Source organism: Haemaphysalis longicornis, unplaced genomic scaffold, assembly GCF_048455015.1.
Source record: "Haemaphysalis longicornis isolate Haplotype H1 unplaced genomic scaffold, Haemaphysalis longicornis Haplotype H1 scaffold_7, whole genome shotgun sequence".
NCBI lineage: Eukaryota > Metazoa > Arthropoda > Arachnida > Ixodida > Ixodidae > Haemaphysalis > Haemaphysalis longicornis.
Genome location: NW_027526422.1, coordinates 138,464,515 through 138,608,693, shown reverse-complemented (window position 1 = coordinate 138,608,693; position 144,179 = coordinate 138,464,515). Strand labels below are relative to the sequence as shown.

The window sequence follows — 144,179 nt, the reverse complement described above, 5'->3', positions numbered from 1 at the left end:
GCCTAAATGCGCCACTCGTTGGAGTCACGACTCATCACATTAGCTGCAACTGGCATAACATTCAATCACCATGAACAAACATGTTCACCCGCTAGAGCTTGTTCTGCGGACGCGGTGGTTCTTCTGTACCACGGGATGTTGCCTATTAATGATAAAAAAAAAAACTTTGTAGGCTCGGTCCAGTGCCAATGTATTGGCAAAGGGCTTGTTTTTTAAATCTGGACGGATACATCTGCTAGCAACCCAGTAGAAAAACAGGACAAAAACTACGACAAGACGATCCTGTAACAGAATGGGACATTCTGTCGTTCGTACGACAGAAATGTCTCTGGTGCGACAGATTTTATGTAGTTCTATTACAGAGCGCCCTGTCGTACAACAGACTACCCGATAGTACCAACAGAGATCCCCGTTCTACGACAAATATTCCTGTTGTACAACAGGGCTCTCTGTTGTGCGACAGAAATTGTTGTTGTGTTTCTTACTGGGAATCTCGTGCTTTCTACCGTTAATTCTAGCGAAGCAGTCCTCCCAATCATTCGTTGTATCTGCACTCCCAACTATAATTAATGACACCAGATAGGAGTTTGATGATTATTCAAAGCCGGAATAAAAACATTAATTGCTCTAATAAGGTATCAGGACTGGTATTCATGGTATGCCTGTACTGGTATATCTGTTATAATGCGCGGTGTCGCGAAATTCATGTCCCTTCTTGACGGGTTTTATTTCCGCTCGCCATTTTTGGGCCGAGAGGAGGCATGCCGCGTAGCGAAGGAATGTTTTCGCCGCCATTGTCGCACCCGGGTCGGCTGGCCATGTGTTTGGGGAAGAGGGGTGGGCGAGAGGGCCGCGGCCTACGGAAGGCTGCGCCCCGTGAATTCTCGGAAGACGCGCGGCCCGGTGGACTGCGTGCGTGGACGAGAGGTTCGCCGCTGCGACATTCCACAACAAAACAGAATAAAAACAACGTAGTCTACTCTCGCTACCAGACCACTGCTCGGTCGTGATCTCTCCGCCCTCAAGCGTACTTTTTTTTTTCTTTTTTTTCTCGCGTGATGGCGGCTTTGTTGTAGCGTACGTCCGGTCGTCGTTTTTCAGCAGCGGCCGGTTAACCAACGGATCGCCAGCGATGCGACATGGTACGTGAGTGTGGTGAATACATGCGACAAGTTTGTTACGATTCAATGCTTTTAATACCTCTACGCTTCCATCTTTGCTGTCCCGCCCCGAGACTTGTCGCGAGGTTTCACACTCAATCCGCGAGGACAAATTAAACGAACAATCTTTGGACGAATACGAGGAAGCGTCTACAGACTATGCACAATCGAAGAGCCCCAATAATATTCCATGTCCTGCTTCTTCCGCACAATGCATCACATTAGTTGTGGTGTTGCAATGCATTCAGAGGCTGTTAAATATTACTCTTCATGCCTCTGCCAAATATAAATACGTGACGAATTTGTTGTCAAGGTCCGTGCGTATGACCAGCGTACCAAGCAGGTCCAATAATCACAGTAGCAAACGAAGAAAACCAATGATTTATTTATGCATCAAAACATAGAAGCTGCGAATTGTTCAGGAATTTTTCAGTATTCAATAGCGGCAACCCTGTTGCATGTTCTCCATATGAACATCTCATCATGATTAATAACTATGATTAATTGGGTAATAAAACTTATTTGCCAATTCTTGCAGGCTTTGGTGGGTACGAATAGTAAAATTTCATACTTGTTTAAATTTAACTTTCGTGGTTGTTGTAGTCCTTTATTAGTCGAGGGAGGGCCGTGCGGCCAAAATAGGGGTAGGAGAATGAGGGGAAGGAGGAGTAGCCCATTTAAAAAGATGCGTCTATGAAGAAGGCACAGGGGTTTCCTTCAGACCACTGAGGTCAGGCTAAGAGGAAGATCTACCATTAGGGGATTTTCATGGCCGGAGTAGGCCCCAGTCTACGTCCAGTGATTTCCCTACACCCCCCCCTAGGGGGTGTGTAGACCCCCCCTAGTTTTTCTGGACACCCCCCCTGAATCCCCAAATTTCACTCTTGTCAGTCCTTGTATGGACCTTTTTCCAGTATCAATCTGCGCATGCGCGGCTGCCCGTCTGCTATTGTTGGCAGTAGCCTCGGGCAAAATAAACAAAAGTGCGCCCCCCGAGCTTGCTGTTAGCGTTGCACGTATTTATTTGCTTTTTTTAGACAGCTCGTGGCAAGTTCGTATTTCCACACAAAAAAGGCTTTCAAAGGAACGGGGCAAAGTGGTTTGAGGCTGACCACGCTGCGAGGACATTGCTACCAGCCAGGGAGTAGTGAAAATGAAAAAAATTCGAAGATTTTTTTTCAGCGTCTTTATTTGGCCTAGTACCATGTGCCCGGTCTTCAATTGCTTTTGTTTTTATGGACCCTGGATGATTAGCGCTGCTTTCACGCTGCGTCAAGTAAGACGTGTGCAAGTTTAATTATAAGAACTGCAAATAAATAACATATCGATTCGTCAGAGGCCACTGGTACAGAGCAAGAACAAGCCCGTGAGGAGGTACGAGCAAAGCATATATCGACAAGCACTCACCCAAAATTACTTCGACTGAGGCCGCCTTTGACCTGAACTAAGTGCAGTAAACACACATATAATTTACTTTCTTCATTGATTCGATGCCGTTCTTTGTTTACAACCGTAATCTTTGCAGAAGCTCTTTCAGCATGTACATTTAAAATGGGCAATTTGGCGAGGCGGAGCGGTACGGAAGCTAATCCTGGCGTTTTAATTAATCGGGAGCGTACAATCGGTGTCTGATTTATAAGTGCTGCATAATTCGTGTACTACCTAGGCATTGTTTCAAGAACTCAAATTTCGTCACTGGCCCTGGTAACAAGTTCGAAAATGTCCTTATACGTTGAAAAATGGCGAGAAATTAAAAAAAAACTGAATACGGACCTTTCATGGTAAAAAATGAATTTCTCTAAATTCGTTTTTTTCTTAGATTGAATAGAAGCACCGCCTCTCAGGTGTATATATATATATTTATAGAAAATGAAAAAACGTACGTCACGGGGATGAGCGTTTGGTCAACAGACGTCTATTATTTAACTAGTGGGATAAAAAAAAAGCTTTTCTAGTTCATGACCCCCCCCCCCCCCCCCCCCAGAGCCATTGAGACACCCCCCCCCTTGATTCGATGCCTGGGGAAACCCCTGGAAAGACCACTCTCTACACCAAACAGCCCAAGGGCTCTCACAAAATTTGTATCTTCAAATGGAGGATCATCTTCTGAGGAATCAGGAGGCATAGCATTGGTGAGGATAGGCCGGTACCGTGAAAACGCGGAGCAGCGCGAGATTAGGTGGTCAAGGGTGGCGAATATGGTCATCCAGCAATGGGGACAGTAAGAAAGTGGAGACCCGGTTGGATAAATCCATTTTCTTGTGATGTGGGGTGTGAGAGCTGCGTTGGCCCTAGCTTTGTTGACGAATACTTCCGCAGAGCGAGGCATCGGGGGAGCCAGAGCCAGGTAGCCAAGAGGGGTAACGGAAGAAAGACGGCACTTTTGGTGCCTGACGTGCGTGATCAAAAAAAAAAACAATTCACAATTACTGCTTTTTTTTAAACTTACCCACATATTCAGGGCTGTTCTGCACAGCTCTGGTGTAATGTGGAAAAGCCATCCATGCCAGTGGTGTAACTCATCCTATTGCTGGATTCCTCACCATCTTCGAGACCCAGCCGAAGCAGCAGCCATTGCATTGGCTCTTCCTCCTTTATTAGCGTACTCACAAACTTGCAGGCAGCATGCGGGTGCTTTTCCTTGGGACTTTCACAGCGACCATTTCCTTTCAGTGACCATAGACTGTCATTGTCCCTGCCCATGCATCTCTTCATTGGAATAATGTGGCACCTTGCACTCTGTGACCTTGCGCTCAAGGCATTTACAACCTGCTCCAAGACTGTCCCATCCTGTACCTTCTCTCAAAGCTAAGAATGTTTACCTCTGCCGGCCCTCCCACCTCTCTCCCCCCCACCCCCACTCTTTTTTCATGGCAGATGGGTGCATCTAAAACGATCGTTAAACCCACGCTCACTATCACCACCTTTGCGCAAACTTCACAGGATTTCACCTAACACAACAATTGCTGTTACTGCCTCAATACCGCCCCCCCCACACTACACCCCACCTGGCAAAGCTCTCCCACAAACTCCCTACCTCTCCTCCCGCTCCTCAAAGCAGTGGAAGGGCTTGCTGCAAAGCAACTTGCTCAGACAGTGAGTTGATCTCCCAGGGCAGTACAGCTGTCAATGCACGCAGCCTACCCATGGGACTGGAATAACCACCCACTGCTTCTTTTTCTGTTCCCCCTTCCCCTTATTTTAATAAATGTTTTCAACAATGCTGCAAATGTGCTTGGAACTTAGCAATAGAGTAAACAATAATTATGCAGTGTTAAAGTTTTTTCTTAAAGGCCAACTGCACTCAAAATTTCAACCTCTTGAAAACAATATTTCTGTATGGTTTACTGAAAAAGAAAGCGAGATGAAAATACAACAGCTAAAATACTTGCGTGGAAGCCGCAAGCGGTCAGCCAAAATCAGTGATTTTGAAACCAAAATCGAGGAGAGCGCAGCCATTGGAGTGATGTTGCGGCTGTCCAGCGAGCGGCCGGACGGTCAGCAGCTTGGGAGCGAGCCTGCGCGCAAGTTCTCCGTGTGCATGGGGCAGAAAATAGGTGAAGTGTTCACAGCAGAGCTTGACTGGTTCTCCAGTTGCGTGGCTGGCTGCAGAAAGAAGCCCCCGTCGGCTGGAGCACAACAGGCGCGTCATGGCTGTTTGTGATGCGCTGGCAGGTGTAGCGTGGTCTGACGCGGAGCTTTCTTCCGACTGATTAACGAAGCGTTTCGGGGGGCCACCACTAGTGTCCCAGCTGATTTGGTGGTACCAACGCCACCTGTATAATTATTGCCTAACGCGTGAGCGAAAAAATGGCCAAACAGCCACTCTCCTCTTGCTCTCTCCTACCCTTCCCCGCTCCGTAGCCTTCCTTCGTGCTTTCATGTCTGCCGGCCAGCGCCGCTTCTCGGAAACTATGCAAAATAGTTTAAGGTTTGTTTAAGGTTCCCCAGGTGGCGCTCCTACGCCTTATTTTTCACCATGCCTGTCTGTCCTAATCTGTCCCTGATAAAACCGCCTTTGCCTCGGAACAAAATCACTTGTGCTGCCGCAGGCTGGTGCCAGCTTTGCGCTCTTATCTACTTGAATCACGAGCACCAAAATTTTCTGAGTGGGGCATAGCCCCCTCTGTCTCCTCTGCATTTCGGTCTGGTTTTTTCACCAGCTGTTCGCACTCCGCATCGGTATGCACTTTTAAAATTGAGGACTGTACTGTAGAGGCGTCCGGACGGCGTGGCGAAATCTTCAGGTGCTCATCCTTTTTTTTTCTATAACCTTCTAAACTTTACAAGCACGTGATATTTTTCGAAAGTAATGGTGGAAGCGAGCGCCTGAATGAAAAGTGTGCAGGCAATTTTTTCCTTCCTAAATCCTCCGGAGAGAAAAAAACATCAGTAAAATAATGGCTGCGCCTTCCGAAAATATCGTTTTTCTGTTCACTATTTATCTACCTGACAATTAATATGTTCTTACACATATATTTCAGTTCCTCCTCCGTCAGTTATCTTTGGAAAAATGCGGCAAGTATAAAGCAATCGACACGTTGAACGAGATCCCCAGCGCGCCCCAGAACTATCGCCCCGTCGCGCCTAAGATGTGAGCGAAACGGCTCTTGAAACCAAACAGGCAAGCTGACAGACACGCGTCGTAGAAGTGGGTGCAGTGTTCGCGACTCCAGAGCAGTGACGTAAGGCGAAATGTCCGCCGGCACGCACCACATAGCGGCTGAGTGGCTGAACTAAGCGTCCCTACCCTTCCTATTGAAAAGCACGCGACGTGTCAGGCAATGTTTATACAGGCGGCGTTGGGTGGTACTCACTACAAATTGATAAATCTGGCCGAGCTGAAATGTGAGCACCGTTGGCCTTTAATGAGTAACCCTAATCATTCCTTGATTTTTCCAGGTGCCATTCTGTCACGGGGCATGGTGGACAATAACCATGGCTGACCATTGATGACAATGACGAGGGAGAAGCTGTGTGGGGGTGAAGCCAGCACTGACTCTCTCATGGCCATTTTGTAAATGATGTAAATAGATCGCTCAGAACCTTCACCCATGGTTCGTCTTATCTGCTGTGCCACAACATTACAGTTCTTCGCTAAGTTCCGGAGTTTTTAGAACTCCTGTTGTAGAGAAAACCTTTTATTCACGTTAAAGGGGCCATCAGGACAAAATACCAGTTTCACTCACAACATTGGGTGTCTTATAGTGCCTCTACTGCTTGCCAAGCAGCGAATGATGCTTTATTCATTGGGAGATTATACAATTTAAGCCAAAGTTTCAATCCTCTCACTAAATAGTGTCTCTTGTGGTGTCAGCGATGATGTATCCAGGGAAGGTATTTGAAATGAATGTTGAGCACGTTAACTAGGGCTGCAGTGGATGGGGAATCCTTGCCTTGCATCCGACAAGGATGCAACATCTTGCGGTGACAGGCCTCCGCGTAGGCGACGCAACTGCATGCACTACATGGATACATGGGCCTTATCATCAGTGAACATTTTTATGTTCAATTAACTTTTGTCATCATCAACTCTTACTCCCTCATCTATGCCCTGTGGCAAAATAAATGCATTATAATTTCATTTCTTCGTTTACCGCCCGTCCTCTAGATGGCGCATGAATACCACTCAGGCCCACGGTCCATACTCACTTTGTTTTTGAGCGTATGTGCACATGGCTTGTATTTCCCGCATGTCTTTGTTACATCATGTAGTAATCATTTCGTGAAATATAGGGTATGCTCAAGAAATAGGGTCATGTAAGACGATGTCGCTTACGCCAATTGGCCAGTGTTGTGAGAAAACACCAAAGCGCCATACTGCTGAGCCGCTCGAACAAGCATAGTGTGCACAGTACAACAGTGCGCACTGGTGATTTTGTTTAGTTTACATACTTGTTTCAAGTTCCATTGTTCACCCGATTCTTACTATTATAAAATGAAAAAAAAAACTTGTTTTTCAAGCTCATAAGCCCTGCCTAACAACTTGCGTTTGCTTTTGCTGGCCTCAGCCAGTTGCACTGCATCCCACAATGCGTGCCAGTGTCACACTAATGAGGCAGTCATTCCAATGAACCAAACGTTCATTTTTTCTTCATGGGCCCTTTCAGTAACAGGGATTTACATTTTCGTGGCATTTACAATGATACCTCACAAGAACTGAAAACGTAGCTTTGTTATAGGTAGTCTACTAATAGTAACGTGATGAAAACAAATAACTTGCAACTCCTGTTGTATCCCTTACTCCATTATGGCTCATTTTGTCGCCTCGCATGACCTTGTCACACTTGCTGAGGAAGTGACACGGCAACACCAAAATGGTCAGAAATGGAAAGACGTTTATTCTGCACTTCAGCCAGACAAATGATGACTATCCGGGGATCACGGCATGTGTAACTTTGCCTATGTAATTTGCTTGTGTACAACTATTCATCCGTTATACTGCTCCTTGCGCGTTGTTTCAAATTGTGATAACCGGACAACGGTGGCGGTGGTCAATCCCACGGGATATGTCCCAGGGGAAGACGAAGATGTGGCACGACATGGCCTGGATTAGAACATGGCGAACAGTGTTGGACTAGGTGTGCACAGCGTGAGTTGCTGATGATCGGACCTTGTGGAACGGGACTTCCAGTAAAGGTGTGGTTTCCAGGGACTCCGTGTCTTTCTTGGGAACCACGGTCGGGTGAAATGACCCTGTGACTAGAAAATAATGCGCTGTCATTACATCAATGTGATGAATTTTGATAGGCCCATAAATCTCAAAGAAAAGTTTTCTCGTAACACAGCTAGGTAACCATTCAACAGAAGTATTTCGTTATTAAAAGTGTACAAATTTATTGCTCCATTTTTATGCACATCCAAAGATGGCCCAGTGTGTCGCAGTCACCGTGGCCATGGTCAGCTGCAAAAGAAGCAAAGTTTCACTTCAGACGATGGTCAGCTGAACTCTGAATTACATGCAATAGCTACAAACTGATGAATATGCCGAAGCAGCTCTTTATTATTTTGCATACCCCTTCAGGCGTAAAAAACAAATCCTGTCCTCCTCGGGGTGACTTTCGATGAATTAAAGAAAATTATTCTTACTCTCTTAGAGAGTCCTGGACTAAGGAGCCCGCCCACTAACCAGAGGGGGGGTTTGGGGGCTTGAAGTTCCCCTCCCGAAATCTTTTCCAGGCAGCATTTAAGCAATACTTACTGTTACTTTCGGGAAAACTACCCCCTTCCCAAAATCCATACCCCCCCCAAAAAAAATCTGGCTATGGTCCTGCGTAGCTATAATGGGAAGCGCAAATTGGCTGTCACATGAAGACAGCACCAAAGAATGGTTGATAAACCGGAAGGATAAGCAGTCTAATTTCGGGTTTAACACACCAAATAACACTTTAACCTGACTGCCTACCCTTGAGTTACACTACAACTGATTTGCATGACTCAACACTCGCACACACACACACGCACTACTTCTCAAGCAGCACTTCTGAAGACAACAGGGATCTTAGCAGTTGGCAAACATTTGACTTAGAGAGAGCCGCCACCTTCAGGGTAAGATACTTTGGGGACTCCCAGAATGAGTTTTTTACAATTTTAAATAGAAAAAGCAGTGATACCCTGCACCCTGTAGTAACAGACATGCCTTGCACAAAAGCAGGCTATACCGCATCTGCAAAAATTGCTTGGCTGCTCTGCTCCATAATGTAAAAATACTGTGCCAGGTCTGCATACTAGTGACTGGGGTTTGAGACCTACAAATATTCAGTTTACTTGCTTTTAAGACCTTAGATCCCTGTTTCAAGGATCGCGTTAGGTACAGAAAATTGTGGCAATCACAGGATTGCAAAAGAAAATTGGAGCGCACCAGGAAAGGGAAACGGCACCATTGAAGGAAAGCGGGTTGCTGCTGCACATGCACTACCACCACACTTTGAAGCCACCACGGGTGCGGTCACAAAGTTTAGCAGCAGATAAACAGAACACCCAACTACTTTTGATCTGCTGTTGCAATGTTGTTTGTGTTTTACAAAATTTAAACATTTATTCAAAGTGGAAAAGGTGATCATTTCACAATAACAAATACAGCTCACAGGAGACATCTTTGGGAAAGAGACTATACTCGGGTACAAGTTAAGAACAGAAACGGAAGCTGCCACTGTGCCTCATCACTACAGCCAGATGCTGCTCAGCGCGGCACAAACCGTTCTTGATTTTTTGGACTTAATATGCTCATAAACTACTGCAGTAACAACAAACTACATCACAAAAGGTAGACAATATCATGCGTTCATAGCAATCTCCTTTCAGAATGCCCGTGCCAGTTGACATCTGGACCCGCAGCCCTGCTGGAGTGTTATCGTACGTGAGCTAGTGCCGTTTTTTTCTTCTTCCTGAGTACAGCAATGATATTGATGCGGGCTTGCTCCAGGCTACATGCATATGCAGTAAAAGCAACGTAAATTTCATATCAAGCGACAGCAAAAAAATGTCAATAAATTAGAAATTCTGCACATCTGACTAAGAACAAGTGTGATATAAAATGAAAGGCTCTCCCACTGACCTCCACCTGCTCCTATCTTGTACTGCCAGAGTCCACTCTTTGCCCCCATTTTCATTCCTGCATAGAGTTATTGGCCTTCCCTTTTTCTAAACCCATCTCTCAGTAGCCGCTGTGTTGCTCTGGTGGTTCACCTGCTGTCAGATCATGTTACATGATCAGTGGAAGTTCCTTTTTTTTAATTTCAACTACGATATCACCTACTCAATTTTGTTCCATGAACCATTGGGCTGACTTAACTTTCCTTTCCAGTTCTCTAGCAAAGCACCAAATGTCCTCTCGATATGCCACCACCTGCTGCATGGATTGGTTGTATGGTATTCTCTTTAGTGAGACAGGTTGCATATGTTTCATCATTTGGGGTGCTCGCAGATTGCACCCCATCCCGTACCCGTTCCCCACTTTTCTCGTGGTTGAGAGCAGCACTCAGAACTGGTGCTAGTTTCTTCTTGTTCTAGCAGTTCATCACCTATGCTCAAAAGGGCACATTGAGCATGCTTAAGATTTCTTCAAATTTACTGATATGTACAACAAAATCGACATTCCTCAAGCATTTTTTGCAGGTGTTCTGCAGACTCGCTTAACAAGACTATGTCGTCTGCAAAGCTCAATTGGCTCAAGTATTGCATGTTTACCATTAATCCTATGTTTTCCCAGGCAAGCTTCGTGAATACCCCCTCCAGACACGCACGCGGTGAGCAGTTTTGGCGAGATGGTATCACCCTGTCGCACTCCCTTACAGATTGTTAATTTGTCGCTTTGATTGTGAAGGATTATCGTGCTGGTACATCCCTTAAATATCTCATCTAGGAGCCCTATTTAGGTCTCCTCTAGTCTCTGGTTTTTCAGTGCTGTCCCACCACAACTTCTGCAATTCACCTAGATCATACCTTCTCTTCCACATCAATAACCAAACTGGCTTCAACTCTCAGCATTCAAAACTTTGTTCAGGGAAGCAAAATCGATAAAATTTCTTCGCCACATAAAGGCCTGAGTCATTTTGCCAAAGTCCTGTAAGTTTAAGACAAGCTGGTTGTCATGCTTGACAGGTATACATTACTGATGCAGTGACCAGGAATTCACGGCTGTATTTCTTTGTCCCCTAATTATTCCGCAGGACTGCAACAGCTAAAGGAAAGTGAAAGATGCCGTAGCTTCGTTGGTTGCCCTGAACTCCGTCAAGGAGAAGGGAACAAAACATCAGTGACGCAGGCCATTTCTCAGTACCTCCAAAACCCAGAGCTTGAATACAAAGTTGCACCATGGCTGGAGCCAGCTTCGGGACAAATTCTTGAAAAGCTCAGCGTAGCTGCAAGTGCATAACAGCATCCGGTGGCGAATACTCCAAGCAACAAAAAAAGCTGAGATTTGTGTCTACTAAACGGAAGCCTAATCATGCTGCACTCGGAAAAATGGCCAAGCCAACAATAACTGAGCAGAAGGCTGTACAAGATGTTCTCCAAGCTGCGGGTGGGTCTGGGGGCCAGCACACAGCATTTGATCACACGTACCAGATCACACAGCTATGGAGCACTAGTACCAGAGGCCTTCATACAAAAAACTGAACCCTGAAATTTCTGTTATGACCAGCAGCATGTTTAATTTATTTGCATGAAAGGAAAACAATGCAAACTTATTTACCTTTTTACGTTATTTTTTTCTTCACCTGGTACAATGCTTGAATAATTGTTTGTGGGGTTTGCGCCAAAGCTACACCTTCGCTAAAGGCACACTGTAGTGGAGGGCTCGGGATTAATTTTGACCACCTGGGGATCTTTTGCGTGCACCGAATCTAGACCACACTTGCTTTTGCTTTCCGCCTCCATCATAAAAGCAGCCGCCATGGCCGGGAATCGAACCCGCGTCCTTGGGCTCAGCAGCACAACACCATAGCCACTGCAGTGCGTCCCAGGTACATTGCAATGATGCCTGAATGGTTTACCCAATCTCAGCTCCACCCGCTGCAGTCGATCGAGCGATCGGCACAGTAGGGAGGTAGTTTTTATGCCGATTAGCAAACTTCAACAATTAAAAAATAAAAAGTAGAAGCAGCAAATACTCAAGACTGCATAAGACGGGTGTATCCGCGTGTATCACTTGCACCATCAGGCAGAGAAATTGAATTGAAATTCAATTTTGTAGATGGCGCATGGGTTGACGGGTGTCTGAGTGTGCAGAATTAATCACACGTGATTACCCCTATATTTGTTCTTTTTCTTTCTGCACAGTTTTATTTGTCCTTAGCTTGTTTTCAAAAAGAGTGTTTGTATAATAAACTGCGGTTGTAGTAGCGCACTTGTGTTGTGTCTTTTCACAGTCCTTGTCCATTTTATTGCCCTCCACTGTTCGAGCAATGGAATATCAACTAGGCCAACCTGTCACATTACTAAATCATGTAGGGTTCTCAGTTTTGGTGAGACTGCCCTTGTACTTTCAAAAATGTTGCGGGTACCTTAAAGTCACTTGTCAAAAATGATAGCCAACTTGAACAGTTTTCCTTTCCCTGTTTGTCACTCCTTTATCCATAGCTCCTTAACCACCGGTGATCTAGTATGTACAGAGAGCAACACACTTATCTATTAGACAACTGTCGTACTTCTAGCCTCATCCTTCCTCGCCCGAAAAGGATATAAAGAAAACTACTATGGCATGGCGTTCTTAAATCTTACCGACCACTGTTGGCCTCACAATGTTTGTAACAGATTGTTTCCGCCGTTTTCAGAGGTAGGTAATTGAAGATGAACTCGCTGTTGTAGACAAGTGTGTGGCACGTGCACTGTACTCTGTTTCGTTGTGTGCTGGGTATAGCAACACCCCAACAATATTTCCGAGTAATAGCCAAAGGGGTTGCGAAGACTTTCATCGCGTGAAAATCCCTAGACTTTACTTTACCCGTACGAATGCATACTAAACTAATGCCGCGACAATATGCCCTGCGAGAGACTGAAAAAAGCTGCGAGAGAAAGTGAGACGAAACAGCGTCGCGAACAATGTACAAAGCAACGTTTGTATCTTTCACTTAAGGAACACAAATTGCGAGAATGTGGTTTTAACGTGATGAATGGCGATCGCTATAGCTCGTCAATTTTCTTTGTGCAAACATTTTGCTGTAATTAAATGCCAAGGCAGCCAGTGGTCTCATCCGCGTCGCTGGCTCCCTACCTACCTAATGTGTGCTGCGTTTGCATTCGTTTGCATTCAGGTTGAGCAACCACCTTGACTGCGAAACGCCAAAGACTGGCACTATTAACAGCTAATGTCAACGGATTCCAACCGTCATTAGATGCTGCGGTAAATTTACAATGATCGTCTGTTTAATTTGTCCTCGCGGATCGAGTGTGAAACCTCACTACAACAGTCTCGGGGCGGGACAGCAAAGAAGGAAGCGGAGAGGTATTAAAACCACTGAATCGTAACAAACTCGGCGTATGTACTCACCACACTCACCATGTCGCATCGCTGGCGATCCGTTGGTTAACCCGCCGCTGCTGAAAAGCGACGACCGCACATACGCTACAACAAGCCGCCATCAAGACAAAAAAAGAAAGAAAAAAATACGCTTGAGGGCGCAGAGATCACCACCGAGCAGTGGTATGGTAGCGAGGTTAGAGTACGTTGTTTTTACTGTGTTTTATTGTGGAATGTCGAAGCGGCGAAGCTCTCATCGTGCGTGGTGCAGCACTGGGTTTGCGAGAAGAATGGGCTCAGAACTGGCGGTGGCCGGGCGGATGGCCGGGACGCGGCGTCGGCCTTGAGGGCTGTGCTGGGGAGGCCGAGTGACGACGGCGGTGAACTCCGGGCCCCCGAAGAGTGCCTCAAGGAGGTGGAAGTGCGCGGCCGAGGTTCGCCCAAATTGCGTCGTTGATGAGCGGCGCCCCACCACAGACGACCGACAGCCTCCATCACCCCGCCGAGACCATCGGCCAGACCGCAGCTAAGACTTTCTCTCCTTCTCCACTTTCCTTCGGACTCTTTCTAATCGTCTCCTCTGTTGTATTTCTCGAAGTGGACCGCAAGGGCTTCTTATCCGCCTCCTTTAGTGCACCACGCTGTATGTGTTCTTCGCGGGCCTTTGTTAGCAGTTCGGGGAAGCCTCCAACCCCGCCTATTGTACACTCTACTATCCCCTTCATTTACTGTCGCTTCCTTTTTGGGCTCGTAACGTCGAGTACCGTTTCATTCATTCTCATCTATGTGCTCAATGTCAGTCTTTTGGCAGCTCTGACCCCGACGGGGTGTCAACTGGCGTGTGTTATTAAGTCGTCAAACCTTCCGTCTGTCTGTTTCGAATTTCCTGTGAATGTGAAGAATGTAAACGTCCTTTGTTTTGAAACTGTGATCCCGTGCCCGGTCTCGTGCCTCACGCCAGCGGCCAATCAGGAGAGACCTATCGCCGGTTAGCAGGTCCGAACTACAACCTCTATTCGTATCCAGGGGGGAGTTGTTTGTCCCCCTTCCCGTCCGAGACATCGGCCACTAAATTACCTCGCGCAATTCTGTGACACGCGTCCAGTCGCGATATTCTGGGAAGAGCATACATAGTCAAAGAGAATATAAATATCTGACTAGATTGTCGGGGAGTATGCAGCACATACGGGCGTAGTCAAATCGAAGGCCGCAACTGGGTATATGTTTAATGGAAAGCGGCACATGCGGCATTCACTTATGAATAACTAACACGCACACTTGAGCAATAGATGGGCTTCGGTCGAAAGAATTACGACCGCAACATTTTAAAAATTATTATGTCGTAGAGGAAGAGAAGGAGATGGAGGAGGAATAAACGTGAATTTAAAGCTGTCAGCCCTGGTTGGGGAAGAGTCCTCAATCCAGTGCCCCCAGAGAACCTGCTGGAAATTTAGTTTAAAATGAAAATATAACCAGATTCCTCGATTGGTTTAATTGACGCTGCAGTGAAATTGCCGGTGCCATTAAACAGACGCAGGCAAAGTTACGCAGCACGGCCGTTGTATTTTCTATTCATTGCATTTTAAGCCGGGAAGATAGTGGAAGCTGTTACACGAACGCTTGTCCTTGTCACCTCCGTTCGTCTGCCATTCCCTTTTCCGCGTTGTAGGTACTTCGCTGAAGAAAAAAAGGGGGGTGCACGCTTTCGTCGGAAAGCCTATAAAAGTCCCTTTTAATTTATTCTAATTTCAGACCTACTGGCGGTTTGTCTAGTTTGTAGGCAGTTTGCTTGCTCAATTTCACGTTGTTTTGCGGAGTTCTCTTCGGAATCTGGCCTTTTTTTGTATGAAATGGTACAAAACTGCTCAAGCAAAAAAAAAAAAAAAATGCTGCCCCGTGTGCGATTCTAACTTGCGGCCGCCAACCCAACGTTACGCCCAGCCTAGTCGGACACTTTATCCACTACACTATGGACCTGAGAAGCGCGCGGCGAAAATTTCCTGTATAAAAGGCGCTTCGCATTTGTAACCCAGCACTCTGTTGCGTTTTCACAAATTCTAATCAATTAAGAGCTTTAACCGCCAACTTACGGTTGGTACGCTTCTGCAGTAAGTCAATGGGGAGCGTACACAATCAACGAAACAGCGTTAACAGCATTGTTTATTAGAGGAAACAGGAAAGCAACCGAACTGCGTGAAGGTGGGACTCGGCCATTTGGCGCTGTATCACTGCTTCTCGCTAGTTACTTTTGCGCTTGATGAGTAAATGACGGATGGGTTTTAAGTTCCGACTACTCGAAGTTCCTTCGATAAACGTGTGTATGTAATAAATTCTCATTTTCAGCGTTCGGTCATTTATCTCGTCGGGTCAGAAGTTGCACGTTCGCGCAAGGCGCGTTACAGGCTACGTGAGACAGACGTCGCCAAACTTGTGGGGGAATTTCGGGTAACAGAAGGACAGTTTAGACTCGTGCGAAACAGCGTAAACAGTTTACGAATTTCCAGTTTACATTAAACGTGGTTACTTATGCCTGCGCCACCCGCCCGCACTGTTGACTGAAAATTCGACCATGTTGATCTGTCGATCAGAGATCAGACACCTCCCGCTCACTTTCAGGGCGTGTTTCATCATGGCGCCGATGTTGTAGCTTTATATATCCGATCCTCTGCAAGCCGCTTTATGCTGCCATGTTGTGTAGACGAGTTAGAACTGTGATTGGCTTCTTACTGACTTACTGAAACGTCACTTCACGAGTTGAGGAGGAAAGCCTCGGTGAAACCGTAACTGCATTTATTTTCCTATTTGCTGATGTCCGGTAACGAAACGGGTAGGCATTGATTGTTGATCAAGGTTGCACGGTTATAAGTGACCACAGCACACAATATTTTGGAAATCTCTTCACGACCCCTTTAAAAGTAACAGAGTGGATCCCAAAAGAAGGCAAGCGTGGCAGGTGGCGGCAGAAACTTAGACGGGCAGATGAGATCAAGAATTTTGCGGGGAAAACTTGGTCGCACTTAGCACAGGAGCGGGTTAATTGGAGATCTATGGGAGAGGCGTTTGCCCTGAAGTGGGCGTAGATAGGCTGATGGTGATGATGGTGATGGTGATGGTGATGGTGATGGTGATGGTGGTGGTGGTGGTGATGCTGTTGATCACCGAAATGAGCCCCACTACTTCGCTTGTAGTCACTGTTGGCTAACTCATCGCCGGAGCCACTCGCTCTGATTATTCCTAGCGGCCGGACTGCTGTTAGCTTCGGAAATATGTCGTCACCGCACTCCTGGTATGGGGCCATGTAGATTTAACTGTGTGGTGACGTGTTGATTTGATATGATTTGGATGGACTTCTGACGCCTTAATGCACTGATACTCTTCCCGTTCATGACTCATGGAGGGTCTTCTACGCACATTCACGTGCGAGGGGTGACGACGATTGTGGAGCGCGAACGTGAGTGAGTGCGAGTGGGAATGGCGACGGGTGAGCGTGAGTAAGTACGAGTTTTGAGATAGATTATGAATGTGAGCGTGAGTGAGGGCAAGTGGTGATGGCGAGTATTGAGCGCGAGCGCGAGTGAGCGTGTGTGGGGCGGTGAGCGATGACGAAGGCACAAGTGTGTGCGAATGGTCACGGCGAGGGTTGAGCGTGAGCGCGAGTCGGTGCGAGTGGTGAGGATGACTGGTGAGAGTGAGCGTTAGTGAGTGCGTCGGGAAAAATATTTTTTTATGGAGTGTGAGCGAGTTGCCTCCATTTTTGCCGAGGTATGGTTGTTAGCCGCGTCGTGTGGGCTTACCGCAGGTGTTTGTTGGTCCAATTGCCTCATGTTGTACGGGTTTTATGGAAGCCTGATTGACACAGCTATACCGGCTGTGTCGTATATGGAAAGTTTTGGATGTACATAGGAGGATTGTTAGTCCCAGTTGCCTACTCTATAACGCGTGACGATTATTCTGTTGTGTGGATTCGTTAATTTATTTTTAAATGGCTATGCAGACAAATACCACTGTGCTTAATTCGAAACAACTAGCCCAGTTAACTCACTGAGCTCTATTGCAGCCACGGAGTGAGTTTGTAAATAAAGATTTCAAGAAATATGAAAAAGGCACATTTGCTGATACAACGACTGAAAACGTGTAAGATGGACGTAATATTGGCCATTAGTGAAGTAACTGTTAGGTTAACTGCTCGTTAGCATTCAACAATACAATAATACCGGACTATAGTACCGACCATATCGCGCATGTGTGTTTCCTGCCGGTGGATATTTAGATAGGTAGAAGAAAGAATAAGAAGACACACCCCTCGAAGTGCATGGCGTGATTCGCCGAGGCCGCTGTTGGCACCTGCGGGCGCTGACAGCCGTCGCCACCGCCGCTGCGGCCGAGGCAGCCAGCCAACCCCGCAGCCTTTCCTCAGAGTCCTTCAGGACTCTGCTTCCATGCATGCGGAGCTGGGTAGTTTCGGGCAACGTGACTCGTGTCGCCCCCGGCGAAGGGGAACGGTGCGTTCGCCATGAATGAACGTTGCCCTCACCCCGGCGAATGCCGCGTTCTCCCGGCCTCTTGTTAGCGTTGCACGGAACCGAACGGCGTTGAGACGTCGTCGGCAACGCAGCTAAATTAAAGGATAACCAAGCGAAAACAAGGCTCAACCAGACAAAGCAAATCTTTTGCTTTGCATATACAAATTTAGCTAAGCTAGGCCGCAGCCGTTTCTCCCTAATAAGGCAAAAAGGTAGGCAGAAGCGCAACTTCCCTAGATGTAAACAAGGGAGAGTAAGAACTGCAGCACAAACACAGAGGAGAAATCCCATTTGATACGCCGCGAAAAGTTCATATATTCGGCGTAGCGCAGGTGAAGTTATTCATAGAGAAGGAATGCGCTATTTCCGCTGCGAAAACCACACTTTATGTGGTCAGGAAGCGCAGACAGCTAAAAAAACTATGCCACCGCCACATATATTCACTAGATGTTCTACATAAAGAAATGACGGTTCCGGGGATAGATGCTGCGCTACTTTGCCTATAAAAACCATGGCAACAAGGTAAATGGTTCTTGAAGCGAAAGACCGTGAACGAGGGTACGAAACAAAAATATATTTACACGCAAATCGCTTCGACAAACTGGGAGCTGTTCATTACGAATGGGAAGTTTATCAAACACACTATAAAATTATTAACATAGAACAAACGATAGATAAATACCGCGACCACACGTGACCACGCCGTGCCCGCCCAGCATTGCCTACTCACAATACCTACATAATTTCCAGCTTTATTCTTCGTGTCAAACATGAGTTTCGGTTTTTAGTATTTGCAAAAACTTCCAAATTCCATGCTCCCTGTGTCGGGGTGGAGGTGAAGGCGGTACACTGAGGGATGGAAAGCTGAATCCGTTGGAAAACTAGACCAATCCACGAGGTGACATCGCGCGTCTGCTTCCAAAGGACAGTCTATAGGAAGTGACCTCGGATGTTTATTGGTCAACGAAACCCGTGCATTCAGGTAAAAACAAGCCAAAATGACATGAAGTAAACATTCGTACGCTATTCAACCTCCTTCTTCAAAATCCAAAATTCCCAGAGTGAAATGTACACGTGACGCTGGAGACTGCGCTAATATACACATTCGGTGCGGTGGACTATGTGTCCGATACTGTCTGTGTTATTCTGTGTTTTTACAGCGTTCCCAAGGTACTACCTAACGAAGGAGCATAGTTAAGCAGCCTACTGTGTGAGTGTTCATCTCGTTTCACATTGAGTTTAAGTTTATTTCAGAGTAAGAAACTTTGTTATCAAGTAAGTATTACTGACTGTTCAGTAAAACACGCGGAAGTAATACCCAAAAAAGGCAACACCGCTGCTGTTCACTAACGGCTTTTTTATATAATCTCGTGACATTTTCAGGTAGCCCAAACTTTTTATCCGCAGCCAAGAAACAGACAAACGCGTTAGCACAAAGATGGCAACAATATGGGCGTCTGCTATAAAAATGCGTACGCTCAATTCAACAAACATTGATGCACATTTTATAAGTCATGAATGTTGGCTGTACCAGCTCCTGAACAGTATTAGTAATGAAAAACAAAAAGTCGCTAACAGCCTTTATGGGTGAATAACATTGAATCCAAAATAAATCCACACAACGGACGGAGATAAAGTATAAATGAAAATTCGCATCTAGATAACCGCGAAAACGGGAAAGATTTCTGCCTACGTAAGTTATTCACAGTGTGTGTAAGCATTTTCACCGCACAAACGCAACTGACGACCCGGAAGCATAGTCGAGGCGTCACGGCGTAGCACGGCCAGGTCACACCTCGTGGTTCAAGGTTGCAGACTGCCCTCAATTCTCCCTTCGGCTGCGCACGATAGACAGCTTATTGGGACGTCACTGCTGTCTTCAGGGGTCAGGTGAGATGACCCGCGTTCGGAGATGAGGGCCTAGGCGTTCTTGAACTGCATGATCACTGGGAAGTTGCGAGTGTCTGTGCGTCCGACCTCCATGCATCCTTGCCACACTACACACTTCCATCTTCTTCGGTATTCTTAATCTACGGGGCGCTTTCAGCCGCCTCGTTGATGTCAAGCTTTCATTGGCCGGCTCCTTGCACGTTCCCGTGTTCTCACTGCGTCGAAATGCGCGGGCCTGGGGTTCACGCGTCGGCGCCCCATATCACGTGTGCCATCTGCTTTTTTTTTGTAGGCATGGCTTTCTTGAAGCATACCTTTCCCCGCGTTTTCTTTTAATGACAGCGGTTTAAAATATATTTTTACAATCCTAATAAGGGCGAACGAAGTACACGATTAGATCACCTATGACTAGTTCTGCACGTATAATAGCTCTGTTTAAATGATAAATGATAACAAATATGCACAGGATTGCATGTATATAGAGCACAAGACGACGTAAAAAAACCTAAATGAAACACAACTGCCATTTCGGACTTCATTGCTACTGCAGGGATTGTACCTTCCATACACAAAAATTGACCATTTGCAAGCATACAAACGGTGAAACACAACTGGGACAAGTCATATGCGGCTTGCATTAAGGCTCGCTAATGGCAGGCTCCTGAGTTTTTTTAGCCATTAAATAGGATTTTTTTTATCGAATTCACTAACTACCAACAATCAGTTTCTGCTCAGGTTTTCACGGCATGCACGAACTACAAAAACTACAAAAAATAGCCGGGCCGTGAGTCGGGAGGAAGAAAACGGAAAGGAGCGTCGCCCGAAGGGTGAGACAGCGGATCCTAGCCATCCTGATGTGCTAGCTTGGGGCTACACCCCCGCGCGACGCAGGCGCAGACACCTATACTATTTGGCATGTGAGCATAGTGATTCCCATTTATGCCGATTTTAACTAGTCAGTTTAGTAAGTTTGAGACTTGCGAGAAAACCAAGTAACTTTTATAATCGCTATATACGAGAACCAATTGCTCCTTTCGCCTTTTGTAATACCTGTTCAAGCACATCCGAATTGGTATTCACCAATTAAGAAAACGGAGTCCAATTTGTGGCAAGCACTGTGCAAAAGGTAGCGTTTCTCAAGCGGACAGATGTCTGTATGTGGTCTTTTCTTTTTTGTTTTCCGCACTGGAAGCCAATCCTTAACGTATGTTTGCCGTACGACCATACCATTGCGTCGGGTGCGGGTTACTCAGGAGGTTCTGTCGAACAAGTTAATCAAGCCGTGCGAAGGAAGTGCGTAATAGACGCGAATCTACGCAAAAAAACCTAAAACTACCGTCGCCTAAACAGACGAGAAAGCCGACGGGATGGTTTCGCCGAAGTGACCGCGGAGGTGAGGAGCTCCAGCGCTCGGGGAAGGCTGGGTAAATTCATGGAGGAAGAAAATTTTAGGAGGGAGCATGACGTCAGGCGGCACAGCTTTGGCAAGCCAACCTCCTCTGACGCCGCATTCTCCTCTCCTCGGGCTCCTCCCGCGCAATGCATTATGGAAAAAGCAGCACTCTCAGGCCCGCGGTAGCATTTAGTGGCTCCGGCTGGCTGCCGGTGGAGATGGAGGCGAGCGCCGTCGCCGAAGGCGCCGTACAAGATTGTTCGCCAGCGTTGCGCTCCAAGCTTCGTATCGTGGAAGTACTGCCGCTGTCGCTGTTCAAAGCAAGGCGAGACTTCGATCGCCTTCTTACGAAGCACCCTCACGAGCTGCAAGCCTAATTTCACTTCTGACGTTGGATCGCTCGAACGCGCCGCCGTAAACATTCACAAGCATGGAGCGGCCTACAGCTGCGCGGTGTTTGCCAGGTGTGTTGTGACGATTGCGTTTGGCATTCTGCTGAGTTATCGCGCGTAACGAGTGTCGTGTTGGCGGGGAGGTGGTGAGACTAGCTTTGGTTTCGCGCGCGCTTTTGCATACGTTCGCCTTTCCGGTGCTCCGGCGTGATGGTACGTTTTTATCTACTTCAGTGCACTGGAAAACAAAGGGTTCAGAACTCTTATGTTGGGTGTGACTTATGTTGGGTGTATGTTGGGTGTGCTCGCGTCGCAAGCAGTACTCCGGCTGTTTGTCCGCTGAGGACCGCACGATCGGTGCGATACGTATATAAAAAAAAACAAAAAAAAAACGAATGCTAGATTACGCCTGGGAGGGACCTTGCTGAATTGTGGACTGACTGCGCCTTGCCAATAAATGGTTAAATAAACGGTTGAAATGGTTGATCTTTTCAACTTTGCCTGAGCGGCAAAGTTGAAAAGATCATTTCCACTTCTGCACGCGGCGGCGGCACACGGCGGCACACTGCGGCGTGAACTTCGACGGGTCCGAAAGCTCAGTAAACAAAGATGTTTTCTGCCTCTCCCGTCCGACCACTTTGCCCGCACGATCAGGCCGCTGCGCGTTTCGGGTTGCAGGCAGAGCTGCGCGCAACGACTCGTCGCCGAAACTCGAATACGCGGACGGCCCGGCAACCAAACGGATAGACTCACGCACGCAGCGTCGGCGAAGGGCCACATGAGGCGCAAAGAACTACCGCTTGCCTGTCACGTGAATAGAACACCTCCCATCAGTCTTTCCTTTTTACTTTTTATGACTAGGCTTCACGATTGTCACGTGACACTCCCTCCTAAACTTTTCTTTCCTCCATGGGTAAATTCGCCGCGCCATGTACAGTGTGTTCGAGTGAGTGAAACACTCCGCCCACGCACCCCTCCCCTCCTCTGCCCCCGCCGCCGCCGCGTTGGGAGTTTGTTGTCCCGCACGCCACGGAAGAACCGTTGTCTTGTGGAGCTAGAAAGCTTTGCTTTAATATCGGTGCCTTTTGGAGCATGGGATGTGTAAGTCATCGAAAAACGTTCTTCTGGGGTAGCACCAGCCACAAAATAAGCGTGGCCGTCTAGCTGCACCTTACGTGAAGAATGTCCAGGTCGCGAGCGTAAAGCATAATTTCTACCACTCCAACCCCTGAAGCATATTCTATATTCCTAGTGGCGAATATTTAGGCAGCGGCTGCGTTGAGCCTTAAAAGTTGGCGCTGCTTAGTAATTCTACTGAAGAAGAAACGGTGCGCGCTGAAACGGATCACCACACAAGCAGCGCAATTGCGTGTTTGATGATTCTGTGTTAAATGAAGAGTTAGCGAAAGAAGTAGTTCCGGTAAAAACCACCGAGCGGGTCTGCTGTGATGAATCCCTGAGAGACTTGTAAAGCGCTACTTTGCGGCTAGTACCAAAAACGTTTGCGGCCTGCGCTTCACGTGCCTGTTAGAAACCAGTGGTGGATAAAGCACGCATGCATGCACCAAAGCTCGCTTTTTGGCGAATTTCATTTCCACGCAGGCCAAACAGTGCACTTCTGCGTCTACGCAAACAGCCGTAAGGTCTAGTGATGACAAGAGTGTTCCTGAAGTGTTCGTCACTCAAAAAACACGCCAGATAATTATATTCGGTTACTTTTATTTAAAAAACAACGGTTGGGCCCTGGGAATTCATTTTGCCCTCTTGCTTGCGTGGAAGCATTCCATTTACACAATTCCAGCATTCGCATACTGCTGCACGAAGAAGGAATGTTGGAATCACTCAGTACCTCAAAACCGTCACTGAACGAAGCGGCCAGGGTTGAAATATAGTTCCTTCGTAAGCCCTTCCATGTAGATACTGGGCGTCTGCTTGCTTCCATCGTGAGCAGAACATTCCATGACCTTTTTGTGCACTTCACGCATGAGGCCATTCAGGGACATTGTGCAGGCATGTTCACTAAACACTGTGCCGACAGCCGACAGAAACCACGATCCGGTTCTTGCGTTTCTGATGGAGACGTAGCCAGAAATCGTAGCGTAGGCGATGTAAATATCTGACACGGTAGTTATGCGCCCTCGTGGTTGGATGGAAGTCGGGGCGGAGCGCTGGCATTCTTCTTGGGGAGTGTCAGGCCTTTCTCGCACATCGTCAGTTCCACTGTCCCATTCCCCTGCACGAAAACAATTGGTTAGAAAAGTGTAGGCGAAGGATATGCACACCGCAATGCAGGGTCATGATGTACATGGCAATGACTGTACATCCGATATATTTCCCGCTAAGAACGCGGCGGACCGCGAGCGCAGCGCTTCAAACTCACATTCTCGGGGGCAGAAGATGTACTGTGAACATGCTAGCATTCAAAACATTGTGAGAGCGTTGCAGCCGAGGGGACGATTTTTTGTGATATGTACAAGGTTGCTGCTAGGGCTCTTCGCGTTATTTTGAGATATACTGATTTTCTCCTACACAGCAACGGAGCCGGAGAAGGTAACACATTCGTGCCATTACACCGATGGTACAAGGAGCAGAGTGACTAAGTATTCATTTAGTCTGCTTGCCTCAGTTATTGATATTGGGATTCTTATTCTAGGATCGACTCAGCTAATTATGTCAGAAAGTGCCCCTCCAAAGAAAACGATAATTCTTCATGCAGCCTCGCGCAGGTGGCGTACGCCAGCGCAGGAGGTGCGTAAAAAAAATACGTGACAAGCTCTTGCAAGCACGAAAAATGTGGTAACCGACGGACTACTATGCCGCTGATCATCTCTAATGATGAGTTATTACAGGATAAGGGGTAATATTAAAAGCGCATTTTACTGTACGCTCATTTTAGCGCAGGGGGTTTTGGAACTTATCGTTTAGGGTAATGGGTGCTGTCAAACATGTTTTCACATACATCCCAGTATCCCTTGAGGCCATAAACTAGTGCATACTTTACTGTATCTGATCTGTTCTGGTACGAAATGAGCAAAAACGAATTTTATTTATTTTACGAAATGTCAGTCCTAAGAACAATGATTTAGTATGTTCGGTTAACTTCATGGTCTCTCAACTCCCAAAATCTCACATATTCTTGTGGAGGTTCCTGCGTATTTGTTGCATGTAAACTTTAAAGAATACAGCAAGGATTTTCTGGCCTGGTTCTTGTATGTTTCAGAATGAAAGCTTAAATTTATGGGGGAACCCAGCCAGAAAATGTCCCATTTCAATCTCAGGCGAGGTCAAGCCAGAACCTCGTGCGGTTGCAGAGACGAAGCGTCCAACCACTCTTTCGTTCGAAGAGGTGGGCGGAGATGGGACCAAAGGAAAAAGCTAGGACCCGTGCGGTCCGAAACTTTCTTTGCCGTGAAATCTCGTATTTTTGCATGTAATATATCTGAGCATGTATATATGTAGCTCCATCCAATAATGTATTTTGACACGTTACCGAGTGGCTTTCCCACCTAACCTGAGAAAAAAACTACAGGGTTAGTTTTGGTGAATGCAATATATACAGCGTTACTTACCTTCACGCAAAGAAAAGGGCCTCTCATGTTTTGATAAACCAGTAAAATTCTTGTTACTTGAGAAAGCTATTGCCTTCTCCTGATGAGAAAGGTGAGGAGCCGGAGCTGTTCGTTGAATGCGAAAGGCATGGATCGAGCCAAGAGCAAGCACGCACTAAGGCTGGCTATAAGCACAAATATAATCACCGAATTCAACCAGCTGCTTAAGTCCAAGCATTTGGACCATTTGGCATTTCGGGTTCTTTAAAAAAGTCTCCTTGTGAGCACTTCCTCATTTTCCCCATTTACTCCAAGCTCGAAGCCCAAATGACCAACGAACAAGCACCAGAAGACTACTCTTCGGGCATGGAGTCCGACGAGACAGGCACCAGCCCACTGGTTTTACTCGAGCATTGTATGGACATGTTGGAAACATCTCCTACGCTCTAGACTGCTCCTTCATTACATGACACCAGCGCAGGCCGAAAAGCTGCACTTACTATTGGATAAACCATGCCAACTATTTAAAGTTTGGAACACGTCTCCCGAAACTACAACTGTGCCGCTTTGAAGGAGCAATAACGCGGTGAATATTTTTAGGACATGTTTCGACATTCCGTTCACGTTAACTCCCGCCTGCGGTATATTGACCATTTCCACTAAAGGAGCTGCTGCCGAAGCTGTTGCTGGCCTACAAGTAACGAAGATCCCCTATCAAGATGCTCTAGATATCCTGAAGCATCATTTGGCGAATGCCAAAGTGACTCGGCAGGAGCACTTAGAAAATCTGCGGATGATCAGGCGTGTCGATTTTTCCAGCAACTTCGGCGCTTTGAGGAAGCTTTACGACGCTGTGCAAATGAACCGAAGAGGAGTGGACAGCTTCGGTGTGGAATGTCTTCTCATGTGTCTACGCTGAATGAAGTGCTTCATTACATCATCGTCGTCGAGTATTTTAAGCATCATCGTCGAGTATTTTAAGCAACAGAGTCTTGCTGCGAAAACCACTGGCATGAGATCCCGGATTTATTCAGAACAAGAGATGAGCCATTTTCTCTCATTGCTACGAGTGGAAGGCGAGTGCAGCGAAATAAGCTTTAAGATCAGCAAGACGCAACGAATTGAAGTGGATGACCGAGGGCCCGAGAAGCCGCCGTCTATTCCGACCACTGCCGTTTTTCGCAACAAGCGTCAAACTTGGTCTTGCGTACTCTGGTTCGCTAAGCACCACAGGACCGAAGAATGCGCTGGCAACATGACTGGCTGAGAAGCGAAGCCACCTGGCAAGTGACGTCCGATGCTTTAGATGTACCGCCAAGAGACATCTCGTGCGGAGTGTTCGAAGGAAGGTCCATTGTGAGTCATAAAAGTGACTACATGCTACCACGATTTGCAACATTGACACCGCCCAAAGGCCTTCAAAATCTGCTGCGGACACACAACATGGAGCGACGCCCGTTGACACGCTAATCAGTCCTAAACCGACTCGCCGGCGACGTGCCACGACAGTTGTAAGGTCGTGGATAACGAATTTGTGGCATTGCTACTACGTCCGCGAAGTTTTGGATAATGGCAGCCAGCGGATTTTCATCTCTGAAGAGTCGTCTCTAAGGTGAAGTTAGCTCCGATTGGCTTAATAAATTTGCTATCTGGAATGAAATCGACGCAGTAACAGATCGCAGTTAACCTGAAAGCACGTCTTTAAATATTGAAGTGAGCGTCGCGCCTTTCATCTCTGATGAAATCGCTGAAGCAACGAAGGGTAACATGCTTCTTCAAAACCAGGTCACTGAGGGGAAGCCGCTAATCGACGTTATCGCCTTTTCAGTCATAGCGTTTAGGCAATGAGTAGGCGTTCTCACTGGGTCCGACTAGATTATGAAGTTAGTGCGAGAAACAAGCCAAATACAATGGGAAAGCAAGAAATACTGCTTTAGACGCCATCAATACAAGCAACGAATGGGCCTCAAAAGGGCTGTTATGTCTGAAAGGCAGAAATAGAAGCAAAAGCAGTAGTCTCGTGTCTGTTATACGGGCGAACACGCATGAGAATGATGACTTCTGTTACACGTTTTTGAGGTTCCTGGAGGTAGGCTTCATTTGCATCATAAAGACTTTGAGCTACCATCATAGTGAACGTGCGTTACGCAAGCTCATCGACTGAATTGTGTTTGAAAATGGGCGCTACGAGGTTCAACTCCCACGGAATTCCAGAGAAGCCTTCATGACGGAGGATCAGAGGATTTCTCTTTGAGACCGCGTTGAGTAGTACCTTGACAACTTTCTTCAAGGGAAGGAGGGGCATGACTGAATGACAAGTCTGAGAGAAAATATCACAAAACAAGTGTGGGCGCACAAAAACAGGGGAAGCGTACGTCTTTCCAGATCATGCCTAGAACATTCTACGCACTGAGGTCCTCTGAGAGGCGTCAATAACCATTAGAATTTATATCGCTTGTGCCGTATCCTGACATGCTGATTGGGCCTTTTCGTTGAATGGCCACTTTAAAAAGAGGCCAAATCCCAAATCTACCTCACAAGAAGAACGATGCCCGCTACAGCAACCAGGAGATAATAGTTCTCACCACCCTACTGACAGCGCTGATAAGCAAATTCTTTTCCGTGCCGTCAGAACACTATCTGTGAAATACGCAAAAGGCACATGGTGGCTGGACACCGACTAATCGTGAACAAGTCATGGAGCATTGCAAAAGTGATGCGCTTTTCCAGCTGTAACCTGAGAACAATATTGTGCACATCGTTACTGAGGGACAGATTGAGCAAAATTACTCTGGCGTTTTGAAAACATGACATATCGGTGAAGTGGACATATGATGGGGCGGTCAAGTTAGAGGCTGCAAAGGTCAACTAGTTGGTGGTCGGGCAGTGACTAGACCTGTGGAACTGTTTTGGCCTTTCTAAATGTGCCAGTGACCATTTGGTGGGCGCTGACGACTTTGCTGATTTCTAAGTAATCCAGAACATGTTGATGGTGATAGGGGCTCTGAGAGTGAATTGGCACGTTCGCATGCACAGGAATTGCAGGAGGCACTCGCACGAGTTGAACGCTACCGCTTGGCTACCTTGCTCGGCTTCGTTTCGCTCTTGAGGGGCGCCGATAAGCTATGAATATGAGCTTTTTCTTTCCTACGAGACGGTACATAATGTTAAACCCTAGACCCTCAGCTTAGGTTAGATAAGCGTAAGCAGTACCATTCTGAACCCATTTGACACCTTTCAGATGCTGGTGTTCTTTACCACCACCGGTGTATTCTCGCCATTTCCAGAAAAGCTCTGATTGCTCCATCTCCCGGTGCCTGAAAGCCTGGCCTGGGAAATCGGTCCGTTTCATGGTGCTCAAGACTCCCCCGCTCGGATTAAACCATCCCAGTTGCCTCCCTGCAGCTGATAACCTACCCCCTATGACGTCACCAGTCACATGGCCGACGTGGGCGACACACATTCGCTGCACCGACGAGCCAGGCAATGCATGCTCACACCATTTCTTACCTTTCAGGTAAGTTTTCAACTGCAAAGATGTAGTACCTGTAATCATTTTCACCCTGGTATGCGGGGCCCTAACGTCTTGGAATTACGCACTTGTACAGACACGCACTTGTTCTTTGTTTGTCTTCAATAATACTACTGCTCTCTAGACATGTCAAAGTGACTCTTGCCCACCATAAAATTGCTGTCATTTTGAAAGCATAAGAGTACGCCTTGGCGCCTTGCAGATAATAGCAGGGTATAAGACTAGTAAAATAGCAGCCTGAGGTAATAAGCTAATAGGATGAAGCATGGAGTGCAAATAAGAGGCGAAAATATTTTGCAGTGACACTCTAACAAACAAGCAAAAAAAAATACTCACTTCCACGGCACGCCTGTACGAAGAAAAGCTTGGGCTTTCCTTGAAGTGCACGGCATTTCTCGTTATTGAAGCGCTCGTAGACGTCACGCTCGAGGTGCACCTTCTCATCATCACTGCCGTAAATGACACCTTCCAACCCGTGGGACATCAGTATGACCACTAAACATTCGGCATCCTTTTGGGATTCCTGTTGGGAGACGTCTCTCAGCAGTTTCTTCATTTCCTGCATGATGGGCCACGAAGATGGTCAGAACTGTTGCTCCTACTTTTATAACAAAACGACGCAAAGAAATGTACACGTATGTCATGAGTGGCGCCGAGCCTTGTAATATCGGTTACAATCAATCAATCAATCAATCAATCAATCAATCAATCAATCAATCAATCAATCAATCAATCAATCAATCAATCAATCAATCAATCAATTGATCAATGAATCAATCCATTAATGAATCAAACATTCAATCAGTCAATCACTCAGTGAACTAAAGAATTCATTTTCAATGCCCAGGAACGAAGGGCATGCCTTAGTGCTGCTACACTAACGAACATAAAAAAACATGCAATGACATGATACTACAACACGGACGACTAAAAGTAGGCTCATATAATAGAAGCACGAAGAACAGTAAAAACAATGACACTCTGTGGACAGAAGAATTAGACAAAGATTATGTACTTGGCGAACAAAAACAGTTAAGGGATAGTGAATAGGGATAAAAGCTTATACAATCAAGAAATTAAGAAAAATGCCGTAGTATGTAAGCGATACCACGCAAAACATACACTGATGCTCTGAATGCACGTCTGATGTTCACCCAGCCCTTGAGTCTTCACGGACTCACAGAAAGGGCTGAAGACCGCTAGCTCGACGTCGTAGTTTTGCCACTAACACGCGAACTATCCCTTTTTCCCGTATTGATGCCATGAAATACCATTGCTGGGAAAGCTGTTCTTGCAGCGCAATGCCCCTAGATCACGCGTATTTCGCGACGGCAGGTGTATGCCCTGGAGAGAAGACGCTGTGTAGAACAATGGGGCGAAGTGCAGGTGTACAAACTCAATTTTGTTCTCTACTAGAACGGAAAGAAATGAGGTGCCATGCTGTGGTTATAAACCCTAGCTCATGCGCAAGTCGCGAACATGGCCGCCACACGTTCCATGGGCGGAGCGCATAGCGGTGCGAGAGGTAGTGTGAAGCTTTTCCGTGGCATTCAGGGAGAACGCTAGGGCTAAACCCGCAGATGTGCTCGGTGAGTAAACCATCTGTCTCCGCCGTTTCTGCGTGCTCTCGCACCTCAATCGGTAAGACAACGGGTTCTCGCTCCGTTTCTTTATTCGTTCCAGGTTTGGTTCCTGGTGGTGCCTGTAACTTATTTTATTTTCGCGGGAGTTGCCCGTTGACACCAATCGTCGCGACAGAACCACTGGAGGTAAGAGGCAAAAATCCTTGCTTTAAATCACCATGAAAATTGTCGCGTGCCCTTTTATATAGGTACAAGCTCCGTCAAGAGAAGAATATTTTAAGGAAGGTAGTCTTTCTTAGGTTTGGTGAAGGAGAAAATACGGATATTTCGGTCTGCATGCCTGACTGTCTGTTCCTCGATTCAGCCACCAACGTCAAAACGTAAAATAAATTTAGAAACAAATTCATGTCGCAAATCGTTTTCAAATCACGAAATCTGGCACCAAAACTCGCGCTTGACAACGCTGTTCAGCAAAAAGAAAACGGAAGGCACGCTTGAGGCAACACATTATTACATAACTGGCACTAAGCAGTATTCTAATAGATGTGCGCTTCATATTTGCCATATAACGTAAAAATTGCGCGTTCAAAACAATATTTTGACCCAAAATACAAAAAGTGCTTGCACCCAGTGCAAGGAGTCGTGCCGCCACTCCAAGGAAATGAACGGGTGCAAAGATGGCACGCGAGCCGTGGAACGCAGGAGAAAATACTGACTTAAGGAGTCGTCCACCATGTTTACAGCGAGAGGCGTGAGACGGGAGGGAAAGATCATGAAAGGTGGCCCGGGAAGACAAGAGAGGCATTTTAATGGTAGGTGCCGCAGAGGACTACATTCGACAATATTAGCAGCGCCAAATGTTTTCTGCAGCGTCCAAACACGGTCGGTTCTTACGTTAATATTCAATTTTGTATATTCCTGTGGATAAAATATTTGTGTTACATTGTAAGAGCAGGTGTAGCAGCTGTTAGAGCGAAAGCACTGCTCTAGCTTTACCTAATTAAAACGGCAAGGTAGAGCCGCCACACGCCCAATTGTTTCTTCATTGCACTACTACACGTTCAGCGGTCTATGAAGACAAACTATAGGTTTCTTGTAATGAAAATAATTGGTGATTTATGGTTTCCCCTGTCCTTGTGTGGCACTAAGTGATGCTTTATTCACTGATAAATTTAAAAACTTTAGCCAAAATCTTATTCCTAGGCTAAATTATGCTTCACGACGTCAATGATGATGTGTTTAGAGAAAGTAACTATCTTTAATGCTAGTATGTTTACTATGATTGCACGAACAGCGAAACCGTCTTCTTGTGTTGTTTGCCCTTTGCCTCCGTGAGTGCAGCGATGGTGCAGCTGGAGAATCCGCGAATCCACTGGCGCTGCTTTTGTCCTGGTTTGTATCTAGTTTACTTTTGTTACAGCTGATAGTAGTCGTTGGTGAAAAATTGGGCATACTTCACAAACAGGGTCAAATAAGTGGCGATGTCGCCTGTGTCAGTTTGACCGTGTCATGGAAAGCAAGCCCAACGCGCACGACATCTGTGCAGCATCGGCTGGGATACTGAGCGCCGTGCGTACTCGTGTTTCTATATTTACGTGCCAGTTCGTCACCTTCATTGTTTACCCCACCGTTGTAACTAATATAAAAAGGATGCGACTAAATTTGTCTCAGAATATATTGTTGTGCAACCTTACCAGGCCTGTTTAGGTTGTGTCGAATTTTGTATACCTCAGCCATGAATCCAAAAGGGCTGTCCATGACACATAATCAATTCAGGGTGTAAAAGTAGCTATGGCGTCCTATTACTACTGTGTGTTTTTGTTTCGGGTAGTTTATTTGAGAAAATCGTTTTTTTTTAATTGGTGTCAGTAATATTGAAGGAGAAAACCTTTCGAATGACCAAACGTTGCATTTTGTCTTGATGACCACTTTAACTACAACCTGTCTTTGCACCCACCAGTGACCCGTGGGTGACAATAACTCACTGGTAGGTGACACGTTGGTGAACATCACGTCAAACGTGACAACTCGCAGGTAACAGGTGTACTCCACAAGCGTCACCTATAATAAGAGCTCCGGGTTTTCCGAGTAATAGAAAAAAATCGGAAAAACACTCGCCGTGAATTTTTTTACAATTCAGATTTATGCGATTAACACCGATTTTAGAGCACACGGCTGCAGAAATATGGCGAGCGAAGTCTCGATTTAAGGACAGGCAATTACCAATATTCTGCGATAAATAGTAATCGCCACCGGTGCAAAAGGAGGCGCCTTTCTGTTCTTTCAAAACCAGCACACTTGTCTAAACATGGGTTATTTACCCCTGTTTGGTTGGACAGAAAAAGCTGCTGCGGCATCACGTGACATGCCTGGTTTTTCTCATGTCGGTGTGATGTTATGAGGTTTCGGAGACTCGAGACGAGGTATTCAGAGGTACAGATCAGAGACTGCAGCATGGGGTTTCGTAACTATGCGAGGAAGAACATTTATGACTGACAATAAAGATGCCGGGAGGCGCAACACAAACGGATACATAGTACGGTTGAAATGTTCAGGTGGCGGAAATGATGCGGACAACGGAAAAGTCAAATTCGTAACCGATAAACAAAGTGGAATGGGTGCAGTCTTACGATTCAACAAGACTCGCTGTGGTTGCAGAGGCGTAGTGGAGACATCTGTGTTGAGAGGTGAAGCAGCGGATGCAGAGAGCTGCGGCACGATGCTTCCTCGGGCTCTTTTGGAGGGTGCGGACGTGGTGCCTGACTGTCCGGTCGACAGACGCAGGACACCGTAGTTCTGGCCGTCCGGTCGACAGGCCGCAATACCTTACGACTTCATCACTAACAGCGAGTGCGCTGCGCTGCCCTACGATTCTCAACGTCTTCTTTCTCCTCCTCTGCTTTCCTCTTCGTCATCTCGATACCATTCAACCATCATTGTCTTTGTTGCGCCGCACACCTTTAGTGGATTGTCCATGGTCTTTTGATTTTTACACCTTACCACATCACAATACTCCCCCCTCAAAGAAAGTTGTTGGAACAGAGCCACACACACTTTCAAAAATAAAAATCAAAAGAACAAGATCATACTCTAAGCAGTGTCTCGGAGTCTCGTCACAGTCATTTCTAACCAGTGAACCTCCCACTAAAGTTCACAGGTTCATCCTGAAGGGAAGCATCATAGAAGAGCATACAAGTCCGAAGTCAGGAAAGGGGTCGTGCCGTTGGAAACCGATTGGTTCAGCACATCTTCCTTTCCCCTGTACTTCCAAAGCAGCTGACCAGGAAGTTTCAGATGACGTGCCCTCATCCGTGACTTGTCTGTCTTTGGGTTACCGGGTGCTCCTGGGACAGATTTGTGGCCATAATAAATTCTCTGTTCACCCGGACTGTTTGTTTGCCCTTCCGCATCCGGTTTCTTCTGAGATGAAAGCGGTTGGCGGCCGAAACTCCTGAAAGTTCTCACTTGGCATCGTTTAGATCTCGCCTGTCTTGGAACCGTTCGTTGTGTTACACCGACCGTGCGCGTCTCACGTCGATTCAGCATGCCAGCTTTGCGCTTGAGTACCCTCCGCTTCAAGCTGATAGGTATGCTCAAATTCCTGCTGATGCGTTTTAGGCTCTGCTTTACTTCACGGCTTTTGGGGTTGTTCGATCCCGAGGTGTAGGAAGGCCTCTTCTCTTTTTTGGGCTTGTGTTTGCCTTCCCTCATTTTCCTCCATTCTGGAGAAAGTTTGGGTTCGCTTTGGATCTGGCTGTATTGAATTTCAAAACACTCAGTTCTGGAAGCTTCAGAACCTTTGTCAACTGAGAAAAACGGCGTATCTGTTTCGGTGATCGCTGCGCCTATAGCTGCAGCTTCTTTCGCCACAATGTCTGATGATTCGGAGTCATCAACATTCAGAGATCTGCCTTCTGGACACCTAGCATGGGCCTCTTGAGGCACTAGCTTGCTTTCGAACTTGAAAGTTGGTATCCATGAGCTAAAAGTACTCTCATTAGCCGGTATTTCGCCATCCTGTTGGAGTCCTCCTCCAAACGTTCCTTGAGCTGAACTTTCGACACTTTCTGGCCTGGAAATATGCACCTTGCTGTCTGGTTCACGACCGTCTACCAACTTGTAATGGCCTGCCATCGTGTTGGTAACCAAAGAGAATTCAGCCACCTTTCTCTTATACAGGTTTTCGAGAACTGCTAACTCGCAGTTCAGGTCTGCAAGCTCCTTTTCGTGGGCATCTCTTAGCGCCTCTTCTACAGCCTCGCGCTGTGCTTTCAACTTTTCTCTGTCTTCTTCGCGTTGTTCTTTCAATCTGGCACGCTCACGCTCGACCCACGTCCGCAATTCCGGCCCTTTCAATCCCAATCGGATACCATCAGCAATACGCTTTTCCAGTTCCTCGAGCCCCATGTTAACAATCTCAAACCTGTAGATCCTTTCCAATAGTCTTAGCCAGACTCTCCAAGGTGTTATGGGAGAGTCCTGTCGCGGACGCCACTTTGTGATGTTATAAGGTTTCGAGGACTCGAGACGAGGTACTCGGAGGTACAGATCAGAGTCTGCAGCACGATTCGTAACTATGCGAGGAAGAACATTTATGACTGACAATAAAGATGCCGGGAGGCGCAACACAAACGGATACAGAGTACAGTTGAAATGTTCAGGTGGCAGAAATGATGCGGACAACGGAACAGTAATTCGTAACCGATAAACAAAGTGGAATGGGTGCAGTCTTATGATTCAACAAGTCTCGCTGTGGTTGCAGAGGCGTAGAGGAGACATCTGTGTTGACAGGTGAAGCAGCGGATGCAGAGAGCTGCGGCACGATGCTTCCTCGGGCTCTTGTGGAGGGTGCGGACGTGGTGCCTGACTGTCCGGTCGACAGACGCAGGACACCGTAGTTCTGGCCGTCCGGTCGACGGCCGCAGAACCTTACGACTTCATCACTAGCAGCGAGTGCGCTGCGCTGCCCTACGATTCTCAACGTCTTCTTTCTCCTCCTCTGCTTTCCTTTTCGTCATCTCGATACCATTCAACCATCATTGTCTTTGTTGCGCCGCACACCTTTAGTGGATTGTCCATGGTCTTTTGATTTTTACACCCTACCACATCACAGTCGGGTGCACCGTTACAATCTTTTGTATGAAGTGAAAAAAGTGACAATGTTTCGCTTTTTACCAGAACGGCATGTTGTCGAAAGCGTTCATTTCTAAAGGAGAAAAGCACATGTTTTGTCTAACCATTCATGCTTGCGTACAATAATGTGTGTCTGCCATTTAAACGTTTTAGACAATAAACATTTTCTCTGAGCGTTGTGAGATGTTCGTTTTCAGATATAATTTCAGCAGTGATTTGTACTATTTAAGGTAGAGCAGAATCAAATGCACATCTTAGAGAACGAGATATTTTAAAGCTGTAAACTCCAAAAAAATGATGATTGCAGGGCTTAACGCGCCGACGCAACGTGTGCGATCTAGGGCGCCGTAGCGGAGGGTTCGGGATTACTTTTGACCACCTTGGGATCTACAACGCGCGACAAATCTCAAACACACGTGCATTTTTGCTTGTCGCCTCCATTAGAAAAGCAGTGGCCGCGGCCGGGAATTGAACACGCGTCCTCGTGCTCAGCAGTAAAACGCCTGAGCCACTGAGCAACGGCGGCGGGTTTAAACACTAAAAACAACAAAATTTCGCCAAAAAGTACACTCCGAAAAACAGCCTCCGAATCGTACAAAAAAAATTAAACCCCGAAAATCTGGAGCCCTACTTAAAATCTTCCGGTTTGTATGGTTTAAACGCTACGGGTACCACGGAGTCGGTTTCTCTCCAGTGGGACAACACCTATCTTAAGATATTGTTAATGTGTAAGCATTCTTAACCGACCGCTCCCAAAATGTGTTTATCTGTTCATCCAACTGTGTGCGCGCAACCTGTGAAACGGCGTGCTCCATTGGTGTAATAATAAATTTCGTGCCTGATTGTTGAGAAAACCTACCCATAGGACGCAGTTTTTGTGTTCCTCTTGCCAATAGCGCAGACCAATTACTTACATCTGCTGTAAGGTTGGATCCGACGGTGACGGTGAAGAGAAACTGAGTGAATAGGTCTTTCATACGATCAACGTCGAGCTCAGATCCATCCCTTTGATCTTCAGTACTGATGAATTCCACATTGTTGATAATGAGACATGTGCCTCGGGGGTAACGTGTCATCCGGTATATCTGGAGAGAAATGGGAAAAGGCAAACATTAGCGCAATACTTGTCGACGATCCTGCACATGTGTTGTGATAAAAGGGACACAAGTGTTGCAAAGAAAGCACATATATGGTAAAGAATTAGAGCAGCACATAGCTCAGGCGAGAAAGCTATAAACTGGGTGCGGAATGTAACTGCGGGTGACATGGCAGGGGTTACGGAAGCGGTGTTGAATCTGCCATTAAGGCAAACACATAACAAGGATTCGCTCATGGAGTAGAAAAATCTAAAGGACCAGCTTACCGTTCTTGTTCTCATTCAGGCAAATGTTTGTCTTGACTAAAACGAGCTGAAATGGCCCAGCCGTCCAATAACGTTATTCTTCATGCCAAAAAGCTTTTATGCAGCAAACAACCATAGCTTGCGCCATGTAGCATGTTGTAGTGTCACTCACTCAAAGCGTAAATTGAAAAAAAGGTGCTCCTGCGTTTAAAAAACCACATTTCTAAGCTAGAATTATCATATGGCTATGACAACCATTGATGTGTCATTAAACAAAAGCCCTCTCCGCTTAAACACGTATACTTTTGGCCGTTGCCTTGATTAGGCTCTTATAAGACTTTTCGAGTGTTATGAAGCTTATACAGCGCTATTAGGAAAGGCTGATGCGAAGCTGGTATGAACCATAACAGAGAGCTTCCACTAATGTGTTCACAGGCTACCTGTATCGCACCGGTGGTAGTCTTAACAGAGACATTGTCAACCCCGTTCTTGGTAATTCGGCGAGGTTGAATGGTTGTTAAAAGTTTCTCCTTATTGGATTTACAGCCCTGGTCTGACGACATTTGCAACTTTGCTGGAAGCGCCAAATGTCACCACCCTACGTGTAGAAAATTAATTTGGGAAGTTCCATCCGTAGGGTACAGGGAGCTCTCTTTGTAACCTTAGGCTATTTCTATAGGCAACGCAGTCCACTCTGTTCGTGATTTCCCGACAATCAGATATACACTTTTTTTCGTAGTGGCGTCCAGTTCGTAGTGTGTAGCTTGTAAATAAACAAGAATGTATATCAGCCGAGCCCCTTTGTCTCACACACAATTCGCAAAAGGTGAGCGAGTTCTCTTCAACCTTTCCTGACACAGCACCGAGAGCCACGCTTGGTGCCACCATTGCGAGACAGAGCGCACCTCCAGGAGAATATATTGGATTTGTGGCAGTGTCAGAGGGCATTTTGCTGCAAGAAAAAGCAGGCAGCTGATTCAATAGACTGAAAATCGTTTGAACCTCGCTTGTTATTCGCCAGCACGTGCTTGTGGTGCTTGAACAGTACGACAGTCTTCGAAATGAACTGCTGTGCAAGTTCAACAAGCATAAGAATTTTGGTTTGTCTTTATAAAGCTGGCTAAAAACGTAGTCGATCGCCTTCGCATTCGTATCGAACAGGCGATGTCTTCTGGAAAGAAGACTTGTGGCAGCAACTCTATAGGCTGCAGGCTTAAAAGTGATATTGTGTAGTTGTTCGAAAATATTATCCGTCCAAACATACGAGAAAGGCTCTGAAGTGCTCATTGTTTTTCTGTGGTATTAGATTATCAAAGCAGGCAAAGACAAAGGCTCAACCTGTGGCAATCTTGTTGATGGCACACTGAAAACCTGGGTGGAATAGATGCGGTAAAAAGGCATCCGGACATAAGAAAAGAGGCGATTTTGGTTACGATTGTCGCGTTTGGTTTCTATCAACTCCACTATGTTCGCTGTGAGAGTATTCTTCGTGTCAGTTGTCTGTGCGAAAAAATTCTGCAAGAAGGACTTGGGTACTGGTATGGTACGGGTTCACATCTGAGGGCACAAACGTGACCACATGGCATCCGGTCCATTGGATTGTTTTTAGGTACATTAGCACAGCTGGTACCTACGGGCGGGAAGATGAACCGGAGATACCCAGTTACAGTTTCTGTTTGTAGTCTTGACCCCCAATAGCATTGTGCAATATTGTGAAACGATGCGGTCAAACGTAGACAGGGAGGCCGTTTTTCAGTGATATGGTGGATACGGCATGCTTCAATTTAATACACTTTTATCGAGACATAAAATCGGTGCTGACCGTCTGGTAAACATGACGTTCACTTCGCCAGTGTAGCGGAATGAACGTCATGCGCCTGGAGGCTCGCCGAGATACCCCATGACTACATCGTGGACAGCAAAAAGTTCACTCTGAAAACGACTGCCTGATGATCAATGCGCTACCTAGGCTGAATTGAGTGTGCGTTTGTGTGCATGTGAGAGAGAGGGAGAGAACGGTTTTGTGAGATTTGATATGTAATTTGCAGTGGATAAATGGGCTAATTTCTTGGTGGAAACTTCCGGCGTGTCGTAGTGGTTATCCAATCCATCATGTTTTCAGATAGACGGACCAGATTCACTTTTGGGCGCAATAACCTTTTGTTTCACGTTTGGAAGGATGCCTGGTCCAGCAAAAAACATCTCCGTGTACTATTGAGGCTATTGTAGACAGCTGGAAGTATATTCGGAAATCTCACTCAGAAATTTAATTGCACTCAATCAAGACAGCCACGTCTCAGGAGCCAGGTTTTGTTTCCATCGCCAGCCTTCATATACAGCAACGCCTGAACTCAAAGTCATTAGTATCCAGCAGCATAGCAGCGCCTGACCAAATCGGCCGTCACGTCCGAACCTGAGCGGAAATACTAAGACCTCGCGTCTGTATCTGTATGTTGTCACAAATGGCTTCGACCGCTAGTCAAAGCTAAGTCCAATTATTTATGTTTTACTCGTAAAAGTGCGGGAGTTTACTACCATACTTTCACTTAGGACACTGCCATAGCCTCGGAATCTTCTGAAGATATCTTTTGGTTCACTTGACGACAGCGCCACCCTGGAAAACTCGTATCGATATCATTTTTTGTGCAGCACGCAGAATACTCAGCGCCCTTAACTGCGTATCTCCTGCAATAAAAAAAAAACCTTTTACCACGTTAGGTCTGGAAAAAGTTAAATACGCAGTATTAAATGGCATCCATCGCAAGCCTGGCTTACAACAAAATTTGAGCTCACCCAAACAATCCACCGCTCGATTTGTATCTTAATACTGCCACAGAACCAAGGTCACTGCCTATAAAACGTTCTCTCTGCCTTGCAACGCTCACATTCCTATAAACTGTCACCAATTTTTGCCTTCTTCACAGCTAGTACTATCACATCAGCTCATAATATTTATTTCTTTACCAACGCACCGAAATTCACATCACATAAATAGCAGCAGGCTCATTGCTCATATCATTTTTCCGACGTCAGCACATAACCCCTCACTTTTTTTCACGCAATAGTATGTACGGTGGCTTAGCCAATCAGTGCGTGCCGTGCACCAACAGCAAAATGTACTGCTCTAAGTTTACGGATAATTTGTCTGAGCAACTTCTAGGAACTTAGTAATTAGACCATCTCATATGTACCTTGCAAAGTTTGAACTTTTAGGTGCCTTCACTTTGTTATATTTCAAATTTTTCTATTTACCAACATGCCTGTTTTTTTATTATTCTCCGTATCTACTTACTTTCATTAAATTCTGGATCCTGGATGTATACCTTAGTATTTTTAGTCTTGAATTGTACATTGCACTGTATCTCGCCACTGGTCCTCCCTTATCTAACGCCCTGGGCTTTTAAGGATACATAAAAGAAAATAAAATAACAGCCAGACAGACCACCCCAAAGTGATCTCCTTCTAGAAGTTAATGCGGGATGCGACTAAGTTTTATACAGAATTTGTGGGTCTTTTGAGTGTCATCATGCGGTAGGGATGCAGGAAATCAATAAACGAGCACACTACTTTAGAACACACCGCTCAGTCCTTATTTTTTATGCCCGGGAAGCGCGAATTCAGCAACGTCCCTAGCAAGTCGTAATTTTCTCAGGTTTCAATTACAGCATTTATTACCGGAGGAGGCACCATAATTACGAAACTGTCAGGGGGACGTCGTATTTATAAAAAGAAAAAAATTATAAATTCAATTTTATAGCCATTAGCCACAATGCGTAAACCAATTATGGGGAATTCAGGTATCTTAGCATGCTTATATAACATGATCGAGAACATATGGTAATAAAAATGGAAATTAACACAATAAACACGCTATGAATAAAAATAGATACACAAAGTTAAGGTTTGGTGATTAGCCTTTTGCATCAGTGGGGTGATTAGTGCTAGCCTACATTTATAACTCTGAAAAGCTGGCAAACTCACGAATAATTTAGGCAGCCCAAGGAAATGAAAGAATAGTAAAATTGTAAGATGGTGGCCGTTGGTTTTTCTCGGTTTTAACTCTTAAATTTCAGTACCCCAAAACTGCTGATTTTTTTTCAAACTGCACTTTTCGGCAGTTAGCCCTCATTGCTTTTACTGTACGTCTGCAACAAACCTCCGCAGAAGGGTTGCGGAGTTTTATGGTGACTTCCTAAGGTCAAGGACATGCCATGTATAAGTTTGTACAACGGAAAACACCCCAAATGAATTTTAATTGGATGAACTCTGTGACAGACAGAAGATCCGCAACAATTGCATGATAGTTGTAAATGAAAGCATATCTACAAAAAAGTGGCCTCACCCCGGGTCCCATTGTGATCTCGCTAGCTGGAACAACTTGCAGTTTGAAGGCACTTGTTTCGGTGAGGGTCTCCCAACCTGCAGCTGAGGCCAACCCCGAACACTTGTTAGTCAGTGTGCATAGTTGATAGGCGAACAGAGATCCTCGAGCAAATTTTAGAGACATTGCGTGGCTTAGCTCGCAATGAAGTTACCAGAAATCGCACTCAGGAAAAATGGTAGAGGCCTTTTGAATGCTCAGCACGCAATATGTTTATTGTCCTGCAGAATTTACAGCAGGCTAAGACTTGGAATCGCATCAGTGCGCTTCCATAACCAGAAGGCGTAACCTCGGCAAGTTAAGGCAGTCGTCAGGTGAATTATTTGTTGGGATTTCTTGGATAGTACGTGTTTCCAGACATCCTCCTATGTTTTTTTAATGCTTACCGGTCTCCCAAATATGGCAACAGCCCAATTTATGGCATAGCTAGCGGAGAGTAAGCGTAGCCGCCCATACAAGCCCAACAATCCCGCCATTTACAGCTCTCGCAACGGTTATTCGAAGATATATGGTGTGTAACAGATCTTATACGATTTATATAAAGATATTGTCACGTGGCGAAGGACAACGCGGGTTTCCTTCAAGGAACAAACGTTTACTGGAGCGGACTTCTGTTCCGCGAAATCTGAAATATACAACTGGCCTAGAAGCAGTCGTCAACGAAGTGACGTGCGCAGAGGGGATTCGGCGAATCAAATGTCGCGTTGTTGGCCCTGACAGTTTACCTTTCCGCGGCGGGGGTATTCCGAAACGTCGAATTACATCGAGAATACTATAGATCAAAGAAGATTAGTCTAGGCCAAAGAACTTACAGCGAAAAATTCTGTCTATCAAATGAGATAACCCATGCGGCGTAAGAAAGAAAGAATGCAACAGGCGTTTCACTTGGGACGCAGATAACACAACCCGGCGCAGCCGCGCTGCAAAAACAAAACATAAACCCAATGCATAGTTCGCTGCATAACCGGCTCCCGCTCCCCTCGCTAAGACTGATAGACGCCATGCTAAAATAAAACGACAGCCCGAACAAACAAACAAAAGAGTCCGCAATCGTGCGTAGTAAAGTTTTAGGCGAACCACGTGGGTGACGTTGGGCGCGTGCGTCGCCCTAATGCTGCGGAATTACCATTGGGGATCATCTCGTAGGTAAGTTGGCCAACACGTTGTGGAGCATGGTAGGATCCAAAATACCGTAGCACAAGCTTCTCACTGAGTCCGCGTCATCGGATAGGAGTCCAAACCCACACACGATCCCTTGGGTGGTACTTGGCGTCATGGTGCCGGAGGTTGTAGCGTCCGGCATCCACCAGCTGCTTGTTCGTTGTAGGTACTCGAACCAGCTGGCGGGCTTCTTCCGAACGATGTAGATATGCTTGGACGTTGGCATTTAGGTCGTGGTCATCGACGTGCGGCAGCATGGCGCCGAACATCGCTGACGGCCGTGTTCGATAGAGAAGCACGAACCGAGTCATCTGTGTAGCTTCCTGCATGCTTTGTTATACGCAAACGTGACGTAAGGGAGGACTCGGTCCCTTGTCTTGTGTTAAACGTCGACGTACATGTAAGGCATATCCGCTATCGTCTTGTTCAGGCGCTCCCTTAGATGGTTAGTTTGGGGCTGTTACGCCATCGTTATTCGTTGTCACGTGTTGCACTTGCGTAACACATCTTCCATGAGCTCCACATTGAAAGCAGTCCGGCGTTCTGTGATTAGTGTTTCAGAGGCTCCTTTTCGCAGCACAAATTGATCGATAAAATACTTCGCAACTTTATGTGCAGTCCCCTTAGGAAGAGCGGCGGTCTCTCCGTAGCGCGTAATGTAGTCTGTTGCTACGACAATCCACTTGTTATTGCATCGTGACGTGGGAACCGGGCACGGAAGGTTCATTCCAATATGTTGGAAGTGCCTCAATTGGACAGTGATCAGCTGCAGAACTCCGGCGGATGTGGTCGCCGGCGTATTTTGTCGCTAGCAGCCGCAGCAGCTCCAGACGTAGTGGGAGGCATCAGATGCAAGTGGGGTTAGTAGTACTTCGCCTTGATTTTTCAAATATTGCATGCTGTTCGGCGAGATATTACGAAGACGGATCGCCATGACACGCTCCCGACATTTCGCCATAAAGGACTGCGGGCATGACAAGATAACTTGTTTTCGGGGGGGGGGTTGAAATTTTTTTAAGAAAACGAGGGTTTTTGAGGCCGAACCCGGGTAAGTTGCGTTAGAAGGCCTTTGGCACGGCAGCGTTGCGTCCTTCGAGGTAGTCCATCATGACGCGTAACTCGGAGTCAGCCCGCAGCTGGGCGGCTAGGTGGCTCTCCCTCACGACACTGAGGAACGCACTGTCTTCATCGGAGTGTTGTGGCGGTTGTTCGATTCGGGCACGAGACACGCAGTCGGCGTAGGAGTAATACCTCCGGAATCTGTAGACGATTATAACGTCGAATTCTTGCAGGCGCAAGCTCTACCACCCGAGGCAGCGAGTGGGGCCATTCAAATGGGCGCGCCAACAAAGGGTATGGTGGTCTGTCACAATCTTGAGAGGTCTAGCATACACGTATGTGCAAACATTTAAAATGGCCCATATAATACCGAGACTCTCTTTCTCAAAGGCTGAGTAGGTTTTCTCTTTTCCTTTGACGTCCAACTGCTGGCATAGACGGTTATTTTCTCGCAACCACGCTTTTGAACGAAGACGGCACCAAAGCCACTATTACTGTATTACTGACGTCCGTGGGCATTTGCCTTTTTGCGTTTTCGTCGAAATGAGCGAGCACAGGGGGGCTTTGCAAGCGTTGCGGATGTGCAGAACGCTTCCTTTTTGAGCGTTTCTCCAGCTAAAAGCGGCGCTATCGTTCGGCGAGCGCATGAGTTGGTGTACAAAGCATGCGAAGTTTGCGATGAAGTGCCGATCATTCGCGCACAGTAGCAGAAATCTTCGCACGCCCTTCTGGTCTTTCCGTTTTGGAAAGTTGGGTATAGCTGAAGTTTTCGCCGGGTCAGAAAGACTCCCACGGCGTTGATGACATGGCCCAGAAACCTGAGTTCCTCGTACGCGAATCGGCACTTTTGAGGCTTCGGCGTTAACCCCGACGTGCGAATAGCCTCGAGTACAGACTACAACCTTGCAAGGTCTTCGTAGAAAGTTCGGGTGAAAACCACAACGACGTCGATGTTTACGAGACACGTGTGTCACTTCAGGCCAACTAGCACAGTGTCCATGAGTCTGAAACGTTGCTGGTGCCGTGCACAGGACGAACGGCATCACCTTGAACTTGTAGAGGCCGTCCGGGGTTATGAATGCCGTCTTATCTCGGTCTCTTTCCTCCACTTCTATTTGCCAGTAGCGCGTCTTCAGATCCATCGAAGAGATGTACTTTGCACGGTGGAGGTGGTCGAGGGCGTCGTCGATTTGTGGTGGAGGTTACACGTCTTATTTGGGAATTTGTTCAGTCGACGGTAGACCACACAGAACCTAATGTGGCCTGTTTTTTGTACGAGTACAACCGGCGTAACACAGGAGCTTTTAGATGGCTGTATAATGTCGTCGCTGAGCAAATGTGTGCAAATGGCTTCGAGTTGTGTGCAAATGGCTTCTCGCGTGCGACGATATGTGGTACGTTGACCGTCTTGTAGGTAAGGCTCCATCTTGCGTAATATTTCAGTGCTTCCCTAGAGGTGCCTGACGAAATTTTAAGTTTGACAAGAAACACTTGCCGTAGCGATGCAGCCAAGTCAATACTTTTTTCTTTTTTCTTGCGGTAGTTCCGGGTTCACGTTGTAGGGATGTGGAACCATACAGGCAGCTGAGGGTGCGCGTTCAAAGTTGGCGACCGCGATGACGTAACTTGCTTCTTGCGTTTGTTTAACGAACGCAATTGTAGCGCCTTCTCTACATGCTGGACTGGACTGGGCTGGAAGTGGCTTTATTTCTATAAAAATGCAGTGGACTGGAGTCTATTACGACCCCTGCCCCGATGTGGTCCGCCGTCGCAGATTCTCTGCGGCCCTACTAAGCACTAGCTCCTTTGAGGAGCCAGTGTGCTTCGAGCGCAATAAAGACATGCGGGATGACCCATGCTTGATCACTCTCGTTAGTTGACTCCATGGCTCTCTGTAGTTCAGTCGTGTATTCGTCGAAACTTGTGTCGTGTTGGTCGGAGGCGCAGTCCCATATGATGTGCCACCGGTTGGCCGGCACTTTCTTACATACGCTGCATTGGGCATTTGGGTATTCTTTGGGGTACATGTGGTGTAACGCTGCCGGTGGTGTGACTGAGGCCTGATGTAGTCTTCTGAGATACGTTCCCTCTTCGCGACCCAGCGCCCGGTGGGGCGGCGGATGCGATTTTCTCGCAACCTACACGTTCTTGACATGCTGGTAATCCTCGAAAAAATGAGTGATTAAAACATGGGACTTGTTTTGCTTAAAGTGCGCAATACTTCTTTCGATAGAGTACCTTCGGTAGAAATGCAACCTTGGGTTACTCTACGATAGCATCGACGTAAAGGACAGCATCTTCACTTCAGAGGAGGATGATCAAGCTTGAGTGGGGTGGCAGGGTGAGGTGATCATTGGCGATCCTCACAGTGGAACTCCTGGGCAGGGTTGAATTCTAGCGTCAAGGAGTGATGGGAGAAAAAAAGTTATCAACTTTGTTTTCAGGTTAATTATTCCGCCGTTCTCCGTCCAAAAGTCCATTCGGAGAATACGTCCCGGTAGCACTTAGGCAAACTGGCGAACGCAGCAGGGTACCTGATGCCGCCAATGCTGACGCGCGATGGCCATGTCACACTTGGCGTTATGAGATCATGTCCTGCTGTGCGTATGTGTGGACCGTGTCGGCTGGTCATATATTTCTTCAGCTTAGACGCGAATGATACTATCATTACTGAGTAGTCGGCTCCCGTGGCTAATGAGGGCGACTACATCAAAGCCATCGCTGGGCAACTGGACTTCGGACGCTTCCTTCCTCGAGTTGCTAATGCTTCGGGATGACGTATATCGGCTTGTGCGTATTGTTACGGGGAAGGTATTGTATTCACCAGCGGTATTTACAGGGGGAAAAGCCAGAGTAGAGAGTCCGGATTCACGCACCAACCTAGTCGAGACCGATCGTCGTCGACTTCCTCTTCTAGCTGCTCAGCTCTCATCAGCCTCTCTCTCCAGCACAGACACCGACGCATACCCGTCGGCTTAGTACATAGCCCAACGTCCTCGTCACATAGCCCCCAGGCCGGGAAAGCACCGACTCGGTGCTGACAAAGGTGTTGCGTCCAAGCTGGGAGAATTGTAGGGCTTCAGCCGCAGCACATGCACGATGTCGGTCTTCGGTGTGGAAGACGATGTGGACGTTGCGCACAGGATTGATCTCATACGTCACATCGGTGACCTGCCGCAGTACCTTGTAAGGGCCACGATAGAGCGAAAGAAGCTTTTCAGAGAGGCCTACACGGCGAGGAGGAAAGCATAACAATATGAGCGTTCCAGGAAGGTAATAGACGTTGCGATGCTTAAGGTCATAACGTGTTTTCTGCGAAATCTGCGAGGCCGAAAGGCGGGCGCGGGCGTCTTCACGGGCTAGAGTTGCTCTAGAAATAGCTTCGAAGGCATATTCAGTCGGTGGAGTGATCGATGAGGGTATCAAGGTGTCAAGCGGCAAAGTAGGCTCACGTCCATAGGGGAGATAAAAAGGTGAAAAACCAGCCGTATCGTGGCGCGAGGAGTTGTACGCAAACGCCACGTACGGCAACGTCAAGTCCCAATCTTTGTGACCCGCGGAGACATACATAGACAGCATATCCGTAAGGGTGCGGTTAAAACGTTCCGTAAGTCCATTGGTTTGGGGATGGTAAGAAGTGGATAGCTTGTGTGTCGTGGAACTCAAACGAAGGAGATCAGCGACCACTTTGGACAAACAGTATCGTCCCCGGTCGGTGAGAAGTTGTCGTTGAGGGCCGTGGTGCAAAATGGCGTCGTGAATGAGGAAGTCAGTGACATAAGTCGCACAACTTGTAGGTAGCGCCCTGGTAATAGCAAAACGCGTAGCATAGTCCGTTGCTACGGCAATCCACTTGTTCTAGGAGGTTGAGAAAGGAAGGGACCAAGAAGGTCCATCCATACACAGTAGAACGGTTCACTCGGCACATCGAGGAACTGTAAGGGACCAGCCAGTGCCGGTGTTAACCTTCTCTGTCTTTGGCAGGCGCCAGGAGCACTGACGTAGCGTCGAACCGACCTATATAGGCCAGGCCACAAGAAGCGCCGCCTGACGCGGTCATAGGTACGTGTCAGACCTAGATGGCCTGCAGTAGGTGCGTCGTGCAGTTGATGGAGCACGGACCGTCGAAGGAGTTGCGGAACAACCAGGAGCAAAGCAGGGCCGTCAGGGCGAATGTTGCGGCGGTAAAGCACCCCATGTACTAGGTACGCCTGCAGCGAAGGATCATGTGCCGATGAGGGCAGATTGTCTATGATCGCTCGTAAGGTGTTTGTCACGACGCTGTTGATCCTCAATATGAATCAAATCAGAAATAGCCAGGACACAGGCGTCGGAGTCGCGGGCTGAGGAGCCACGTGGATCGACGGGATGGCGGGACAAGCAGTGCGCATCTTGTTGTGTATGACCAGATTTGTAGGAGACCGTGAAGCAGTATTCTTGTAAGGTCAAAGCCCAACGCCCTAAGCGGCCCGTCGGGTCCTTTAAGGATGAGAGCCAGCAAAGGGCGTGGTGATCGGTGACAACTGTGAACGGCCTCCCGTAGAGGTAGGGACGGAATTTTCCTACGGCCCATACAAGAGCAAGACATTCGCGCTCCGTGATAGCGTAGTTCCGCTCTGATGACGAGAGAAGACGGCTGGCGTAAGCGATGACTCGGTCGCCGTTTGCCTGTCGTTGCGCCAAAACAGCTCCAATGCCGTGTCCACTCGCATCTGTACGTACTTAAGTGGGTGCCGCCGTGTCGAAATGTCCCAGAATGGGAGAAGCAACGAGAAGGTATGTCAGCGTTTTGAAAGCTGCTGTTTGTTCTGATCCCCAAGAGAAGGTAGCATTCTTGCGAAGGAGATCACTGAGTGGCTTGGCGATAGTCGCGAAATGTCTAATGAAGCGGCGAAAGTACGAACACAGGCCGATGAAGCTTCGGACGTCTTTGGGAGAGCGAGGCTGAGGGAACTCTTTGACAGCCCGAACCTTGCCAGGCTCGGGGCCGACTCCCGTGGCGTCAACTAAATGGCCGACTACTGTGATCTCGCGACGCGCGAAGCGGCACTTCTTGGAATTAAGCTGTAGTCCTGCTCGTCGGAAAACGTCAAGGATCGCCGCAAGGCGTTGAGATGGCTTTCAAACGTGGGCAAGAAAACAATGACGTCATCAAGGTAAGAGAGACAAGTAGACCATTGAAAGCCATGTAGCAGGGAGTCTATCATCCACTCGAATGTGGCTGGCGTCTAACATAAGCCGAAGGGCATTACTTTGAATTGATAAAGACCATCCGGCGTTACGAAAGCTGTTTTTTCGCGATCGAGCTCATCAACGGCACTCTGCCAATATCCAGTTCGGAGGTCAATGGAAGAAATGTACTTGGCCCCGTGGAGGCAATCCAACGCGTCGTCAATGCGAGGAAGGGGGTACACGTCGTTAGTAGTAACTTTGTTCAGATGACGGTAGTCTACGCAAAAGCGCCATGTACCATCCTTCTTCTTGACCAGGATAACGGGGATGCCCATGGACTAATGGAAGGCTCAATAATGTCGTTGCGAAGCATCTTGTCCACTTCCGCTTGAATGGCTTGGCGTTCCGTCATTGACACCCGGTAAGGCCGTCTGCGTACGGGATTGGCATCCCCTGTGTGAATGCGATGCTGAACAGTAGTGGCCTGTCCCAGAGGGCGATCGTCAAGGTCAAAAATGTTTCTAAACGATGACAATAAATCACGAAGTCACCTTGCGTGTACAGTTGGGAGATCAGAGGCTATCATGGGTTCGAGATCGAGCAGCAGAGGTGCAGTGGGCTTGGGCTCGCGCTGATGGTGTAGGCCGGTGACGTCAGCTAATGCATTCACCTCGCACTGTGAAATGGGACATAGTGTAGCTAGCGACATTCCCTTTGGGATAACCTGCGGTGTATAGCCAAAATTGGTGAACGGCACTCGGATGCGACCACCCAAAACTGTTACTACAGCGTGCGGCGTCATCACATTACGCTCGAAGAGTACGTCAGCAAGAGGTGAAGCGAGGTAATCACCATTAGGGACAAGGGGAGACAGTTGCAAGGACACGAGTGTAGTGGCTAGGGGCGGTAAACGAACGTCGGCTGAGGAACAGAAGTGCTGCCTCCGGACATCGTCGTGGCCGTGATAAGAAGGCAGCTCCAAGTGGAGGACTCCACCGAACAATCTATGGGTGCTGAATGGTCCGCGAGAAAATCGAGGCCAACAATAACATCGTCAGAGCATTCGTCTAGCACAGTAAACAACACGACGGTTTGTCGGCCAGCAATAGTAAGACGCGCTGCACACATCCCGGCGACAGTGGGCGTACTTCCATCAGCGACTCGTACAACACTTGAAGTGGGGGGCGCGTGCACCTTGAGAAGGCGGCGGCGAAGCTCCGAGTTCATAATAGACATATGTGTACCCGTGTCAATCAAGGCGGTAACGCCAACATCGTCAACTTGAATCTCTAGTAAATTTTTTCTTGTAAAAAGCGTCAACAAAGGATTTTCGGGGGTCGTCGGACATGCAGCATCACCTCTGAGAGTTGCATCATTTAGTTTTTTGGACGGGAGTTGTTATACGGCGTCGGCGAGAAGGGATGCCGGGGCTGTAGCGAACGGGAGTGACGGCGCTGGGGTGGCGGCGATCGGCTGTATCGGCGGAACGGAGCGTTGACGACTGCTGGTTGCGGCGGAGACGGTGGAGTGAAGCGACGAGGCATCTGATCAGGGTACGTGTAGCTGGAAAGGACTTGCCGGACTGGGAATGGTGAACGCCTCTGGCAGTACCGTGCAACATGCCCGACTCGGGGGCAGTGGAAGCAAATCGGCTTGTCATCGGCTGTCCTCCATTCCGAAAGGTAGCGGCTACGATAGGTGGACGGTTGGCATTCATTGCGGCCGCCGTAGCTCGAGGACAGGTGAGGCGCGCGAACGCCTTGGCCTCTCACAGCGCCAACAGGCTGAAAGGCGAGCTTGGCTACTTCTTCCCGAACGACCGCTTGGATCACAGGGATGGACGGCAGGCACGTTTCCGACTGGGGAAGCGTCGTGGGGGCCATAGCCTCGAGCTCTCGTCTTATAAGCCTGGTCAGACTTCCCGACGTAGCTGGGCTCGTGTCAGTCTCCGGGGGTCGATGTTCGGAAAGACAACGATCCTCGCACGACGACGTTGGAGCGGTGTTCAGAAGTCGGGTAAAATTTGTAGTCAGGCGACGTCATGTCGCCTGCTCAAACCGGCGGCATTTCTTAATGACCGATTTACACGGTTGTGCAGTCCTTGCACATGAGTAAATTGAAAGCGTCGTCCGCTATTCCCTTGAGGATATGCCCGACCTGGTCCGCTTCCGCCATTTGGTCGTCAGCTTTCTGGCACAAGGTTTAGCACGTCCAGAATGTACGCCACATAAGGCTCGGTAGGGGTCTGTACACGGGAAGCCAGTGCCTTCTTCGCGGCAGTTTGGCGGTCTACAGGATTCCCGAAGAGCTCTCGCAGCTTGGATTTACAGTCTTCCCAAATTGTTACCGTCTCTTCGTTAGTTAGAAACCAAGTCCTGGCCAACCCCCTCAAAGAGTTGTCCACGTTCGCAAGCATGATGGTGGGATCCCACCTGTTATGAGCGCTAACGCGCTCATACGTCTTCAGCCAGTCTTCAAGGTCAATATCATCTGAAGCAACACCGAAAGTTGGGCGAGTTGGTAAATCATCTTGAACGAAACACACACAGTGCGCAAAACAACAGGACGAAAGACGGAGGGATGTACAACACAAGCGCTGTACAACACAAGGATGTACAACACAATACAACAATATCATCTGTGCCGCAGAACGTGCCCGGGTCACGCTGCTGGGAGATAACGATGAATGGGGATGCAGTCGCGGTAGCTCCCTCGGGCGCCATCAATGGTCGGGAAACTTTCCGTCCGCTGCGGAGCTCCGTGCTGCGTGTGTCCTACCCCGCACCTCACACCAAAATGTTACGGGGAACGTATTGTATTCACCAGTTATTTACAGGGGAAAAGCCAGAGTAGAGTGTCCGGATTCACGCACCAACCTAGTCGAGACCGATCGTCGTCGACTTCCTCTTCTAGCTGCTCAGCTCTCATAAGTCCCTCTCTCCAGCACAGACACCGACGCATACCCGTCGGCGCAGTACATAGCCCAACATCCTCGTCACACTTCCTGCTGTGCGCATGTGTGGACCGTGTCGGCTGGTCATATATTTCTTCAACTTAGACACGAATGATACGATCATTACTGAGTAGTAGGCTCCCTTGTGTAATGAGGGCGACTACATCAAAGATATCGCTGGCAACTGGACGTCGGACGCTTCCTTCCTCGAGTTGCTAATGCTTCGGGGTGCCGTATATCGGCTTGTGCGTATTGACGGTCGGAACCTTGCGTCGTCGTTGTCGTCGTGTCCTCAATTGCAGGCTGAGCCATGTCACGTACACATCGCGCTGTGTGGTTGTCGTCTTGCACGGGAGTGACGTCTAAATTGGGTCGGGGAGTATGGCCATGCTCGCGTCGTAAACCATGGTATTCAGTGCGCCAAGGCGTGGTTGGCAAGTTTTTAAGTTTTCGCCGCAGTAGAACTTCACCTCCAGAAGCTGTCGAATTCAGTTTCTCCTTCGTAGGCTGGGGGACGTTCCACGCGTGGAAATTTGGGCTTGTTGGTTCATAACTTATAAATATGTAGCGCAGAAGACGAAAGACACAGACAAGTAGACACACACGACGACAAGTAGACACACACGGTAGCGCCGTGTGTGTCTACTTGTCTGTGTCTCTCGTCTTCTGTGCTACATATTTGTATGTTTTGGACGTTCCACGGGCGACGTTAGTGTTGCTGCGGCCCCTTGCAAATACTTATGGCTAGGGGGATGGTGAACGGGTGAAACGGTGTGGGCGACGGCTGGTCTGAGATAGATACTCGTCGATCTCCCGTGTTCGTTGTGCGGGAAAAGGGCCAGGTACGTTGACGGAGAAACCACGCAGTATGAGCCTCGTGTATCGGCAGCGACGATAGATGTGGTCGGCCTCTCCACCGTGGTAGCACAGAGGGCGATTATCGGGGGTTCACCTTTCGGGGGGGGGGGCGGCAGAGGAGAAAGCTTCTTTGTTGTCGGGTTTTGGAACACAGACGGTCGGCTGGGTGACAATGGACGGCGGTGTGGCTGGGTCTCCTGAGGACAAGGAGGCGCTGGGCGGGGCCGACGAACAGCTTTGGCGTAGGCCATGGCTTGTGGCTCATGGGGTGCTTCCGATGCCGTAGAAGGCTCCAGTGCGTGTTGAACTTCTCGGATCACATCGGTCAGGGCAGCAAATTGGGGGTTTGGCCTTGTTAGGAAACGTTTCCACAGCTCCTCCTCACAACCGTGCCGATGTTCTCACGCACTGTATCGTAGGTGAGAGCGCCGGAACCAATTGTCTCCGAAACCACTGCATTGATTGGGCGGTCATACTGCTCCCTTCGTAGTTCTAGCGTCTTCTCCATCGCGCTCGCCTCGCATGCGAATTCGGGCGCGGTATTAAGGTGTGGCGGAAAAGGCAGAACAAGAATTCTTGCTTTTCTCCTGGCATCAAAAGCCTTAGTTTCTGTTCGCCCGTCATTGCCGGGTCCGTGCGCATTTCCTCAACAAACACCACCACACTTTCATTGTGATGATGCGTGTGTGTTTGCAGGAACTGTTCTGCCCGTTCCTTGTGTATCATAGTCGTGAAAGTATCTAAATTCTCGTGTTGAATAACGTCGAGGTCTTTAGGGTGCACTCGTGGTTCTGGAGACGAATTCGGGCAGAGCATTCAAGATATAACATTTGCCTGAGTGTTTCGTTGTCGTCCCATTGGTTGAATGCCCGTACGCGCTGGAGATGTCCCAGCCATTCGTCGGGATCTTCTGAAGATGACCAGTTAATTACTAGTGGCTCTCAGGATTGCTGCAGGCCGACTGGTGAAGTAGCTTTTTCAAGCATGGCGGTGGTTGCAGCGGTCACTCTCGAGGACCTTTTGGCACAAAGACCAAACCCAGGTGATAAACCTTGCAATCGGTGGCTGGCTCTAGCTGGACTTGCTTGTAGGCTTGCAGGGGGTGTACAAAGCATAAAGTGTGCGTGCCGAGCAGCTCCACAAAATTTCACGTACCAAGGACGACGCAGGTCTCTTTAATGAACAAAACGGTATTCGAGCGAACTTGTGCTCCTCTAAGAACTAAAAGGTTACAAAGCAGCGACGAAGCAGTCAAGAATGCAACGTACACAGTCGAATGTCGGCGAATCTAATGCCATGGCGTCTTCTCTGCCGGCACTTATCTTTCGGCGTGATTGTTTGTCGAACCTTCAAATTGCATCAAGAAGGCTGGAGAAGAAAGATTAGTCTAGTCTATTGAAGACAAGGCGAAACTCTCTCCCTGTCAAACAAGATAACCTCTGTGTGATAAATAAAAAGATTACGAATAACGCGCTGCTCCTAAAGTATGGATAACAGCCAGGCGCAAGCGAATGGACACGCAAAACACAAGTAAACAAACACAATCCATGGTTTGGGGCAATATTTATGATATTTGTTTGAGCACGGGTCTAGATCCTGCACATGACTACTACCCTTTTCGTCGGGACACTCAAAGACTCAAGAGGGGTGAATCCCTCCAAGTGTATTGCAATAAACAAGCAGGCTTGCGATTGTATCATTTATGACTGTTGTACATGAAGCGCTGAAAGGAGCCGGGGAGAGTTCTAGTGAACGGCGGCGGAATAGGCCAAGCAATACAAAAGGTACACAATAATTCCAGCAAGCATTATATGTGCCACAATTCGAAAACTGGTAGACGAACAGATATAAATGTAATTTTTGTTGAACCTCCTGAATCTGGTAATTGGCGTTAAATGAAAAACAAGCATTGGAAAGCATGCATGCGATATTCACAACAATGTTAAGTTGCTAGATGGTAGGGTGTATGTTATATGTAATGCTGTGGGCCGGTCAGACAAAATACTTTGATCAGAAGTGCAGAAGTTCTATTGAATGACTATGGGAGCATACCAATAATGTGAAAAATGCCACAACTGGCCCCTTATCCATTCACTCCAAGACTCATTGTGCACTTGCTTTGATAGGCGTGGCATCATCATCAAACACCGAAACAAGCTAAATTGTCTAATCCTAGGGAATTATTACAATTTATATTACAGCCATTGTTGTGTTAGTATGTTCTCCCTGCCACGCACTGGGAAGAATTGTCCTTTCGATGAAATTGCTTTGACTGTACACTTTTCTGACATGTGCACGAGATGTTGCACAGGGTGAAAAGACAAGGAAGGCTGGGTCGCCTTGGCAATTATGCAAATGTAATATTTTCCCAATAAATATAGTTGCAGGTTGTGGAATAGTTTGCTCTTGCTCTTTATTTGTAAAATTCGTCATTTTTGCGCAGTTACCTAATTATAAATGACGAAAAAATTAGGAATGCATACATTTTCAATTACAATGCATGAATTAGGAAACATCAATTATGCGTCGCGGAGGTCAAGAAATCCACACTAATTATATTGTTCTAACTTCAGCCATCCAACATTTCGGGATTCTGTCATATACCGCATTCATATACAGCCCAGATTTCCGTCACCTACACATCCCGCGCTCTACAAAATAAGAGGGTGGTATTTAATCCTCTATTTCCAATCAATGATAAAGACGACGACTAAGCCGACAGTCTGCTGGCCTGCTTAGGTGTCCCTGGTTTGATCCAATTGTGATTGTAACTTTACGACACGCACACTATCACCATGCAATAGCCTGGATTTGCACATCCAGTGGCTGTTGAACATTACAGCTGCATCTCAAATAATCTCAAAAAAAGAAGCGTGTGGCAATGGGCAAGAGTAAAGCGGCCGAGAGCGCCTTCAATACTTAGCTACGGGAGTTTCATCAACAGATGTTGGATGATGCATTCACCAAATGTTTATGATGCGTATACTGTGAGGAAGAGAAGTAAGCTTTCAAAAAGAACGCCTATAAACTAGAAAAGCTGGGTCAATTGGAAGCCATCGCGTGAACGGCCTCTTGAATGGATTTAGGAACAACATACTTCTGCTGTAACGTAGGGGATGGCATTCTGCCTTCAGCAAAACCGGTGCGCCCTGCTGCCGGACATCCCTTCCTCACATGAAAGAATTCTGGTGCCCGTCCGGTAGGAGGGAGGAAGATCACATATTCAGCATGCGTGAATACAGTGGACCTGGTAGAAAAGGCCAGAACCCACGAGCGCTAATTCTATCAAGATTCGCCTACGTCGTACGGGATATCAGGCTTTTTGTTTTGGCAAGAAGAGGAGCTTTCGGTGCTTACAATGCCAGCGACCACAAAATGAAACAACGCCCAGCAAATCGACAACAAAAAAGTGAGTGTTCCAACTGTTGTGCATCACCGACGGGATCTAATTCAGAAAAGAGCATTCGGTTCAATACAACAGTGATCTAATGACATCCAACAAATTCACGTACCTGTCGCTTTCGGGTGAGAAAGAAAACCTTTAATGTATCACGATAATCACACACACAAGGCCTGAAATACTTTTGCTGAATTTGATTGAGCTACGCCCTGGATGAGCCCGCTGCGTCTTGTACCCAGCATAGTTGACGGCTGGCTAGTCCTCTCCTAGCGATTGGATACATCTACCAACGCCTTCACTTGATGATCCGGAGGAGCCTTAGTGGCTGTAAAGGCAATTGGCTCTCTTCTCCATTACGGTGCCAGTTAATCGTATGTTTGGATTCGCTCGACATTGTGCGGAGAGGATAAGCTGCTCGGCTATGACGCTGCAGAAGAAAGACACATTGCGCGCCTCACGATGAAGGACTTTCCCTAACGCAGCTTTTTACCGGCGAAATGTTCTCCTAATGAACAGGTGCTACGCCTCCCGGCCGGGAAAGGTACCGACCATTTGTTTTTCCAGTGGCAGCGTCTGAACGTACGTGTTACCCAGGAACAAGGGACTTTATCATAGCAGTCAAGGCACGTACCTCGGCTCTTTTATTGGCGGTACCGAACGTGACACTCACATTAGGGTATGAAACGGTCGTTTTCGATAAATACGCAGTCTGTGCGCGTTTGCCATTTAAAATTTTTATCGATGACACTTACGCCATTCGCTGGCGATTGTACCCCTTTAGCAACCAGACACCGAGAGAGCAATAGACACTACCAAATGCCAACGGGGCATCGACATTTCCGGCTCACTGTCTATAATAATCGTATCAACATCGAACAAGTGGTCCTGTTGAGAGCGTTGCGTACGTGTGAACCTTAGATAAACTATGCTCTTAGCAGGGCCTTGCAGCGCGAGGCCAATTCAGTGCCCCAACTTTAAATTGGAAAAAGAGGACATGTTCCTGTGTGCAGACCGGTGGATGCTGCAGTGGTCCCACACCACACAAATAGAATATTTTTGGGACAGCCATGAATACCGGTAACTCTATCAGGCTCCCGGCACCGTCAAGAGAATGTGACTTGTAAACCGGTGAGTAGAGCTGTTCACAACGAGCCCGTTCCTTCGATACACTATACTTTTGGCTAGTGCCAACTCATCCGGGGAATGTTACACATATGTTAGGAATATGTTAGGTATACATTAGGAATATGTTAGGAATATGAATATTCCTCTACGGTAGGAATATAGTGCTTCCATTATTGTAGGAAGCCAGCGACAACCTTACACGCATCATCACGGAGTGTGCAGTAGAAGTCGGGGGCACTATGGCTAGACAGGATACTGGTAAACTTTCACAGGAGACGAAAGATCTAATCACGAAACGGCAAACCATGAGAATCTCCACCGCAGCTGACAGAATAGAACTAGCGGAGCTCTCCAAGCTAATCAATAAGCGTAAGACAGCTGACATACGGAAGTACAATATGGAGAGGATCGAATACGCCGTAAAGAACGGAGGTAGCCTGAAAGCAGTGAAGAGACGTCTAGGCGTGGGGAAAAATCAGATGTATGCACTTAAGGATACGCAAGGCAATGTCATCACAAATAAGGATAAAATAGTCACAGTGTCCGAGGTGTTCTATAGGGATCTGTACAGTAGCCCGGACATACAGGCTTATGCCGAACGAGACAGTAGTTCAGAGCAGATAGACATCCCACCAGTAATGACCGAAGAAGTAAGGAAGGCTTTGAAAGAAATGAAAGGGGGCAAAGCACCTGGTGAGGATCAGATAACAGCAGACCTCTTGAAGGATGGCGGAGAAGTTGTACTTGAAAAACTGGCAAACCTGTATACGCAATGCCTAATGACCGCAATGGTACCGGAATCTTGGAAGAACGCGAACATCATCCTAATCCATAAGAAAGGCGACATAAAGGACTTGAAAAATTACAGGCCGATAAGCTTACTGTCAGTCGTCTACAAGGTACTTTACCAAGGTAATCGCTAACCGAATCTCTGCAACCTTAGATTTCAGTCAACCTAAAGATTAAGCAGTTTTCCGTAAAGGTTATTCAACAATGGACCATATTCACACGATCAATCAGGTGATAGAGAAGTGCGCTGAGTATACTGAACCCTTATATATTGCCTTCATAGATTATGAGAAAGCATTTGACTCGGTCGAAACCCTAGCAGTCATTCAGGCATTACGGAACCAGGGGGTAGATGAGCATTATGTAAGAATACTAGAGGATATCTACAATGGGTCTACAGCTACCATCATCCTCCATAGGGAGAGCAGTAAAATACCTATAAGGAAGGGTGTCAGACCAGGAGACACAATCTCTCCAATGTTATTCACAGCATGCTTACAAGAAGTATTCAGAACGTTGGATTGGGAACAAGTGGGAGTAAGGGTTAATGGAGAATACCTCAGTAACCTCAGATTTGCTGATGACGTTGCCTTGCTAAGTAACTCGGGCGACGAATTGCAAAGCGTGCTTTCCGCACTGGGCGAACAGAGTAGAACCGTGGGCCTGAAAATTAATATGCAGAAAACTAAAGTAATGATTATTAACCTCGGGACAGCACAGCAGTTTGAGATAGGTGGCGAGGCAGTGGAAGTGGTAAGCGAATATATCTACTTAGGCCAAGTTGTGACCCCAGATCCCAACCATGAGGCAGAGATAATTAGAAGGATCAGAATGGGGTGGGGTGCATATGGAAGACATTCTCATATAATGAATAGCAGCCTACCATTGTCGCTGAAGAAGAAAGTGTATGACAGCTGCATCTTACCGGTACTCACCTACGGGGCAGAAACTTGGAGGCTCACCAAGAGGGTTCAACTTAAATTGAGAACCACTCAGCGGGCAATGGAGCGGAAAATGATAGGTGTAACATTAAGGGACAAGAAGAGAGCGGAGTGGGTCAGGGAGCAAACTGGTGTTAAAGACATATTAGTAGAAATTAAGAAGAAGAAATGGACGTGGGCAGGGCATTTAATGCGAAGGCAAGATAACCGCTGGTCATTAAGGGTAACAGAGTGGATCCCTAGAGAAGGCTAGCGTTGCAGGGGGCGGCAGAAAGTTAGATGGGCAGATGAGATCAAGAAGTTTGCGGGGATAAATTGGTCACAGTTGGCACAAGACCGAGGTAATTGGAGAATAATGGGAGAGGCCTTTGTCCTGCAGTGGGCGTAGATAGGCTGGTGATGATGATGATGATGATGATTATACGTGTGCAATGTCGCGTGGCCAGAGAGCGCCACAGATAGGACCCGCTGTAACAATCTTGATACCACGAATGGCGTCACCAAAATTTGGGTTCAGCATCTTCTACTGTGCAGCTACTGTGTGCTTTTGCCGACTGCCGTGTGAACCACTAAGTGCGGGCTCGCCATTAGGACGCACACCGAGCCATCCTGGTAAATGAATTGCAATACGACCGTGGCGTCTACCCAGTGGCGAGAGGCACTGGGTGTTCGCATACATAAAAAGGTGAGACATATTGCGTCTTTATGTATAATAACATCATTGTCAAGTATGAAAGGCTCCATAAAATTATTACTTTCTACTCTCAGTAAACAATTGCGTTTTGGATGCAAGGAATGTTATGTTACTCCTCGGTCACATGCATCAAAACAAACCGCGAATACTACACTGTTCAATTGAATTTGAATAACCGGTGTCTGGTCGGTATGATTATGTTCTCCCTTCACAAGAACTGATGCAACTCGACCCGCACTGCGTTTACAAAAGTATAATTAAGGCGCCATCTGTCGTGACGATTTGTTTATGAAGTGCGTTGCGAGATGACGCTTAGGAAGGCTAGTGTTTTAACACCAAACAAGCTGCGCAAAGGAGCAGGCGATCACATAGTTTGAAAGCACCCTTGTTTCTCTGTATGATTGGGAGTAATCACGCCGCGTAGCGGCCATGAGGGCCCCGAGAAGGGCCTGCTCGTACAACATAGTAACGGACCGGATTAACTCATGCATTTATATTTCGCACGTCTAATTTTCTAAGCAACCTTTAAGACTGTAAGTTGAGTCAGAACTTACGTATAACAATAGGATCTTGTTCTGCTTGCGATCTCTCTCGCAAGTCACTCCTTGTGAAATGTTCTCTCGGCAATTGTTTAAGTTTAAGCCTTTACAAAAAGGCATTGTTGCTTCTATTTCCTGTGGTTTTGAGTGCTTGTTTCAAGCTTAAGTAATTGGTAATGCGTTGCGTGCAGCGTGCTATTTTAAATCAAGAAGTCTCAAGAGTGTTTCTCTACGATGGCGAAAGTTCCTTCACAACATCGGGAAGCGTAGTCCGATCGCCGTAGTATGTAGCACTCTGCTTACGTAACAAAACAGCGGGTTTTTTGCATCGTGCTATCGATTAACGTTTCAGTCAGATTATTACTATGAAAGTGAGAATCTGCGTGAATTATTTACATTGTATAATCTGGTGTCTGCCTAATGGCGCGGATATTATAGACTGGACAACGCTTTTCTAAAACGTGACTTACCAGCAGGGACCCTTGTGGCGATCAACTTCCCGCAGAACCGACAGCGTATCATGCTACGGCCACATTCGTCACAGTACAAGGTATGACCACAAGGTGTGAAAGACGTGCTGGCACGCGCTTCAAGGCAGTTTTTACATTTTCCGCCGCTCACATGCCTGTGGGAATGGTACAAAGATAGTTGAAATATGCCAGCCAAAATGTCTCGAAGGTTTAGAATTCAGAGGCCTGGGTGCGTGGCCGTCCACAAAGCTTTAGCTGGATGCGATAGTCTGAAATTTCTGTCAGCCCCTGATTTAATATGAACGGTACCATTGGCATTGACTCATTGGACCAAAACAAATTTACAGGTTTTAGCGTGACTGGAATCGCTAAATGGGGGAGCGACCACAATGATTCTGTATGAAATATAGGGAAATAATTCCAATAGCAGGTAGCACTGCACCTGTATCCTACGCGTGTAGCTGCTGGGTATTTTGATAGTACATTATATAGTGCATCGTATTTTTCAGGCAACGTCACAGTATTATGTTGAAGAAAAAAACCACCCATCATTTTAGTTACAAAACCCCTAAAGCGGTATTTCGCATCACATTTACGATTAAGCGGCAGTACGTGTATAACTTGCAAAAGGCCCTAACAATATTCTGAAACAGCGACTGCCAGCGTTGACGTTAAATATATTACAAGTAAAAGAACAATGGGCTCAACCGTTATTTTTTCGGCAGAAGTGACCAGAGCGAACCCAACATCTTTCAGTCATTTGAAAGCAAAGTCAGAGATTAAAATTCTTGTAAAAATCACTCCTTATACATACCGCTAAACTTTCAAGTTAGCCCTTGAAGTTATTACATAATACTCATTGCTACCTGAATATTATCGACAAATTGTGAACCTCCAGTGGTACCTGGTGACTACTAAAAACAATACCAGACCTATTGATTTGTGAGAGCAAGGTACTCAGAAAGTGCGATCAAGAGGGTTTTATAGAAGCCTTTACTGGAAAGCTGCTTTTTATTTAAGCGCACTATGCATCAACACTAAAATTGCTTTCTTTCAAACCATAAAAAAGACAGCCAAGAGAAAGCTTGTTCAACGGCATTTGGCATGCAACTAACGATAGACTACTGTATATATTGAGCCAAGCAGCGTAAGAAAAAGGCCTGCTCACCTTTTTTCTACAGACAAGAAAGCAAGAAGATCCACAGCAGGCTCCTGCAGATTGCAAGCGAGGTTCACCGGAGTGATTCCTGCCTCGTCATGGCAATGAATGTCCGCACCGCTCCATACTAGGAAGCAGGCCACCAAAATTCTCTCATCAACATCAGCGTGACCACGGTGCTGAATTTTCTTCTGTACCTGTGCAACGTGCCGAATAATTTGTTATGACTAATCCAAACAACAAGAGAGGATGTTTTGCTTCTCAGGGGGATATGCAGGGTTCTATAAGTTGATGGATTGAGTGAAAGTTCATCTACTTCTTTGCACACATAGTCAAGAACAGCGTTAAACCTAATAGCCGAAGGATAGTTTAGGGTCCACAAACAAAACACAATGGCACTGCGGTGACGGTAATTCGAAGCTTATATACTTAAACTTGCCACAGACATCCCTCATGAACAAACGTGCAGAAGGCTTATACACCAAGTGTACAAAAAAACGTTGGCATTTATTCAATGTACACGGGCACATAACCAAAACACAGCATATTTACAGAATGCAGAATACAGAATATTTACAGAATACAAAATAAAAAAAAACACAGAACATACAGAATACTTTGGTACATATGCAAAATGCATTGGGACTCCGTTTGCAGCAGTGCGTTTACGGTACACTGGTATATCGTATGGGCTTCAAAGTAAAATCAAAACTGGACTCTTCATTTCATCACCCGGTCAAGCACTGTCAAACCGTCTTAAACGCCAACATAATCCTCATCTGCTGAGCTTCATGTCATTAAACAAGCACTTCGCTACAGTCTCCGCTACTGTCTTCGAATCTTTACCGATTCGAAGATAGTGCTACAAACTCTTCAACGTGCTAGCTGCTTCAGAATTCACGAACATATATAACTTTGTGTCTCCTACCTAAATCATCTAGTCTGCGTCGCCGGGTATCGCATGATACTGCAGTGGATCGCTGCATACTGAGGCATCACAGGCAACTAAAAAGCACATGAGGGTGCCAAGAGAGGATTGGCGACTGTGGATAGTGAGGAACATTTTGTTCACAAAGCATGATGCCGTGAGACTAGCAAAGGAGCTTGTTTTCAGAGAAAGAAGCACCTTCTGCTCTTTCCCGAAAAACCAGCACCTATTGCTGCATCATGCGATCCTACTTGGGTAATGGGGCTACAGGAGCGAATTCCACGTCGGCTACAGACTTTGTTCCATGAATGCGTATCAACGTTGCTCTCACAAATACCTAGCGGTATCGCATTGGCTTAACCTCAAACCCGCATTGCGACAACTGCGGTCCACCGGAAAAAGTCAAACATACCTTACTGGAGTGCCCTACATACAGCCATGCAATAAATGACCTCGCAGAGAAGATCGAGTGTCTTTACCGTAGTTTCCTAACTTTAAAAGCACTTTTAGGACCATGGCCATCTCCCTCACCTCAGTGTAAAGTGCTAGCCACGTTAATTTGAATACCTCAATGACATCGGTATCGCTGGGATGATATATAGCCAGAATAAACCTGCACTGTGTAACCGTCTATAGTCTTCCCACATGTCGCACTGACGGTCCCCAACACACACGCTACCTCCTGCTTTTTACATGTTTTATTTCCGTCCTTCTTCTCTCCCTTCCGCCTTACTCCCTAATGTAACTTTATTCCGTCCTCCCTCCACCCCCACCCCGCAGAGTAGCATGTAGGCGTTAACAAGCCAGCAGACCTCTCTGCTTTCCCCCAATAAAGACCTTTCTCTCTTTTTCTCAATACTTGTCAAAGAGGTTTGTGCAAAAGAGAGGCGTGTAAGAAGAAAACGCAATGGCATGTTTAGTATCAATGACTCACAATCGTGGGCTAGTGTTCATTTTTAAGGATTTATTTAGGCAGGTGTAGTTTCATGTTGTAACTAAACTTTTTTATTCATTGATTTTGTATGGTATATCGGTGTGGGGGAGGGAGGACGGAAAACTTTTTATTCATTGATTTTATATGGTATATCGTATATCTTCGCCCTAAAAACTCTAGCACTCGCTTCCCGTACACATTACTAATGGGTGCCAGGCTAAGGTGGCCAACCGCATAATTCATTTGGCCCCATAACGAATAAACTAATGATCTGCCGAAATGATGATTATAAAGAAAGTTCTCTATTTTGAAACGTAAATGATCAAATTTCCAAACATTAGGTTTCTGAAAAGGGTGTTTGCTAGGTGCCGCTTGTTTCGAGTGGGTGATTGTTCTCAAAGCCCGTTTTTCAAGCGGCGAATATGATTAAGATATGCATTGTACCTCCATCCCCGAGAAACCATGTAATCGGATTGGCCACTACTCCATAAAGCATAGCAAGGTGTTTTAGTACTGTTTATAAAACAAGTAACTGGCTTGTAGTAAAGCGTAACAAACAGATGCTAGCTTTGCACGCACAGCATGGACAAGATTCCCGCAATGCGTATGAGTATTCTTGAGGCCACAGCTGAAAAGACAGCGCAGGGCAACATAGTATTCGCTGAGAAGCCGCGTAAACTATGGCTAGAAGAAGTTCAGCATATGCCATGATGTTTCTGTCCTTTTGGTAAATACGTGTCGTAAATACACCTTCGCCTTCATGTCTTCCTCGCCATGATATCATTCTCAAGGTTGACAGATATCGCTCACGCCCTGTCGCTTTGACTTGTCAATCAGCAGGCTTCGTGAAACTTTTGCACGCACTCCTGTATGCGTCTTCATATTCATCTCGCCAGCATCCCTCCGCCCAGAAAGGCGGCGACTCCGCTGCTGGTCTGGTACCAAGCCCGTGGCCCTGGCGTGTTGTCTGGCGCTGACAATATTGACGTGGAAGAGTTTCTATATTTAAGGGTGGATTAGCGCCCACAACTGTTAGTAAGCCGTGCTCAAGCTTGTCAACATCATTTCAGTGTACAATAATAAAATGGCCGCTGTCTGACACCCAGCAAGTTGCGCATGCACGTCTTATTAACTGCGAAAGTTTGTGCTTCATAAATATTCATGCTCCGCCTGCGGAAAACAAGGGAGGTTGAGGTACTTCCGCTACGTGCAATCCCTGGCTTTGACAAGCATGCGTTTATGATAACCGAATAGGGGTATCAGATTGACCCGGTAGTTTTAAAATTATCAGGTTATATTGCAAATTTTGTAAATAGGACCCCACTCATACCTCTTTCGTCGCTTTTTTATCCCCCTTCTGTCTTCCTTTATCTTTTTCTATTCCACTTTCTCCATGCCCCTTCCACTTCTATTACACTCCTATTCACTGTTAATTGGTTGTAGGGTGTAACGCACCGACGCAACGCAGGCGATGATGCGCGCCGTAGTGGAGGGCTCCGGATTACTTTTGACCACCGGGGGATCTTTAACGTGCGCCGAAATCTCGTACACACGGGCGTTTTAGCATTTCGCCTCCACAGAAAAGCGGCCGCTACGGCTGGGAATCGAACCCGCGGCTTTGTGCTCAGCAGCACAACGCAGCCACTGCGTTGTGCTGCTATGGTATCTCTAAGCAGAGACTGAGCTACCGCGGTGGGTTATTCACTGTTTCTCTCCCTCGTGTATGCCAACACCAATTTATTTCTTCTCTGCTGCCTCCGATTCCATTACCATCGCCAAATTCCTTCCCTTTCTCACCGAATCTACACGCTGAAGAAAACCACTAGTAAAAGGTTTGTAAGCGGCTGTACTATCTAACTCTTTTCGAATTTTCCGAGAAGGGTACGTAGGTGCTGGCACTATTCATTGGCGCTACATTTATGCTAGAGTTACTAGTCTAGACCATGCACATAGTAACTCATGCTTGTTTGCCACAAATATTCGTTGGCACTAACAAACTTTTATAACTAATTGACCAGAATAAGTATAGCACTTTTCCCACTCTACCTCAAGATATAAAAGGTCCTTAAAAATGCAGATGCTGACTGGTATATGCTCACATAAAGATGCATAAGTAACAATTCTCGCTAGAACATTTCTGCTTCGCGACAAGCCCACCAACTTCATCGGAGGACGTTCCGCTGCTGGCTACAAAAGCAACAAGGGCACACGTATTTCTGAGGTAAGTAAGCTGTTCTTATTCTCCCAGTGCACCCCGTTCTTTTTCTTGCTCAATTTAGTTGTTGTAAAGTGCGATATGGGCGTGTTGAATGTGCCTCTATGTCGTGCTACACGCTCAATCAATCCAGATTCTCAGGCATAGGTGCGCTGCTCACACCGTACTACTTTAAGGTGTTCACAAGCAGACCCTTTTTTCATCCTTATACCTTGTCTTAGGTAAACCCTTATTTAAAGGTGTGTCATGGGACAAGGTTTTTGCTCTCTTTGCGGCCAAAAAGTGTTCAAAAGGTTTAGTGCGCACACACTCCAGTGATTATGGTCGCGCTGTTAATGGGTTATGCATGACCAGGTAGTAACAGCGTGTAGATAAGGGGAGTAATTTCATTGGGACATTCCTGCTGAAGGGAATGGGGCTTGCAGCCAGCTTAAGTTAGTTCACTTACGAGTGCTACATTTACTACCCCCAGCTTCTACGCACCTAGTTTTTTCTGACAAGTGACTGGTTAGTGTTCTGTTAGTAAAGGCAACCACCTTATTTACGAGTGCACTCCTTCCCAGCGCATAGCCTGCCGAGTTTTAGGGGCGAAGCTCCTAAAGCCGTGGGTCTGTCCATTCCTTGTGTCTCGTGGTACGTGACCGCCTCCGCCTAATTCGATGACTCACTCGCAGGTGGCGCTACGTGACCGCCTAGTTCGATGACTCACTCGCAGGTGGCGCTACGTGACAGCCTAGTTCGATGACTCACTCGCAGGTGGCGCTGGTGTGAGTGACGTCATGATGACGTCACTCGCACGTGACTGACACTATAAAAGGCAATCGCTATTGATGCGCTTCCTCTTTCGCAACGAGTCACCGGATGGAGGAGGTGGTTGTTGACAAGGCTGCGGAGCGGAGGGCGCGCAGGGCGGCGGCAGCGCGCGCTCGCCGACAGGATCTTGCCGTGCGCGAAAGAGAGGCCGAAGCATCTCGTCTAGAAAGTCGCGCTTAACCCTTTCAGCCCTGGATTTTTTATTTCAAGCGCTAATTGTTTTTATGCATTTTTTCGTGCAGCTTTGGACATCAGAAGCACTGAAATGAAAAATTACGCTAATAGTGCAAGTATTTATTAATTTACAGGCACGTTAATTAATTAGGTCATTAGGCAATTAAAAAATTTCTTTTTTGTAAAAAAGTTTTTTTTTTTCATTTTTTCGGAAAGCCTATGATACCCTGATCTTACAGAAAAAAATATGAAGCTGGTAATCCAAGTATTTACAGATTTATAGACATTTTGACGAACCGGAATTTCCGTTTCCTTACTCGCGCGGTCGTCATATCCTATGTTCACTGAAGCTTCGTCTTTTTCATATCGTCCAGCCTCGCGAAATCTCAACAATGCTGGTGTCTATTGCAAGAGGCAACCTTGAACAACCCTCAGCCTGAAAACTAGCAGTTTTGGTTTTGTTGTTAGGGCGCTAGAGGATATTATGTGTTGTGTCGTCAAATGACGACGCCAGGGCCGAAAGGGTTAAACCGCGCGTCGGCAGCTTCGGGCTGAGCTCGCTTGATGCGTTTCGCAGCCGCCTCGCGAGTTCTCACTGCATCGGGGTTTGCCTGCCGATACGAGCGCTTGCTTGCAGCCTCACGAACCCTACAACAACAACAACAAACGATCAAGAACAAAATAAAAGAACAAAATAAAAGTTGATTTGTACAATGTACGCACACAGTCTAACGTCTTTCTTAATGATGTAATGGGCGAACTTTCACGGGAGAGTTACGGTTACCGATGATCTCCCCCTCTCGAGCTTCACCCCACTTATCATCATTCATTCCGTGGATATGGCATAATTTTTTTTTTGTTCCCGCCGATTTTTCACAATTTTTCCCGGCCTACCCTGGTTGCACCACTATTCCCTTCACTTCTTCTATCGCACTTCCTTTTCCTCATCTATCCAGCTGATGTCGCCGACAGTTGATCCAGCTGATGTCACCGGGGTTATCTCTGACTCTATCGCTGATCATTTGCCTATTTTTATTGCCCTTCGAAACCAGTTGTCCACGAATGCTAAGTCACTTGGTACTGTGCCCAACACTAAGGTTGATTAATCTCTGTTCCATTGTTTGTAAGAACAAACAGATTTTAATCTTATCTACGATGATAATATTGATACCTAATATCAGAACTTTACTGGTTCTCTAATTCGTATCTTAACCCAGAGCACCAAAACTATGAATACTCCGAGATATTCTATACCTATATGCCCCTGGATGACATACTTTATTTTTACTACTCTTAAGAGAAAGGACCACTGGTACAATAAATGTAAACAGAATAAACATAATATATATTACCATACCCAATACAAACGCCTCAGGAACGCTTCGGTTTCTATGATGAGAAAAAGAAAGCGCGAGTACTATTCATCTGTCATCGAACAAGCGGATGGGGATAGGAGAAAAATTTGGGATATTGTCAATGATGCCGTTAGCTTAAAATCAAAGCCACAAATACAGCCTGATTTAGTCGACCAGAATACAGTAAACTCTTTTAATGATTTTTTTACCAACGTGGGCCCAGAGCTGGCCAAACAAATACATCCTATAAATAATTCAAAGCCACCACTGCAACCTATTTCAAACAGTTATGTAATAAATGATATTGAACTGCATGAAATCATAGCCGTAGTTAAAATGCTTCATTCAAGAAAAGCCCCTGGGATAGACAGGTTTTCAGTCAAGTTATTCAAAGATAATATCGATATTCTCGCTCCGCATCTTCGGAATGTATTTAACCACTCGCTAGAAACCGGAATCTACGCTCACCAAATTAAAACCGCTAAATTAGTTCCTCTTTTCAAGGAAGGCGACAAACTAAAACCTAGCAGTTATAGACCCATTTCGGTGTTAAGTGTTATAAATACCATATTAGAGAAACTTCTCAGCAGTCATATTAGGAAATATATATCAGAGTACAACATTAAAGTCCCAGTCAGCATGGCTTTACACCAAAAAGATCTACATCCACAGCAGTACTCGTTCTAAGCCAAATTCTCAACATTGCTCTTCACAACAATAATATAGCCGTAGTAGTATATTTAGACATAAAAAAGGCCTTCGACACAGTTAATCATGCCAAATTATTGAGTGAACGTTACAATTATTGTTTTAGGGGTAAGATACATTAATTGTTAGCCAGTTATTTATCTGATCGCAGACAATGCGTGACAATTAGGAACTTCATATCTGACCCACAAACAGTATTAACCGGGTTACCTCAGGGCTCAGTATTGGCGCCCATTCTATTCTCCTTGTACATAAACGACTTTCCATCAATTTTGGAAAACTCACAGGCATTAATGTACGCTGATGATACGACTCTTATTTTCACAGGCGCGACGATCGAAGAAATTCAGCCTAAAATAAACCACGATCTCAGAAGTGTACTAGCGTGGTTCAACAACAACCATCTCTCCCTTAATCTTGATAAAACTAAATACACGATCTTTCACTCAAGGCGAAAACAATTAGGTTCCAATTTGTTATCTATTTCCTTAAACAACAAACAACTTCAGCATGTGTCTTCCTAGAAGTACTTGGGCATGATCTTCGAATCGGATATGCACTGGAAGTCGCAAATCCAACACGTCTGTTCAAAGCTGGCTTATGGGTGTCATATCTTACTAAAAGCTCGTGAATGTTTTAATTTGGCCATACTACGGATATTGTACTTCGCTTTTGTGTATAGCCACTTGAGTTATTGCTGGAATCCTGGGGCGGCACAGATATCACATATCTGGAACAGGTTATTCTGATACAAAAGCGCGGCTTAAGAATTATGACGTTTTCAAATTCAATAGAACCTAGCAGACCTCTTTTCCAGCTAACACGAATATTAACCTTTACCCTTGTGTACAAGCAAAAAATTACTCTAACAATTGATAATATAGTGCCACATAGTGATCCGTTGCAGTTGAGTATATTTTTCTCCCCTAAAGTAAACACCAAAGCTGCAACTAATAACCAATGCCGAGCCTGTTTGCCGTAACACCTACAGACAAAGATTATTTCAATTCAATGTCGCCCATATTTGGAACAGTATACCTAATAACGTCAGGAATAAAACTAACTTCTCTCTGGCTTTAAAACTGCATCTAATAAGTGTGTATAAATAATGATCAATTGTCTTTTTTATTGATATGTGACGGGTATGTTTATTATGTATGTTATAATATACGATGTGTCAAATATTTTGTTGTGATGGGTTAAACATTTGATATGTTCATTTCGCTGCTTTTTACTAACCAATGTGTTCGTTTTTGCCGCTGTAAAGATAGCGTATTTAGTACTGGACCCACGACTAGCCTGTTGGCTATGGGTCCAAACACTGTCTTGAATATTTTTGTAAACCTATTACATGAATAAACTGAAAGAAAGAAAGAAAGGAATCACTGATCTATTCTCAATTGGGAAGCAGTACTAAGTCATTAGCCTAGCTGTAACAATCAACTAGATCCCCTCTTCGCCCCCCCCCCCCTTCATTTGTGCCTCGAACCGCAATCACTTCTCCTCAGGTCATACCTTACGAGAGCTCAATTTTCGTTCGCTACCTGCTGAACTGAAAATGGGATTGAAGTGGCATGAAAAAGAAGAAGGTGTTTGGGTACTGAATAAAAACACTATAAATATCTGTCCAGTGGAAGCTCGCGCAGGGGTGACGTGCGACTATAAACTGCCGAGGGTTCAGACGAACAGTCCTTTGTTTTGTGCCCTACAACTGCTCCAAAACACGATTGCTCTCACGTTTGCACATTTTTGATGCCTACTCTTGCTCGAGGTATAGGCGCAGCTTTCAAGTAGTTGTTGACTGTGGTGTGAACATTTACTCTTACACGATGTAGTCAAACCAATCCGAACTGTGCGCATGCCTGTCGTCTAATGATGCTAAAAATTGAATTACACTGCAATTCGTGCCTGCGGTCTTGAAAGTTTGACGATTGACGTTTTTATTACTAGCATTACCGATTGGAATGCGCGCTGGCACAGTCATCACTCCTACAAGTGATTACCTTGTAATATTGTGTGTGGTAAAGGCAAGTATAGAACTCTAGCCACAGAAAACAAACCATCAACTATCAGGAGATAATCTCAATTTGTCGGTATCATTTTTTCAGGCGAGAATGACACATTATTGGCCCAAAGTGCTAAAAATTACAGGTACTGAGAGAGCCTAAGAATGTTTTCATAAAAAGTCAGGGTATACCTTGTATGTTTTCCTTGCAAAATTACAACACGGAGACGAGGCGGTAAAAACGTTAGTACACCAAGGAATATCTGACAAAAGTATGCGTGAAAATATTGTATACAAACTATTACTCAGAAGTAGTATGGAGGACATGGAAAAATCCATACAAGTAAATTGACTAAGCTTTTTGTTACGAAAGACGACGGTGTGGGCGTACCTAATTAACGCAGATGCATTAAAAGATCTTATCTTGCTTGTCAAACACTCAATGCTACTTTTGATTTCGATTGAACTGCGAAACTACTGTCAATAAGCTTTAAAAAATAATTTTACCAATTACTGCCTGCCTTAAAAGGCATCGGTCCCAGCCAAGGCTATAGACGTTGTTAAGATATGAACCGAAATTAAAGCGCATTTTCTATTACCAATGAGTGCAAATGAAATATGGAATGTTCTTACTTCCCTCAGCTGTTGTAACTTACAGATGCAGATGAACTCCAGACTCGGCCATGAAGGACGTACTGAATTCAGTATTGCGGGTTCTGAACACGAATTTATGCTTAATTTTGGAAGTAGCATTGGCCCTTAACGACCGCAGATAGGCAAACCCACTGATATAAGTTTTCTTAAGGATGGCGGCAAAAACAGTTTGCAAATGATTAGGCCAGTTTTCAAACCATCAGTTATCTAACTTTAAAAATGTAGTACATAACGACGTGCTCTTTGTACACATATGTAAAATATTTACCAATTCCCAGTTTAGGTTTACGGAGTGCTTATTCACCTAATCCGCTCTCTTGGCACAGAAGGAAATTATTCTTGAAAAGAACTTGAGACCCGAGATATTCATAAATAACCACAAGGCTAGTGACCTAATTTACGACTTATCTATTTTGCAAAAACTGCGTCATTATAACCTCCAACGCACCTATTGGAAATAGAATAATCAAATCTTTAGTATAACAGTAAATTGACCTTCTTAATGAATGCAATTCACTTCTTTAAAGAGTTTCGTTGGAGATACCCAGAGAAGCAATCTGATAATTTTTTGTTTTCTGCGCTTACAAAAAGGATGTATTTAACATTGATAATACAGCCAAATTTGTCATATATTGTGCTATTACAATAGTTTTTCTTAGCAGTTCAGATTCAAGTTGCCTTGTCACTCATGCAAATACATACTTAAGAAGTGTCATAATGAATTCTCTGGAAGTGTCTATAAATAAATAAAACAAGAAAACGGCCTTCTATTGCAAGAAATGGGAGTCGAAACTGTCTTTCTGAAAAATACAGGGACATTGAGCTCGTGCCTGTTTGTAGACGCTTTCGTGTTCTTCCCGATAAAGGTGTCATTGCAGTTTTACGTAGATTCTGTTGTTCGTGAGATTTGCAGGGTCGGCGGTGCCCGGTATAGAAAAGATTTTGTTTACACAAATGTCTTAAACTTTAAATTTATACTTTAGTATTTTTATCTTATGTTCAGTTCTACTATCTCGTGTGAGGGAACCCTCCACCCCCCCTCAAACTTCACTAAAATAGTATGCTGCAAGAACACGCTTGAATAATTGCACACGCAGCATATAATACCCAGTGGTACTCTATGTAAGTGATGAAATCCTTGTTTCAATGAACGACTATTACAAAACTACACTAATCAAACGGTACAAATGTCACCTCGAAAAAAGTTAGTTTTTGAAAACATATTTCAGGCCTAACAATAGAAACACTCGAGTGATTTCCGCAATTTTGAAAGCTCGGAAGTGCACCGAGCTCGCACGAAATACGGCACAGATATGGTAAGCCAAAGCTTTCTAATTTATATAAGCAAGCTTTAGCACTGAATAGTTCTGGGTGAATTAAGTACTGGATTTTGACATTTGATGTAACCTAAATATTCTGTAGTCTAAATCATTGCAAGTTATAAGAGTTCATTTTTTATATCAACGTGAGCTGTTCAATTGACAGACACTAATTCAGTGTTTGTATAACTATTTATTGGTGTTATTTTTCTCTTCTGTGATTTTAATTTGAATCCTAGCTTTACATCTGGCTTTATTTTTATCGTTCTTGACATGCGTATACGGACATACCTGCTATGAAGCTTTTCATAATTACCATTCGCTGTACTTTCTGTGTTTAAGTAAGGTAGTAACTATATCAATAGCAAACCATGTCGCCGCTTGCATTTCACAGGGGCTATGGGCCACGTTATGCCCGTTTGGCGGCGTTTCATCCAGGGTAGCAAAAACTCACGCTGGTAAAGTAAAAAAAAAACATTGAGTGATTTTTTTAAATTTTCAACTTCCAAGGCACGACCCAAGTACTGTTCTAGGGAATAGCTAAGAAGATGATTTCTGTGCCCGGCGGGAATTTTATCGGACATTAGAAGTAGAAATGGGGTGTTTCTTGTTATGGTCAATACCGCTCTCTGTGCTAAAGATGAGTGTTCTTAATAAACTATCTTCCTTTTGTCGACGTTCTAAGAAAAACGCCAGTGAATAACATATAATCTCGCAGACAAATACGAAAAAGTGGCCACAAAAAGGAACTTAGGGGAAACAAAAAAACACGATGGAGCATTTGGATAGCATGTTTAACATCTTGCAGTATTTCTTTAGGCAAGTTTGGGAATGGCGTTCCGTAAGAATTGTGGTACATACGACTTTCATTCCAGGGCTTCTGGGCAAATCCTGGCATTTGGCTTGTCCCTCACGTCCTTTCATCAAACTGATGTGCAACGCGGTTCGACCATGGCGGTCCCCTTTGTTTATACTCGCACCAGCAAGGAGGAGACACTCGACAACTCTCCAGTGTCCTTTCCGGGCGGCGAGCAGAAGTGCCGTGTCCTGTTGTTGGTTCTTAACATCGACAATACACGCATCCTGTGATGTAAAGAAAAAAATGTAAAAGTAACCTCTACGTTGGAAATACCGAACAGCTTTGTATACACGAGCAAGAATGCATGAGTACGCCCGGAAGGTGGTAGGAGGTGTTGAAATCGTAAAGAACTGTCCGGGAAATAGATATAGCAGTTTTTAGAAATTTTCCCAGCGGAATGTCGCGCATATAACTTCACACATTAATCCTTTGGAAGCAGCATGGTAAGTTGATTGAGCAAGGGCTACTAAACCTGTCCTGGCAACACGGTTTGCTGGTGACATTCGAGTGCGTCAGTCTAGTCTATCATGTATGTACACGTTATATTAAGTATACTTTTAAATATGTGTGTGTCTTATCTCCTGCCTGTATCACTCACTTTGACGGCGATGCAGGAAACAACACAACAAAATAACCCGCCTCACAGCACACAGGCGCATGCTCAACTTACGCTGATTGCTGCGAGTTACGTAGTGCACGCTGTGGCACAGGAAGATGCATTCACTCCGCCGTGAGCAAGGCAAGTAAGCACACACTTCACCGAGTTCTCCCTTAGTCGCATCTAGAGTGTTGTAAGTAACTAAACAATTGCGCCAGATGCAAAATATCATTTTTAACTTGAGCAGAGAAGGGCTTCTAGAAATGTCTGAACGATTTGAAAAAACATATAATGGTGACAACCTTCTTTTTCTACCTAAACCGCGAAACAATAACAACTAAGATATTTGGAGATATCCAAGGCAGGCCTGGTTTACGTCTGCTTTAAATAAACAACTAATGAGTGATACTGTCCTCAGACGAGCACATTTGACGTGGCTACGGGACCTTTGTGCGCAATATCCCCTTGACGAAGTACTGACATGTGGAGACTTCAATGTGGAACGTCGTGATTTGGCCTCATGACATAGTCCGTCGGAAGCTCTTCAGCGACAAAACTGAAACTGCGGGCCTCGTACATTCTTATGGTATTTAAAATTCTAAATGGGCTCCACGCGGCCCGGCAGGACAGATCCCCTGAGTTGAAGTAGAACACTTCTGGCATTGTGCTCGAGAAGCGAAGAAGGCTGGATATTATGGTGGCAACCATTACCCAATTTGCCTTAAACTCAATATTTAAGTCCGGACAAAACCTACACGACAACCTAAACCTGTGAATTGATACAAATTCCGGGTTAGTTTGTTTTTTTTCGGTACAGAAATGCCATTTCACGCCAACCGTTCGCATTCAGCACGAAAACAACTGGACCTATTGTGGTCACCAAGAGCCTACCCACGCCACATCAACATCAGTTTAACCTGAAGAACACGAGGCAGCTGCTGTACCTTGCTGACCTTGCTGGCGGACGGCGGTATGTATCCCTTATCGGGGTGCGAGACGAGATTGCGAAAGCTCAAAGCTACGCAAAACGACTTGCTTGCGGACGAGGGGTGACTAGTGGGCTTCTTTAGAAGAAAGTACTGACCTCCGAAAACACCAGCAAATGTTTCGAGCCCTAAAACCGTGACCGCAAACATGGAAACCCCGTGCAACCAATCTCTACCTATTAAATGGAGTATCAGACTGGATGACTGGCTCACAGACTGATTCGTCAACGCCAAGTCAAAACTGCTGACCTAGTAACTTGAACCTTTAGGGGTATTTCTCTTCTACAGCGTATTGGCTCACTAACGCGGGATTTCTTAAAATCAGACCACTGAGAGATAAAAGGGGAATATTGTATTTGCCAAAGTTCGTGATTATCTCGCTCACCCGCTAAGATAACGAAGAGCATGTCAATGTAGCCTGTAAAAATATCTAAAAGGTTGCCTTACGGCTTCGTCCTAACCAACACTACTGGCGAAAATTTGCATTTCGAAGCTAATTGGATGTTCTTATGGAAAACCTGAGTGTATAATTTACTCCTTGGAAGGTATAATTGGTTTCTGGTGGCCGGCTAGGCAGTACACGTAGCATCCTGCTGGCCATAGACGTTCGCAAGGCCTTCGAATCCGTCACCGACCAACCATTATGAAGCATTGGAAAACGCTTGTTTAGGCACACGTATGGTGAACATTCTTTCGGCGGTATTGCAGGACTGCATACTTGAGATATTTAGCGGGCGTGAGCAACCACATCACAACAAAAATACGGTAGGAGTGCCTGAAGGGGCAATGCTCCCACCAACAAAGTTATTATAGGTCTTCCAAATTGCCTTACTGACATTATAACGACGGTCATTTTATAATGTACGCAGATTACGTAACCATAGGGACGGACTGAGGGCAGCATGCCAGAATATAACAACCAGTAAAGGCCGTTCAAACAGCCCTGAAAGCACACATCGCATACATCGTCTGTGACGACGCAGTAGATTCTCCTGCACTCTTAAAAAGGTTGTGGCATTCGCTAATGAAACACTAACAATTTTCTTGTCCCAGTATACACTAGGTACTTAGTAACTGGAGGTAGTGAATGCAGCACTATCCAGGGTTGGCAACTGAACCATGCAGTAAGTACCACTAGCTCCATGAACAAAGTCATAGCGATAATACTCTTCTGAGCTACATCCGTTTACTAACGGGCCATACATAACCTAGTCATAATCACGAGCTTAATCTGGGGTTTACTACTTCCTACACCCTTAACGTCCTAACCTTGTCGTTGCTAGTGGTAGAGCCTACGTACCGTACCGCGGGGAAGTAACGTTCTAAATGAGTTAGTAAGAACGGCCGTTACTACTGCTTTACGACCTTTTTCATAAGAGGTCACGAGAAGATGGTCACAGGAAGAAACAGCCAAAGTCAGTTCCTAGCTGGGATACCGAATTAATCCTAAGATTACCTGCCTGCCCACTTCGCATCCTGGGGATATTGTTCCACGCTGAGCTTACAGGGCGCCCGCTTCATGTACTAAGGTCCTTCCTTCATCTTATTCGGAGGATTGCGCATCAATTGGGGGGAAGGAACCAAAGTGGCCGGCATGTTAGTAACAGTAATTCTAAAATCACGCGCCTGTTATGAAGCCTCTTATAATCTCCATGAAGCGTAAAAGAAACAGCTAGAGGTGTTACACAGGTCATCCATGCATGTTATTGCAGACGTTTTCCGGCACACATGAACAGAACAGCTCTATCATTTTTTCCGGCCTTCCTACAGTGAATTCGACTATTGAAGATTAGGTTTGCAATTACTGAAGGCGGCCCATATGGGCTGACACTTGCCAATAGCGGTTATTGTTGGCGGTGCACTCCTCTTCTGCAGCATACCCACCTGTCAAGCACTATTCACAAGATTCCACCATTACAGGATCACAGTGTCACCTGGAGAAAGTGATTACTTGTAAGGTGAGTAGAGCGTCGCATAATTATCAATGATTCGTTCGAGCTACCTGCACAGACGTTGTTCCTGAGGCGACGAAACGAACAACTACAATGGCAACCAATTTGTTCCACCGCCTGCGACGTGCGAATAGAGCGGAGTTTGGCGCACATCAGGCGGTTTCTGTAGATATTTGGCTGTAACTTTTATGGGATCACTGCTGTATTTCTGTTAGTTTACTCTTCACAGCAGCGGCAGGTTTCTTGACTGAGCAACAATAGCAACTGATTTTCGCAGAATGGAGGACTTAGAGGAGCCATGAAGAGACAATACAACTAGAATTTGAAAGAACTAGGATTCAGTATCTCACTCAGCTCCATTAAAGCCACAAAAGATGTTCTTTAACGAAACAAAAGCAAGAAGTATTTTAAACATTTCAAATTTTGCGCCACAGTGACTTGTTATGACCAAGAATGACGTCATACGCGCCAACAATAAAACATAATTTTCAGTGCGTTAACGGCCCATTAGCATTCAAGTGATGCGGTCAAATAGACCTAGAGGCCCCATTACAGACGTCCTGTCATGTGTCGTCGCGACAGGTAAGTTAGGCTGCCGCCAATCGCACAAACAAGGTTCCGTAACGTCATAGAAAAGTTGCGGGAAATTGGCTAGGGGGTCGCGACGGCTTCACGCGTTTTCTTTAATAACTCCGCTATTTGTTCGAAGGTTGCGATGATATTGGTATTATTGTTATCGGAACTAAACAGTCTTTCTAATAAACCCAACATGTATTTTATCTTCATGGCTCCTTTAAGGCTTAGACGTTCATATAAGGAGGCAATCACGTACATAGATGAAATCTTAACTGTCTAACACAGTAAACTGGCTTTAGTTTGTTACTGTAAAGCTTTGCGACATGAAACCAGACGTGGTGCAGACAGGTAACTCCTGCTGACACCATCATGCGTCATAAACTGTGACTTGTGGGACGTTTTTCTCTGAACAATAACAGACACCAAGTAATGGCTCCCTACCTGTTTCAGTAGCGCCTCTACAATGTCGTAGTGGCCACCGTCAGCTGCGAAGTGCAAGGCAGACCATTCTCGATTCTCTTGTTTCAGGTTCACAAGGGCAGACTCCTTTGACAAGATCTTCTCCACGAGGCTGTAGAAGGTAAGAGTGAAAATTGCCGAAAACAAAAACATCAGGGGAAATGTATCTCCTTCACCTCTAACTAAAATGTGTTCGTGCGTGACAGAATTTGAAAGCGCCGATTTGCCGTAAACAAAAGTACCTCAAAGCCACTGAAGACATTTTCCCGCTTTATTGGAAGGTGCAAGTAAAAAATATTTCCTTCAGTTGGTCGCCCACTCGCGCAATTGGCTGTTCGCGGCTTTTTTTAAACGCGCAGCTTTCTATGCCTCAGTGCTACGTCCGTGAGCGCCGACAACACACCGCAGAGGTGCCCCAATGAGAACATCAAAACCACTTGCACTCCCGTCAAGTGTGCTGAAAGAGCGAAGCTTACTGCTTTGCACCAGCAGCCACCTTCCGCAGGCACATACTCGCAAAAATGCCCCAACAAAAAATCCACCTCGAGAAATGCTGAGGTTTATCTATCGTCGTCGTTAGATGGTGCGGTGCATGATTTGGCATTTATAGCTTTTCATGACATTACTTTTTTGCGTAATGTTTTCCGTCTGAATAAATTGAATTGATATTTTTAATCTGTGAGGATTACTGTTAACGCCTCTGATGGTCTGCTCAGCGCAGAGTGCACATGACCACAGCTAAAGGTGGCGTGCAAGGAGACGACGCTGGTCTTTCACCTTAATTGCTATAAAAAATAATTCTGGCAGAAAATTTAGCTAAGCAATCATTTTTCAAGAAATATTTATTACCGAAGAAATTTAATTCATAAAAATGGCTCAATGTTAAAAGCGGAGTGCACTGCTTGGTGCACTGGAACGACGCGACGTTCGGCCGGTGTGCTATTTTTCGCGCCGTTTTTTACTGTGGCGACTGGTCATTGTAATAAAAAACTGGCCCGGACGAGTACGAACGACTAGCCAACTTTCTAGGGACTACATTTCTAGAGACTATGCTTCAGGAGCCTCGCTCTTATCTAAGTTGCTGCTGATTAGGAATGCAGTCAGTTCTCCGGACCACAGTTTCTGGTGGCTATGTAGTGTCCACTGCGAAGAACACTTGTCAATGCTTAAATCTGGACTCGTTGATTGGAGCAGTGAATCATGGCAAAACATTGCGGTAATCAGCGCTGGTCCTGTGAATTCTCTCCAGTGTCGTCTCATGTTACGGCGCTGTTTTATCATGTTTTGCTGCCGAAGCGCCCAGTCATTCCACCGCCCATTACCAGAAGTTGGAAACGTAAGAGAACGTGTGAACACCGCACCCAAAGAGCGGTCTTTTTTTCGTGAAGCTAAAGTATTTCCCTAACGGCAAATACATCCCTATGGAGGCCTCCACTGGTGCTAGCGGCGCCGCTCCCGAGGGCCCAACGCCTTCCCTTCCGCGAATGTGCTCGCTGACCCTCATGTTTAGGTACGGGCGCGCAACTGGTGGTGCCGTGATACGCGACGTGAAGAGGGCGTAGGTAGATTTTATCCTGCGTGTGAATTCTTATTTGGCTAATGCTCCGGAATGACAACAGTACTTATTTTTTGACAGCGCCATGCACAATCGTCTCGGTTACCACCTGAAAGATTAACAGGACAACACTGTTTTGCCTTACAAGGCTCAATGTTGTGAACCGGGCGTCTGTACCTTTGATAACAGTTTTCATCGTGCTGTGTTCCATGCCACAGGGCCAGGAAAACGTTTGTGAAGCTATATCGTCCCGCTCCCATCTCTCTAGACGTTTCACAGGGTTAGTAGCAGGACCGCGCCCTTTAAAGTCTTGCCCTCCCAGGAGACATTCAGTCATTTACCTTTGTCGTCTAACACCACGAAATGTCAGACCACAACTCATATGACATTGCCGCACATTTGGCTATTTCAGCTACAAGGTTCGACGCCACCGCAAACTTGTTGTCGGACAGCAGCACCTCAGTGCTGTGATTCTTCTTGTTGTGCAAAGTGTAGCTGCACTAAGCAGACGGCAGCGACGTTACCCCTCACCCTAGCATCGCTCTCCACCGCCATAAAACTAGCCGCCACGGCCACTGGAGGTGAGGCTGAAGGATATCCATCGTTTTCTAGCACAGCGTCGAACGAAATATACATCGCCAGGATGTATTTTACAAATTAAACCGTAGGTCCAAATCGCCGGAACTTTAACGATAGTTCCGTAGGTACCGCTGCAAACGTCTCTGTGATCAGCCCTGTTTCGCAGGACAGTATTTGTAGAGAGGTGAAGTTTAGGTTGCTGTATGAATCATGGTGTTGGTGGTGAGCCCCTCTGTGTAATTGGGGAATGTTCAGTAAATGTCTTTTTTGTGGGGCATGTATAATCAGTTTGCTGTGTTTCAACCATTTACGAATGATGCTATTCCGTGTCTTAAGAATTTGAAACAGTGTAGGGAACAGGTGACTGCAAATGCGGCATTATTCATCAGGAGAGGACAGCACGATGTGCTCGTCTGAAGACTCTGCTTGTGATGACCGTGCAGTTTCCGTAATGAGTGACACGTAACCTTTCCACAACCTTATGCCAATGAATCACCTCATTCGTGGTTGTTTTGTATCGGTGCGAATACATGTGATTTCTTTTTGTGCTATCATTTTTGCAATCTTTCAACTTGTGTCGCTATCACAATTGGAATGTTGAATTACTGTTATTTTTTCCTGAGTAATTTTTGCATTCTTTCTTTTCTTTTTTTGATTTCTGTTGTGTGTATCGACCTCACAATTTGGAATGTTGAATTACCCTTGTTTTTTTTCCTGTATAATTCTTGTTATTTTTCTTTTTTTTGCCGTTCTGTTGTGGAATATATTGTGTTGCCTGCGATGTATTTTATTTGTTTTTCGCTACTACTGTTTGCTGCTTCAAATATATTTTTTATATGTTCACTATTATAGGAGGTTCCGTTTCAGTTCCTGAATATGGGACCTCCTTCTGTATACAAGAATTTTGGAATCTATAGATTGCCTAATAAAATCCTTTTCTGATTCTGATTCTGACCATGTCTCCTCAAAGAGCCCTATTTGTTGTACATTTTTTCCCAGGAGCCGTCACAAATGTCCTTAAAGCCTTCGCTGAACATAAGAATACCTCCTTCTGCTAAAATGAAAACTGAGGCAGTTCGCATTGCTGGCAGTGGGCCGTTGCAATGACACCAGCGTGCTACCTTCTTGCTTCAGACTTCAATAATTTTTAATACGCTTCCACTTTACTTGATCTCTTTATCAAAGGCAGGAATTCTTAAAGCCAACCATGCGCTGCCACCCCGCCACCTTCCCCTGGCTTTTGGGCACGACTAGCGATCTCCGTTCCCCTGTCAAAAATCGCGCGTTCTAAGTGTATCGCCCATGTTATTTTTGTGCCTTCCAATTTTTTTGTCAAAAGCTATGCACTTCATGTCCAGACATCAGGATCCACCGTTATATACACACGGATGCACTTGAGCACCTGTTTTATATATGAGCTATATAGACGAAGCTGCGATCTTCTGCGGTGCATTTAGGGATCGCAACGTGCATTTTACTATGATTCCGGAATGCCAGGAAAACAGAGGGGCCGCTGGTGGCCCGAACAGCGACCCTGGTGTCCCCAAATAACTTATTCTTCGTTGGGCTTCGTTTCTGCGTGGTTATGCTTGCAGGTTAGGTCAACGTTTCTGCGTGGTTATGCTTCGAGACTCGGTCAAGTTTTCTGCGTGATATCGTCGTTAGTCCCCAAAAAGTAATGAACACACGGTCATGCACACTGTATGCGTGCCAGCGGCTTTATGGTCAAGCTCCAAGAGTTGCGGAGGGCGCAGCAGAACGAGCGTTTGCTGAAACGTTTGAGCTCGTTCAGTGGCGACCGTTCAGCTTCTGTGATCTGGTGTATAGGATTCTAATTAGGAAGTCGATTAACGTTATAACTCCTCGGCACTTTGTCTTCTTGCCTTTCTGCATTATTATTCTGTTCGCACCTTCGAAACTGCACCAGTCTTCACAACAAACGGTAAAGCGAGCCACTTGGCGACAATTTTTAAAGCCGTGCTTGTACCATCTGTCTCAGAAATCCTCTCGCTGCGTTTCCAAAGCCGTGATTGTACCATTTGAATCGCGCCTCGGACAGCAGGCGACACGAGTTCCGCCCGACCGCGATGAGGCGAAGCTATGGTGGCGCCGGCGTGCGGGATAATGTCATCACTCGGCGAGGTTCTCATGCACATGTTCGCCCATCCATCCACCAGATTAAACAGCTTCGCAGTTAAAACGTGGATGCGTATATCTTGACTTCCCTCAAATGTTGAAGAAAGGCGAACGTTCAGTCACCCCTGCTACGTAAATGTCTCTTTTAGATTCCCCAAGCTCTCACGTTCTTCCTTTCTTGTATTCCTATTTCCACGGTAAAAACGGTGGAGGTTTGATCAAGCCAATTCAAATTTGCTCACGTTCCACAACCCGTCTTCCGTCTACTGGAAATTTGTGGTGTGTTAGATTTTTAATTGATGTCACGATGTTTGAGCTCGCGCGAGCGCTTTTAGTACTCTTTCGTGAAAATATCATTTTTGTTGCGTTTCTTTCTGTCACAAATGGTACAGCCAGGTATTTCAACCTTACGCACATTTAAAGTACAAGTTATAGATTCATTCTTTGGCAAAAATATGCCTAATCCTTCTTGTTGCTAAGCGACATCACACGATGTGAAGTGTACTTGAAGATATCGTGATTTGGAGAAGCTTTTTTTATAGGAACGTTTTAGTGAAGACATTTGCAAGTGTTAGCCGGGTGGCTATATCAAAGGACCTGCAGACGCGGCACACAAAAAATAGACTAAATTTGTTGGCTTGAGATAGCTATAGAAGTGTTATCTCCTTTAACGCAGCGCTCGTGCTGACTAAAACAACGTGTCAATTCCGAGGGCACCATGCATTTTTTCTCTGCAGAATTGATGACAAGGAGGGTATGATGATGATGATGGTTGCATTTTAATGGCGCAAGGCCAACTGGGGCAAAGAGCGCCAAAAAAAACAAGGAGGGTATCAGAGAATACCCAAAGAAAGCGAGAGTTCTTACCTGTTTTAGAGAATCATGTTCTGTCCTAGAATTTTGTGACTCTGCTCTGCTCTGCTCTTACTCTCGTCATTTATGACGCGATTTGCTGGCGTAAACTACTATTTCACTCGTGTCATGAGTAATAATGTCCCCTTGAAGTAGAGTTCAGAATGTGAAACACTTTTGCGCAAAATGAATCATCACTGGACGGCGGCGGCCCTATTTCTTCATTCCGATGCTGCATCCCCTACGCGGATGCCGGCCGCATGCCTATTGAGGCTGTGCTCGTCAAGCGCCAAACTGATGTATAGCAGGTAACTTCATACGCACGTCGCAGCCAGACTAACTCAGAATGGAAATGCACGTTGACCAAGCAATAGTGTCTCGTGGTTGTTTTTGCCGCGTAGACATTTAGCTCATGTTTATCTTTATGAGAATCTTTTTCCGTCACAGCTAATCACTATTCCTTAAGCTGGCTTGTGCACCTTCGAGTTCCTTGGGAGCACGGAGCGCGGTCGGCACTGCGCGTAGAAGCATCAGGTTAGGTGCTTTTTTCAAAAAAGGGACGCACGCACTCATGTGATTGCCTTTCTCGGCTGCCGTTAGAGTAATCGCGTGTTGACATCAAATCCTTTGGCGAGTGTATGGCTTTCGTTTCAACGTCCTGCGTGACAATGAGGTTTTCCGGGCAAAACCTGCTTGGAGCTCGGGCTATATGCTTCTGATGTCATCGCAGTCACATGTCGTCCCAGTATCATGTAGTTACAGTACTAAAACACCCGGACACTCGTTTTCTAGTGCCTTTCGCTAGAACATTTATTCTTAGTGGGGAAAAAACACCGCGCCATCTTCTCTAACGTGAAAGCTGTGGAGGGGCGAAGCATTCAGTGTATAAGTGTATTCTTGACGCCATAGAGTTTCTGGTCACGGAGATGAAACCTTAAAAGGGTAGAAGTATACACGAGACTTACAGCTTTGCTGTAAGTCTCGTGTCTTTGAAGCACTAAGCATTCTAGCGCGAGCAGTTTGAAAAGCAGTATCCCGGTGTGTCCTCTTAGTACGCGTTTTTACAACGGAGATTATACGTTCTTGAGCGAGGAGTTGGGAAACGAGTGTCACTGTGTGTTCTTTTAGGACGCGTTACATTCAAGCACGAGAACTTGGAAGACGAGTGTCGCGGTGTTTAACTACCAGGATTACATAGTACTACTACGAAATGAGATGACGACGACGACAACAACGAGCCCCTAATGGGATTCGCCCCTAAAAGGCCTACTAAAGAAACACACCCGGACACTCGTTTTACGACGCCTTGCGCTAGAGCGCTTTGTTCTTCTAATTCAGAAAACTTACAAGCCTGAGTACCTCACTCCCTAACGGTGTAATCTCCATTAAAAAAACGACAAAGCTTCAAGAATACACCTATACTCTGCATGCTTCGCCCATCTCCAGGTTTCATGGTAGTGGAAGTGGACCGGTATTTTTAAGACGAAGCGACGTAGAAACAAACCTTGAAGGCGAAGGTTGCCTTAAGAGGCACAACAGACCTATTATTCGTTTCTCTTCCCGCGCTGGATTTCTCGTCAGAGAACATTACTCGAATAATGGTTTCCATCTACTTTTTTTATGCCATGAAGCCTTCAATATACTGTCATCAATGTTATGCATGAAGAAGTTACAACAGGCACCGTGAACCTCGCCCACACTCCCCTCCACTCCCAATAGTGCTCTTACAAGCCGAGCGAGCGAAACACACTTGAACGCAACATCGCCACTTGTACCTCGAGCCAACAGAACAAGCATAAAATGATTGCTCATGTAGGGTCACTCCGTCCGTTGGCTCCCCCATTTCCGTTCTTCACAAGAGTTGGGATTGATTTAGTGGGTCTCTTGCCAGGCTTACCGAGTGAGCACAGAATCACTGAGATGTTGAGCCACTTCTCGCGCGAAACCGATAAGATTTCTCCTTAAACCATGGGCAACTTCTTCGGTCTTTTTCCTAAGATTGGTGAGCATAGCATAAGACCGAATGGTACGCGTGCTATGTCGACATATTTTGGCAATGTCTTAGGCAGTAAATTTAGAGTCGTTGCAATCGGTCGTGTGTTCTGGGGCCGTAAACGATATATTTTTTTGAGAACTTCGGTCTGCTTTCGTAATTTGAGGGAAAGCCTAGCGATCATCGCAGATTGTTTTATTACTAGAGTGTGTTAGAGTCTTTCTTTGAATTGTTTACTCTTTTGACGCTAAATACTTTCATTGATTGACTGGCCACTACTCGCACAGCATTTTTTACACGGAGACAGCTGTGATTTAAGTAACCTGTTCAACTCATATGCCTTCACCTTGAACTATCACGTGACACAAAACAGGCTGTCTAGTGTTCCATTTACGCAGTGTGACCGATTAGCGCAGGTATAATGCACCTGGGTGTTATGCGTGGTTGGTATAAACGACAAAAGCCGTTTAAAACATGGCTTAAGATTATAGACCTGATATCTTGAATACGCATTATTCCTGACAAAAAAGAGTCGCGTGCCGAACTATTATTCTCCACCTCTTTCTCCAGCCCTCCTTCTCTACTCTTTTTACTGTCCCCCCTCTCGCTTCCGTTCGGCCGCTCGAGGTGTCGGCGAAACGCCAGACAGTTACCGGCCTCTATCTCCCCTTCCCTCACCTCCAACAACCACTTCCTCCTCCTCCTCCTGGATCAGTTAATAGAAAGTACCATTTCTAAGATGAAACCTTATTCTTGGAAATGCATTTGGAGTAAAAACCTAGCCAAAAGCACGATTTTCGATATCGGTGGGGAAGATTTGTGCGTGTATGCATGTTAAATATTGAACACGGCCATAAACGCCCGAACGCCATAAAAATAGAACGCACCTGCGTCTAACGACAACGATGGCTGACCCGCTCGGTTTTGTCGTGCAGGATTCGTTCTCTGTCGTTGACGATGCAGCGATTCAAAAACTTTTGGTGACGGGACCGTCGGCATCCGTCCGAGCAAAAAATCTTCGCATTAAAGTCAACCTGATTTCACCGTTCCGGGACAGCGTAGCCGGATAAATATCGGCTTCCCAGCGCGATTGAATAACTAATTGAAGCGCAACAAACAGCCCAATTAGAACGGCTATCTAAAAGCAAAACGGGAAGACACATTCTGCAGTCCCTAGGAATCAGAAGTGGAAGTTTCCTCCCAAATGAAGTTGACCTCCCACACGAATGGCGAAAATACATTCGCATCCGGCCACTAGAAAGGAATATGCATCCAGAGCTAAATGTGGAAAGAAGACAAGCTAGAGTCCGAGCCCTTGATAAACGTTTCCGAACCCATTGTGAGCCACGGGAGATTGTCTACGTTGACGCAGCCTACTACTACAACGGCGGCTCTTGTCAGAACGCATTGGCAATCGCAGTCGTCAGCAATGACGGCGTCACGGTGACGTCAGCATCTACGCCGGCCAAACATCCCACGGAGGGACAGGAAATGGCTATAACTCTTGCTATAAATTCTACCCGCGCAACCACAATCATAAGTGACTCGAAGTGCGCCATTCTTAACTTCTCGAAAGGCAGGATCTCCCCCGCAGCAGCCTCGTTGTTAGAGAAGTCCCCTAACCAAAGAAAAATACTTTTGATATGGACTCCGGCCCACTGCGGCCTACAGGGGAATGAACTGGCCCACGCAACCGCTCGAGCTCTGGTCAACCGAGCTGTGTTGCCTATGACACCACCACAACCACCATCATCCCCACACAAGACGTCGCAGGAAAGCCAAGAACAAGCACACGTTATGAGATCTCACAAAGACAGGCTAGTCACATACAGGGATATAATAAATCGCTACAGGTTATCCAGCTGCACATATCCACCGGCCCACCACACTCTTTCCAAGAAAGAGGCAGTCACGTGGCGACGGTTGCCGACGAACACTTTTAAGAGCCCTGTTTCCCTCAACCGCTGCTACCCAGACCTTTACTCAAACCTCTGCACTTTATGCAACAGCAGAGCCGACCTAATATGGTCCTGCCATAAGCTCCAAAAAATACGAATGGCTATATTGCAAATCCGATGTAGATACATTTAGAAGCTACAAAATTAAGACTGCATAACAATGGGAGACTTTTCTGCTCAGCTCCACACCGGAGGCACAACTGACAGCAGTCCGGATGGCCGAAGCCGCCGCGAGGATCCAATGAATCCTGGCTGACGGATGAAGGAGGGAGACCGTTTAAGTCGTGTACCCTTCAGAACCCATCTCGGGCATCAAATAAAGTGATCTCTCTCTCTCTCTCTCTCTCTCTCTCTCTCCTAGCGCGAGATACTCCCGCTCGATTCTGACTACGGCACACGTTGCTTCGTGAGGCCTTTCATGTGCCTTTTCTTACCATGAGCATTGTTTTGTGAAGCATTTATTGTTTGACTGAAATTTTATTTATTTTATTGCACAACAACATGCGGAGGAACAGTTTTGGACTCAAGGGCTAAAGGCTAGTTTCGGGTTAAACCCTTTGTGTAGGTTTGCTTTGCTGCAGTGCGTTTTTGTGACAGCGCCGACGCCATTAATGAACACTAGAAGCTTCGCTTTAAAATCTGCAAAACTTTCCAGATGCGTACCATTCCTATGCGACTTGTCTTCATTGTGAGCTCTGGCAACCACATTTTGCTCGAACTAGTCAGAGGCATTGGATAATTTCAATGTTTTTATCGTTGATTTTTCTTTTCTTTTCGCAAATTACGTAAGTGTGTATCGCTATAGCGACTAGGCACCTTCACTTGTCAAACTATGTATTTTTACCGCATATGTAAAGTGTTCTGCAGAATTGGTCTGTTCTGGCAATTTTTATGTTTGTGCTTCCGATGTGGTTTTCCGGGCTCTTGTACTTTAGTCTTTATTTTCGGAAATGCCTAAGATGAATATATTTATTTGGTTAGCATTTGATATGTCAAATTTTATTTTTTGATGCTTTGCTTACTTTTCGGGCATTTCAGAAGTCTAATCAAATATCTCCAGTTACACTACTAAAACGAAATAATAAATGTGCTCTACCAAAAGTGTTGCATTTTAGTCTAAATGAATGTCTCCACAAAGCGTGCCATTTTCGCGATTCATGTATTTGTATTTCCAATATTTTTTAGTATTTTGTATACCCCTTGTTTTCAGGGGTAAATCCACATCCACATATCTTTAATTGGTCACTTCGTTTTGTAAGTCTGTTATCTTTTATATTTTATTTTTAAAAATTTCGTTCAACCAATTGTCTCTATTATGACAATAAAATATCTTCCACTAAATATGAATATTGGTAAAAATGCACAGCGGTAAAAATTTGCTTATTGTCGACATTTTTCATTCGAATTATACCATTTTTTTCGGGGTTTTCATTAAATTGTTATTTTGGTGGGGGACGGGCACATGTCTAAAATGTATACATCGGATTCCATAGGTTAATATTTCTTATATTTCTTAGTTTTGTAATATGTCAGCTTTTCAAAATTCTGTAGGCGAATCATCACCGTTTATTCCGTGTGTAAAATTAATGTGCTACTTCCACCAAATGTGCCTTTTTATGAAAATGAAGCGCGTCCCACGGTTTGTCCATTTTGCTGTTTTTTAAAACTACTGACCATGTACTTTTTGAGGCTTTTTAAAGATAAATCTTGTTTTTTTCAGGAGATGTATCAGGCATATATTTTTGATTTCGTCAGTTCATTGCTCGAAATATTTTTTTTTATATTTTACAATCTTTCTGTTTTCCACACCCTGTTCCATGGATTATCTCCATGTACACTATTGTACCATTTATTGTGCTAATTCCACCAAATGCCGACTTTTGTAGAAACGCAGACCAGTGCACGTTGTGCCCAATTGTGTATATTGTCCCGAAGCCAAAGACGACGCAATTGTCTTAAAAGAAAATAGGTTTATTTGAGCGAACTTGTGCTCCCCTAACAACTCAAAGAATACACAGACGGCGAAACAGTAATCAAAAAAGTTACGTGCGTAGTCGAGCGTCGAGAGTCGAATGCCGCGGCATCTGCTCTGCGGGAATTTTTCACTGGGCGCGAGGGTTTCTCGAATATTCGAAGTGTAGTCAGAACACTGTAGATCAACAAAGGTTATTCTAGGCTGGTCACGTAGTTCGGACCACTCTCCCTATCAGAAGAGATAATACATGCGGCACCGAGCGAAAGAACGGAACACACGCCTCCCTTCGCCCGCAGACAACACAGATAACACAGACCGGCGCAGCCGGGCAGCAAAAGCAAAACACAAATAAACAAACCCAATACATGGTTCGCGGCATTGCTATTTCCCACGTTTCCGCGGGCTTTTTTTAATTTACTTTTTTATTTCGGCAGTTACGTTTCGCCACACTTAATTGTGTATTTCTACTATTGTTGTTCCCAAGATTAGGTTCACCAGAGTTTTTTTTTAATTTAGGGTATTACAACAACTAAATACGTTACTTCTGCAAGTTGCGCATTTCTGTGGCAATGCAGGGCGTTGCGCCGTCCTTGGTTGTGTGCACTCGGAATAGAATGAAATCGTTAAAGTTTGCTCACAACATTTCCCTGTATTCTGCCTCACCTCTGTATACTTTGTAAAACCTTTTTTTCGACAACCACCTTCAGACACAACATTGCTCCAGATTACTTGCTATTTTTACTTCGGTGGCCATAATTTGCACAGGATAAAAATAACAGAACCAGTCCTTGCATGTTGAGCCGTCAGGAGAACTTTTCGACGTCTCGAGTGCTTTACACGGTGCCTGTTATGCTTTTCCTTAAAAGTGCCATGATGGCGTGCTAAATCTCCCGTTTCATCACGGCAGCAACGACAAGGATCTGGTGCTGTTTGTATCGCCAGTTGAGTAACAGGCGGCGAAGGAACGGTCTGGTGCTGTGAACGAACTTATGGTTTGATGATGACGTAGTACCAGTGCCAATATGGCTGCTATATTGCGGTCATCACTCAAGAGTACAAGACCATTACTGGAGCAACCATACCACAGTTTTAAGACCTATGTAACTATTTCGGGGTACACTATCTTTCAATAAATACTTATTTGAAAAACTGACCTATCGGATAAATATTGATATGGGCCCATACTTACCCTCCGTGTCCTCTCAAAGCTGCTGTATGAAGACAGTTCATTCCATATTTGTTGGGTATAGTTAAGTCCACGTTTGGAAGCTTGAAGAGTTCATCTACGATTTCTGAATTCATTTTGACAATAGCAACATGGACAGGGGTGTTTCCAGAGTTGTCCTGCGTACGATAACAAAGCGTTGGATATTTTGAAGTAAAATAGTGCTTTATGTGCCTAGTTGGCCATACCTGAAATGCACAATTTCCTGGATTATTCGTCTTCCCAGCACACTTGTACACACAAAAACTCTCGGGCCATCACCACTAACGAGAAACATGGGGAGGGGCGAAGCATACAGTGTATAAGTGTATTCAAAGATAGTAAGTTTCTGAGCTGCCAGATGGCGCGTGCTGACGCGGCTCCGGAGAAGCGCCGGTGGTAGGACCAATCGCGCACTTGTTGATGCGGCGGCGCCCTCTCTTGCTTTGAACGGGATTTAACCAATTTTCATGCCCTATCTCCCGCAGAATTCCCGCGTCCATCTGCCCCAGAATGGCCGGGGGACTCGTCCTCGGTGATTAACGAAGTATGCCTTCGATTGCTTCCACCGACCACCCGAACCCATAAGGCCAAGCGTCGAGAGCAGGTGGGTATCTTAGTGTAACACAAATTACAACCCGTATACAAACAGCTTCCGCTTTCGCTTAGCCGAGAGAAAGGGTTCTACAAATCTTTAAATTATGTAAGTTCGTTTTGAACGGTTTTATCTATTGCGCACTTTTCTTTCAGTACACATTACGTTCTAGCGCGAGCCGTGAAAAACGAGTGTCCTGGTGTTTTAGTACAGCGAATACATGAGACGACGACGACAGGAGACGCCGACCGCTCTAGCCCCCAATGGGCTACTCCCCTGAAATACTCAGTAAATGATGGTTCGTTGTTGTTCTTTGTTGTTGAAGATGATGATCTGCGTTGGTGTCTGATGGTTGTGGCACTGATGACACGACGAAGATGGTTGATGGAGGGTTTTTCAAAACTGTATATTTACACGGAAGACATATACAGGATATTTACAGACTGAGTTGACAAAGTAAGAAATAAAGTGGGAATCCTGGTCAGCTAAGACTTTGTGCACGCAGCACCCCCGTCAGCGACGGACCCTGACCTAAGAATACCCAAGTGGTGAGATCCTCCCTAGCCTGACCTGGCTAGCCCGGCAATACACCGGCGGTGCATAGCACATTAAAACCCTGAGGATTCGACCCCGAGACCTCGTGTCTCGTGGTTTTAATGGGTTACTTAGGCCCCACCCCCCATACCCAGGCCAATCGGTATCTCCTGGGCACCTGATTGGATGGATTAGTAAATCCGGGCCTAAACCGCGGTGGGCAACGCCCCCCGCAACCCTCCAACGCTGGTCACTCCCTCCCACCAGAAAAACAAGGAAGAGATCAAAAGTAAACCAAACAAATACGACAAACACTCAGGCACCCGGGAAAACACGTGCAAGCGCCCGGGGCAAGCATTTACGCACGCGGCTTGCGTTGCCCGTTCCCACGCCTGCACTTTACGCGTAACGCCTTGTCCAAAGTTGGACAGCTACTCAAGCCAGCCGAAATCCATAAACATCCGTCTTAACGACCCGGCGCGTTCCCAAGATTCTCCGCTGTTGACAGGCGATGCCCCGTTAATTGGACCGTGGGCCAGAAACAGCGCGTAGGGACAAAAGGACACGGCGGCCGGCTCAGGCGTCGCCTCTGCCGCGCCCATCCAGCGCCGCAACGCGCGCACCCTCACACGCCTCCGCTCCGCGGGCGCACTGGCCAACAAAAGGAAAGCTATCGCCATAAATCGGCCACTGTCTAACCACAGTTGACAGCTCCACGCTCCCCGTCTCCAGCCGCTCGACGGACCTAATGGTTTTACAACCTGCTAATGGCTAAACGCGCGCGCAGGCGGCCCCCGAAGCATCCGACCCACGCTTTCCCACGCTCGCACTGTGCTTTCCAACACACTGTTCAAAACAATGTCGCAGCCCAGTTGAGGCTCAAGACAATTCGTCTCCGCGCAGTCGGCATGATCCAAAGGCCGTTCGCTCTTAGCAAGCTGGCTGCTATAAAGTCATTCATGCGCCCTTCAGGGAACCGCCGCTTCCCACGCGTTCGACTTTGCAGCGTCGCTGACGCCTGGAACCCTTACATACTCCTAGCCACGCCACTTTTCCCGTTATTGGTAGTGACACAGAAAACGAGCACAGCCCTTCAATGTACACTGATCTAATCAGAGAAACACGCCGTGGTAGCGATAATACATACCTCTAACACACCGTAATCCACACACGCACGCGCACAAAAACACTCTTTAATACTTGCAGATACTTTTGTTTTTGAACAAATGTTGTTGGCTGTACATCTTACCCCAAGACGGCGCAACGGCTCCGATAAAGGACACCAAAAAGCAGTGAACAACCATCCGGTTTTCTAAGAATTCAACACCTAGAAACTGCCGGTGTTTGGTAGGATATGGTCCGCATAACAAACGTCGCAATTAACGCGGCCGTTTTTATGGTTCATCCATTACATATTACTCCGCGTGATGAAACACCAACATCTCTCACACATAGATAGAACGTGACTTGCAACGAATGGAACTAAAAATTACCTATAGCTGAAAAAAGAAAATGCAAGCCAGTGAATGCTACAACATTACAGATTTCGCAGGAACATTTATAATACTCTAGCGATTCAGTGGACGTACGCATCTCCTACGCTACGATAACTCGGCGACTGTAGCTGCTCAAAATGGAGGAAGTGAATTTGGTGGTGCGTTCGACTTCGGCACGTGGTGTTGGGAAACGTACTGAGTTGTACAGAAGTAATTTTAGCCTGCTACAATATTTACCACGATAAAATAATACATTAATGCGTAAGCACGTACTGTACAGGTTGCAACGCACGTTTGCGTTGGTAGCGCTTGTGTACGGTTAACAAGGGCGACTCCTGAAGCATGTCCGGCATAGTAATGAAGACACAAAGAAATAATACTCAAAGACGAATTATTGCGACGATAATGAAGGCATATAGTCGCTCCAAGAAACAGGTATCACCGCAGCCCGCAGGCAGAACCTGGGGCCTTTGTAGGCACTGTGACATGACTGCATACAGAATGAGCGGTCTACCGTCAGTGCGACACTTTTTTTCAATTTCATCATTGTGGTATATGCCGCTGCGTCTAGATGCTGGGAATGAATTCTTGGATACGTTTTGCAGACGTTTCTTTATGTGTACTTAAGCAATCTGAGCACGCATATTTCAAAAGTGGCAGCTAAACGAGTACCAAAATGGGTTTACGCCTATGGTCGTCTTTCTTTAGCGTGCAGGTGTAATGTTTTCATGAAGCATCCACTCAAACATTGGCCACCGATCTGATCACTTTGCTGCAAATCCGGCCAAAACGATAGTTTTTTGCCGAACATAGCATTAAATACCGCTCTCCTCTTTCCCGCTCATTTCGTACACATTTACCCTCACGTCTCGCCTCTCTCACTATAAACACGTAGAGCATTGATAAATCAATCTGTTTTTACCGCGTTTTAGGGCTCGCACGCCATATGCTAGAACCTCTTGTTACTGTTGGCACGAGCAGTTCTTCTATTGGAGGTCAAAACACTGTTTGCAACACGCATTTTTCATTTACTGTCGCAAACTTTGGTCTACTAAACGTTATTCAAGATGCAACACCCCAAGAAACGTTTGCCGGCTGTTTTATTGTCTGATGTTTTTGCCACATAAATGTGCGGGCTGGCGGTTTCAGGAAAAAGTCTTTAATGCAAGCCATGTGAGCAGATGACTACATTGTCTGGGATTTCTTGACAAAGGTTTAGCCAACCGTTGTAGAGCCAAATGCAAGAAAGAAGCCTTAATCGCCCATTCGAGAATATTTGATAAGTCGGTCACTGAGCGTGACTGGCGCGAGTTTCATGAAAACGACACCATCCTATCTTTACATAGCTCTTGTGTACATATTTAGGAATTGTAACTCGCAGTCCTCTCGGGTGATAAATACAAAACAACGAAACGTGAGCAATGCTTTGATGACTTGAGAAATATTACCTACAAATAGAGAAAAGGACCTTTTTTGTCTCAATCTAACACGCCCTTAGGTATTTAGCCTTGAGAATCAAATTCAAACAAGTAAGCAGAACATTGAATGCCATGACTCGTCTCGCTAAGCGTAAACAGATGCAGCACAAGTTTAATAATGCTTGCATGGAGTGTAAAGACGTGGTCGCCAATACGTGACCTTATAGGTGAACGCATACATATTAAACGCCTTGACTGCCATCTCTGGTATTTCTCTTCGGACGAACAAAGCGCTGTCACTCAATTTAACAATAACTTTTCATGTTTCTTCTGGTAAATCGCCTGCTGCTCCAAGCACGTGCACTACGCCGGAAAGCATACCGAATTCCTTGCATCTTTGTCAAACACTTGCGCCTTTTTCACCTGTTCTGCACAACATTAAACACTTTATGCACTTATCTCTTCTCAAAATTCTGTTAAATGCTGTGGCCTATAGGAAACTTGGGCATGGGGTCACAGGATATAGGTATTGTCCCTACGCAGAATAAATAATGATAATTTATTTCTCATGTGTCCGTTAAGGAACAGAAATAACGATTTAAATGTTGAGCCTAACAGTGATGTGTTCAAAACTCCCTGCTTGTAAAACTTTGATTTTTTGCTGGGCTATGGTATTACTATATAACATTTCAGAACAAATAATTTGTAACTATTGTATATCTGTACGCGTTCTCTCCAACCAAAAACGTCTTACTGGATTCCCCGGTGCAAAACAAGGTACAGACGCAGGACTAGGCTCTACTACGTTCCGGCTGCGTTCAACCAACTTCGTGGCGACATTCTGAGAATAAATTCGCGATAATAAATTTTAATTTTTATAATAGGTATTGAATGTAATACCAGCATTGCCCAACAGAAGGTTGTGCTATGTCCTGCTTAATCGCGGGACCGACAGGAAGATATACGGACATCGGGAAAGACCAAAGTTTTCGCATTTAAGTAGCCGAAAAAACATTACCGTCTTTTAAAAGCGGTCAAATTCCGCAGCTCCTATAAATTGCACACAGTCAGGGCCGTGTACTCCTGATACATCATTTGCAAGAAAATTTGTCCTCGCACGCTGTATTGGCACATTTTTTGGGCAATTTAACATTAATTTTTTCACAGTTAGTTCAAAAGTAGGAGTTCAATCTGCGCCCTTGACCAGGTTTTCAAATTGAAACTTGGAGATTGCACCAAGTTACATAACAATGAGCTCCCACAACACATCGGTGGGAAGAAGAGGGGTACCTGGCTATCTCTTATTTCGCTTCCCCGAAATATGAATGCGACAAGCTTTCGATAACTTCAAAGTAGCACGATTGAATATTACACATACTCCTGGAAACACACTAATATGCAAATTATGGAGGAGGCGGAATTTCCGCAAGGTATCAACGACTCTGAACTTTGAATCCTTCCTAGCATTTACGTATTTTATCAACACTTGCTAAACTTCATCGTTTATGTGGGCGACAGAGAGCAAAAAAACGTTTTAGCTTCACAAATGAAAGCCACACCGCCGTTGGAATTACTTCCACTGTACACCACACCACGTGTGCGGACAATGTAAACAAGAATGCTTCATATAAAAGCTACAAATGACCTATTTACCTGAATATTGGGGTCCAATAGTTCATGGTGGTTGATCAGTTCGCGCACACAGTTCACGCAGTCGTCTTTGCTGGCGAAGTGCAGGGCTGTGCGACTGTGATTGTTGGTCGCATTGATGTCTGCTCCCCAGCTGAGTAGAAACTTTATTATTTCAGGTTGGTTGCTGCAACACAGACAAAACATTAGACTACGAATTGGACGGTGTACAACTTAACTTGTTATGATTCGTCGGTATAGGTGGCGAGCCAAAAAACCGAATACTAAGGTTGCCTGGACAGGATAGGTCTTAAAATGTGGTAGGTCTAGACAGTTTGCAAATACAGCTCAGATGTTTTGTTTGTTTCAATGATAGCTTAGGGCCCTGAGTTCCACCACCCTCTTCCTTTTCCAGGTTTTGGTATTGCAGGACTTTGATAAAAATATTCGCATCCTCCTTCAGTGAGCACAACCAGTCTGCAGCTGCTTCTGCTGAAGAAGAAGAAGCAGAAGAAGAAGAAGCAGAAGAAGAAGAAGGAGAAGAAGAAGAAGAAGCCCTTCTTTTTAGGAAAATGCTCTTTTTTAAAGTTCATGGCTCTTTCAGGTTGGTGCGCACAGCGCTTCATTTTGCCAAAAAGCGCCGGTGTTGTTGGTATCCGGCCAAGAAAATGTCCGCCGTTGAAATAGGCAATAATTAGAAGAACGCCGTAAGCGGTGGAGTTTGAAGCCAGGTCCTCACAATAGCAGCCCGATGCTCTACCGACTTTCTGATCTCAGCAATTTGTGAGAGGTAGCAGCAAAGTTGTAGTCGTTATTGTTGTTCATCCTTTTCTTGTACCACATGTCCACTTGGGGAGAATATACAAAATCGGGAGCTTTGAGGAGCTAATATTCCTGCTTCAAATATTTTACAAGACTGTGAAATGGAAGCGTACGATTGCAGAATAGGGCATGCTGCGGGACACCTCAGCGTTATGGCACGTGCGTAACACCTGTGCTCACCGGCGCACAGAAACCTATTTCTAAGGAACCTGTGGCATATGACTGGCGCCTGTCAGTCACATGCAAGATACGAATGGCATTTGCCAGTTATATTGACTGGCCTTCGCCACTTTACCTACTGACGTAATTCCCGCAGTAAGAGGAAAAAACTAAAACGAAGAAAAAGGCACGAACACCGTAGAGCAGACGAGCAGCCCGCTGAATTAATTACCGTCAAATGAAAAAGCAACCAAAGTGAAGGAGGAGACACAAATACTATGTAGCACTAAGGAGGTGCTACATAGCATTTATCGCAGTGTTTTACGATTATGTTGAATCGAATTAGTTTTTCTCGCAAAACCATGGCTGTGATGTTGTCTCGATGCTTAAAATAAAACCTGCTCCTATATTCACACCAAGGCGGCTGTGTTCTTCATTGAAGCTTTGACTTTTGTTGATTAAAATTTCATAAAAAAATTGTTATACAATACAGAGCCGGTAGATTTGACTTCTGTATTAATTATGTTCAGTTTGTTTGTTTGTTTGTTTGTTTGTTTGTTTAGGCAGAATACAAGTTCACCGTGCAAGGTAGAATAATTTCAAATCTTCTGCCGAGGCAAACGGGGCAAAAGGCGTTTGAGCCCATTTGATCGAGCCCGATTGGGCTGCCTGACGAGGCCCCGTCCCTGATGCAGCACAACGGCAGCAACAATAGCGACGCAAAATTAACCACCAGTCAATGAAATTATAAACATGCAACAAACCAAATGACATCATAGGCTAACTATATCAACACAAGTGTTGGCTATATAAAACAATGACAAATCACAAAAAATGTATAATTATAACAAATATATGCTACGCAAAAGATAGAGACCATGACACGAGTAGAAAAGTTTAGGAAGAGGAAGTTTTACCCGAACAATACCAAAGCAAACTTTTTTTTCACTTACGGCGGGTACGCAATATAATTTTAACGGTATACCTGAAACAGTATTCAAGGAAACCTTCTCATGACGGCACAAAATACGGCATATAAAGCAGTCGCACGCGAGTCCCGACATTCATTTGCTTGAACGCTTGAATGCCTGGAAGTACAGTCGTTATAGTGTTCACAAAAAATGAAGAAAATGCATTGTTGGGGCGATACAAACATGCTCAATGGGAATAATTTCGTCCGTTTTGGTGGCGAGTTTAATATGTTTTTATCACCTCCCTTTACGACCTGCCAAAATTTGCAGGGATTGTTGTGCAGCATGGATGGTAGCAAGTGGTGAAAAAAGAACTGCTTTGCCACAGACAGTGCACGCACGTATTCGTCAGCCACGTTTTTTCAAACCTCCCATCTTTCAGAAGACTTCGAACGCTTAGGTTGGCGGAAAACACGCTTCTTTTTGTCAAGCAAGCGTTTCAATCTTAAGCATGCGTTTCAATATACAGGGCAACGACCATATCGCTGTGGAGCTACATAAAATGCTGGTCGGGATGCCTTCCGGAGCCGCGGGACTCTCCCGCGACATGTAGCCAGTTCGACAACAAAACAACCCCTTCCTCACGGCCGCGTGGACATATGAGGTGTTTTTCGAAATGAGCCAGATCCAGAAACCGAAACTGAGTCGAATAAAACTACACCGACAAGAAAAACGTAGTAACTTTCCCCTAAAAAGGGGCGGCAAGAAAATAGTTGAGATAACGCCTGGAAACGTGTACGCAGATCGTAGGTCGTATCGAAAATGAACCAGATCCTGGTGTGTCACGGATCAAAATGCGCCAAATCCATTCGCCCAATAGGCGTTTGCCTTTGGCGTGACTGTTTAAACTGTTTAGTGGGTGTTTCCGGATGTTTTTTTCTTTTTTGCTTTTCGGAGCTCGCTTTTCACGAATTCAGACGGCCATTAGGAGATCGGCAAAATATCTGATTCGAGATGTCAATGACGAAGTGAACGGAAGAAAAAGTGAACGAAATAAAACTGAGCGATTTCAAACAAATATTTAATTTCGTCTCCCGCGTCTCTATGAAATACCTAGAGTTAAATTTATTTTTTTACTCGCATACTTACCATTTTAGCACCTAAATAAATAGACGGCGCTCACGAGCACTGGAAAATCCCCCCCGTCCCTCTGACAGTACCAATTACTCCACTAAAGTAATGAAGCATGAGCAACCTCCTTGTGAAGCGTTTTGCATATTTATGGCAACGCAATGAAGAGCTTGCTTACTTGTGTGCTTTCAGGTGTAACCAAAAAATTATCCTAGGTAAAAATTATCAATTGGTATGGTGCCCAGAGGACTCACCTGCTCTCCTGGTCTAGTTCTAGGGTTCTTGAAACCATCCTAGATATTTATAGTGCCTTTTCCTCCAAAACTCAATCACATCATGCTGGGTAGCCAATTTAAATAACGTTTTCATAATACTGCCGCATTAACTTGAGCGTTTCAGCTCAATATGAGCCAGATTCAAAGTTATCAGCCTAATATAGCTCAAATTAACGGTATAATTTTTAATCACATGTGGCCGTAAACTTTCGCTAGATGACATGTAAAATATATCATATAATAGCTCTGACGGCGTTGCATTTAGGTCCGGTAAAAAACTTCGGCTTCTTTTATGAATTTCGTGTTAAATGGATCTGGCACATTGCCGAGGTTTCGCCTGCCAGGACGCCATGGCGACAGGGGGGCGGGCGTAGAAGTGGTCCCGGGGGACGGGGAGTGAAATAATTGAGGGGCTTCCTGGCCAAACAATGGCAAAACTTCACGTGCCGGCCTTGGCCCGCGGGGCGAAGGTCGTGGCACCCAAATTCTTATGAACTGTTTCGCTCAGCCTAGCCACCGCTCGTGGTATTCGTATGAAGCCGTGTTTTTTTTCGTTCTTGTGGGGTGGGGAAGAAGCGACCGGCTGGGGGCGCGGGAGCGTGGGGTTGAGAGCCCGGCGTCGACGAGTGAGGTGGTCCGGCGTTTGGGATGAAGAAACCGGCATGTGGCCGAAAGCGTTGCAACTGAGGTGCGCAACTTTGGCTGTGTGTTGTAAAAAAAGCCAGTGTGTGGTTGGAGAATAAACAGCAATACAGCCTTCGTCCTGCAACGAGCCTCATGTCCCCTCACGGGTTGTCATGAACCCGAGGAAAACGTGACTCTCATTTCGAAAAAAATGCCTCAAATATACCATCGGTGAGGGAAGCGGACACGTTAAGTAAAACAAGAAGCAGCAAGGCAGGGTGCAACCAGTGCAGACCAAGCAAGGTGCGTTCGGAGAACGTATATGGTGGTCACTAGGTCACGGTCAAAAAAGCCGAATTGTTTGTTTGAGGCAGGACGCTGCATTGCTCGCTTGGGCGCCGCCGCGCATCCAAACATCTTAAGAGGCATCTACCCCTTTGTGGAGGACGACGTGCCCGTGTCTGTCTTGGGGGCCGCAGCAGTACAATTACCACCGGGATTGAACCTTAAAATAACTGTTATGTTGATAGAGTTTGTGAACTGATAATAGGTTATTCTCTCTTCTAGGCTAGGATATGCTCCAACGTATTACCGAATCCTTGTCGAGGATGGCCAATCTCCACCCGCATACGGCAAAACCCACTCACGCAGTGTTTCGGTAGAGCTTTTCGGCCATTAACGACCAATGGAGCGACTTGGACTTTCAATGTCAACCCCAGTGCTACTTTTGTTAGATGCCGTAACACAAGGATTCACACACCCAGAAATGGTTACAGCTGTCCATGCATACGTCTCAGTGACAAGGTGCCTAAGCTGCTACCTGATCTTTGCAAGCGCGTATCAGCCGTACTTAACTTTGGCTTTCCATTACATTCCAACTTCTCGCATTGTGCGAGCTTTTCTTTTACCAATTGATGAATTTGTTTGTTCACTTCATTACACACAAATTTTTGATGCCACATTATGGTGTTAATAAAAGGTCAGAATAGTTTCTAAAGCTACGAACCCTGCCCAATCCCCCAAGTGAGTATGTCCCCGATGAAAAGCAACAAACATATTCTAGCATCCCTGCTCCTTACGGCACACAACCGCAATGCCTGGTGGGTTAGGGCAGGAAGCTGCGGAATAGTGGCGACTTCAGACGAACACCCATTCTATAAATGATGAGCATCATCTTCCACACCCAACCCTTTTCCTCCTTTGCTTACTATGCTCAGATTGGCTGGCAGTACCTGATTGTATCAAAGCGGCAGCCAACGCACCTGCGGTTTGCTGCCGTCACTAAACGCTCCTTCGATTAGTCAGAACGTGCCACATCTAGCTTAAACCCGAGTACTTAGCCCAACTTGCAGCATAGGTGGGAACTGTAAGGCGAGGCCAAAAAGGCCGGACTAGGGTGTTTTCAGAACCGCGAAACCAATACAATCAGTTTCTTTCAGATCACTAGAAACGCACTCTCCACGTCTCATTAGAAAAACGGCACCAAACCTCTAAGGGTGCTCTTCATTTATTAGCCCATAATGTTTATGCTGTGGGCCTCAAGCACCGACCTTTTATTTGGCGTTGTTAATGCAGTTACGTCTATGGCGTTGAAAATGGTTTGTGTTTGCGTCAGGCGTTGCTGCCTAGCCCGTTGCTGGTTACCTGTTTTTAGCGCACATTTCTTGGCAGTAACCACGACGGACGGCGGTGACCGTACCAGCCCAACGTATTGAACCGGAGGCACAGCAGCCCCCTATAAGATCAGGGCGCCAGCAGCAGGAATGCAGAGAAAAGTGCAGAAGAATAGTCAGGAAAGTCAGAGCCCTTAGGATGACAGCAGATTTTAGGAGCGCAGCTCTGACGCGCCAATTTGTGCGTCGAACGCTGTCGGGGTAGGCGTCATCTGTAAGGTAAAGTTATCCGCAGCAGTGGTTCGGCGGCTAAGGCGTTGGCTTGCTGAGCATGAGGACGCGGGTTTGATTCGCGTCCACGGAGGCCGCTTTATCTGATGGAGGCGAAAACCAAAAAGGCCCTGTGTACTGGATTTCGGCGCTCGTTAAAGATACCCAGGTGGTCAAAATTAACCCTGAGCCCTCTACTACGGCGCGCCTCATCGCCTGCGTTGCATCGGCGCGTTAAACCATACAAGCAATCAATCAATCAATCAATGTACGGTAAATTCGGAAGGAGTCTCTGTTCAAACCGTAAAACACAAAGCTGCACATGGGAAGTTTCTCGGCGGCGGCTACGACGTACAGTGGTCTGTGTGCCATAAGTTGGCGCAGCGAAATTGTGCGCTACAGGGGATCGTATTCCGGCTAATTTATGGTCTGCAAACTCCAAATGGATTGCTGGGGCGATATTGCGTGCTGTATAAATTTCTGAAGAAATTTCATCTGGTGGGAAGTTTTAAAGAAGCTGGCAGAGGCCAGGCTTCCGTGAGGCTTATAAAACGTGTCACATTCAGTCGCTGTTTATATTTTCTGGCTCAGAAGCGCAAAGGCGTATTTATGAGTTAATACTATAAAAACACATCTCACTTTTTAGAAGAAAGTGGCAGACAATACTCAATTGTTTTAGCCTATTATATATATTATATATATAGAGCCACAAGATGGACATTGAGCCAACGATGGTACTAGAAAATCTCATATATCGCAGTCTCTATATTTTAGTCTACTTTTATTTCTCTGCATATTTCTATCAACGCGACTGTATTTCAGACAAGCTCGTTTCCGTAAGATCTTATGCTTACTTTGCTAGCTTGTGGAAATGATACCCTTTCAGAAACAATTTTCTTGTTATGGTGCACGCGTTACCATGGTAAAATGTCACGAGATGAGCAAGTTCGGTACACTTACCCGTGTGCTGCATAGTGAAGTGCTCTGTTTCCAATTACGTCTTCGCAATCAATGGGGATTCCTCCCGCAACGCAGTCTTCGACAATGTACTTTAAACCTCTGAAGCACGCCAGGAACAGTGATCTTTCGGTTACCTGCGGAAAACGCTCTTGTTCAGTGCTATAGCTGGATACGACTTGTTAAAAAAAAGTCTCAAAATCGTTTACTACGGTGTTTCTCATAATTTTACGTGAGAATTTTACTCAAACCCCGCTTTATTGGAAAACAATTCAGTAGAAGCGAAGTCGCTACGTATTTACAACAGCCTCTCAGAGGCAATGCCACAAACTGAGCTGCTGGCCATTAAGGCCACTGGAAATCTTGCTGGCGTTGAATCGACATTTTTATTGTTCCTGGTTTCCCTCGGATTTTGTGACTTCTTGGGCCTAAAAATACCTAAGCCAACGAAAAGGCAGTTTTTGGTAGGAATTGAATACTTGCGCTGCAGAAATGTCCCCTTCTTGCTCACGGTATTTCTTTTATAAGCGCGAGCTTATACAGAAACATTTTACCCGTTACGATACCCCTGAGGCTTCCCTGTAGAGGTTCACCCTAACGTTTATGTGGAATTATTTATCATAATATACAAGGCTTGTCGTAAAAATTACTTATGTGGTACTACTAAATACCAACAAAAACATAAGGTTCTGTCATTTTTTCTGCCTCACGGTTGATTGCGTTGAAAGTGGTGCCTTTTGATTGACTTGTTTAAAGGCCTCTTTCTTCATTGGGAACGACCAGAACAGTGCACGACACGAAGGTGAGGCATTTTAAGTAAACGTACACCGTAGAACTTGTCCTGGTGTGTATAAAAGGCTACACTTCGTGCAACCGTTTCCCTTTTTGTCTAAGTATGCAGCACTAAGTATGCAGCACAAGCAATGGGCCGTAAGACAATGCTTTAGTAAGGCACAGCATTTTCTGCAGCCCGTTCTACGGTGCAGACGCTATGCTCGCGAAAGTGTCTGGTTCAAATCAAATGGTGGCGGCAGCAACAGCAACAGCAGCTTCATGACATATGGTCGCCTACTTGCCTTTTAAGCGCAACGTCAAAGCGTTACCGAAGTTCTTTTTGATGCGGCTTCGCAATATTTGAAACGTAATGCTTGGGGGCAGCGCGAATTTCTGCTGAATGTTTCGTTTGGTTAGAAAATTAACAAAATTACCTTTTGATACCTTGAAGAATGTGTATCTATACCAACCTTCACTTCTATGATTTAGCCGGGATATGCTTCGCAAAGCAATCATTTAGGAAACCATTTCATCATGCTGCTCACTGGGAATGGAGGTGCGGAAAGCATGAACATCTACTTTTCCCCAAGCGTCGTAAAAGACGAAATCAAAATATTTCCTGGTACAACTAAAGGTAAGACTAACCTAATGAAGATATAGTAGTCTCACACAAGGACGTTTTTAATATTTAGGAAAAACCCAATGCTAACCGGACCTTCTCATTTCAGTTTCTTGTGTCTATATCAATGCCGCACAGTACCTGGTTACTTGAGTGGTTTAGCAACCGCGACTGAAAGCCACATTTTTGGATTACATGGGCTATAGCGCTTCAGCTTGTGTAGTTTTGGTATATTGTAAAAGCCCCCCAAAAATAGCTAAACTTCACAGAATTAACATCGTGAACACTGATCTTTACAGCAAAGCTGCCTGGAGTTCCCTAATCGTAAGCTTGTTAGAACTCCTCAAAGCCAGAAGAGCGATTTGCACAAGCTGAGACAGGCTGGGCGGTAACCTATGCATTCCACAGGGGCTCCCTTTTTCCACCACTAAAGCATACTTTTGCCCTATCGGTATTGAAAAGCATAAAAACTACTGTCTTTATGTCTTTCTATCTTAATTCCTGACAGATACAATTCTTCTTGACCTTGTTCAGATTGTCCACTGACTTGTCCTCCTTGATCAAAGCGCTGCCTACAAACAGCCTCTTTTTACGAAGAAAGCGTGACTTTTCACGTTACGAAAAATTCAAAAACGGACGCCACATCCGCCCTCGACTATACTCCGTACCTAACAAAACGTGCAAAGCTGTGACGGCGAGATAGCGTGATTGGGCGTTTCTTGCGACGAGGAATGTAGGGTGCCAGGCTGCTCAAAGCAATAAACTTCCAAATACTGTGAACGCAAATATTCTAGTCAGGATCTTGCAAGTGTTATCCTAGCACACTAAGATTACACATGTTTACCGGTGCTTTGAGTACTTTTTTTGCAACAGCAACGGGGAAATGGCGCCTTGCCTCCAAGCAGAATTCTGTGAGACGAGGGCGTATGAAGTTTAAGCAGATGACGCGAACGGTTTCGCCACTCCTGCCATTCCTTTCAGCCACGTGGACGCCATTCTCGGGCGCGCACGTCTGAGCCCCGACAACAGACGGAGTGATACCGTTTGTTTATTTTTTCTGCAGACCACTTGAGTAGCTTCTACGGCATTGCATGCTTGCTCCTGTTGCACGCACCTGCGCTAGGCTATTCCTGCCCCGTTGCGAGGCTTGCTTTCTCGACATCACTGCGCCCGCGTTACCACGCTCCAACCCATGAAAGACTCAACGAAGAACAGTTTTCGGATTAAAGACATTTTTGCAGCCGCTGACACGGGTTCAAAGTTCAGAGTCGCTTCTGAAGATATTCAGTACTTGGAAGATACAAGACTGCGTGAGCAGGCTCGTAGGGTTTTGGCATTCATGTACTGCGTGTAGCGGTAGTTTCGGTGTATGCCATAAGCAAAAACCAACACAGCACGACACTGCCGGACAGTTCCTTAGAACGCGTGCTACAACTGTCCGGCTGCAATTCGGGGAAGAAATTGCGCAGTACGTATTCTCCCCGTGTGTATAGTGTGTAAATACCCTTTTGGTCATAGCCTTTGTCATAGCATTGGCTTTGGCATTCTCATAGCCTTTCCTGGGTTACTCAAACTCAGAAATTGTAGTCCCTCTGTCGGTCTTTCCTTTACTCATAGGCAAAAAGGACCAAAAGGTCGTCGTCTTGGGGACCAACTCGCTTTGCCACAATCACTGCACCCTGTGGTGGCTAAATGTGAGCTGACGAACGGGTAGACCGCCACGCGGTTGGTCTCTTACGATACTCCCGAACGATACTTACGAAGGACGAACTAACTGGAGGGAGTCGCACAAAGCAAAAAAAGCAGCGCTATCAGGCATTGAACAACCGACCCCCTCACTTGTACTCGAGGAATACAATACTTTATCGCAAGGCAACGCGGCCAGACCGGAGAGTTGGTAGAAAAGGTGTACTGAACTGTAAATCGCGCAGTACTGTGCATAACGCGACGATTGATAGCAGCTGGTGTCGGAATGTTTTACCGTGCAGGTGATTGTGACCGCACTTTCCGGTTTGCGCATTGCGCTTTGCTTCCGCTGCGACTATTGCTCAGGTCGATTCTAAGCGGAGCATCACACAAACTCTTTTTCTGGTAAAAAACTGTTATCTGGTCTCCTTCTTCCCACTTGTGGCTAGGCAAATCGGACAACTTATGTCTTTTTGCAAAAGTTTGTTCCGACTGAGTATACTGTTAGTGTTACCTACTTATGTTTAAGGCGATACTTATCGCATGTGAAAGTGGTCGTTGGCGAGAGTGTAAGAATACGAAAACAAACCATATTTTCCTGCATTGGCGTGACCAAATTTGGTGTTGCTTAGCTTGAATTTTTCATGTTGGCGTTGCTACACCATCGGGACTGGGAAAGGCAGCCGGATCCTACAGTAGTTCCATCGTTTGCATAGCTTTGGTGCACAAGGAAATGATATACCGAGGAAATGATAAACTTCAACACGCTTAGCTGTTGTTTAGCTTTGCTGCTAACTACAAAACGCTTAGCGCATTTCGAATATGTAGTTGCTGTCATCAGCAACTACGCGTTTTTTTTTCTTTGTTAAGCATATGCACATTCACTTCGCTTAGGGATCAGCGTTTGCTATTTTCTATGTTTGCCTTCATGTTGACGCTTTTGAAGTCTTTTATTGGCTCTTATTACCTAGCGCGAATGCTACGCTACACAGTGCATTAGCATAAACTCACCAAGAAGCGATTGTCCCTCGCGCTTCTTGTCTCCCTGGCATTACCCGCCACTTTAGTTAGCCTAGGCGCTTTTCGTATAATTATCATTGGTGTTTTCTCCCACCGCACTATGTGAAAGATCCATTGACTGCAATTATTGTGTTTTGCAAATATAAAACTGTCCACAGACTTGAGCGAAATGCAAGAACAACGCCATTAGAAGGGATCAATAACGCCGCAAGGAGACTAACTTTTTTAGCTGCGCGTTTTAGACTGCCCGCTCCGGTATGCCGGCTTGCTCAGTGCAAACGTAGCCAATGCCCTTCGCGGCCAAGCTCGCAACGCATGCGCAATGGCGCCCCCGCTGGCTATCGAAGCGGAGCTGACCGCTAATTGTGGTCAGCTAAAACTCGCTTATTTCTGCTAACCGTAACTCTTAATAAATCGGCGGGGAGGAATATATCGATTGCATTTCTCCACGCAGCACACACTCGACCACAGTTACTCCTGCTGAAGATGAACAGTTGCCAGTGATGACTAACGGCCGTATTTGGTGCCAATTGTGCTCCCTCTTGCCTAGGAATGTTTCCGCCATATGGCTAAAACGTAACAAACTTCTGTAACGAGAAGTTAACATGATCATGGCATATCTAAACCACAAAATCTGGAAATACGCTTCATCCTTGTCAACACCGTTCACAAACACGAAAATATTACATATTTTTCAGGCAGAAACATTGCAACGTAAAAAGCTGATTTTCGTGTCCATACAAATAACAATAGACGTGTGATTGGCGCTTGTGGTAGCAAAATAAAAATAAAAACCTATGGAAATCGACACCAAGGCCCAAGGGCTACCGCACCCGTTTAGGAAGAACTAGGCCTCCTTACAAAGAAACGGATAAAAAATATCGCTCTCTCTCTCTCCACCGCTCTCTCTCTATCTCTCTCTATCTCTCTCTTTGTCTCGCACCAAATTCAGAGAGCACCCCACTAAATTGTAGCATTCTTACGTCGCTTGTTTAGAATGAGTTCTTTAGAGCAAGATTTGGCTATTAATAGCTAAATGTGTTGGGTTATTTTATTTTTTTAAGTTTACGTTTGTTTATTTTCGCCAATGATGCAAACCTGTACTATAACAGCGCTTAGGTGCCTTTACATCGCCAATCATGTATTTTTCCGCAGACGAAATTCGTAGTGCAAGGTTCATTCATTCTCGCTATTCATTTATGGATGTTTCCGTTGTTCCTTTAGGAGCTTTTTTAATGTTTTACTAGTTTTTTTAAAGACGTTTAAAACTTTCCTGTTCTTCAATTCGCAAGTTCATTTTTGTCACATCGCTAATCGTTTTTTTTTTCTGATCTTCTCGTATGATATTATGTCCATTTGCGAACGATGAAAGGGGTTACTTTCGCCAACTTTGCACTTTAGTGGAAATGCAAGTAGTTGTTAGGTTTGGTCACTACCGCAATTTTTTATTTGTATTTCGAACTATAACTTGTGGCCCTGTTTTATTCTCCGGGTTCTGGAGGCGGTTCATAAAGTGTGTATTCCTAATATTATGAGATCATTGTAGTGAATTTTGTTATTTCTTGGTTGTTAAAAATTCTGTTCGACCAATTCCACCCGTTCACGTCATTATAACAAGTGAATGTCTTAGTTCCGCCAGTTATGCGTTTTGTGGCGATGCACACCCGTACACGGTTTGCTCATTCTTGCTGTTTTTAACGTGCAGCTCTTTGGCGGCCGTCTCCGGCCTCAGCCGCGTCGCTATCGTAACCGAGTGACCGGTGGCAACACAGACGAGCGAAAGAAAAAAAGCGGACTATAGAAAGAAAGCAAAAGAGTTGAGTGTCGCGAAATTTGTAGGCGAGGCCGGTTCGCCTAGCGCGAGCCAGTGCTCTCCGAAAGTGTGCGGTGGGGGAGCGGAAGGGAAGTGTGCTGAGCCCACACGAGGCGCTGGACGACGCGACGCTTGGCAAAAACGTGAGGGGGGCTTGCGCGTGACTATGATGTGCCTTCGCTTAAGACGCAGTTTGCGGTCCATTCCTGAGACGCACTTCGCGCCGCCGATGCAGGGGCTCATAACCCACGCGTAGGTGCTGGCTCAGCGCACTGCTGCTGCGGCGCCCACATATTGCGTTAGGGTGCATCGTAATCGCCAGCCAATTTTTTATTCGTATTTGAAACGTTCTTTTGCGGGGTTCCTTGTTTACTCTTTGTTTTTGAAAAAAAATGTAATAATTTTTCTGAATTGTTGAACTTTCAAAAATATCTTCGACCAATCGTCTGCAGTTACGCTATTACAACGATCAAATGCGTTACATCTGCCAGTTGCGCATGTATTATGCGAATGCGGGGCGTTCAGAGGTCCAGGCTTTGGGGTTACCCGGCCAAGAATGCTGTGCATAAAATACGTGTGGAAAACAGTGCTTTCACTGCACCCCACGCCACGGATTTGCAAATCCAATAGTATCGAAGAGTTGCAAAAGATGGTGCGTGTGAAACACAAGACGGGAAAATTTAGTTATCCTTATTTGTCGTTGGAGGAGCGAGGCTCGAGGGTAAAGTGGAAGAGGGGGGGGGGGGGCGGAAACTGGAGAGGTCTTTATGTGGCAGCGGCGGCAAAGGGGTACAGTTGAACAACCTTTGTAGCAAAGTGAGCACATACGCGGCGAATTTTTTTCTCCTTGTAGTACTTACCATTTTTGTAAGTGGGACATCCTAGACATGACCGTTCAAACAAGTACGAACAAGCGCAATAAGCTATATTTGTTCAAAGTAAGTGCGGGTTGAATGATGAGCCCGGAATCAAGAGCCAGTGAGAGTGATTCAACATCCTCGCTTTCGGCGCACGCTGTTTATTACTTGAGAAAGTGGACGCAAGCAGAAATTCAAAATTATAATATTTCGGCCTCATGCATTACCTCGTACTCACCAACTTACCTTCAGATCTATTATGAGACATCCGTCGCCAAAATTGTACAAACGTGTCTCGTTCCACTCTCCGGGAAAACACCTTGCTTCTCCTTCCAAGAAAAAGAAAGCAAAAAACGTATTTCAGGAGCAATACTAGTAAACAAAACCTAATTCCAAACCGTTGTTCATTAAATGTCAGATATCGTTATGGCAGCATTTCCGCTTCGCTCGAACGGCTTAATTATCAATGAAGCAAACGGCTGGCACCGCTCCGAAGTTTTACAGTTCCTCTCATGGATACCAGGGCAAGTTACCGCTGGACCCATACCATGAACATAGCATGAACTATGCCATATACACGACATGCTATACACGACACTATCCGCTATAGACAATAGCCTGCAACCTCTTTTGCATAAAGGAGCCATGAAGAGAAAATACAACTTCGTTTAATTTGAAAGAACTAGGATTCAGTATCTCCATCAGCTCCATTACAGCCACAAAAGATGTTTTTTTTAACAAAAAAAAGCAAGAAGTATTTAAAAACGTTCAAATTTTGCGCCACAGTGACGTTTTATGAGCAAGAATGACGTCATACATGCCAACAATAAAACATAATATTCAGTGCATTAACAGCACGTTAGCATTCAAGTGATGCGGTCAAATAGAACTAGAGGCCCCAAATCAGACATCCAGTCATGTGTCGTCGCGACAGGTCGTTTAGGCGGACGCCAATCGAACAAATAAGGTTCTGTGACGTCATAGAAAAGTTGCGGGAAATCGGCTAGGGGTTCGCGACTGCTTCACACGTTTTCTTTAATATCTCTGTTATTTGTTCGAAGATTGCGATAATATTGGTATCATTGTTATCGGAACTAAGCAGTCTTTCTATTAAACCCAATCTGTATTTTGTCTCCATGGCACCTTTAACTCTGGGCTTATCACCGAGGAAATATTTGTTGAGTTTGTTTTACAAACAAGAGAAAATCAGGAAAGGTCGCGAATTTGGCTTAGGATAAGATAGCATGTTTAGTACAACACAAACCTTTCAACGTGTGTGTGTTTGCAATTGCTGAAATCTGGTATTTTATTCTGGATGCGCCCGTGATGAGTTGTACTGTTACCACTTCGTCACCCATCACTTCAGGTTTGCCCATAAACGTAAAAAATACAAAGTAGATAGCAGTAGGGTTGACATGTTCCCGATCTAAGGACCGTAACTGGTGATGCGCGAGTTGTCGAAGTATTGCTGTACATTTCTCGGAGTGGAAAAAATCGCCGTAATGAAATAGTTTCACTACTGGCAAAATCATTTCCTTTCCTTCATTTCCTGCAGCTACTAAGAACCTCTCATTTTTTTAAACAACTATTTCTCGGGGCACGCACAATCTCAAACAATTATGGTGAGTCTGGTGTTTTGACTTGATTTCAAGGTTGGCGTAATGCTTGACTCGGTGTTGTCATGGTTGATGCCCAATGCTCAGCTAACATGAAATTATACAACCCTATAAAGTCTCAAGACTAGCTTCACCAAGTTCAAAGCATACATTTTTAAAAGCAGTATGCAAGAAGTGCTGAATTTGTCCTTTGGCATCTCACCACCTTCTCTGTAATGACTTACTAGGTTGCCAGTAGGGAATCCTAATACCTTTCAGTGGGATTTCTCATTACGGTGTGCTGTGCCGGTGCTTTATACAACAAATGAATATCTTTACACCGTGTGCTATACAGGGCTGCTGGAACTCATGTTTGGCTGGGCGGGACGGCTTTGTTTATTTCACGCATCCGTTAATGTGTCCGGGCTAGAGCGGCGGACACCGCAGCTCTAGCCCGGCGTTGAGTCGGGCGAACGAAACCGGAGAGGAGCGGTTTTCAAAGGCTGAGACAGGGGAACCTAGCCACCCTGACGTGCTAGCTGGGGGCTACACCACCGCGCGACACAAGCGCAGACACTGAAACAATTCGGCATGTGAGCTTAGTTGTGGTAAGCAGAGCGTACAAGGTAGCGTTTCTCTAGTGGTTACATGTCTGTATGTAGTCTCTACATATTGTTTTTCCACCCTGCAAACTAATTCTTAACGTATGTTTGCCGTACCAGCACTTAAATCCGTCAGGTGCGGGTTACCCTGGAAAGGCTGTTGAACAAGTTAATCAAGCCTTACGAAGGCATCGCGCAATGGAGGCGAAGCTGCGCCAAAAGTGGCCCAAAGCAACCGTCGCTAAAGTAGACGACAAAGCCGTACCGCCGATGCCGCCGTTACCGAGCCGACACTTGCGCGCGGGAAACGCTGGATAATTTCGCTGCGCCATCTAGAGTGCCCTCAGTGAGTGAAATCATCCGCCCCCCTTCCCCCGCCACCGCCTCCGCCGCGTTGGAAGTTCGTTGTCCCGCACGCCGTGGAAGAACGGTTGGCTGGTAGACCTTTTTTATTAATTTTTAAACCTTTGCTTTAAAATTTAATTTTTAAATTTTGCTTTAAAAATTCGGACCACCGAGGATCATTTCTTTTGGCCCATTTTTTTCACCCCAATCAAAAAGGTTCGATCCGTTAAGGGTGGCCACTTTTGTCAGCATTGTTTAACAAAGTAGTAATGGATATTTGAAAACATCGCATTTGTTGGGATTTTAAAGCCTCTAATAAACCTACAAAGGCAGTTGAATGCATACTGCTGTCTCCTTCTTGAAGCTTGAGAGATACGGTAGCATACTTTGCCGCGTGACTGAGAGGCCTTGTCAAGCCTTCACCAAAGTTCACCTTTAAGTGCGGAGCACTTTAGGGGCCCAGCTTTTTGTCGTAGCTAATCTGTGGTCACTGTGTCCAGCCACCGTAGTCAGGATGTGTCATGCACACAAACAGAGTTTTTGAAAAGATCACCGCTCCACCTGGTAGGGATCTAACCTCTGTCCCTCCTGCATTACGAAGCAATGTCAATCCTATTGCACCACGGAGGGACACGTTTTTTATAGTATAGAATAGAGTAGAATAGAATAGAATAGAAATTTATTGTTGTTTCAGAATGGTACATCACCAGATTATATGCAATACAGTAAGGGGTCCAAGAGCAATGAACTGTAGTGGGACCCCTTGTTATTGATAGCATCACAGAAATAGCTTAATTTGCTAAGTGTTGAAATGCTAAGTGTTGGCGCTGATCTTCGCGGTGTACCTTTGCCAAGGAGGATGGCGTAGGCCACAAATAAATACGCATTAATATGACAAAAAAATTCATTCAATAAATACCTATAACTACAGAAAAAGCCATGTAGTGTCTTTTCACAGACCTTTTCATAGGCTGTGGTGCCCTCTCTTGACTATTTTTATTATCAACGTCCGACTGATGTTCAAACTAGTCAAGAGAGGGTGCTACATCCCCTCTAGCGAATCACTGCTTGCTCTTCACAGCTTCAGCATTCAGTGGAACTGCTTTAATTATTGAGCATTGCGAAACCGGCTACATTTAAACTTGCGTCTTCTAGGTGGCTTCTATCACACCAGCAGCAAAAAGCATTGCCTGGTTTGAAGAGTTTGTGCACGTTGCGCCCGGTCTAGCAGTCTGCTGTCTAAATGGTTGTTACTCATGAAATGAGTGTGCAATATGTTAACCATTAGGCCCACTTGTGAAACATCTCTGCTTACAAGTTCGTGAATCAGCTTTGTACACGTTCGTCCTTACGATTGCAGCATGGAAACAAGTTTCGGTTTATTTTGGACATTTCCAAAATGGACCAGGCAGTGAAGTGTCTTTGCCGAGTCACCCCCTGTGAAGAGCTATACCTACCACTATATTCGTTTCGACTTTTTTTTCTGTTGCGAATGATTGGAACTTGATTCGTATCAATTGTGGACGTTCTTTTCTGCTAGTAAGGAATTTCATAGGCTAAAAGAAGGATAAATGAGGGTGGTCACCTACCTATTCAAGAAAGAAGAAAGAACGTCATCACAACTTTACCTTGGCTGCATGCGTCTGATCTGTCAGCCAGTTGTAGTAAACTGGATCGGATGCTCCACACGCAATCATCACTGAACAGCACCATGGCGTCACCATCATGGTTCACGTGAAGAACTTTGCCAGTTGTAAGCAAGCTTGAAGCTTGATTCAAAGCCGTCTGAAAAGTACCGGCAGGTTTTTATAAGCAACAAAATTTTCAGACTTTTACTGTTTGTGCTATTTTGAATAAGAAGGGAAGGCACAGGATTTAGATATTTTGAAGTTACATTTACATATGCAGCGATATGCGTCACTTTGTCTTGGCTCATTCATTAGGGCATACAATCACTGGTGTGTTATCCCGCACTTAAAATAATAATTCTTCCTTAATACTTATTCTACGCAGTTCCGAAAATACCATAATCTAACAAAATATCAATTCTATTTAGCAGTGATACTTTCCCACAGTGGCGCGTTGCACACTTATGCAACGGCAAAGAGAACGTGAAACGACCCAATTATATCTCGGAAGCGTACCAACAAAAGTCCTCATGACATCGTGACAATGAAGTTTATTGTTCAGTCAAATGTTCAGCTTTGAAGTAGAGAAAGGGAGACACAATTAAGATTTATACGACTTAACAATGGTTGTTGAACCATCCCCTGGTGGAGATTTTCCGTCAGGCTTGCGGGGAGTGTGTAATATCTGTAATGTATTCGAAGGAAGTGGTGGCAGCGCGGGTTCTTCAGAAGTGGTGGTTGATGTGGGAAGGGTCGCGTGTGAGATAAAATTGAGCCTCCAGAGTTGAGAACCGCAAAAGCATGCGTCTGGCGTGAGGGGTAGCCGGCGACATTGGTACCGAGTATCAGTGGGAAAGTGGAATTGGGTTTAAAGATGTTTAACTTGAACTTAGCGTTTCGTCTCGTCTTATGTTTTAAAGCAAAGCTTTTCAGTTCTACCAGCCAACGGTTCTTTTGTGGCGTATGGGACAGCAAACTCCCAACGCGGCGGAGGCTGCGGTGGAGAGCAGGATAGGAGGCGGAGGGTTTCACTCACGGAGAACAGTGTAGATGGCGCGGTGAATTTACCCAGCGCTCCCCTGCGGAAGTGCCTGCTCGCCGGCGGTGGCGTCAGCAGTACGGCTTTGTCGTCCGCTTTCGGGACGGTTGTTTTTGGCCTGCTTTGGTGCAGCTTCTCGTCCATTGCACGCTGCCTTCAAACTGCTTTATTAACTTGTTCTACAGCACCTTCAGGATAACCCGTACCTGACGGAATTAAGTGGTTGTACGGCAAAAGTACGTTAAGAATTGGTTTGCGGGGCGGGAAAACAAAATGTAAAAACCATATACAGACATATGACCGCTAGAGAAACGCTACCTTTTGCGCACTTCTTGCGACGAATGTGACTCGTTTTTCTAAATTGGTGAATACCAATTCGCTTCTGTTTTAAGAGGTATTCCAAAATGCTAAAGTAGCAACTGGTTCTGATGAATAGCGATTAGAAAAGTTCACTCCGCTTTCTTTCAATACTGAACCTTACTCAACTAACTAGTTTAAATGGGTATAAATGGCAATTACTAAGCTCACATTGCGAATTTTCGGTGTCCTTGTGTTGAGCGGTGGTGTAGACCAAGCTAGCACTTCAGGATGGCTGGGTTCCACTGTCTCATCCTTCGAAAGATGTTCCTGTCTATTTTCTTTCGCCAGACTCACGGCCGGGCAAAAGAGGCGGCGTTCGCCGCTCTAGGCCGGCCGTGGCCCACGCCGCTGCGTTCGGGATGCTGCCCCCACGAATTCCAGGTAACGGCTGGCAAAATCTCTGCTTTCAGCCTTTTTGGAGCCACGTGTGTGAATTCAAGTGACGTTGCATGGGCAATGGTTGTGGGTGTAGCTTAAAGCTTTGCTGTTCCAACAACCTTCACCGCGTGTCTGGGGCCAATTTTTCTTGTGGTTTTCTTCTCTTGTCCCCGTGTCAGTTTCCGCTTCCCGCCAATGCAATGTTTCACTTGTTAGAGTCATCCCGCTTGGCTAAAGTCTGGATGCATAATGTTATGAACTTTGTATACAATATTGTAAGACTAGATTGCGCAGGGATTGTGTTGGAGAGCTTGTGAAGCAGGTGGGGTCGGGTAAGCAAGGGTATGTGGGACGGGCTGGCCGGTGGTGGAAAGGAGGATTCGGGTGAGTTGGCTGTTGCATTCAGCTTTCAATGTTCTTTGAGGATGTTACGACTTCCAATTAGAAGACAACGCGAAGTAACGGTTTGAAGTCATAGGCCAAGTCCTAATTTGTAAGCTTTTTCTGTATGTCGGCTTTCTCTCGTTTTTGTGTTTTGGGGTTGGAATAAGTGATACGACTGTTTAAAAGGGCTTTGATTAGTCGCATTCAATCATCGTGTAGTACGCCTTGGTGTTGGTTTGAGGTTTTTCTGATAAGATGGATGCGTTTAGTGACATTTATTGTAGCTGTTGATGGATTACGGTCCCAGAGTCATCTTTAGAGCATTTCATTCCGATCATACGAACCGCAAGCACTTTTGGAATTGTTGTAGGATAGACTTGCTTCCGGGTCGGGTGTGGGATCTGGAGGTGGCCTAGGGGTTTGGGAGCGGGAAATGAGGAGCGCTGACTTCCTGGGGGCACGGGAAGATCATTTAAGTTATAGATGAGCGAGGATGATGTCGATGGCTTGTTGTAATGCATCATTTGTTTCAGAAGGTCGGGTGGGGTCCTATAGGTAAATTGTCAGCACGTAAGTAATGGTGGGGATCACAAATGGTTTGAAAAAGAGGTGGAAGCTTGAGGAGAGCGATATTGAAATGGATGGGTGAGATAAGTTAGCGTTGTGACGCTCCTTTGGGAGGTGTGTGAAGCGTGCCGTTGCTTAGTGGCCTGATGCCAACAGGGACAGCGTGTTCGTTGAGAAACTTAGGTACATAGTGGTATGTGGAGGCATCGCAATGGGTTTCTCGAAGTGCTGATAGTATGGCAATATGAGGGACGTTTTCTAACGCCCCTTTAACCATTTCGTCCCTGGTGGTGTCAGTTGACGCCATTACCTAAAAGTTCTTCTGGCGCATAGAGGTCGAAACCAAAATGGCTAGTTTACTGGGGAATTCTTCTTCAATGATGCTTTTTGCGATAATTAGCACTGTTGTTTAATTGTAGTGGAGCGGGACGCTACAAGGAAGAAGCAGCTCCGGTGCAGACGAAATTACGAGATAGATGCTGAAAAAAATGATGGCCTGAGTTTTATTCTTATAATCTTGTAAATATCGAAATACGTGCACCACGAAGCTCATTTTTGTTTGTAGGTTTATGTAAACATAATATTTAGGAAATATGCAAACGTAATGTCTCCGCTCAACATAAAAGTTTTGGTAACCAAATGTCCTAATTAATTGCCTAAGTTATAAATCTGTTAGTATTTACACTTCCAGCTCTAGTTCTTTTTTGTGAGTTTATGGGACACATAAATTTTAGAAAATACACAGAAAACATTGCTTTGCCTGAAATAAAGAAATCGGGCTGAAAGGAATAATATTCAGAGCTAAGATGGCGCCGGGATCACTTTTAGTGAGGAGATCAATGACTTGTTCTTTGATGCCTAAGAGAATATCTTCCGCTGACAAGTGTGAGTGGACGCGAAAGTGGTGTGGTTGAATAGTTAGCCGTCAGTGGCGTACCGAGAAATATTTTTCCGGGGGTAGTATACGCCTGCATCAAAAAACAACAAATTGATCCTGCACAACCCAAAACTTTGAAATTTTCCGGACTTCAAAAACAGGCAAGAATAAAACAGCACAAGGGCAAGACACCAGTATTAACAAACAAGGACGGGCGCTGTCACAACCAAATTTTATTGAAAGAAACCGCGAAATGTACGTGGGAATTACAAGAGTCTATACTAAAAGCAAATAACGCAAAGAAACAGAAATGTCCGAAAAAATTGCTGATCAGTGGTGTCCCCCATCACACTCAAGCCGCCTGTGTTTCTTATCTCCTTTGCATGTAGTGTGATTGATGGCATGCCAGCACAACAAGACCCCATTTTGTAGATCGTGAACAACTCCGAAACTTCCCGTGTGGTTGGTAATCACTGTTCACTTATCTACAGGACCAGGAAAGCTGGTTCGGGCAGAAAAATCCACTCTGACGCTAGCCGTTCTTCTAGTTTTCAGTAGCTTGGGGAGGACAGCATACCGTGTAAACATTGAACTACGTCAGTTTTTTCCTTTTTTTTTGTAGAGGTTCTTCTCAGGCCTACGTTCGCGGATTATCTATAGAAAGACACCTGGAAGCCTTTGATGAAAATTCTCGGGATGCCTAACTCCTTGAAACGAAACGTGATTGTTGGGCTTCGAAGTTATCATCGCCAAAATGGTAGCAAATCCTCTGGAGAGTATTCTGCAAGGCACCTTGAGTGATTCCGCGATTAACCACCTCAGCTTAAGCCCAGGAAAACACCCGTAGGCTTTTCTGGGAACGGCGGGAATACTGCCAGCAAACGTGTTTCTCGTGGACGTGCAAATTTAAATCCAGAACACGAATCCCAGTGTTGAACGCAAGTTCCCTTGTTATGACCAAGTAATGCAAGCCACGAAAACCAGCGTTCCCTGTTCAATCTTCCTAATTCTGTGCGTGCTGCCCCTTTGGTTAGTTTTTAGTAGAAGGTCCTGTTTTTTCCTCCTTATTTTTTAATGTGTTGATGTGGTTTTCAGTGCGCCAGCCAAGCTGTTACAAATATGAGATTTGACAAAAAAGAATAAAACGAAAATCCATAACCTTGTGCAGAGAACCACGCAATTCCATACACAGATAGCAGCGTGGGGGCCGTGTATAAAATTTCCCTGTAGGGCAGACTAGGAAGACTGGAAGGTGTTTCAATGAGAGGGTGAGGGAGCACGACTGGATAGTAGCAAACAATTTCAGTGACCATATTTAAAAGCTCTTCGAAAACATGCAGGTGAATGTCCCTACTAGATGCACAACGTTTTTGATGAAGCCAAGAGGTTAGCTTCAGCACGAAAGTCTTGAAGTTATTATTATCAGGCAGGCGGAGGATAACTGCGTTAGTACTCCGTTGATATAGCTATCAGCGAAGAATTGGCCTGTTTAGAAATGTGATGTACGTTGACGTCACAATGTGCTTAGTTTGTGCGAATATAAGCACCGTCATTCTTCAATAAAATCTAGTTGTAAGTTTGGCGCTGTCTTTGCTATACGTGTTCGTTCTTTGTGCCTTGTTTTTGCACCGTAGTAATTATCAAGCATAATGCACAAACCCACCCACACCAAGGTTTCGTTACTTTAGAATTTTATTTCCTGTTCTTTACACGACATGATGGTGGGACAAAAAAAGCTGCTGTGGAGAGCTTGACTAACTCTTGCCCCGTACGTATGTATAACCAACAGATGGCCAGTGACAATATTGCTGCGAACCACGTTTTGGTTTTGTTTGTGCGAAGTTCGCTCCAATAAACTTGTTTTCCTTGAAGACAACTGCTTTGTCTTTGTGTTCGTGACAATATATACCCTGCAGAATTCGCATAAAATCTATACAATGCACTCTCAATAACACCGCATTTTTCCACAGTATGCTATGGAAAGAACAGCAAAATGTACTGTTAAAGCAAATTTCAATAGGTGAAACACAAATAGGAGGGCGCAAGTTTATACATTCTCTAAGGAAAGCCTTCGCAATCCTTACCGAGAAAAAAAATAACTTCGGGTTAAAAAGAACACCAGTAAATAAAAAAAACAATATTCATTGAAAGAAAATAAGCTAAAATCCTTTCAATTATTCACTTATTTTTTATTTATTTACCCTTAAGGACCTTACAGGCGTTAGGTAGGGGTGGGGGAAAAAATACTAAAAAAAATGCAATACTCATAAACATACAAATAAAATCACATTCAAGTCGAAATGCATACTTGCACGATCAGGCTACACAAAAAGTTGGCAATAGTTACGCAATTCCAACGGGCCTATGTAGAGGTTCTAAAATCAGAAGAACATTGAAAGTGATTTTTATATTGAGGAATAATTGTAACTCCTTGATGAATGAGTCGTGGTGAATGAAGGCGACGATGTTACCTGGCGGTGATTCCACTGGAAATACCAAGTAACCGTGGAGAAGAGAAAATTAGGTTAGCACGCGCGGATAATGGCTTGAATTTAAACGAATAATCTCTACGAGAAAAGACGCAAATAGCGGGTTTTATGTACGAGACAGTTAAAGAATACTGGCTGCCGTGAAGCCTATAAAAACCGATAAAAGATTATGAAGCCGGGGTTCAACTTTATTTTTTCACATTTTTTTCCTGTTCACATGAACAAAGCAGAAAAAAATTATTGTGCAGCAACAAAAAGCTACAGCACAGTAGCTTGACGGGGTTCATGCCCATTTCTTGGCACCGAGGAAATGAATCAAGCAAAGATTAAAAAGAGCATAAAAATACACGTGGGCCACGTGTTGCATTGTCAAATAGATTCATAAAAACACAAGAAACAAATTCGTGTTAAAATTGTAGAGGAGCACACGTATGATAGAATAATCTTACGTAGTTCACATTTAAAATGTTCCGAGAAGTTGATACTGGGAACGAGAAATAAAATTTTGTCACTAAATATACACGTATTAACAACAAAGCATGAAAAAAATTCTTTCACCAACATAGATGGGGTAGTTTAAGTCCTGAACATTGAACAGGAGATCCTACATAAACATGGAATTTGTAAAAAAGGAAAAAAAGAAAAAGGCACAATTACTTATTCAGGATAAGATATCTTTTAACTCTTTTTTTGTGTAGTGCACAAGTCTATTTCCTGGCGTTGAAGGTGTCCTAAGGAAGTGGGCATGCAGTGCTCTAGTCATTCGAAAACATGGTTTGCGCGATAGAAAGGTAATAACCATGGGTGTCTCTTCCTAACATTATATTGCCATTCGTGAGGCGTCCTCAGATTACATATATTTAAGGAGACTTCATTTTTATATTTTAAACTGTGCTTATATTTCATAATTAGATTAAACTTAAAACTGTGTTGCAGGGTGAGCACGTTTAGCGTTTGGAACAACTCGGCCGTGTGTGCGTCATAAGAAGCGTTTGCAATGTGGCGGATGACCTTCTTTTGCAATAATACGAGCTTGTTAATGTTGCCTTGTGACGTGTTTCCCCATAGCAGGTTGCAGTATTTGATGTGAGGCGCAAACACAGAGCTATAGAGTAACAATTTAGCCTTCGCTGGAAGTACCTGCCGAAATTTATATAGGACACCACATGCCTTTGACAATCTTTTAGCCACATGATCGACTTGTGTATTCCAGTTCATGTGTTGATGGAAAATCACTCCCAGTGTCTTCACCTCCTGCACAACTTGTGTTTTCTGATCCCAACTATAAACTCAGGTTACGATTTACTATGTTTTTGAACAGGTGTAAACAAAACAGCTTTTTTTTTGGCGGCATTTATTTCCAAGCAGTTTATTTCAGTCCATTTTAATATTTTTAGTAATTCAATACCAGCTGCGCAAGTGGGATTGTGAACATTTGTGGACTGAAAGAGGAGGGCAGTGTCATCTGCAAACATAATGCACTCCCCCTTTTTATTCAGCCTGGTTATATCATTTACGTAGATATTACAGAGAAGTGGTCCCAGTATGCTACCCTGCGGAACTCCGGATGTTATTTCTAATAAGAAGGAGCGATTTTCATCAATTTTTATTTTTGAGCGATGTTTGTTATTGATGTGATAAATTTTGAAATTTTTTCATTGAGTTTGGGCTTGATGTTTGTGAGTAGCACTTGAGAAGGAATCGGCAAGCTTTATTTTGGAGTGCTTCAAGTTTATTTGCGAAATACGACGGGCTGGGCTCCAAAATATTGCTGTATATTCTAACTTTGGTCGAAATAGTGATCACTCTACAGCTAGAATATTTGCGGGCGTGTTAGCTTTGTGCAGAGTACGCCTAATGAATCGGAATGGTTTAGATGTTTTGCTGCTGATTGTATCGGTATGATGCTTCTATGTTAGATCAGACGTGTCAAGCGGACACCAAGTATTTCACCACGGTTATTTCTTCTATAGCTTACTATTTAAAAACAGTCACGGGGCTCTGGTATGATGCGTTTAGTAAATATCATGGCATAAGTGTCGCGCACATTTATTTGCATCTGCAAATTCATATACCTACCTTTTCCTCAGATTATTAAGGTCTGCTTGCAAGGATAAGAAATCTTGGGGTTTTGTAATTCATCTATAAATAACGGGATCATCCACAAATAATCGTGTAGTAGAGCTGATCTTACTGTTAAAGTCACTGATAAATATTAAAAAGGTATGACTCAAGAGAGACCTGGGGGTTTGGGGAAGTTACTTCAGCTAAATGGGAGGCACTGTCACGGATGGTTACGGACCGGTGTTGATGGGTTAAGAAGTTGTTCTACCACCTGTCATGCGTAGTGTTGATATTATGAACACTAAGCTTTTCAATCAGGCGGATGTGGGGAACCGAGTCAAAATTCTTGGCTAGCTTAACAGGAACGAACTTTCAAAGAACCATGTTGACTTGAAAAAAACAAGCTGTGTTGTGTTAGGAGGTAGAACTTTATGGCAGATGACATCATGTGTTTTAGAAGTGTGCAATTTATGTTGGTCAAGGAAGGATATCGGTCTGTAATTAAGAGCCAGAGGTGGGTCGCCCGACATGAATATAGGGATGACGCAGGCTATTCTCCAGGCTTCCTGTACCTATGTATTGCTGAAATAGAGCAGCTACCACCAGAGATATGGCACTTGAGTTATTTTTAGTAGTTTGGTGCATGTTTCATTAGTGTCTGATGGAGAATTGGTTGGGAGTGTATCAATGGCTGGAGCGGTACCATGATGAGTGATAAGCAGGACACCATTACTGAAACAGTGGACTGCTTGTTAAGATTGGTTGGTAATGGGCTTTCTTTATTCGTAAGAACAAAACAAAAGACAAAATTGAATTCCTGTGCAGCTTTTGAAATGCAGCAACTTCGTCATGAACATATGCAGGAACCCCTCGCAGAGGTGGCAACAATTCAAGGCAGTACTGCGCAGAGGCTGTAAGACGGCAGAACGACAGAGACTCTTGATTGCAGGGGACTTCAACGCCGCCGACATGGCTTTGGGATACCACGAGAGCTCGATTAGGGAAAGCAGTCTAGCCCAAGACACGCAAAAGATGGACCTCATTGTCCTCACGGAACCAGCCCACCTGATGAGACTGGGCAATTAGGTGTCCCGCCACACCAAGCCCGACTTCATTTTCATCATGAATTTCCGGTCCCGCCCGGCCAGCTGGCACACCACGAGAACGGATATGGGATGCGACCACATGGTCTTAGAAATCAAGATCCCCTTTCCGGGTGCAAGTCGTGCCCTAAAGTCCAAGTTCCGGTGGATCGACTGGAGTGACTTCAGGAAGATCAGAGAGGCACAGTTGCTCAAAAATCCCGAACATCGAAGACCCGTGCCTCAACCTGACGGGCAGTGTCGAGTCGGCGGTAGGGAGATTGATACCGAGCTAGAAATGGAGACGATGGACAGCCGACTGGCCTATGCGATCGAGGCCAAGAATTCGTTACTCGCGAATCGGAAGAAACAACACCTCAACCGCAGACTGCACAAGATGATCGCGGAGCTCAATCGGGCTATCGAGGAGTTCTGTAGAGAGCTACGCAAACAACAGTGGCATGAACTCTGCAACGAGAGCCACAGGCACAAGCACAACGGAAGGGCGTGGAGCGTTCTCATACACCTCATCAAGCGATACGCAACTACGGCATCGACCACCGACGCCCGCATCCTGGACCAGGCCGACCTAATAAGCAAGAAGCGGCTCGTCGGGTTTCCAGCACATGAGCGCAAGGTGTCCGAGCAAACGAAAAATCGCAACGAGGCGGCGCACGCCGCGACGCGCACTGTATATCCGCCCCGCCGGCAGCAAGGCGGACTCTGGAAGAGTCTGCTGCAGCATTCAGGACATATTGGTCACCTAAAACGAGATCACAAAGGCGTAACGACTGGATCGAAGAAAGCTACCTCCAACCAGAGGCAAGCTGAACAGAGCCCAAGCCGTAACATTTAGACAACTACAGACGGAGACCTTCCCTACACCACTAATACTGCACAAGATATATCCCGAGACGTGCACATACAGCAAGTGCAATGTATGCAGCAGGGAGCCGGCGACTCTCCTGCACGTGCTATGGGACTCCAAGGAGCATTCCGAAGGAGCTAAAACAGGACATCCACCAGTCCGACGGGAAGCGGCACTGTCGTCGTATGAACAAGACAAAGAGCTCTGGGCCGTCCAGCAAGCACGAGAGGCAGCGGCTCGACAGAATCGAGACGCTCCCCGAAGGGAACACGCACGGTCTACGGGGGTGAGGCGTGCCAAAGCTCATGAGGCGTCCGTTTCGCAGGATCTATAAACCTTTTCCCTACATTTCCTCGTCAGACCGAAAAATTCTTTCGCCTTCAAGGATAAAAGGCGATCTCTATTCGCGGCCTTTTTTAAGCATTTAGTTGCTGACATGTTCTACTGCTTCACAATAAAACTGGACGTCTATTGCATTTCACTTTCATTAGTTCGATCTTTCAATATGTTGAACTGATATATCGTGCCCTTGCGGTTCGAAATAAAAAGCCTTTATCCTATGCAATTGATACATGCAATAGGGAGATAAGGGCTCGGTATGCGTTCCTAAGGGACGCCATGGTTTATTTGAAATTGGCAGGTATTTATTAAACTATGTATATCGGTTACGGGATGCAACATAATTTCACGGGTACGATATTGGTATGTATTCTCTACTAGCAGGGCTTGGTTAATCAAATCAAATGCGTTTGAGAAGTCGATGCTGATTCTTAGTCCAACGGTTATAAATTTAATATTTTGACAGCATAATATTTTACTGTTCTAATAAGGCAATTTCGGTCTAACGACCTTTCCGCTACACGTTGTAGGCTTATGTTATTAAATTGTGTTTCTCTGTAAAAGTTAAAAATAACGTGTGAATTAGTCTTTTGAGAGCTTGTGAAAAAAATTATCAATTTAAAATAAGCCGGCAATGTGCCCATTTTCGCCTCCTTCCTTGTGTATGACAGTGATTTCAGCTGTGTCTAACTCTACTTGGAAGCTTCTATTAGCAGTGCAGAGAATAAATACCTTTTCTAGCCATGGTACTCCGTCATCAAAACTAGTTCTCCAATGAGCAGCAGGAACACCAACTTCGATCTGAAAATCAAAAACATCGCAGCAGTGACCATTTCACAGTGCGAAAGGGTCGCAAACACTTCATACTCCGACAAAAATTTTTTTAAATAAGGTATGAGGGCATGTTTGTTCCAGCTATTTTCGATAGCCCGCTCTAAGAGACGGTGGGTGGAAATATGCAAGCACCTCATAAATGCATTAGATAATGCAGTGGTAGAACTCTATGGCCATCAATTCTGAGCTCTGTAATTCGACTAGTAGTCTTTTCCCTTCCAATATGGGACAGATGTGTTCTGACCCAACTGTGTTAGTCATTTCGGCTCCAATGACGCAATTGCTGTTACACAATTCTGTGAAAGTGTTACAAAAAATGTTCTGGCGAGGTGGATTGCCTTATTGAGACGATGACAAAATACTTTGAATTCTTTTAGTAAATTGGGGTCCCACGATGAAAGGAATATCTGGGACGTAGTATTTTTGGTTTAATTTTAATTAGGCCTTCGGTGACCCTTGGGTCAATCTTCGTGAATGGCTTAGTAACGAGAAAAGACGCTGTTAGATAATATCCGCCACTACAGTAGAATCGCCTGACTGGTGCCGGTTTTCTGTTTTGGAATGTACTTACCTATGCAAAATTAAATACGACAAAAAATTACAGAGGTTCAGTATATTCATTGGTGAGGATCACATTCATCTTACGTTATTAGCCTAGAGGACTAAGCTTCAGTAACCCGTCTTTTCGCAGATGATAAACACCTCTAGCGTAGCACTTAATTCCATAGCTCTTTTTTAATGCAGGTGCAACAGGCCTAATTGGGTAATTGCTAAAACACTGCGTTCTAACTGGGGTAGAATGAAAAATGACATACAAGGAACAGTGGGTGCTGCGGAAGGCCTAGTAGTCACAAACAACATGCGTTTACGCTTTGATTTGCCTTTTGCGCAAAAATAGTTCCTCTTTATCCCGTCTTACATTCTTAACGTTTTAAGCGTCATCCGCTTTGGTCAACGCGAAGAGTGCCCCTATCGAGCCCACTAGTCCCTCGAGGTCGGCGTCGATGCCGACATACGATGACAGGCCGTGAGATAGATAAAAAACTCCAGTTGCTACACAGTTGTAGCGTGTCATCATCATCGCCAAGGTTTGCCGCGCCTGCTTATGGCATACCTCCTCCGGCCTTCCAAGCTTCAGGAAGCGACGAAGCGCCGATGACAATGATGACGAATTGCCAACAGACTTATCACGCTGGCCCGGACACAGAGCTCTATAGACCGCACCAGCTTAAAATGGTTTTGTAACCCGACGAAACAGCATCCTACCGATAAGCCTCAGAAGTGAATTATGATGACGTGAACTAACAAATTGGGGTATTCCAAAGAACCACCACTGGCGAGCAACGTCGTTTACAGCTCATTCCATCCCCGAAGGCGAGGTTCGACTCTAAGGAGGTCCAAGAAGACGAAAAGGGGGAAAGGGACGCGCGGCACCATGCAATGAGCCCGTTCACCCAAATTTGAATGATATAATCTACCCTAACTCCATCTACCAGTTCTTCACACACTTCTTAGCCACCGTCACGGACGATATATCCCAATATGAACAATATATTACACAACATGAATAAACACGCCACCCATCTCGCGCAGAATTACCGCCTCAACTGCTTATACAACAAAAATCATTTTTGTTGTTATATATGCGGTTGAACTGAAGTCCGTACCTGAAAAACTCATCACTACATCATAGAAATCATCCCCGCAAATACAAACGAAACAATTTTAGACTTAGTATACTACGAACGAGGAGATTTTCCAAAGGTTCAAAAATTGGCAAAGTAGATCAAGTTATTCTAACGATTCATACCGCGAACAATACCAAAATGGTGAAAAAAAACGTCAAAAATATTGTTGATCCTTCTTTCATACGAATCGGTAAAACACGAAACTGAAATGTCCCTTTACAGGAGCATTTGAATGTTTATTGTGCACCAATATGAACTTGCACATCGCTATTTATATTTAGTCTCTATGGCACCGTTAGACGCATCAACATTAGACACTGGATTATACTCACCGGAGGAGTGCGTAAATTCGATTGAACTCCCAAGCGCTCGCAAACTATGCGAACGAAATATAACAGGTTGTCAGCGAATCGTTTGGTGAAGTTACGGTCCGCTACAGCGAAAGGATCATTTGCTGGTCGGCAGCAGTCTTGTGGGTGTGCTTGGTGAGCGATGTCCTGCTGGCGAACGACGACCTGCTGGCGGGTCGCTTCGGAAAAGGTGCGACCACGTTAGATCTGCCCCGTGGCGTGTACGCCAGACGCTGGTGTTGCGACGAGCACAGCTTGTAGAACGCGGCGGGTGCGTTCCAGAAGCTGAGCGGCGTTCTACACATGCGACAGACGGATAAACACAGCAGCTTCCGCTGCTATACAATGAACTATCCAGGCGCCAACTATTGGCGCTCATTAGTGTCATGATGTCTTAATTCGGTTCACCTCTCCTACACGGCAGAACAATAACAACAAAAGTATGGAAGCACATCAGGCGCGTTCGTACAACAATCCTGGCATGACTTCTTGGATCAGTTCGCAGAGCATATCACACCTCCAGTTGCGCCCAGACTGATCATGGGCTCAAATCCTAGCTCCGCCGCGCCAATACAACTTCATCTGCTGATGTCATTTCCGTGACAGATAAGACGTCGCTGAGCTTGTGTACCCCGGCATAAAACAGCTTCGAGTTAAAAAGGCCTACACCTGCTTGTGTTATTAAATTCCAGCGATGCGGTTTCCTACAATGGTGCGGTGTGAGGCAATGTCATTAGCTTTTCCAGAAAACCTACTTTCCTAGAAAATAGAGCCGATATTGCAGCCGTCTTACCTGGTACCTTGGTTCCGCAAAAGGAAACATCGCAATGCTTCCTGGGTGATGTTTTAACCATAATAAGAAGTCTTTCGCTTCGCCGGAGACGTACACAATGTCTCCGGGTGCGTACGTTGAAGGCTGAAACACATTAAACAATTATCATAAATTGCGACCTCACTCTGACCTCGAATGGGAAAATGAACAAAACGGGCGCACAGACGCATGACATACACCGAATTCACGCATGTAGTGCTTGCGCTTGGGCCCCTCTTGATTTAACCCAATTCCCCAGTGTATCTTAACCCAGTTCCTGCTCAAATTAATAGAGGCTGTAAACCTCCAGGCACTCCACCTACCTCGATCGATAATGTCTTTAAGCGGCCGCGTTTCCTCCTAGATTGAGCTTGTTGACTTCGCAGCTATCAATTGTTACACAATATTTGAGCGTACATTTAGTGCCGGTGGTCGAACTCCGTTCTTCGTTTTTGTCACCTGCATTATGTGGGCCCCAAGTCACCGAGGTACAGCTTTGCATTAAGTGGTCCGTGCCGTGGTTCGACAAGAAGCACACAGCGGCCAGCTGTGGCCCTATGCGAACCAGACATACCACTACACGCCTTAACTATTACAACGTAGAATTACATACTCTTTTCAATGTTGATAAGTATGAACACTAACACTGGACTAAGCTTAGTTGCGGCTATGAGCATATCAGACTATTGCGCAGGCTTTGTTTTACTTTGGTCGGGTAGCTGAATCGAGTCACATACTGAGAGCCAGACAGACAGACCCCAAAATTTCTACTTTTAAGTAGCCCCAGAAAGTCTATCATCTTTAGAATATATTACAACAAAAGTATGTTCTGAAAGAGGTCTTTCGTACTTCGCTCTGCCGCCTCTACGGCTCTACGGCCGTTCTCTTTCTTGCTAATTATATAGCGTATTTGATCGAACTTTGCGCTAAAAGTATAGTGTCAGTATGAGTCTAACGAGCCAATCTTTCAAATGTACCCAACATGCGTTTTTTCAGCATGGCCCCTTTAAGACACGCCAGCAAACGCCTCTTCGTCGATGTCGACGACGGCTTCGGAAACTGACAAAACGACGGTAGTAAGTGCTCGCAGTGCGGAACTTTTAAATAGCCATATCGTTCGTTTGGCAAAATATTTCGGCTGGTTTCGTTTGAATAGCCGCGCTTAGCTGGGCTAAGCAGCAGCCACTTTTTCAAGAATGCACGGAAGGAGTGTACAGGCGCAAAACGTGCGCTGTTCATCCACACTCATACGCACACAAAGAAAAAAACATCCGGTGTAATGTCACAGTTGGACAGTGCACACACTGCCTGAGATGACCCTGGGAAATATGGCGAACAAATGCAATTAGTACTGCTAGCGTTGGTGACTTGAACATTAACAACTGAACAACTGTGTAAATAAGTACGTGCCATTCATATAAAATATTAGATGCGACGCTGAGGGCATCTCTTCTCGGCGGCCCTGTCCTTCCTGCGTGCGTCCGTTGTTGTCCGCACCGCTTCGCCCCTCCTCCTCTCGCCGTGATAGCGCGCCCTCTCCCCCAACATCTGGGTCGCGCGCAGTGTGGCGCGCTCTCTCACTCGGCCGGTGGGCGGCGCTGCGCACGGCGCAAGCGCGCTGTGCGCATGTGCAGCGCCCTCTCTCTACGCCGTCTCCTCTCCTTCGTGCGCGCTGCGCATATGAGTGCCGCGCTCCGGCCGGTATCTCAGTCGACGGTCGTCCGCGCTACGTTGCTCTCTCTCTGTCTCTCTCTCTCTCTCTCTCTCTCTCGCATTACCCGACGATTGCTCACGCAATTCGAGTAATCGACCCAACGGAAACACACAATGGAACCCCCTTCAGCGTCGCATCACACCAGGGTTCCCGCGTGGAGTGGGCGTAATTTTTTTCGGAGTGTTTAGGTTTGCGAGGAAGGTGTTTTTCTATAATTTATGACGAATTGTATGTACACTGGAAAAGTAATCATGCCCTTTTCAGTGCCGTTTAATCAATAAGTGGTACATCCAAAAGCCATCTAAAAAACATTTACAACAATTTATATGCTGGGTAAAAGAGATGGTAATCGGTAGTGCATTTAATGTTCCCTAAAGAACTTGAACACGGTGGTCTTTTATTTAAAAAGAAAAGAACACTGCGGTAAACGTTTAGAGGTGCACCGTCATAGTTTGCAGCCTAAAACTTGATGTAACTACAATAGGTGGATTGTCTCTCTAATAACAATGTTGCGAGTGCTTGATGGAAGACAAAAAATAAAACAAAAACATAAGCTGAGCAGTTTCCATGAAAATTACTAAACGCAGCAGACGCGAATATTATTTCTACTGTTTCCGGGAATTTTGGCCACTTTTTAAAACATGCGTACAGTTTTAAAGCTTGGTCTACGGCCTCGATGGGTCCGGTGGAATGGCAAAACTTTCGACAGACTAGCCAACCCAGGCGCAAATGTTTCATCTGCCCGGATGTCATTGATCAATCGGTGTCACGTTTCTCCACAAGCGTGCGCAAGCAGTGAAAAGGGTGCTTTCCTTTCTTGTGTGCAATTCGGGCTTTTAAAAAAGCACCGTGCCTAAAATGCGATGCCGTCACATATCAGAAACTAGAAAAGTCTGTTCAAGTTGGGCTATAAATTTTCAATATTTATTTTTAGTAATTCAGGATGGTGAATTGGTGTATCTGCAGATGCTGGGCAAAGAAAACAAACAGGCCACACAACGCGTGCCTATCACGACGTTAAGGGGTGAATGCCTAAACAACTTCGACTGATGCAGACAGGGTTCAACTGTCTGTGTCTCTAGTGTTATGTTAGCAAAAGCGTTCCCGCAACGAGCTCCGCTGCCTCCTCCATGTAGTGGTGGCCTGCCGACCGAGCGGTGGGCAGAAGAGCTTCCTTGGGGTTGAGGACAAACAGCAGCGAGCCAAACATAACTGGTTCCCTTCAGGGACAGAAATGAACAGCGACGATACAAGAACAGGACCCTTGCGGGCATACAGCATGACTCAGGCAGAGCAACGCTCCTTTTAGAAGCCCGAACGGTTCTCAGACGGGTTGCTAAAAGGGAGTAAATTGTACACAGACGGGTCAACGTTGTGCAGCTTTCCAGCGAGTTGCGCACATTCAGAACAAAGTACAAACACGCAAGAACACGCTCCCCGGGTCTTGTGATAGCCGGTGCACGTTGTATGACAGAGGGAGAAAGAAACGTTCTCAACGGGCGGCATTTCCTTGCAGAGAAGGGCCCAAACAAACCACCGCATGAAGCAGCTTGCTGCGAATTTTGCAGCTGCTGCGTAGGCGTGAATCATCGCCAGTGGCGTTCCACACGACAGACAGGCTGAGGCTTGTCGCAACCTGTTTCCATAGGTTGGGCTTTCGCGCCGTGCCATAAAATCCCACTACACCTAACTTGTATCATGTGTGCACAGGGTAACGACGCGTCGATTGGAAATGGTCAGCGCAACGAGCTAGCAGGCGATTGTCTATCCAGCTTCCTCTCCCGTCCAAACCAGGACAAAATAGTTTGAACTGGTTCAGAAATTGTTGTACTCACCATGCTGCTAAAGACCAAGTGGCTTCCGGTGGGTCCAGCATGGAGTTTTGCAAGGCAAGAAACCCCGCTTCCGTCCTAGATTTACGACGCCCAGTGAAAATTGATGTTATATCCGTCCCTGGAAAATATTGCGAGCAATGAAGAATGCATGACGGCAATAGGAACTGGAGGTTACGGGGCTTCCACCGCGTTCTTCTGTTCTTCGGATAAGCCCGATTTTAGGAGACTCACAGAGGCCGCCCCACAAAGTGTTCTGCTTTATAGGTTCAATCTAAGCAAGCAAAAAGGTTTGTTTGGCCACGACGTTGCCACAGTTTTACGAAATTCGTGTAAATGCTATGAAGCCAAAATAAAGAAACTTGCTTTGAAAGAATCTTCGTAAAAATGATTGGTTATTTTTGTAACATTCCAACCGTAGAAAAGCGTTCATTGAAACACGGAAGTGGCGCTTGATTGGCTATATATCAGACGCCGATCGTTTGGTTTATTTTGCTCGCCCAACTTACAGGACGGGAACGATAATCTGAACTGCACCGCCACCAAAATCCCGTTGCCATGGCTCTTGATCGACAACAGTCACTTTTTCATCCTACAGACCTAGCTTGTCTGATGTCTCTGTTCTCGGCTTAGTACCCTTGACCTCGTTAACAAGCGTAGGCGCTGATCCTTCCGCTTCAATTTTTAAAACCTTTAACTGATCTTTTCAGCGACGAGTTTACTCCCGACAAACACTGTTTTCCGACTGACCCAAACAAAAGAGTTCTCGCCTAATGCTATTTGAACAAGCCCACTGCTACTTGAACAAGCCCACTGTAGGGCAGACGCCTCCCTCTGAATGAATGGCCTCTTGGAACTACCGCAAAACACTGAACCATTATATTCCTGGGTGGCATCACATTGTTCTAGCCGTGATTATTAGTCGGGAAGCATCTCATGCTCGGAGCTGTGTCCCTCCCTCCTTTGTTGTTGTCCGCCGTCCGTACTCTACTGCGCATGCGCGTCTCTTCAGCCCCGATAGCGTTTGGGCTGACGTCAGCGCAGTCCACTGCAAAAAGAAATCGGCGGCGCCCGGTTTCAATCCCACGACTCTCTGTCCGCAACGGGAGGTTCATGGCGCCCTTCCCACTGCGCTACAAACCAAGATGGGAGCATGTGCTGCGAACGCGCCTTATGTCCTTCCCTCATTCAAACTACGTGAAGAAGCTACTGATACAACGAAGGCACGCGAAGCTGAACGTCATCGGAAACGACGAACTGAAAACTTTAGAGGAGGATGTTGAATTTCCTGCGGGGCAGCTGCGGTAGAAAGCGTCACGCGCCTTGCAGCTCAACCAGAGAAGAGGACGAAGAGGGCGGGCAGCGGGGTAGGAACGTGAACACGCAATAAAGAAATACAAGAACCAGAAGGTGTTCGATCAGGTAACGCGGGTGTCGGTTTCTTCACTGTATCTACATTTCTCTACATTTCTTTGTCTCTACATGGGGGTACACACTACGTTCCCATTCATGCTCCGATAAATGAAATAACATAACGGCAACACAATGGAACCTACACGGAACCCCCATGATGCTTCGCATCCTCCTCATGGTTGCCCACGGGAAGATGGTGTAATTTTTAATCAGATCGCTCACCTCAATGCGTCTGGGCTGCCGCCCGGCCCCAATTCCCCCTTTCACCCCCCTCTCGCCTCGAACGCGAATTTCTCCTGGGCTGACTTTCGCGACGCCCCCATTTCTGCTCCTTCTGTTTTAATTGCGACATAATCTGTTTGTCCTAACCGCGTGCCTTTACTGTCACGGGAGGCAGGTCTAACGTCCTCTCCTTGTCCATACAAGCAATTATTATGCACGATACACCGTTTTGATTCCGACACTGGTCGCTTCTTTTCAAATTCTCTTACCTTAGCATCCACCCTTTCGTGCACTTTGCGGCTCTGTTTATCAAATAATTGGAACACCTACTATTTCTTCAAACCTCGGCTTTGGACCAACGTCAACAAGCTTCCGAAATGTATTCTCCGAGCTGGCAAAATACGTGACTTCGCCTAATAGAAGTATCCGACTTAAGGGTACATCTGTACTGGCAGGCTTGCCAATTGTTTTCGTCACGGTGATGGTGCCTCTATCAGTCAGTGAGATTAAAGCCGGAGAGCCATAGGGTGGCTTGCACAGAGGCACTTTTCTTATAGAGACACCGAGAACCCTAAATCAAACCACCCAAGCAATAAACAGCACAAAACTTATCCAAACTAAACCCCATAATTAAACACACAAAAGCCCTGAACAATCAAACCAAAGGTCAAAGCAATAAACTTTCTAAACCGTAAAATCGAAAACCACTTATTACAAAATAATCACCTATTCCTATCTACCATCTCTACACAGTTTTATGCAAGACAACTCTAATTATATGTTACAAATTTTCGTCTCTAGCGAACTGGCCTATCTCGGTGATGGGCACTGACATGGCGCATAGGTTTCAGGGCCGCGACGCGGTGGTAGCCATAGCCCTCTCGTTGTGATGTCAGCGTCGATGAGCGTAGTCCTTGTGTGAACGGCGTTGGCAACGCGCGTCCGGAAGTGGTTCTTCGGTGGCTACCCTCATGGTAGCCCCTGCCGCAGGGGGTACCCAGGAGGGTGCCGAACATAGACTTGCGGGGCCGTCAGAGCGAAGGTCGACGGGTCGTAGAAGCTGACCACAGGTGCCCCACCGTCATCGCTGGGGTCACCAACGCGCAGGTTGGTGGTGCGACCAGGACGCAACAGCCGATCTCAGGTCAGCCCGCTCCTGCCCAGCTTGGTAGACATAGTCGGTGGCTTGGCAGCGTCCTCCTGGCTGGTTCCTCAAAGTTCGCCTGCTCCTTCTGACTCTTGGTTCTTTCCTTTTTACCCCAGATATCTTCTTAACTCTGCCGCGGAGCTCTCCGATTCGCTCTCATCCTTTTCACTTCCATATTTTGTCAGAATGCCATTATGCTTCTGCGCGGCGTTCTCGGATTGGCTTCTCATTTACTACAATATTTGTTCACGATGCTGTAGGGCTATCTGGCGGCGCTCGTGGATTGATTCATTTTTTCCGCGCAGTTCAAATTTCTGGACTTTTCCTGTATCTCCTCACATGGGGTTGCCATTGACATGACAAACACCACGTGATTCGTATGGATGACAAGTACCGACGTGATTATAGTTGCACTAGACGCTGCCAACATTGACGGCGCTATTTCTCAGTCCGTTGCTGTTTCTTTACGTTGAGACTAGTTATTTCATTTCGACAATGGCGAATTTTTGCTTTTTATATCTAGTACATGGCACCCTCGTAACTGCACATAAACAGCACTGCAAAGGGTAACCGAGACTGATATGATAGAGAAAGAGGCAGAAAAAAAGGAATATCCTAGCGAACAGACCACTGCGTCTTCGCGTCCTGCTCGCCCCCAGTAGGTGATTTACCTGGTTGGGTTCTGTCTAAGTGCTAGTTTCTGCATAGAGATATGCAACGTTAAATTTACCAAAGACCACCTTTAAGCACATGATGCTGGTTATTTTTGTCATGTCTTCTCTAATGAACAACAGTGCTACTGAAGAAACAAGAAGTGGCAGCCTCTGGAGGCACGAGTCATCACTTTGGCATCCAGTCTTTGGAACTGTTTTAATCTCTTTTTATATTACCTGGGCGTCGCACGAACGTGGTGCAGTTCGCAATACAGTGGGCGCTCCAAGATATAACGGATTTCTCCAGATATTTCATTGTAAATATGTTGCTCACCGAAGAGGGTTTTCAAACAAAGCTCCATTATTTTTCTCCGCGTTCATTTCACCGCAAGTGAGAGCAGCATTACAGTCGTTTACGGAAGCACTGGAACGCTTGGGGAAGCTAAGTGCGACTGCTCAGTGTACACTTTGTTTGGGCACCATTCAGCAGTACCTGTGTAGTTCATGAGGGCTAAACGTCTCAAATCATGCCACTTCATTCCCTGGCAACTGCTCCGACTAGCCATGTGCGATACAGGAATGCGAACATACAGCTGCAGTCCCTCGTACCGCGGTGAGCCTTAAACAACGCCGTGAGGCGACAAATAGAAAAATCGCTACTGCTCCATACTGCTTCGCCACCTTCAACTCTTTCGCATTCATGTGACCTTCCTTAATTTTTAAATTTCCACACTATTGCTGATTTCGTTTTCCTCTTTTCATATGCTATAGACTAACAGGTTGCGAGGTGACGACATAGTTTTGACGACGACAAGGAGGACAACTTGCCGGCTGCATGCAGCCCGTCGTGCACCGGTAGTGGCGGTTGTCCCCTGCTCGTTGCTTGCTACAACCTGGCGCCTGATCCTGAACTTGTGCCGAGCTGACCGTTGTCGACAAGGACAACGATGCGACTTCGTCGTCCAATTTCCAGCACGCGGGACACCGTCATTGTCACGCTGTCTCACATCGCCTCGCATCGTCACTAGATCCCACACCGGCCAGCGGCCTCCGCCCTATCACGGCGAACCTTTGGTGGGGACTTCGCTTTGTATTTTATTTAGAACTATTATTTCTCACTGCTATGTGAATTTGGAGGAGCATTGAGTTTTCATTGTCTTTCGGGTGTTTTTCATTCTCGATTCTTTTCTATTTAGGGGTGCTCCGTGTTCTTTCAAGAAGACATTAATGTTGCGTCTCCAAGCACCCTCGTCTGGTTATTGGCACTGCTGCAAGTCCCAGTCGCTACTGAATAGCACATACCCTGTGCTTCCTCCTCACACGAGCGTATTGTGATACATTTCTACTGCAAATATTGCTGAAGATGCAATGCTGCTGACAGCGTTTCTACGGTCTAAGGACCTCCGTCTCGCCGTCTCTGGCTTTAGTGCCACATTCTCCTTGCTGAAACGAGAGTTAAATGTTTTTAAATTAAAATTATAATTTATTACTGAAAAATTCGTGTCACATCGTATCAGAACTTTTTTTTGCTGTTATGCCGTGTGTTTTAGGATGAGGAAGAATTTAATAGACGGGGCGAAGAACAAGCGAGTTATACTGGCTTTGTATATGCCCAGTATACGGATGACAGAGAAAGGAAAGAAACTGCTGAAAAGAAAATTTAAACTAACCAATCAGTGCAGTCTCCTGTAAAAAATCTAACTCAAAATAATTCGTGCTCAGATGTTTTTGATTTGATTGTGGGGTTTAACGTGCCAACGCAACGCAGGCGATGAGGCGCGCCGTAGAGGAGGGCTCCGGATTAATTTTGACCACCTGGGGATCTTTATCGTGCGCCGAAATCTCGTACACACGGGCGTTTTTGCTTTTCACCTCCATCAGAAAAGCGGCCGCCGCGGCCGGGAAACGAACCCGCGACCTCGTGCTCAGCAGCGCAACGCCTTAGCCACTGAGCCACCGCGGCGGGTCGTGCTCAGATGTGGTGGTGGATCGAGCTCTGAGGCGGCTAGAGGTAGCGGAGGCCATTGCCATTGACGCGGTCGTGCTTCGCTTAAAACGTGGCGTTCGGTCGCGAACCATTTCATGTGGAGTACCCCAGCATTGGAGACACCGTTACGATCTCGCAACTCTTGAAGGCCAGGAAGAAGATGTGGTTTAACCTTGTGGTCTGCTGGGTGTATACGCAAGTAGAAAACTCGCCGAGAACTATCACCACCTCCTTTCTACTTGCCACGGCTGTCTTTCTTCCTAGCCTGTTCTTCGTCCTCCCTCTCGTTTTCCCCCACGCGTAATCAGCGTGAGCGCACCTTCATATTTAGGCGATGCGACATGTCCCACCACACACCTTCTCGTTATTTCTTCTACACGCCACCCCTTTCTCACATTGGTAAAAACGTCTGGAATTTCCTTTGCTTCGCGTTGGCTTCCCAAACGTAGCAACCGAACAAAACGCAATCTGAGGACATGGCTCGCAACGAATGCGCTCAATATTTCGGTGACACATTTTTCGTAGTAGCTGTGCCCCCCCAGTCATGTCTGCTTAACGTCACAGCCTAGTATGTCTATATGCACAACAAGTTGGTCGATCACTCAAGACGTCTGTACACTGACCGCTTGTGGCATTATGGTATGATTCTGTAATTCGTTTCCATTTCAGAAGTGGCACCCCATGGCTTATGTGTGGAAATTGCTTTGCAAAAATTGAGCGGTTGCCGAAATGGCGAAAACAGAAGTAACGACAGACGTTTTCTGCTTAAAATAATAGACAACACAGCTGAGTCTACTAACTCGGCTGAACCCCTTGGGCCCCAGTGCAGAACTCTCTAAGCGCAGCAGAGAATAAAAAAACACGAGTTGACAACTCAACTGCAACGGCCTTGTAAGGATTTGCGATGACGTCCAGGTGAAATCGACTGAGCGTATCCGATCCATCTCCCAACAGCAGAAGTATTTTGTCCGGGTGACGGTCGCTGTCCTCCAGCACGACCCAAACTCCTCCACAGAACTGAAAAAAAGCACATGGCCACTTTCACAATTGGCACCTCCAGCCTTGTATATTGATGAGTTTAGGTTAAAAGCTCGTACCGTAGAAACCTTCCACTGCAAAGTTTGTTTTAAATGAATTATAAATATATTATATTTGACGAGACATCAGCGAAAGAATATGGTTCCGACCCACGGAGAGTATACTTCGCTCTATGGGATCAAAACAACCATACGCTTCCAGAGGTCAGAAACGGCAGAATATGTACGAACAATTGGCTACCTATTTCAAGTAGTTTCATGTTTTGCTACAAAGACTTCCAGCTGGCTATACGCATTACGAATTTGCTGTATAATAATCTGGATTACGTAAATACCAGCTAGGGTGTAAACCGGTGGACGTTGCTTTTGTGTGAACAACAAAAGAGTCGCAAGAGTGTGCTAAAGACAAGGACACCTTGCTTTAGTGGTGTAACTTTACTGTCCAAGGTTAGCAGGACAAGTTTCTCAAAGCAACAGAAAGAGGGTGACAGTAGGCAGTTACTACGTTCGGCTATTTTCATTCCTCTATTGAAATGTCGCTAATCGAAAATTCATTTGAGGGACTTTGCGATTACATCATTCTTGGACTACTGCTTCCTGTTGTTATAAAAAAAATTGGCTCCAATCCACGCTGTAAAGGTGGTTCGAAGGGAAAGCTTTAAACGACAACCACAAGACGCGACCTCACCTGAGTTCACACGCGTTGCTCTACAAATAGTCAAATCAGACATTCTGCAAGCCGTTACCAGGAATTCGTGGGGGTGGTGTTCCGAACGCAGCACTAGCGTCGTCTATGGCCGCGCTAGAGCGGCGGACGCCGCCGCTGTAGCCCGGCCGTGAGTCGGGAGAAAGAAAACGGGGAGGCGCGTCTTTCGAAGGGTGAAACAGCGGAACGTAGCCATCCTGATATGCTAGATCGGGGCTACACGACCGCGCGACACAAGCGCAGACACCGAAACAATTCGGCGTGTGAGCTTAATGATTCCCATTTATACAATTTTACCTAGTTTGTGTAGTAAGCTTTAAGAATTGAGAGAAAGCGAGAGAACTTTTATAATCGCTATTTATCAGAACCAGTTGCCCCTTTCGCTTTTTGTAATACGCGTTAGACCACAACCGAATTGGTATCCACGAATATAGAAAACCGAGTCCCATTCGTGGCAAGCGGTGCGCTTCTCTGGCGTTTCTGCAGCGTCCAGTTGTCTGTATGTGGTATCTGTATTTCGTTTTCCCGCCCTCGAAACTATTTCTTAACGTATGCTTGCCGCACGACCATATAATTCTGCCGGGTACGGGTTACCCAAGAGGTGCTGTCGAACAAGTTATTCAAGCCATGCGAAGGAAGTGCGCAACGGACGCGAAGCTGCGCCAAAACAGGCCCAAAACAACCATCGCTAAAGCAGACGACGAAGCCGACGGAATGGTCCCGCCGACGCGACCACCGAGGTGAGCAGCTTCGGCGTGCGGGGGACGCTAAGTGAATTCGCCGCGACATCGACAGTGTGCACCAGGAGTGAAACCCTCTGCTCTCCTCCCTCTTCTGCCGCCGCCTCCGCCACGTTGGGAATTTGTTGTCGCGCATGCCACGAAATACCCGTTGGGCGGTAAAGGTAGAAAGCTTTGCTTAAAAAACACACACTTGACGTCGCCGGAATCGAACATGGGTCCCACGGGTGATGAAGCTTGCGTCTATCCGACAGGTACATTTCGACATGGTCGAATCCAACGCCAAGCAGCAGGTACCAATTCGCGGTGTACACCAGAAACTCAAGCATTATGGCTACGGAACGAAACGCTAGAGTTACTGTGGGTATTCTAGAAATGTGTCTCGTACCACCAGCGTAGCACGCCCTCGTAGTGTGGGATTGGCCAACCACGAGTCCATCACGCGAAGTCTTCGCGTTCTACCGTCGTCGTCGTTATACAGAGGGGGTACATTAGTTTTGCTTTCCACCAATTTTAACGGACAAAAGCAGTGAAAGGGTCCCTAGAGGTTGCAGTGAAAAAAATGACGTCGAATACGCCATAAATCTTACGGAAGTGCTAAGTTCCTTGAATTTGTATGTTAAAGCCGCACGACGAACGAGCCATCTGCACCGCCTCAAGCATCTGTGATAGCAGCAATACACAATGCGTCTGTCCTTATGAGATTGCTCAGAAAATAACCAATGGATGGGGGGATTTCGAATGCTACCTCTCATTCAAACCCGGTCGGCCGCAGACAAATTGTCGTCAGATCTTGACACTAGGCTGATAACACAAGTCCGCACTGTGTTTCAGCAGTTTAAGAAGTGTTTTATAATTTCCCTTGAAATACTGATCCATATAGAGATCGGGGCATGTACCGGAACACACGATTCCTCCCACCATCCTTGAGACAATACAGAAAGGGATGCACGAGAGGTTAAATATGGCAATTAAAGAAAAGTCAAACTCACGATTTTATGCACCGATTTTATTGGCAAAAAGTGTGATGGCATCATCGGACGGCGTATAGATTCTGGGGGATTAAATCTTTGAAATCTGACGGCGAGCCAATACACTGCATTTCAGTCATAATGTACCTTGCGGGTAAACTGAAGTATTCCAAGTTTTAGTCGAGCTTCAGTTTTAGTCGAGTTCTTCAGTCTGTACCATTGCCCTTACATGCCCTTTGCCATCACGACTGCCCCTGCCGTCTTGGAATGTCTTACGCCAGCTGCAACGGCACCGTTACTTCGACGACATGATTATATCGACGGCACATGGTCATACATCTAAGCAAGTTGCAATAGGTTTTGTAAGGGATTCACAACAAAAACTTTGTATTAAACAATGCAAGAGCGAGAAAGGAAAAGCTGCATATCTTCCCTAGCTTGGTAGGGAGACTTAGGATTCAGAGCGCCGTCTTCAGTGACGGTCAAGGACGTAGCCGTGTTCCCATCCTCAGCCTTTTGTGATGTATTGATTGTCTGCATTTGATTCCAGCAGACAATTCCAGGGACTGCGCCGGCTCTTGCAGGTAAGGCTGCGGGGACCACCGGGCCGTGCTCTTCTGCAATTCTGCTGCCAGGCGAATGAACGCTTGATGGCGCTCTTCCGTTGGCAGCACGGTAAGGACTGCAGCATGAACGGAGTCAGCCAGTCCATCTATGCTAACTGCCTCGAAAAAGGAGACCCGCAGGCCAAGTCACAGTCTGCGAGCAGGAGGAGCTTGTCATAGATGTACGTCATGACGTTTTCGCCAGGGTCTTGGCGACGGGCGCGCATTTCCATGAACCGAGCGTCACAGCTGGAAGTCCAGTTACCGAATGCAGCGGTTCACGCTCTGCTCCAGCTTTCCCTGAACGAATGGGAGGAACCATCGTAAAGGTGCCACGCTCGGGCAGGGTCGCGCAGGCGTTCTTCTGCAACTAGCAGCTTTGTGTGGTCGGGCCAGGCGTGATGGGTGGCAAGGGCGCCGATCAGCTTTACCCAAAAAACGGCATCGTCCTGGAACCCTCGGAAGGCCGGGACGGCCGTGTGGGCGGGCGAGGGAAACGGGCTGGGAATGGCGTCGAGAAGCTACTGACACATCTGTTTGAGGGCCTGGGAAGTCCAAAAAGCGTGGGCGGTGTTCGCATCAATGGTCGTCATTGCAGAGGTTTTCACTCACGAAGAGTCCAAAACCCGTCGGAATCACGGCGTGAACGGCGGATGCAGCGGCGAGTCAAGAAGAGGTCGGCCGCTGGGGAAGGTCACGCCAAAGGCTGGCTTGCCTGTGGGCTCGGCTGTTCTTGTGTTCGGCGCTCGTGCTGGGACCGCGGCCCCACCGATGAACCGATGAACCTGTAATGAACCCGGGGAGCAGGGCTGGAAGGCGTGCCAGCCGTTGGCGGCTGGTCCCTGCGGCTGGATCGCGGCTAGAGAGAGCAGGTCCGGAGGCTGTGCCGCCTCGTGCTTCAAGACTTGTCGGCTGCGCCGCTTGTAATGGACCCACGTCGGATTCTCAAGACGCCATGTTTATTCTCCCCGAACGACCCCCGCCCCCGTCTTCTTCCTTCTCTTCCAATCGGCCGCCGTCCTCGTTGTTCTGGTGATGAATTGGCCACTGACGATGCTCACACCTTTTCTTTTTTTCTTTCGCAATGATTCGCGCCTCTACAATACCTATCTATCTATCTATCTATCTATCTATCTATCTATCTATCTATCTATATACATATATATATATATATATATATATATATATATATATATATATATATATATATATATATATATATATATATATATATATATATACAGAAAGAAATGCCGGCAGTCTACAACGCCAAAGAAGGCATAGGGGAATCGTTGGACTATTTGTCACCGTTAGTGACGTTACATTATTATTATTATTATTTTATTAATTACGTGATAAAGAAAGAAAGAAAAACACGCGCCCAGAGTGGGGACCGAACCCACGCCTTTCGATTAGATCTCGAATGCCTTACCAACTCGGCTATCTGGGCGACTGTGTTCTCCTTCGCTTTCTGGGTTATTTATATTTACTACAACTGTATCTGACGCTTGAGGGTGGTAGCCAGCGCCACTCAGACTACACGGGGAGAAGGGGACCTTCTTTTCAACCCCCGGGGCGTGAAGCGAACGTCTACAGCCTGTCATAAGCGGGCAACTGGCGGGAAACCCTCTTATGCTACCTTGGCATCAAGACTGCCAGAACCGAGGGCCTCGCTAAGCTTTCGCACCATAATAGGGTTTTAGAGATGAGGGGCTCGTTAGGAAATACAAAAAGAAATGCCGGCAGTCTACAACGCCAAAGAAGGCATAGGGGAATGGTTGGACTATTTTTTACCGTTAGTGACGTTACATTTTTATTATTATTATTTTATTAATTACGTGATAAAGAAAGAAAGAAAAACACGCGCCCAGAGTGGGGACCGAACCCACGCCTTTCGATTAGATCTCGAATGACTTACCAACTCGGCTATCTTGGCGACTGTGTTCTCCTTCGCTTTCTGGGTTATTTATATTTACTACAACTGTATCTGAAGCTTGAGGGTGGTAGCCAGCGCCACTCAGACTACACGGGGAGAAGGGGACCTTCTTTTCAACCCTCGGGGCGTTACGCGAACGTCTACAGCCTGTCATAAGCGGACAACTGGTGGGAAACCCTCTTATGCTACCTTGGCATCAAGGCTGCCAGAACCGAGGCCCTCACTAAGCTTTCGCACGATAATAGGGTTTTAGAAATAACCCAGAAAGCGAAGGAGAACACAGGCGCCCAGATAGCCGAGTTGGTAAGGCATTCGAGATCTAATCGAAAGGCGTGGGTTCGGTCCCCACTCTGGGCGCGTGTTTTTCTTTCTTTCTTAATCACGTAATTAATAAAATAATAATAATAATAATGTAACGTCACTAACGGTAACAAATAGTCCAACCATTCCCCTATGCCTTCTTTGGCGTTGTAGACTGCCGGCATTTCTTTCTGTATTTCCTAACGAGCCCCTCATTTCTAAAACCCTATTATCGTGCGAAAGCTTAGCGAGGGCCTCGGTTCTGGCAGCCTTGATGCCAAGGTAGCATAAGAGGGTTTCCCGCCAGTTGCCCGCTTATGACAGGCTGTAGACGTTCGCGTCACGCCCCGGGGGTTGAAAAGAAGGTCCCCTTCTCCCCGTGTAGTCTGAGTGGCGCTGGCTATCACCCTCAAGCGTCAGATACAGTCGTAGTAAATATAAATAACCCAGAAAGCGAAGGAGAACACAGTCGCCCCGATAGCCGAGTTGGTAAGGCATTCGAGATCTAATCGAAAGGCCTGGGTTAGGTCCCCACTCTGGGCGCGTGTTTTTCTTTCTTTCTTCGTCACGTAATTAATAAAATAATAACAATAATAATGTAACGTCACTAACGGTAACAAATAGTCCAACCATTCCCTATGCCTTCTTTGGCGTTGTAGACTGCCGGCATTTCTTTCTGTATTTCCTAACGAGCCCCTCATTTCTAAAACCCTATATATATATACATATATATATATATATATATATATATATATATATATATATATATATATATATATATATATATATATATATATATATATATATATATATATATATATATATATATATATATATATGCATTGTTCACCACTTTCTTTTCGACTCCAAAAATTCTTCAGCTCTTTCTATGACCCACCACAACCTCCTGTTTGCTGTCCGAGGTTTTCTTGACTGCAACCCTTATTTTCTGTCTATATATGTAAATATATATATATATCGGTAGATAGATACTCCTGGTTGGGCATCTCCTCACACGGGGTTCGACATGAGATAAATGTAAGCATGCGAAACGGTTGCGCAGTCTCGCCGGGGGCGGTGAGTATGTCAGCCTGCGAGGATCCGACAGCTACGACGAGACATATACGATGGGCATTGTTCGAGCCGTGGCGTGACACCTAAGACCAGAAACTACAATAGGCGCCATCAGCACGGAAACAACCAGCCGGTGCGTGAAAGGATTCCGGGTTTGTGTAACAAGGTCTTTGAGCGACTAGTGATGCATCGCGCTGTTAGTGCCCTGTTTTTTTTTTTCTAAATCTGGACGGACGTTTCTCTAAACGTAGGCGCACTGAATGTTGAAGGTCTGACTACAAAAAATAGGAAGGCCATTTGCATCGTCTCTAAACGGAACGGGGCCTACACCTATTCGCCACTGCGAACTTGATGCACCGTTTTCAATAGGCGCTGAACCCTCTCCAGTTTTCT

At 45.8% G+C, this 144,179-nt stretch overlaps 1 protein-coding gene and 2 non-coding genes across 3 annotated transcripts; 1 reads left to right on the top strand and 2 right to left on the bottom strand.

Annotated features, from left to right (window-relative positions):
• Positions 1 to 23,036: 23,036 nt before the first annotated feature.
• Positions 23,037 to 131,010, bottom strand: LOC144147060 (uncharacterized). The gene is made up of 16 exons (XM_077679094.1): positions 130,999 to 131,010; positions 127,432 to 127,554; positions 124,499 to 124,567; positions 113,320 to 113,476; positions 109,396 to 109,478; positions 102,384 to 102,517; positions 95,643 to 95,805; positions 89,932 to 90,086; positions 77,677 to 77,806; positions 73,126 to 73,347; positions 61,169 to 61,356; positions 60,001 to 60,155; positions 40,801 to 40,883; positions 36,031 to 36,201; positions 28,737 to 28,959; positions 23,037 to 23,553 (listed from the first exon to the last, which is right to left on the bottom strand). Exons 1-16 carry the CDS (start codon positions 130,999 to 131,001, stop codon positions 23,180 to 23,182), a joined length of 2,433 nt encoding a protein of 810 aa, XP_077535220.1. The 5' UTR covers positions 131,002 to 131,010; the 3' UTR covers positions 23,037 to 23,179.
• Positions 131,011 to 141,854: 10,844 nt separating this feature from the next.
• On the bottom strand, positions 141,855 to 141,926 carry Trnar-ucu (transfer RNA arginine (anticodon UCU)). The gene has a single exon. It is a non-coding gene; the product is annotated as a tRNA-Arg (tRNA).
• A 771-nt stretch (positions 141,927 to 142,697) lies between these two features.
• On the top strand, positions 142,698 to 142,769 carry Trnar-ucu (transfer RNA arginine (anticodon UCU)). The gene has a single exon. It is a non-coding gene; the product is annotated as a tRNA-Arg (tRNA).
• Positions 142,770 to 144,179: the final 1,410 nt, after the last annotated feature.

What these genes read in the sequence shown, in the direction of transcription:
- LOC144147060 (XM_077679094.1), bottom strand. An exon ending in TTCTTGTCTGTAGAAAAAAG is followed by an intron (nt 60,156 to 61,168) that starts GTGAGCAGGCCT and finishes CCATTCCCACAG; the next exon opens with GCATGTGAGCGGCGGAAAAT. An exon ending in CGCCACAAGGGTCCCTGCTG is followed by an intron (nt 40,884 to 60,000) that starts GTAAGTCACGTT and finishes GGTTGGCCTCAG; the next exon opens with CTGCAGGTTGGGAGACCCTC.